This window comes from Megascapheus bottae, chromosome 31 (assembly GCF_031878675.1).
Source record: "Megascapheus bottae isolate mThoBot1 chromosome 31, mThoBot2.hap1, whole genome shotgun sequence".
NCBI lineage: Eukaryota > Metazoa > Chordata > Mammalia > Rodentia > Geomyidae > Megascapheus > Megascapheus bottae.
This window is the reverse complement of record NC_143539.1, coordinates 5,595,655-5,704,621: the sequence shown is the minus strand read 5'-3', so window position 1 is coordinate 5,704,621 and position 108,967 is coordinate 5,595,655. Positions and strand designations below refer to the sequence as shown.

General features: G+C 51.4%; 3 protein-coding genes across 9 annotated transcripts; 1 reads left to right on the top strand and 2 right to left on the bottom strand.

Annotated features, from left to right (window-relative positions):
- Positions 1 to 3,369: 3,369 nt before the first annotated feature.
- On the bottom strand, positions 3,370 to 50,675 carry Grik5 (glutamate ionotropic receptor kainate type subunit 5). The gene is made up of 20 exons (XM_090322829.1): positions 49,769 to 50,675; positions 45,939 to 46,067; positions 45,438 to 45,602; positions 40,388 to 40,485; positions 40,099 to 40,264; positions 37,731 to 37,909; positions 36,129 to 36,182; positions 35,873 to 36,034; positions 34,031 to 34,183; positions 33,563 to 33,667; positions 33,368 to 33,475; positions 22,628 to 22,831; positions 13,148 to 13,261; positions 12,864 to 12,973; positions 12,253 to 12,426; positions 9,208 to 9,373; positions 8,326 to 8,551; positions 7,051 to 7,179; positions 6,759 to 6,880; positions 3,370 to 4,250 (listed from the first exon to the last, which is right to left on the bottom strand). Exons 2-20 carry the CDS (start codon positions 46,015 to 46,017, stop codon positions 3,825 to 3,827), a joined length of 2,940 nt encoding a protein of 979 aa, XP_090178955.1. The 5' UTR covers positions 46,018 to 46,067; positions 49,769 to 50,675; the 3' UTR covers positions 3,370 to 3,824.
- Positions 46,541 to 61,016, top strand: Znf574 (zinc finger protein 574). 3 transcript variants are annotated; one of them, XM_090322835.1, is made up of 2 exons: positions 46,541 to 46,860; positions 58,078 to 61,016. In XM_090322835.1, exon 2 carries the CDS (start codon positions 58,098 to 58,100, stop codon positions 60,786 to 60,788), a length of 2,691 nt encoding a protein of 896 aa, XP_090178961.1. In that variant the 5' UTR covers positions 46,541 to 46,860; positions 58,078 to 58,097; the 3' UTR covers positions 60,789 to 61,016. The 3 variants fall into 3 exon arrangements, with proteins under 3 accessions (XP_090178961.1, XP_090178960.1, XP_090178959.1); XM_090322834.1 differs by lacking the exon at positions 46,541 to 46,860 and adding an exon at positions 55,573 to 55,684; XM_090322833.1 differs by lacking the exon at positions 46,541 to 46,860 and adding an exon at positions 55,886 to 56,477.
- Positions 61,017 to 67,265: 6,249 nt separating this feature from the next.
- On the bottom strand, positions 67,266 to 97,046 carry Pou2f2 (POU class 2 homeobox 2). 5 transcript variants are annotated; one of them, XM_090322844.1, is made up of 16 exons: positions 96,980 to 97,014; positions 89,720 to 89,785; positions 89,600 to 89,634; positions 89,400 to 89,456; positions 84,269 to 84,385; positions 83,781 to 84,068; positions 74,620 to 74,725; positions 74,430 to 74,521; positions 73,832 to 73,945; positions 73,603 to 73,744; positions 73,352 to 73,500; positions 73,078 to 73,254; positions 71,634 to 71,700; positions 69,795 to 69,999; positions 69,612 to 69,685; positions 67,266 to 69,345 (listed from the first exon to the last, which is right to left on the bottom strand). In XM_090322844.1, exons 1-16 carry the CDS (start codon positions 97,005 to 97,007, stop codon positions 68,990 to 68,992), a joined length of 2,073 nt encoding a protein of 690 aa, XP_090178970.1. In that variant the 5' UTR covers positions 97,008 to 97,014; the 3' UTR covers positions 67,266 to 68,989. The 5 variants fall into 5 exon arrangements, with proteins under 5 accessions (XP_090178970.1, XP_090178967.1, XP_090178968.1 ...); XM_090322841.1 differs by lacking the exon at positions 83,781 to 84,068 and having other exon boundaries at positions 96,980 to 97,046; XM_090322842.1 differs by lacking the exon at positions 83,781 to 84,068 and having other exon boundaries at positions 69,795 to 69,876.
- Between the last annotated feature and the right edge of the window lie 11,921 nt (positions 97,047 to 108,967).

Here is a 108,967-nt window from a genome sequence, read left to right as displayed (position 1 = left end):
AAGGGCCGCGCTGTGCGAGTGGGGGGGGGTTGGGCCAGTGAACTGTCGCAGTAAGGAGGGGGGGGGTCTCCGGAGCACCCCTTTTCTGCAAAATGGAAGGGTAGAGAGCCCCAGAATCTCTATAGAGGCCTGCACAGGGAGGGGGTGTGGCAGGCAGGGAAGCCGGAGGGGGGGCACGAGTGAGCAAAGAGGATCCTTCAAATTGAGGGGGGTGCTGAGGAGGGGAGCATAGTCTTGGGCTCCCCCCCTCCCCGTGTGCGCCTCTGCAGAATGGCGGAGCTATCCAATGAGATACCATGTGCAAGAGTCACAGAACTCACAGCCGGGACACAGCGGGAGGCCCACGAAATGCCCAGTCTCCCCCATCGGGCACTACCACCGCCCACGCGCGCGTGACAGGGCCACAGTCACATTCCGGCACATCCCAGCCCTTCCCCTCACACAGGCTCACACACTCAGGGCATTCCATCAGGGCACGCCTGACCTTCACCATCTCACATAGACACCGCACAAGCTGAGAATCCACACCCGTCCCTCAGTCCTGTTGCACAGGGACAGGACCCACTGGGCCTCCAGACACGCTGCAGGAGCTCCTGTGGACACAACTGTGTGACCGCATGTGTTAGACACATCTCACATGTGGCTCACTAATGTGTCTGGGCACATGCAAAAGGCCACCAGGCAAAATTAGCAAACCTGCTGTGAGGGACAGCCAGGTAGTGTGCTTACCGCATGGTAATCCACAGGATCAAGCCACACAACGCTGTCCTGCTCCCCTCACTCTGCACATCACCGTGCCATCACGTACGCCTGTGTGGCACCCCCAAACACATCCGCAGTGCCTTCACCCACACAGCACACCAGTAACATGGTATGTGTATGTGCACACATGCACACATGCACGCACACACACACACACACAGCTGGCACCCACGTCCCGGGCCTGTCATGAATATACACCTCCATCAGTCACCACACCCAGGACTGAGGCTCCCCATCCAACCCTGTCACCATGTTCTTCCCTGAGGACTACTCTAGCTTTTCCCTGGGGATGGCAGAAAGGGTGTGTGTGTGTGTGTGTGTGTGTGTGTGTGCGAGAGAGAGAGAGAGAGAGAGAGAGAGAGAGAGAGAGAGAGAGAGAGAGAGAGAGAATGAACACCTGCCTTGTGATTTTTCAGAATGGGTCCCCTCCCCACCTATGTGAATGGAGGGGTGAGGGACATAGGCAAGTAGGCTTTCATATGGGGCCCGTGGACGAATGAAAACTTGGCCAGGGAAAGGTCTGACAGGCCCATAGCTAGAGTCAATGCTACACAAGAAACAGGCACAGAGATGGAAAGACAAGGTGACAGATGACCTTGGACAGAGCCAGAGACAGGGTCAGGGTAGCAAACAAGGAAGTGCCCTTAACGCCACAGCCTTATCCTAATCCTTTTCTGTGACCTATCCCCATCCCTCGATTCCTTGTTGCCATGGTAACAGGAAGGCTAACTGCAGCAGCAAAGGAGGCTGGGCCTGCAGACCAGGCTGTTGCCATGGAGATTAGGAAGGGATGAGAGAAGGAGCCATATCTTTTAACCCAGGTGCATCAGCTCCCAGACATCCCCTCCCCAGCTTTGTCCCCTTCCCCTCGAGGAAGAGCTTGGCCACATTCACCCCTTCCCTTTCTCGACATCTTGGCTTACGAGGTTGGGCCTGGACCATGGAGGATGAGATTGGAGAGATAAAGAAGGCTGGAGAGGTGGGGGCGGAGTGGGGAGTCTAGATTCCAGGAGATTTAGACTCTCCTCCTACTCTACAGCTGGCTTAGGGGAGGAGGTCTGGGGGCCCCGTATTCCGTCCTCGACAGATTGAGATCCCCCTTTTCCTGCATTCCTCAGATGTGAGCCTGGCTAGACTGATGACTGCGCATCCTGCTCCCAGCACAAGGCTCTGCGCAAGTAGGGGGAGGGAAAGCCTGGGAAGGTCACAGGGATGGAGAGAGACAGGAGAGCTCGGTAAGAAGAGAAAACCAGACAGACCTGGTCCAGAAAGAGACAACTATAGACAGAAAGAAGAGAGGTGGAGAGCGCTGTAAAGGTAGGGATGAGGAAACGGAGGCTGCAACACAAATACACAGTGAAGGTGACAGGGCGACATCGCTACTTAGAAAGCCATGAAGAGATCAGGGTGGCCAACCTGGGGGAAGGAGTGGCTGAGACATGAGGAGATACCCCGAAGAAGATCAGCCTCGTGGCACGGGACAGTGGAAAGGGCGAGTCCACGTTCTAGGCACCTCAACAGTAAGAGACAAGACACGTTGGTGTTGTTTGTGAAGGATGTACATATACACGCACACACACACACACACACAGCAAGTGTCTTGGACACGGAAGTGGCTTGATGTGGGGGTGCTGTGTGCACATGGGGGTATCTTGGGGTGTCAGCAGCCACCTGGAAACTTCACAAAGGTAGGGAGACTCTGGAGAGGAAAAGCAGGCCAGCATCTGGTGCTGAACGGACAGCTCCCCGCTGCCGCAGGCCAGCCTGGGCTCCCCCAGCTCTCCGGAGCTTGTCTGTCTGGCTTTCCCCAGGGTTCCATTCCCCCCCCCCCAGTCCTCCCCACTTCCTCTTCTCCAGTCTTCCTTGTCCCTTCCCCCCCTTCACTCCTCCCTTCCACTCTGTCTCCCTTCTTCATCTCTCCCCCATCCCTCCATCTCTTCCTTTCCTGCAGGGCCAGCCTCGTTTTGGCTCTGGCTGTGTGACCTTCACTCGTCCTTTCTCAGCTGCAGTTTCCACAGAAACTGGAGGTGGAGGAAGGGCGGGGAAAGAAGGCAGACCCACCCTGGGGCTCCCAGCCTCCTCCTCCCTCATCCAGACCTGCAGCCTCCACGCACCCCTGCCCCAAGGGATTCTTCTCTTCCTCTCTGGGGTGGGAGGGTGGGGAGGGACGGGTCCACCAGTTGAAGATGGCCTCGTGGACAAATACACAGGCAGCCACCACGAAGGGAATCACCGGGCACACCCACCCACCCACCCACCCACTCAGACCCCCAGCATGGGGGGGGGGTCCCCATTTCAGCACGGTGAGCGGACAGCTCCCTGCCTGCCCTTCCCCCAGCCCCATCTGGCTCCCCTCTTGGTGTCTCCGCCCCCCCCTCAGGTCCCCGCATCTCCCCATCTGTCTCAGGGTCTCTGTCGCAGTGAGAGAAGGTCAGTGGGGGGGGCAGCTGCGGGGACCTGAGCAGACTGGGGGGGGGGTTGCAAATGGACCATGGATTCTCCGAGGACGGGGTGGGGGTGAAACCTCCCTGTCCTCCACCCCAGCCCCAGGAAATGAGACCCAACTACCCCCAGGTTTGGGGAGGTTTTGTTCTTTTTTTTTTTTTTTATTCCAACAGGGACTGAGATGTGTCAGGGGGAAGGGATGGGGGCCCAACTGACCCCCGCCCTGAGGGGGAGGGTCTCATAGAAATTCCAAGGTCTCCCCTCGCCCCCCCAAAAGAAAACCAGAGAAAGAGAAGAGTGGAGGGGCACCGGGGAACACCCGTCTGTCCTGAGGCCCTTCCCGTCTCCACCCGTGTGGAGGGCCGCGTCCACGTCGGGGGGCGTCCGAGCAGTCCCAAGGTGGGGGTCCGCCCTCCGGGACGACCCTCTTCCATCGCTCCCCCACCCCCGTTCGTCCCCAGCCCGGGAGTCCTCGGCTCCTGCGCTGCGCTCGGCCGCCGCCGCGGGGCGCACGCCGGCTCCCGCCGGGGGCGTCGGGGGCGCGGGGGCCCCCAAGTCCGGTCCTCCCCCCCCCGCGGTGGGGGAGGGGGCTGGGGCTGCGGCGGCCCCGCCCATGGTCACTCGTGTTCGGCCAGCTCTCGGGGCACGGCGGGGCCGGGCCGGGGCCGAGGGGGGCTGGCGGCCTCGGCGGGGGCGCCCAGGGCGCGCGCGGGGACCCCGGAGCCCGAGGCCCGCAGCGCCTGGATGCGGCGACACTCCTGGCAGACGCGCACGTGCGTGCAGGGCGCGGGGGGCCGGGGCCCGCCGGGCGGCCCGGGGTCGTCCAGGAGGCGCTGGGGGCCCCCGTGCGCGCCGCCCGCCTCCCCGCCCGCGCCCGCCGAGTACAGCTTCCCGTTGCTGAGCCGCATCTCCCGCACGGCCCGCAGCGACAGCAGCGCCCGGCTCGGGCCGCCGCCCGGGCGCCGGCGCCGGCGGGAACGCGAGGTCTTGCGGCAGGACACGGCGTGGCGCAGCTCCTGCAGCATCTCCTGGCACAACGACACCTGGGGCGGCGCGGGGCGGTCACCGTGGCCTCCCCGGGCCGCCCCGCGCCCACCCCCCGCTGCGGCCCCTCCGCTCCCGCCCCAGCTCTGCCGCCACCCTTCCCCTGCTCGTCCTTGAACTGCCCTCCTTCTCCTCGCCAGGCTTCCACCGTTTTCCTCTTATGGTGGCTACGCTCGTTTTCTTTTATTTATTGGTTGTGTGTGTGTGTGTGTGTGTGTGTGTGTGTGTGTGTGTGTGTGTGTCGGCTCTGAGGCTTGAACTCAACACCCTGGACATTCACTGTCCCTGAGCTCCACCTCTGGCCTTTCCTGAGCAGTTTATTGGAGAATAAGTGGCTCAGGGCTTTTCCTTCCTCTGCTGCCTTGGAACCACAATCCTCCTGAGGAGCTAGGATTTCAGGTGTGAGCCACCAGCATTCTCCTGACTACCTACTCTTGTTTTCTGACTTACCACTAGCCCTCCTCCCTTTCTCCTTAGTTCCCCAGTTTCTGCCCTGTATTTGTTGGATCATCACTGCAAGACATAAGAGCCCACGGAGTGGCAAGTGCTGCTTTGGGAACGATTGGAGATGCTTTTGTTGCTCACTGAGGTAGCACTTCATTTGGCCTAATGGGTACAAGGCCCTAGATTCCCCCTCCCCTCCTCCTCACAGCTCCAGCCTTCCTGGAGGTTATAGTCACATGGGCAGAGATAGACAGGAACACATACACAAGAGGGCGGAGGGTGAGGGAGAAAATTAAACATGGAATAGAGGCAGCGACTGAGGATGGAAGTGATGCTGGATTCCGAGACAGGGCCGTAGTGGAGAGGCCCCATACATAAAGGGTGAGTCTTGTGGAGACCTTGGGGAAAGTTTCTGGGTAGACACAGATCAGGGCAAAGGGGCAGAGGTGGAAGGAGCTTGGCAGATCTGAAGACACCCAAGCAGGTCAGGGAAGCAGAGATAGGAGTGTGAGGGGAGAGAAAAGGGTGAGGCTGGAGAAGCAGGGGTCCAGGTAGGGTAAAGCCCTGCAGTCAAGCAACAGTTTTGCAAGGGTTGGGCAAAGAGAGGAACATCTGGCCTGAACATCTGGAAGGTCAGGGTTCCCTTGAGGCCATGGGACACATACCATAATGCTATATTAGACACCCAGGCTGGGATGTCAGCTATGGGGCTGTCGTTTCAAGCCTTGGGCTCAAGGGGGGAGACATGGTTGGAGGTGACCCCTAAGACCCCCCTCTCCCCCTCCCTGCTAGCCATGTCTGGTAGTTATGGAATCCCCTCTGACAGTGTTATCAGGTGGTCTGAGGGCCCACAGCACATGGCCAGGCTGGCTGCCATCTTGGTTTCTGCCTTGCTAGCTCTTAGATCACTTGCTCTGGGAAATGTCAGCTACCATGGCAAGTGGAGAACAGTCAGGCAGCCCACAGAGAGGTCTTCCTTCGAGGAATACAGGCTGCCTGCCAACTGCCCCGGAGTAAATCCATTATGTGTTTTATTTCCTGTGTCTTAGGATGTTTGGCCTCTTAAAGTCTTGCAGGCTGGTGAGAGTGCCTCTCTCTCCCAGAGCAGGCCAAATCCTAGGAGCCTTAAGAGCTCATTTACCTTCATGGAAGTTGATGTAGTGGCATGTCTACAATCCCAGCTATTTGGGAGGAAGACTATGGTCCAAGAACAACCAAGGCAAAAAATTAAAAAAAAAAATCCTTATCTGCTGGGCACCCGTGAGTCACACTATATCCTAGCTACTCAGGAGACTGAGATCTGAAGATTTTGTTTTGAAGCCAACCTGGGTAAGAAAGTCCTTGAGACTCATCTCCAATGAATCACCAGAAAACGAAGTGTTGCTGTGGCTCAAAGTGGTAGAGTGCTAATCTCGAGCAAAATGACTCAGGGACAGCACCTAGGCCCAGAGTTCAAACCCCAAAAGACAAAAACAAAACAGAAACAAAAAACAGGGCTGGGAATGTGGCCTAGAGGTGGAGTGCTTGCCTAGCATGCATGAAGCCCTGGGTTCAAATCCTCAGTACCACACACACAGAAAGAGCCAGAAGTGGCGATGTGGTTTAAGTGCTAGAGTACTAACTAGCCTTGAGCAAAAGAAACTCAGGGACAGTGCCAAGGCCCCAAGTTCAAGTCCCAGGACTGGCCCAAAATAAAAAACAAAAACAAAAAACTTTATCAGAAAAACAACTAAAGCAAAAAAGGGTAGGTGTGGCTCTACTGGTACACTGGGCTGGCCTAGCAAGCCCGAGGTTCTGGGTTCAAAGCCTAGTACCTCCAAGAAAAAAGCCCTGGGAAGAATCCACCAAGAGGGACCTCGCTCCCTCCTTTCAGCCCCCAGTTCTCTCTTCACCCGTTCTGTCACCGGTGCCCTGAGACTGTCCCTCTCTGGAGCTCTGAGCACCTTAGGCCCAGGCCTTCCTCCTGCACTTCTCCTCTTCCTCTGGGTCTCCCCCACCCAGGTACCAATCAGGATCCTCGGGGTTCATATTCCCACCCTCACCCCCTCCACGAAACTCCTCACCTCCTCAGACTCTGCTGACCTCCTCGTGGACCAGATGAATTCCATGACGGCCACGAAGACGGCGATGATGAGGCCACAGATGAGCACAACAAAAATGCCGCCAATGTTTTCCATGCCCAAGCCTGGGGGCGGAGAGAGCCAGGAGGGCGGGCTGTGTGTGGGCCTGGGACCCGGGGCGCTGGGCGGGGCCTGGGCCAGGGGCGGGGCGCTGGGCGGGGCCGGGGCGGGCGCTGGGCGGGGCCTGTGACGGGGGCGGGCGCTGGGCGGGGCCGGGGGCGGGGCCGGGGCTGACCTTTAGCTCGGTGGTCCTCCTCCTTGGGGCACCGGCCTCCCTCCCACCACTTGCGCTTCAGGATCTCCAGCCGGTTGTTCTCCTGGAGCTGCAGGATGGCCAGCGTGATCTCATCCCGGAACGGGGAGCCTGGCCGGGCACACCAAGCAGATTGGCCATCAGGGCTCCTTCCCTGACTTTCTTGGCCCCGCCCCAGGCTCAGGATCATCCCCGTGGTCCCGCCCTGCCTCCCTTGCTCTTGTTTGTTGGTCGTGGGCCTAGAACTCAGGGCCTGGGCCCTGTTTCCTAGCTCTTTGTGCTCCAGGCTAGCCTTCTACCATTAGAGCCACCGCGCCACTGCCGGGTTTTGGATGCCCAGGAACTTTTCTGCCCCGTGTGGCTTCAAGCCTTGGATCTCAGGCTCCTGAGTGGATTACAGGAGTGAGTCACAGGTGCCTGCTCCTCTTGTTCTCTTTCTTAGAGTGGTACTGAGGTTTGAACTCAGGGCCTGGAGCCTGCTTGGCTTGGCTGACTAACCTGGCACTCTACCACTTGAACCACCCCCCCAGGCTCTTTCCAAGACAGCAGCTGGAGGAGAGTCTTGAGACTGCTTTGACTGACTACTCCTGTGGCATGCAGACACGGGTGGAATGAGGCTCACTTGGCCTTCAAGGGCCTGCATTCACGGGCAGCTTTGCACAGGCACCCTGCCATACCCACACTGGCCTCCTAGCGGGCCCCCAAATCCGCCAAGCAAAGTTCCACTGAAGGACCTTTTGCATCCACCTCCCAAGCTCCTGGTCTTGGCTCACACTCTGGCTCCACAGGTGTCTGGCTGCCTGCACCTCTTATCCCCAGTCAACCACCAGAAAACAGGAAGTGGCACTGTGGCTCAAAAAAAAAGGGGGGGGCTAGAGCATTAACCTTGAGCAAAAGAGTTCAGGCCCTAAGTTCAAGCCCCACGACTGACAAAATAAATAAATAAATAAAATGTGAAGCATGTAAAACCAGTCCCTCCCTTTTAAGGGTCCTTGGGTGCATGGAGGAGGTGGGCAAGCCTCTCTGTCCATATGTATTGAGCTACACGAGCCAAGTTTCTGGGGATTTTCTCAACAGCTCTGTGTGGCTGAGTTGATTATTTCTAGCCCCATTTTTTTGTTTTTGTTTGATTTCTTTGGCAGGTCCAGGGTACAGAGGTGATGACACCTGCCCAGGAAGGGCCTGCCCCAGTCCAGACCTGCTCCCACACCTCTGTGCAGATGCACGGGCCCTCAAGAGGTTCCCCCCACGCCATACCCAGCGGCATGCCGATGCCGTAGCCCTTGGTGTCGAGGAGGCCCCCGATCTGGGTGAGGTTGCAGTTGAGGCGTCGATGGTACTCGTTCATGGTAGACTCCAGCAGGAAGGCATAGCGGGAGTTGAGGACGCGGGCGATGCCCTCTTCCGTGCTCTTGACGAACACACTGGGCTGCTTCGACTGCATGTAGTTCCACATGCGCTGGTACGTCTGGTACCGCGAGTTCTGGGCAAAGAGATCACAGGGGAAAGCAGGTCAAGGGCCCTTGCACCTCCCCTCCCCGCTGCCCCCCCCAACCTGAGAGAGAAGGCATAGACAACTAAGACCAGCTCCAAGTCACCCCCACATCCCTCTTTCTAAAAGACCCTCAACTATTCACTGGCTCAGCTCCTCTCAGTCCCCTGGGGTCTCACCTCCTGCCTCTTCTCCCCCAGTCCCTCCACCCAGATGCCTAGCCAAGCTCAGTTACGGCTTCCCCAAAGCTAATCTACTCCAACTTGGCCCAGTGGGGCCTTCTGGTGGTCAGTGGTCATCTCTGGTTCCCATGTGCAGGCTCCGGGTCACGGAGCCACATTGGCCTTTGAGGTCTCAGAGCCTGGCTGGCCTTGCCACAGGGTTCCTCCCTCTCTTTCCCCATCTCTGCAGATACCCAGGGACAGGCTCCTGTCCCCATGTGGGTTTTTCCTCTCCTCTGCTGCCCACATTCCCAGGCATGGCTTTCCAGCAGCCCCTCACTGGACACCAGTGGTTCTGTGCTGCCAGCACGGACGGATTATACTACTTCCCACATCAGCACTCTACCTCTGCCCTGCCCCAGCCATCCCTCCAGCCCCACCTGGAGTGATCCTGTGCACCACGTGGGGGCGGGGGCGGGGGGTCACCTGGAAGAAGGTCATGGTGGAGCCGGCATGGATGGTGCCGTACTCGATGTTGGTCTGGTCGGCCAGGTCGTCGGCCGACTCCACAGGCACCTCCATCCGCTGCACCGTGAGGAAGGCGGCCAGGTTGGCCGTGTAGGATGAGATGATGATCAGGGTGAAGGCCCACCTGGGGGCAGGAGGGGTGCGCTGTGAGCAGAGCCTGCGACTGGGGGTTCCTGCCCCCCCACCCCCATTTCCTCCAACAGGCAAGGGGCTCAGTTGCTGCTGACCAGTGAGTCCTGATCAGACTCGTGGGGGTTAAGAATTGTTTCTGGAGACTTCTACTACCAGGTGGAAGGATAAAGTTGGGGAAATAGCTGGAAAGTGGACAATCAGAAACTATACATATTTTTTTGTCGGTTATGGGGCTTGAACTCAGGGACTAAGTGCTGTCCCTGAGCCTGTCCTACTCTCAAGGCTAGTGCCCTACCACTTGGGCCACAGCACCACTGCTGGTTTTTCAGTGGCTAAATGAAGAGTCTCACAGAAACTTTTCTGCCTAGGCTGGCTTCGAACTGTGATCCTCAGATCTCAGCCTCCTGAAGAACTAGATTGACAAGTGTGAGCCACTGGCCTGGCTTCAGAATTTATTTATTGCCAGTCCTGGGGCTTGAACTCAGGGCCTGGGCACTCCTCAAAGCTAGTGCTCTACCACTTGAGCCACAGCACCACTTGAGGCTTTTTCTACGTGTGTATGTGGTACCGAGGAATTGAACCCAGGGCTTCATGCATGTTAGGCAAGCACTCTACCACTAGGCCACGCTCCAGGCCTCAGAAACTATTTAAAGGAGGAGAAAAGTCATCAAAGGACTGTAATTCCCCCTCAAGGAAAGAAAAACAAAGAAAACTTTGTCCTTGTCCAGGATATCAGGCTGTAAGTTCATTTATAGGAAGAAAACCCAGAGAGACCAGCAATCCTGCAGAGTCAGGGATCAGACACAGGGCAGGGGAGGGGAGAAGGAAGATGGCTGGAATCCATGGGACAGAACACTCCAGGGGAGAAAGCTGCATAGAGAGAGGGTTCCAGGGACCCGGGGTTTCCTTTAGTCTGTGTGTGTGTGTGTGTGTGTGTGTGTGTGTGTGTGTGTGTGTGCATGCGTGCACACGTGGAGTGAAATGCCATGATACCACACAAGGAAAATCTCTCAAGTAAGGAACAACCCTGGGCATCATGGAGGGATCTCTCTAGCCAGAGTAGAGACCTCAGTAAACAGAGGAGATGTTCTGTAGAAAGTCAGAAGTGCAATGATAGAGACTTCAAGACTCTCTAAAGAAATATTCCAACCAGATAAATAATGTGAAACTTATCATGTCTGCCACAGAATTTAAAAAAATAGCCATATAAGTGGGGTGATGGCGAATCACACCGGTCATTCTAGCTACTCAGGAGCCTGAGATCTGAGGATCATGGTGTGAAGCCAGTCCAGGCATCCCAATTAATAATTAAGCACAAGAAGAAGAAGAAGGAGGAGAGGAGGAGGAGGAGGAGAAGGAGAAGGAGAAAAGGAAGGAAGGAAGGAAGAAAGAAAGAAGGAGGAGGAGGAGGAAGAGGAGGAGGAGGAAGAAGAGGAAGAAGAGGAAGAGGAGGAGGAAGAGGAAGAAGAGGAGGAGGAGGAAGAAGAAGAAGAGGAAGAAGAAGAAGAAGAAGAAGAAGAAGAGGAGGAGGAGGAGGAGGAGGAGGAGGAGGAGGAAGAGGAGGTCAAAAGACTTGCTGATGCCACTCTGCTGGCTTGGAAGATGGAGGAAGGGGCCATGAGCCAATGAATGCAGGAAGCTTCTGTAAGCTGGAAAAGGCAAAGGATGGGACTACTCCCCCAAGTCTTCCTCCAGAAGGAAGAAAACCTCACCAGCAACGTGATTTTAGCCCAATGAGGTCTATCTTGAATTTCTGACCTCCAGAACTAGAAGAGAATCTACAGTTATTTTGTGTTGCTTTAAATGTGCAGGAATTTGTGTAGCAGCTATAGGAAATAAATACTACGGCGCTGTGGCAATGGTGCAGACGCAAGGCCACTCATTAAGGATAAATAATCAGAAGGACTGGAAAGTTTGTGAGGCAGTAGATCAAAGGAGCTGCAAATGACTGCCACATGAGAGTTCCACTTAGTTAAGGGAGAATAAAACCCCGCCACCCATGAAGGTTAGTCTTGAACAACTTTCAAGTGAGAACATCTTTGGGCATATGCTCTAAATAAAATCTGCTATCCAACATTTGTTCTCCCTTTTATTCATTCATCCTCCTCTGCTTCCAGAGGGCAGAGATGGGAGCTGATGCACCCTCTGAATGCCTGGGCACATGGAAGGCTCCAGAAGCCTCTGTGGAATGGCCATGGTCATGCTATATTCTGATGAGGCTGGGAATGTGGCTTCGTGGTAGAGTGCTTGTCTTGCATGCATGAAGCCCTGGGTTCGATTCCTCAAGCACCACATAAACAGAAATAAGCCAGAAGTGACGCTGTGGGTCAAGTAGCACAGTGCTAGCCTTGAGCAAAAGAATCTCAGGGACAGTGTTCAGGCCCTGAGTTCAAGCCCCAGGTCTGGCAACAAAACAAAACAAATAAAAACTTTGATGGGAGGATGAGAGGAAGAAGCTCTCTAGAAAACTAAATACTTAGGCTTGCCCAGGAGAGATGAGGAGAGTCTCAGCAACCAGCTAGGCCCAGGCAGTGGCCCATGCTAACCCCGGGCCTAGCCTCTAGCTAATTGCATACTCTTTCCTTGTCCCTTCTCAGTCTTTCAACCCATAAAATGGGGAGAACATTCCAGTCTTAAGCTTTCCCCTTGGCTTTCTGTGTTCATTACTGAGAAGGCAGGGAGGGGCTGCAGGTACTGCTAGTATGCCAAGAAGCCTAAAGCAGCCCACATTGAGGTTAGGCCAGAAATGGGGAGCAGGGGACTCGAGGCAATGGTAGCACCCCTCTCACCCCCCCACCCCGCCCTGCGTCATTCAGAACTCAAACAAGCCCTCCCCAGTCCTGGGGAAGGGGGCAGACGGGAACATCTCACCACACTCCACTGACACAGCGCGTGGAGAGCGCTCGGGGCATGATTTCCGAGCCTTGCTGCATGAAGCCCCCCACGGGGAACCACAAGCTGTTGCCCAGCGTGTACTGGTTCTCCAGGAGGTGGGGACGGGCTCGCAGGCACGGGTGTGGGTTGTACCACTCGTAGGGGCTCAGCCTGTGGAGAGATGAGGGGTGGGGGCGGATGGGGCCAAGGTGTGGAGGAAAAAGAGAGAAGCAGAGGGAGGAGACAGAGTCGCCGTGATTAAAAGGGGAAGATGGGGAAAGAAGAGGAAAGGTGCATAAATGGAGGGGGTGCGGGGCAGAGACACACAGACAGAGAGAGACCCAGAGGCAGAGTCTCGTATGGGCAAGTAGAGAAGACAGGAGAGACAAAAAAGGAGAGGGTCAGAGAAAAGAAGGCCAGCAGTCCAGAGAAGAAACCAGAGCACCCAAGTCAGAGCCACAGGGGAGCTAGAGCAAGGAGGGAGGCAAGAGGATGGAGGGAACTCAAGGCCCCGTGACAGATGGTCCCAGGAGAAGAGGGACTGCATAGGTGGCTCGCGGGGCCAGCCTCAGGGCCCTTTCCTCCCCTGCAGCAGACAATGCACTCACCTGGCAGCCAGGAACAGGACACAGCTGACGGCCAGGTAGGCAAGAAGCATGAAGAGCCACACAGCAGGAGAGAAGGGATCCAGGAAAGAAAAGTAGCCAGGCTTGCGGCCCTAGTGGCAGGAGGGATGGGAATAAGACAACTGGCCACCGGGGCTCAGAGTTCTGTGCTCCACCCCTGCTCCATTCGGGACTTAGGAGCCTGACAGGCCCTTGGACCAAACCATAGCATGCACCACCAGTCTCTTCTCCCCCACCCCCCCAGCCCTGTCCCCAGGGACGCATACCATGTGCACACGATAGAGAATGCTAATTCCCAGCGTCATGAAGGGCTTGGAAAAGTCAATGACCTTCTCGCGCTCGGCTGTGATGGTGAAGGCTGCCACAGCCAGGTCTGCCTTCTGCTGGGGGAAAGCAGGTCAGGGCAGAGAGGACGAGGAGAGAGCGAAAGACAGGCAGTTAGAGAGGAAATGCAGGCCCCGCTGAACTGAGAGGATGGTAAAGCGAGAGGGAGCGAGGAGAAGGGCCAGGAGCATGGCATAGGCTACGAGTCCATCACAGCTACCGAGGTGCCATACGTTTTATTTTAATTATTATTATTTTCTCTGAGTCCCTTTTCCACCCACATATTGGCTGTCCCACTCTTCCTGATCAAGTTTGTAATTAGAGTCTTGCTTTCTAGAGCTCTTGACTTCTCTTAACCTGGGTCTAAAGATTGGCATCACGATTTCTGAATGTGCCATATGCTGGTGCCTCATGCCTATAAGCCTGGCAGCTCAGGGGGCTGAGATCTGAGGACTGTTATACATATTATGTAATATATCATAACATGTGGTATAATAATATACCATTTATATGCTCTATAGTAATACATTCTATATTAATATAGCCTAGACTGGCCTCAAATTCTCAAGCCCTCTTGCCTCAGTCTCCTAAGGGCTGCACTTCCAGCTCAGTAATTTGATTTATTTATTTATTTATTTATTTATTTATTTATTTATATTTATTTTTTTGCCAGTCCTGGGCTTGAGCTCAGGGCTTGAGCACTGTCCTTGGACTTTCTCAAGGCTAGAGCTCTACCACTTGAGCCTCAGCACCACTTCTGGCTTTTTTCTATGTATGTGGTACCAAGGAATCGAACCCAGGTCTTCATGCATGCTAGGCAAGCACTTTAACCACTAGGCCAAACTCCCGGCCCTTGATTTATTTATTTAACCAGTCCTACAGCTTGAACTCGGGGTCTCTGAACTTTTTCACTCAAGGCTAGTTTTCTCCCACTTGAGCCAGGGCTCCACTTCTGGCTTTTTTTTGGTAGCTAATTGGAGAAAAGTCCTGTGGACTTTCCTGCCTGGCTTGCTTTGAACAGTGATCTCAGTCTCCTGAGAAGCTAGGGTGACAGGCTTGACCTTCCAGTGCCCAGTTTTGATTTATAGCCTTTTAAGTGTTGAGTTTTCTTAGTATTCCTTCTACCAGCCTGTGTATGTAGTAGGTCCTCAAAACCCACTGCTTCAGTCTTGGCCGCCTTCAGATTTCTTGTGTGGCACCCCTAGCTGCCACAGTCCCTCTGCACTGAATCACTGAAACCACAGGCCACCTCGTGCCAGCCTTCCACCAGCCATGGCCCCTTTGCCTGAGGCACCATCATCTCTCCACCCCTCCTTCCATCTATCTAAGAGCCCTTAGAACAAGTCTTTTTCATTCTCCACTGCAGCTCCAGACAGCAGCCAATTGCCCAGTAACTCGCTGCATTGCCCCGGGTCTGCTGGGTTATGAGGCTCAGGGGACAGAAGAGCCTGTCCGCAGCCTGGAGTTCCTGCAAAGCCAGCAGACATTTTGGATTTCACTCAAACTGTAAAGCCCTGTGGGTCATTTGGAAGAGAAGAGGATCAAAGTTGTACAATCCCAAGTGGTGTTTGTGGCCACCAAAATCCTAAACCCAGGCAAATGTCACCAGTACTAAGTGACTGAGTTCCCTTCCTTAGAGGTCTGAGTCTCAGCTCTGTGGGACCCTCCCCACCCTGCCCGCCATCTTGGGGCTTGTTTCCTGTAACTGTCCTCTGTGGGACCCCTTTTCTTTTCTTTTCTTTTCCTTTCCTTTCCCTCCCTTCCTTCCTTCCTTCCTTCCTCCCTCCCTCTCTCCCCTCTCTCTTTCTTTCTTATTTTGCCAGTCCTGGTACTTGAACTCAGGGCCTGGGCACTGTCCTTGAGCTTCTTTTGCTCAAGGATAGCATTCTATCACTTGAGCCACAGAACCACTTCTGGCTTTTTCCATGTTTGTGGTGCTGAGGAATCGAACCCAGGGCTTTATGCATGCTAGGCAAGCACTCTACCACTAAGCCGCATTCTCAGACCCTTTTTCTTGTTTGTCTTTTACCTTGTTTCTTGTTAACTTTATAAGCAGTTGACAAATCTTTTCTTTTTTGCTTTTTAATTGTGTGTGTGTGTGTGTTTGTGTGTTGGTTGTGGGGCTTGAACCTAAGGTCTAGGCAATGTCCCTGGGCTTCTTTGTGCTCAAGGCTAGCATTCTACCGACTGCCAAGGGCTGTGTTGGTCTGCTCTAGGAAAGACTTCATTTGTGATAGGGAACACAATTGGAGCTATCCCCTAATTATGAGGACAATAATCCACAGGCACTCTCCTGTGTCTACCCTCTGCACAGGCCTAATGGGCTGGGGAGTGAGGCAGCTCACAACCCTAGCTCCTTTCAAGCTGCTCGATCCCTCAGAAGATGTAGAATTGCTTTTAAATGACTTGTCCAGGGAAAGCTGGGGAATTCTAAACTTCCACTTGGATCTTTCTATCCTAATGGCCTGGCTCCGGGTCAGTGCACCAATGTGCGGTTTTGCTAGCTTCTATGTATGTTTATTTCAATTACACAGCCAGAAACCAGGGACACACAGGGTGAGTGCATAGCCTCATCTGGCCTGTTCTCATTCGTGTCTGGACTCAGATTCCATCAATTACTATTCACCAGTCCACCGGTCAACGCAGGATTTACCATCTACCAAAATGATGGGGGGGGGGTGTCTATCACTAAGTGCCAATTGAAATACTGAGTGCTCAGAAGGAGCCCGTACAGAAATTAATACAATGCTTTTGAAACATTAATTCAGCAATGAATAATGACTTTCATAAAGACTCACGACCACATAAACAGAAAAAGCTAGAAGTGGTATTGTGGCGGAAGTGATAGAGTGCCAGCCTTGAGCAAAAGCAGCTCAGGCCCTGAGTTCAAGCCCTAGGACTGGCAAAAAAAGTAAACCATAGGACAATCACGTGGAGATAAATATTCTACCACATAGCATTCTATTTAAGCTAAAGCAATTGGGTATTCTTTCTGGCCTTTCACATTGGCAAGGACTGTTTTGGAAAGATCGATACTATATCCACTGCTGGCAAGAGTGAAGGAAACGATATTCTTATGCACTTTTGGCAGTACGTCCTTAAAAGTAAAAACAAAACACCTCATATCCTTTGACCCGGCATTTCCATTTCTTAGAATGTATCCCTGAGGAACATGCTCATAAAGCCACATGCCAAGTAGAGGGCAACAGCTAGGTATTTCAGCACTGGAGAGCACCCAGCCAGCCATCGGTAGGGGATGAGGTCAATAATTCAGGCTTCAGTCACACAATGAAATTCCTACATATTACCTTGAATAATTTCTTTCCTTGTCCCTCCCCCCACTCCAGTCCTGAGGCTTGAACTCAGGGTCTGAGCACTGTTCTTGGGCTTTCTCAAGGCTAGAGCTCTACCACTTGATTCATAGCCCCACTTCCAGCTTTTTCTGTGTATGTGGTACCAAGGAATCCCACCCAGGTCTTCATGCATGCTAGGCAAGCACTCGTATCACTAAGCCGTACTGCCAGCTTCCCTCTCTCTTTTTTTTTTTTTTGCCAGTCCTGGGCTTGAGCTCAGGGCCTGAGCACTGTCCTTGCATTTTCTCAAGGCTAGAGCTCTACCACTTGAGCCTCAGCACCACTTCCGGCTTTTTTCTATGTATGTGGTACCGAGGAATCGAACCCGGGTCTTCATGCTAGGCAAGCACTTTAACCACTAGGCCAAACTCCCGGCCTCCCTCTCTTTTTGAGCTTACTTTCCCCTTGAGTTTCAAATGAGCATCTCAAAAGATCTAATACTCAGACATAACTCTTGCTTCTCAGTCCCCTGCCCTAGAGTGAAAATACTTCACCATTTTCCCAGCTACCCCAGCCAAACCCTGCATTCATCCAATTCCTTGCGTGTTTATATCCAATCTGACGGCATACTTCCAGAAGTAGAGGTACTGAAGTCCAAAGGTCAGCCTGGGTCAAAGCCCCAGAGGCCATCTAAATAAATAAACTAACTGGGGGCAGAGCTGAAGGGTAGAACTTTTGCTAAGGAGATTCTGAGTTCAATTCCCAGGACTGCCAAAAAAATAAAAATAAGATTCTGACCTAGGCCAGGAGCATAGCCTAGTGGTAGAGTGCTCACCTAATATGCACAAAGCCCTGGGTTCGATTCCTCGGTACTACATACACAGAAAAAGCTGGAAGTGGCGTTGTGGCTCAAGTGGCAGAGCGCCAGCCTTGAGCAAAAAGTGTCCAAGGACATTCAGGCCTTGAGTTCAAGCCCCACGACAGGAAAAAAAAAAGGGGGGGCCGGGAGTTTGGGCTAGTGGTAGAGTGCTTGCCTAGCATGCACGAAGACTCGGGTTCAATTCCTCGGTACCACATACATAGAAAAAAGCAGGAAGTGGTGCTGAGGCTCAAGTGGTAGAGCTCTAGCCTTGAGAAAGTCCAAGGACAGTGCTCAGGCCCTGAGCTCAAGCCCAGGACTGGCCCCCCCCCCCAAAAAAAAGATCCTGACCTCTGCTTTCCAGATGCTTCCTGCTTCCTGCACTAGACTGCAGCATCCTCTCAACGGCTCCTTGGGAACAGGCAAGCTCGGGCCCACCTCGGGCCCCTCTCTCTGGAAAATCCTCTTCCGCTCTCATGCAGCGAGTATTACTGGGTGTCTGCTGAGTGGCAGACTGTCCTGGGTGCTGGGGAGAGGTGAGTCCCCTTTCCCAATGGGGCTTCTCAGGACTACCTTGCCTCATTTCACTCCTGCCCTTTTCTAATTGTTACACAACCACCATGACTCAAACAGCCATGCATCAGCTACTCTGTATCCCTTCCCCTGTTTCATTCCTACTCCCCAGTGCACCCACCATGTCATAGGATACTAATAGACTTGCTGTCTCCCCAGTAGAGTGTGAATTTCAAGGAGGGGGGGCGGGGGTGGAGGCCAGGAAACATGTCTGCTCTGCACACTGCTGCCCCCCAGTGGCCATAACAGAGATGGGCACAGGGAAAAAGCAGACCAGATCTATGTGTAATAACTCAGAGAGATGCCAAGATATAAATACAAAAAGAGTACAAGTGAGCACACACCGGTGCCCCGCTGTCATCCCAGCTACTCAGGGGGGGCTGAGACCTGAGGATCGTGGTTTGAAGGCGGCCCAGGCAGGAAAGTTCATGAGATTCTTTTCTTTTTGTTTTAAAGAGGCCTTGGGGCTTGAAGTTGAGGCCCATGTGCCTGGCTTGTGGGCTTGGGTGGGGAGAGCTGGTGTCTCTTTGCTGTTCAATCGTAGATCTCATGTTGGCCAGAAGGGGGCTATCTTCTAGTCAGGAAATCGTGTAAAGTCAATCAGTGGCAACAGTCCCAGCTTAGCAGACCTGGCTATCCCCACAGCACACTCGGAGAGCCCTCTGCCCCCTCCGCACGCCCTCCTCCACGCTGCCTACTGGATTCTCCTCCACTCTCCTCTTGATAAATGTCATTGACAGCTACCCCCGGCCACCCCCTTCCTTTTGCATTCCCCACCCAGGAGTTACCAGGTCCTGGGATCTCCAGTACTTCTCGCAGTCTGTCACCATCTGCCTGCCCCCCCCCCCGCCCTGCCAACCTCTTCCCTGGTCCTGCTGCCACGATGAGCCAGCTCAAAGCCTCCTGGAAGCTTCCTGTAGACCCTCTGAAGCTCCAGAAAGGTAAAGGTCAGGTCTGGTTAGTTCACTACCATATCCCCCAGGGTAAAGCTCAGGGACTCACACATAGTAAGTGCTCAATAAATGTCAGTTGGGTGGCAAATGGATGAGCACTTGAATGTATGTACAAGCCAGCCAGGGTGACAGGAATAAGAACAGCAGCACCATAAGGCCTGGGCACACAGCATTCCCTCCCTGCCAGGCCTAGTTTGAGGTTCATCTCATGCTCACGATACTTCATGCCAGGGGAGACTTACCCCATTTTAGAGCGAAAGAAACGAAGTTACAGGGAAGTTACAGGTGAAGGCCATATCCACCCCTGCCCAGCAAGAGCCAACACTCAGACAGGATTTCCAGTTATGACCGCAGCAACCAACTCCCCAAAGATACATCCTGGTACCAGACCCTCTTGTCCAGGGGCCACAGAAGTCAAGACCTGTGGCTGGGAATGTGGCTTGCCTAGCATGCACGAAACCCTGGGTTCTATTCCTCAGTTTCACATTTACAGAAAAATTCCAAAGTGGCATTGTGGCTCAAGTGGTAGAGGACTAGCCTTGAGTAAAAGAAGCTCACAGAGCTGGGCACAGTGGCTTATGCCTGTAATCCTAGCTACTTAGGAGGCTGAGATCTGAGGATCAAGGTTCAAAGCCAGCCTGGGCACAAAAGAACCTGAGATTCTTATCTCCAATAAACCTCTAGAAAATGGGAAGTGGGGCTTGACTCAAGTGTAGGGTGGTAGCCTTGAGGTGAAGAGCTCAGGGACAGCACCCAGGGTGAGTACAAGCCCCATGACCCACCAAAAAAAAAAAAAAAAGCTCAGAGACAGTGCAAAGGCCCTGAGTTCAAGCCCCAGGCCTACCCCCCCCCCCCCCCAAAAAAAGACCTGCTTAAACTCAGGCAGCTGTACAGAAGTCTTGATAAATCAACAAACATCCATATTACAGTAACTTCCCTTGAGGGGCTTATTCTCCTAGAGCCTTTTTTTTTATTTTTTGCCAGTCCTGGGCTTGAGCTCAGGGCCTGAGCACTGTCCTTGGACTTTCTCAAGGCTAGAGCTCTACCACTTGAGCCTCAGCACCACTCCGGCTTTTTTTTGTATGTATGTGGTACCGAGGAATCGAACCTGAGCCTTTGTGCATGCTAGGCAAGCACTCTATCACTAGGCCAAACTCCCAGCCCCGCCTTTTTTTTTTTTAAACCAATCTTGGGGCTTGAACTCAGAGCCTGAGCACTGTCCTTGGACACTTAGCTCAAGGCTGGCACTCTGACTCTTGAGCCACAGCATCACTTCTGGCTTTTTCTGTGGATGTGGTACCAAGGAATCGAACCCAGGGCTTTGTGCATTCTAGGCAAGCACACCACTACTAGGCTAGGGGATTGGCCCTGAGCCTGCTTCTTTCTGGGGGGCCCAATGAAAGAAAATTTCTGGGCCTGCGTGACCGAGAACCACACTATGGAAACTGGCCTAGAGAAACCACTGAGGCACAGGGCCCAGGGAGATCCAATTGGGCCTTCTTCCCTCTGTCTCATCTGGCCTTAAAACCTACCCTAGGGCAGAAGCTTTCAAATCAGCTTGCAGCAGAGAAAGTGAGGGCAGGCAGGCCCTGAGGCCTGCTTGCAGCATGTGGGGTGGAGGAGACCAAAGAGTCAGGTCTTTGGGTGGGGGTAGGGGGGATCTTTTTACTTCTCCCCAGAGCTGCTCTGCTTTTTTTTTTAAAGTCTAGGTTCTGAAGAAGCTTTCAATAGGAGGACAAGTTCTAGCATTCACAACTTTTGAAAATCAGAACCTTTGGGAATAAATGTCCTTGTCAAGTGCCCTGCTTGTGTCTTATCCCGGTGACATTCAAGGGTTCGAATGCAGTCAATTCTAGGACAGGAGAGATGAAGGTGAGCCCTTGCCACGTCCACTACCAAGGCTGCCTGCACCGCTCCTGGCCGTGGTTCCCTGGTCTGCACACTAGCTCTGGGCTTGTTCTGGCTGGGTCAGGAGTGGGGAATGGCGGAGTCTGTTTGATACAGCCTCATTTCTGGGCATCTGCCCACCTAGTTCTTGTGCTTGCTATGTGACAAAATAGGAAATCTGTCCCTATTGCCTAAGCCCCTTACCATGTACTTGGTACATCTGGGGTGGGGGAGAAACTGGGGTTCAAGAAGAGAAATGGAGCTAGGCATCATGGTTCAGGCCTGTAATCTTAGCGACTCAGGCGGCTGAGATCTGAGGATCAAGGTTCAAAGCCAGCCTGGGCACTAAAGACCATGAGACTCTTATCTCCAATTAACCTCTAGAAAAAGAGAAGTGGGGCTTGGCTCATGGGTAGGGTGGTAGCCTTGAGCTGAAGAGCTCAGGGACAGTGCCCTGGCTGAGTTCAAGTCCCATGACCCACCCCCCCCCCAAAAAAGAAGAGGTACAGGTGGTGCACACCTGTCATCCTAGCGACTCAGAAGGCTGAGATCTGAGGACTGGAGTTCCAAGCCAGCCCAGGCAGCAAAGAGACTCATCGCCAGTGACCACCACAAACTGGAAGTGGCGCTGTGGTTCTAAGTAAGTGGTACAGTGCTATCCTTGAGCAAATTTGCTTAGGGACAGTACCTGAGTTCAAGCCACACAACTGAGAGAGAGAGAGAGAGAGAGAGAGAGAGAGAGAGAGAGAGAGAGAGAGAGAGAGAGAGAGAGAGAGAGAGAGAGAGAGAAATAGATGTTGAAAATGAGCTATCAACTTATGGGTGGGATGGGAGGGAAAAAAAAAAACTGGGAGAAAAGGACATGTTCCAAAAAGAAATGTTCTTTTTACCTGACTTAGGTGACTGGAACCACTTTGTATATTACCTTTATAATAACAATGAAACCTGAACTATTTTTTAAAAGAAGAGAAAGAAGCTAGGTGCTGGTGGCTCACGCCTGTAATCCTAGTTACTCAGGAGGCTGAGATCTGAGGATCATGGTTTGAAGCCAGCCCGGGTAGGAAAGCAATGAAGCACTCAGAAAAAGCCAGAAGTGGTGCTGTGGCTCAAATGTTAGAGTGCTAGCTTTGAGCACAGATGGGCTCAGGACAGAGCTCAGGCCCTGAGTTCAAGCCTTAGGACTGGCAGAGAGAAAAAGTAAAGGAGAGGGGAGAGGGAGTCATCTAAAGACTCTAATCAAGCCAGTGGCTCACACCTGTAATCCTAGCTACTCAGGAGGCTGAGACCTGAGGATCGTGGTTCAAGGCCCGCCCAGGGAGAAAACATTTGAGATTCTTATCAATGAACCACCAAAGACCTACAAGTGGAGCTATGGCTCAAATGGTAAAGCACTAGTCTTGAGCACAAAAGCTCAAGCACAGCGCCCAGGCCCTGAGTTCAAGCTCCACGACCAGCATAAAGAAAAAGAGAAAAAGAGGTAGAATCCTTATTCTCAGTCTTGCTCCCCCTCCCCACCCCGCAGGAAGAGTCCCCCAAACCACTCCTAACCTTCGCTTGGCTCCCATTTTATGTCACTTCTGCTCATTCAACGAACATTTGAGCATCAACCAAACTCAAGCCTCGTGAGCAGGGCATCTGGCAAGGCAGGACCAAGATGGTGATTTCACCACCATTCTTCCCGCCTGCTCCCCTGCTGATGCCACCAAGTCCAGTTCCCAACGTGCCATCAGCTAGGTTGGTAGAGGGCCCTTAGGAACTCCCTTCTCTTTTTTTCCCTTTTTTTCAACATGTCAGGCCAATCCCAAGCCCCCTCCCTTCCTCCCCCACCCGGTGGTAACCTTCCCCTGCCAGCCGTACCCGGTTGATGAGCTCGCCAACCATGCCTGTCCAGGAGCCATTGGGCTCTGGAGCCCCGTAGAGCCCGTCCTCCACCAGCCGCAGGCGGTAGCGAAAGCGGAGCAGCTCGGCCAGCTCCCGGAGCATGTCCACACAGAAGCCCTCAAAGCGTTCGTTCCCCGACAGGGCCTGGAAGTTGGGCCGGCGCATGACATAGGGGTTCTCCTGGGTGGGCAAAAGACAGCAGGGGTCAGAGATCAGGCACATGCGGGGTGAGGGTAGAGGCCGAGTTGGGGGTCCTGAGACCCAGGTAGAACCAGGGGATGTGCACCAGGCAGCTAGAGCAGGTTTCTGCTCATAGATTCCCCACACACGCTCTGCCTGGACAATGCTCTATGGGGCCAGACATCCGTGCCTCACATCCATCATCTCAGGAAGTTGAGATCTGAGGATCATGGTTTGAAACCAACCTGGGCAGGAAAATCTGCGAGACACTTACCTCCAACGAACCATAAGAAAACTGGATGTGCTCAAAGTGGTAGAGCACTAGTGTTGAGCAGAAAACAAAACAAAACCCAGGGACAGCGCCCAGGCTCTGAGTTCAAGTCCTACCACTGGGGGAAAAAAAAAAGCTCTTTGGGAAGAAGAGGTTAAACAAAGCATGTGGATTGTGTGATCCTCTAGCACACTGCAGGAACCCTTTTATTAGTTATTTATTCCTTATTTTAATTTTATTATTATTATTATTATAACTATTACCAGTCCTGGGGCTTGAACTCTGGGCCTGGGCCACTGTCCCTAAGCTTCTTTTGCTCAAGACTAGCACTCTACCACTTGAGCCACAGCACCATTTCCAGCTTTGTGTATGTGGAACTGAGGAATAGAACCCAGGGCTTCAAAAAAAAAAAAAAAAAGAACCCAGGGCTTCATGCATGCTAGGCAAGCACTTTACCAACCACATCCCTAGCACCTATTTTTAATATTTTAAAGGCAGGGTCTTGCTATGTATCCCAGGGTAGCTTAAACTACCCTGGGGATAGTTGTGGGGCTTGAACTCTGGGCCTGGGTGCTGTCCTTGAGCTCTTCAGCTCAAGACAAGAGCTCTATCACTTTTGAGCCATCTGGTGGTTAATTGGAGATAAGAGTCTCATGTACAGACTCATGTGTCTGAGCTGGCTTTGAACCTCAGAGGTCAGCCTCCTGAGTAGCTAGGATTATAGGCATGAGCCACTGGTACCTGGCTTTCCTGTCTGCAGCTGGCTTCACACGGTGATCCTCAGATCTCAGCTTCCACAGTAGCTAGGATAAGAGCCACCAGTGCCCAGCTTCAGATTTTTTATTATGACTTCTTTTATCATGATAGTTTACAGTTCAGCTTAACACACATACACACACGCTGCAGTGTATGCACGCGCACACACACCTATAACTAGACTTAATTTCAAAGACTAATACTTCCTTCCAATGACCTTGAGCATTACACTCTAACGTGTCCTATTTGGTTGCAGTCTATCGTCTTGCATGGCCAGGAGTGACTCACTGTATCTACTTCTCAAGCTGCTAAGGGGCCTCAGAGGGCGTCCTCCCCACAATTTCACTCCAGCCCAAAGCTGTCTGGAGGAAGCAGGCCTGCCACGCCAGATGGTACAATTTTGAGAGCATTTAGAAGCCTAGACTGTTCTGCAAAAAATCTCCTGATTATAAATGCTAGCAACTGGTAATTCTAATACCCCCCCCCTTTTTTTTAGGCCAAACGAACACACCTGTCACTATGGAATCTCTAGTCTTTTGCTACAATGATTATTTCTGAAGATCATAAGTAAATGTTGCTGACCCCACCATGCCAAAACAAAATTAAAAACAACAACAACAACACAAAAGCAGAGAGAATATTCAAAGTGTTAGCAAGATGAGTTATCTAGGGTAGATCCAAAAGAAAAGGAAAAGTTATCTTGACGTAGTTATTATCTAAAGCATTGAAAATATGATATCACTTTAAACAAATGAATAAAGGATGCAGGCTGGACACCACTGGCTCACATCTCTAATTCTAGCTACATGGGTGGAAGACAGAGATTGGGGATAGTGCTTCAAAGCCAGCTCAGGCACAAACGCAGGACCCAATTTAGATGTGTGTGCCTGTTATCTTAGCTACGTGGGAAACGTAAATGGTGGATTGGGGTAAGGTCGCTCTGGACAAACACACAAGACCCTATTTAAAAAATAATGAAGGGGCCAGGTACGTGGCCTAGTGGTATAGCGCTTGCCTAGCATGCATGAAGCCTGGGTTTGGTTCCTTGTCGCTCAAAGGGGTACAGCTCTATCCTTGAGAAAGCCTAAGGACAGGGCCCAGGCCCTGAGTTCAAGCCCCAGGACTGGCAAAAAAATAATAATAAGCTGGGCATTGGTGACTCATGCCTGTCATCCTTGCTACTCAGGAAGCTGAAATCTGAGGATTGTGGTTCAAAGACAGCCCTGGCACAAAAGTCCCTGGAAGCCAGGTGAGGTGGCTCACACCTGTAGTCCTAACTACTCAGGAGGCTGAGATCTGAGGATCTTGGCTCAAAGCCAGCCCGGGCACTACAAAGCCAGAGACTCTTATCTCCAATTAACCACTAGAAAACAGGTAGTGGTGCTATGGCTCAAGAATAGGGCGGTAACCTGAGCTAAAGAGCTCTGGAATAAGGAAGTAGCCTTGAGCTGAAGAATTCAGGGACAATGCCCAGGCCCAGAGTTCAAGCCCCATCACACACACACACACACACACACACACACACACACACACACGTCCCTGTGAGACCCTTATCTCCAGTGAACCACTCAAAAACTAACTGGAAATGGCACTGTGGCTCAAGGGCTAGCCTTGAGCACACTCTTGTGCTCAGGGACAGCAACCAGGCCCTGAGTTCAAGCCCCACAACCAACAACCACCACCACAAAAATAATGAAGATAAATAAGGGCTGGGAGAATAGCTCAAGAAATTGATGGGTCAGAAAAGGCAGGGCTCTGAGTGCGACCAAAAAGAAAAGGATTTAGGACTGAAGATTGAGATTCACAGTGACCATGTTGTAAGTGCCTGGTGTGTGTTGTCCTCTTGGGGCCTTCACTAACGTGAAGATTATTATTTTTTTTGCCAGTCCTGGGCTTGAGCTCAGGGCCTGAGCACTGTCCTTGGGTTTTCCCCAGGCTAGAGCTCTATCACTTGAGCCTCAGCACCACTTCCGGTTTTTTTCTATGTATGTGGTACAGAGGAATCGAACCCGGGTCTTCATGCATGCTAGGCAAGCATTTTAACCACTAGGCCAAACTCCCGGCCCTAACGTGAAGATTATTAACCTCGATTTTACACCTACTCGCAGGGCCTCCTGGTCACTTTTCATAGTAACTGAACTCTGCAATGGATGCGGCTGAGATATGCTGCCGCCTCATCCGTCAGCAGGCGAGTCCACTTCTCTAGTCCTGGGTCAGATTGGCCTTGGCCAACAGAACCTGGTGGAGATGAAGCTGTGTGAATTTCAGAGCTCTCTGGCTTTCAGATCAGCTGTTAGGACCAGAGGCCTAAGCCATGTCAGGAAGTCCAGACCAGGCCCAAAGGATGACACGTAGATCAGGCGGTGCAAGCCAGCCAACAGACCTTCCAGACCTTTGGGTGGAACCTGCATTCAGGTAGGACCTGGCAGGACTTCCCAGAGGATCCAGAGAACCGTGAGAAGTAACCAAGATTAGCCTGGCACTGGTGGCTCACCCCGGAAGTCCCACGTCATTCGGGGGCTGAGATCTGAGGATCTGTCTGAAGCCAGCTGGGCACAAGGAAGCCCGTTAAGACTCTGAAGTCCCATGAATCACCAAACAAACCAACCAAAAAGGCCAGGGGCCAGGAGTTTGGCCTAGTGGTAGAGTGCTTGTCTAGCATGCACAAAGACCCGGGTTCAATTCCTCGGTACCACAAACATAGAAAAAAGCTAGAAGTAGTGCTGTGGCTCAAGTGGTAGAACTCTAGCCTTGAGGAAAAGTCCAAGGACAGTGCTCAGTCCCTGGATTCAAGCCCAGGACTGGCCAAAAAAAAAAAAAATCCAGAAGTGAAGCTATGGCTCAAGTGATAGAACACTAGTTTTGAGAAAAACAAAACAAAGCAAAACAAAAAGTCAGGGGCAGCATCCAGGCCCTGAGTTCAAGCTCCAGAACTGATTTTTTTTTTTTTTGGCTGGTCATGGGGCTTGAACCAATCTGGGCCTGGGCACTGTCCCCTGATCTCAGCTTAAACCTAGTGCTCTACCACTTGAGCCACAGCACCACTTCCTAATTTTTTTTTTTTAAAGTGACAACAAAAGAGTTCCAAGTCTCGGTATTTGAGGGTGACTTGTTACATAGCAATAGACAGAAAGTGTCCTGTCCTCCCAATTCAGCCAGGTCCTGTCCTGTCAAAGGTGGCCCTGTGCTCTGATCAGCCTGCAGCTAAAAGGCAGCAGGAGCAGAATAGAGGGTGGAGAGAAATTAGCACCTTTCTCTCTCTCTTTCTCTCTCTCTGTCCCAAGCTGCTTCTCTATATCAAAAATTATGAAACTGGGAGCAGGAATGTGAGATAAGACTAAGAATAGCAGCACCAGCTAGCATTTCTCGTGGGCTTGCTGTGTGACAGGTCTTCTGTCAGCGTGGGAGGCCAGTATTATTACCTGTTTTAGAGATGAGGACAGCGAGGTCCAGAGCAGTAAAGTCCCAGCTGACTGAGGACAAGCCATCTGACTCCAAAGCTCTGCTTTTAAGCCCTCTGCCAGACTGAGCTCAATGGACAGAACTAGAGAGTGGACACGGGAGAAGCCAGACAGAGATGGGGGATCTGGATTGTTGGGTACTGAGGCTGGAGAATTAAAAAACAAGGATCCCAGAGACAGGTTTCCCAGGCTGGAGAAATATACAGCCCTTCCTGGAACACAAAGGAGGAAATGCAAGGCTTAAGCCCAAGGTCAAAGCTAAACCAGGGCAGAAGGAAAGGGGAGATGAGGCAGAACTCTACCCTCTGAAGCTGTCCCTTCCAGTAGAACAAGCTCATCTCCAAATTCAGAATGGAGAAACTTGGGACTTATAGAGACAAAAACAGAGAACAGGGCCAGGGACAGATAGCATTTAGTATCAGAAAACAATGATCCAGTTGGGTACAGCTGGCTAATGCCTGTAATCCTTGCTACTCAGGAGGCTGAGATGTGGGGATCATGGTTCAAAGCCAGCCCGGGCAGAAATGTTCCTGTGAGCCTCTTATCTTCAATTACACAAAAACCAGAAATGGTGGGCTGGGAGTGTAGCCTAGTGGTAGAGTGCTTGCCTTGTATGTATGAAGCCCTGGGTTTGATTTCTTGGGACCTCATACACAGAAAAAACTGGAAGTGGTGCTGTGGCTCAAGAGGCAAAGTGCTAGCCTTGAGCAAAAAGTGTCCAAGGGTAGTGCCCTGGCCCTGAGTTCAAGCCTCAGGACTGGGGAAAAAAAGAAAAAAAAAAAAAGAAAAAAAACCCCAGAAGTGATACTGTGGCTCAATGGTAGAGTGCTAGCCTTGAGTACAAAGAGGCTCAGGGACAGTGCCCAGGCAGAGTTCCAGCCCACAACCAAAAAACAAAAGAAAACAACAATAAACAACCACCATAAAACAAAACAAAACAAACAAAAAAACAAAAACCCGAGCTGGAATCCAACTTCAGAGCCTGGGACCCTCATCAAGTTGTGTATAAGGAGTTTTTCAGATTCTTTTTTTTTTCCTCCCCAGTTCTGGGGATTGAGCCCAGGTCTGAGGTAGTAGAGTTACCCCAGGACTACACACACACACACACACACACACACACACACACACACACACACACACACGCACACACACACACACACACATCAATTAAGACTAAGATTCTTTTTTTTTTGCCAGTCCTGGGGCTTGAACTCAGAGCCTGGGCATTGTCTCTCTGCTTCTTTTGCTCAATGCTAGCACTCTACCACTTGAGCCACAGTGGCACTTCTGGTTTTTTCTGTTTATGTGGTGCTGCAGAATCAAACCCAGGGCTTCATGCATTTTAGGCAAGCACTCTACCACTAGGCCACCTTCCCAGCCTAAGAATAAGATTTATTTTATTTTATTTTTTTGTCAGTCATGGGCTTAAACTCTGGGCCTGGGTGATATCCCTGAGTTCTTCGGCTTAAGGCTAATGCTCTACCACTTGAGGCACAGTGCCACTTCCGGTTTGTGTTGGTTAATTGGAGATAAGAGTCTCATTGACTTTCATGCTGGGGCTGGCTTTGAACAGCAATCCTCAGATCTCAGCCTCCTGAATAGCTAGGATCACAGATATTAGTCACTGGCACCTGGCTAAGACTAAGATTCTTATATAACAATATGAAAAAGAATCTCATACAGAAGCCCAGCCTTGGGAGACAGGCATCATGATACTGGCAAGATCAATTCTAGACTCTGTCTTACAAATGGCTGTGCATCTGGACACAAAAATACAGGTCCAAGAAAGTCACTGCAGCAAAGCTTGTGGTAGGAACAAAGGCTGAATCAACCTAATTTGGGACAAGTTAAAAAAGATCATCAATGTCATAAAAGAATCCCAAGAAGTTACTAAAATAGCAAGGTCTATAAGATATATTAAGAGTGGAAAAAAAGAAGCCAAGCTACAGAACAATGTGTACAATATGCTGTTCTTTGAGAAAGGAACAGTGATATACCTGTACATGCACAGACATTTCTAGAAGCTTTTTGGCCTCTTACAAAGGAAAATGAGAAACGAGGGAAGAAGAGAGGCTAATTTTTCACTCCTTAACCTCTCTATCCTTTTTATTCTATTTTATCTAGATTTTTATCCTTTTCTGTCCCTCACCCCAAGTGTCATGGAATTTTGTTTTGTTTTCTCTTTTGTTTTTGAGACAAGGTCTGATTACATAATCTCAGACTGCAATTCCAAGTGGGTTGCAGATATAAATGGAATATTTTAGTATTTTATTAAGCTTTTAGACCACATAATATTTTTCCTTCCTTTGTAGTAAAGAGCGTCCTTTATTTTTGTTGCTCGTACGTCTTGAACTCAGGGCCTAGAAGCTGTCCTTGAGCCTCTTTGTGCTCAAGCCTAGCTTTCTACCCCTTACAGCCACAGCTCCACTTTTGGTTTTGAGGTGGTTCTTTGGAGATAAGAGTCTCATGGACTTTCTTATCTGGGCTGGCTTTGAACCACGATCCTCAGATCTCAGCCTCCCAAGTAGTGAGGAGTTCGTACGTGGCATGAGTCACTAGCACCCAGCCCAGTTTTTGAAAACTCAGTGGGAAGTACCACTGGCAAGTTTCTGGTAGTGTTTTATTTTGTTGCAGTGCTAGACATGGAACCCAGAGCTTGCCAGGCAAGCGCTCTATCACTAAGCTGTGTTCTGCACCTCATAATTTACACAGGCTTCAATGTGCATGTTATACTTAAATAAAATCTGTTGACCTTGGGAATGTAACTCAGTGGTAGAGCACAGAGATACACACAAACATGCATGTGCGTGCACACACACATCTTAAAAGTAAAGCCTACAGGGCACTGGTGGCTCACGCCTGCATCTTAACTACTCAGGAGGCTGAGATCTGAGGATCAGGGTTTGACACCAGCCTGGACAGGAAAATCTGTGAGACTCTTATCTCCAATTAATCACCAGAACACAGGCAGTAGAGCCATGGCACAAAGTGGTAGAGTGCTAGTCTTGAGCAAAAAGAGTTTAACGACAGTGTCCAGGCCCTCAGTTCAAATCTCACCACCAGCCCCCACCCCCCAAAAAGTGAAAATTCAATAGGGTAGATTCTAGAATATTTCTCACAAAAGCTGACTGCCTTTCATGAACCTGGGACTCAAATCCACATGGCGACTTCTTAGCGCGCTTTTTCTCTGACCCTGATCTGGCCCGTGCACCTGACTTGAAAGGAACTAAGGACAGAGAGATGAGGCCTGCACAGGTTTCAGAGAGTGTGGCAATGCCAGGCTCACCAGAACAGCCAAGAAGGTAAAGGAAAACAGTAGATAACCAAGGTAAAATGGTGCAAAGAACAGTGCATAGGCTCTGCCAACTCAAATCAGCTCCGACACCTTGTAGATTTCACTTGAGCCTTTTGTGCCTCAGATCTGCTATGTTTGCTACCAAGTTGTCTGGCAGGCAAGGCAGGGCACAGAGAAGGCTGGCCAAGCACTGGGCAGTGAAGGGTCCTCCAGGGCAAGGGGGGGTCTCAGGGCCTATTTTCCAGATGATGGTGTGGAGACAGGGCAGTTAGAGGAATTGAGACAGGAATGGACAGACATCCACCTGCCCCAGAGCCATGACTCTCACTGCCACACCAGTGCCCTTGCACTAGGCGAGGCCTGTCACAGCTAGAGGTGTCATCCGAACCAACTGTGTGATCAAAGCTGGGTGGTGAAGGGCAGACTGTGGCATGGCCTCCATGCCCCAGGACTTCTGTATTGTCTCTGGCCCTGTAGGGTCTCTCACTTCTGAAGCAGACAACCTAGTTGGACTTACATCTCAATATCAAGTGCATGGCCAGAAATCCATGTCAGAAAATGCAGGCACAAGTACAAGGAGCATTTATCTAGCCTGTCTGAGGCTCTGGGCTTCATCCTCAGTACCACAGAAACAAACGAATGAATGAATGCACGAATGAATGAAAATGCTGGCAAGCAAATGGTTATGCATGCTAAGGCTGCTGCCTCCCCATCCAAGCGTCTGCCAGACCGGATGTTCTCTGTGCTACACAGCTCTTGCTAATGCTTGCCTACTCCATGAGGTCTTTCAGAGGTCTCTCAGGCTCCACTGGTAGCTCTAGTTTTCTGGGAATGCTCCCCCTCATTATTTGGGGTTGGTATGACTGCAGCCTGGTGGATTCCCCTTCCATCAAGCTGTGACTCATGGTCTGAGCCTCCAGAATTTGTTCAAGGCCAGGCACATGGAAGCTTCGGCAATAGTTTCAGAATGAATGAGCAAAGCAGTTCATCAAGAGAAGACTGAATGCCAGGAAGAGAACAATATTGGCTCCTGGTCCCCAAGGCAAGGCAAGTATGAGAAAGGTACTTTCCTGATGTCCTCTCCCTGACCACTGTCCTTGCTGCCCCCCCCAAAAAGGGTCTATCTCTTCTGCTTCCCCCAGGGACAGGCTACACACATCCTCTGCAGAGGTGCTCGTGGCTCCCAGCCAGCCCCCAGGACCCCTGGGTGAGACTGTTAGGAAGTGTCTGGCTTCCTGTGTGCAGGCCATCTGTCTCTTCTGTGGCAGGCTCACTGGCCCTCCTCCAGAGGGACTCAAAGTCCACTTTATATCATAGGTTCCCTGATGATCAAGGGAATAACTCTTATCACTGGCTGCTTATAGGAATTTCTGACACCCTGTGGAACCCACTGGAAATGGTCTCTGAATCTCAGTGTCACAGCCCTCAGCTGACCCAGATCCATGGCTCCCATAGACAAGAGAAACTAAGGGCTGTGGACTTAGATGCTGTGATGACTGAAGCCGCCTGGCATGACAGCCTCTAGGCCAGCTGCTCAGGGAAGTCATTGGTCTCCAGGCCCTGGGAATCTGTTTGTCACCTCTTGCCTGCCATCATGCCTGGCAGGGGGCAGCAGCAGGTAGCAAGGGAATGGCCAGGCTTTGAGCCTGACACTCAGCTCTACCCCCCCAGAGACATGCTGTGAGTTTTCTTACCATCCAAAGGGGAAAAATAAGGAGCTGGTGGCTTACATCTGTAATCCTAACTACTCAGGAGGCTGAGATCTGAGCACCACAGTTCAAAGTCAGCCTGGGCAGGAAAGTCTGTCAGACTTATCTCCCTCCAATCAAACTCCAGAAAATCAGAAACAGAGTTGTAGCTCAAAGTGCTAGAGCTCCAGCTTTGAGTGAAAGAGCTCAGGGAGAGCGTCCACGTGCTAAGTTCAAACCCCATGACTGATCAAACGAAAAAAGAGAGGCTCCTGGAAAGGATCTAGCATGCTAGCAGGTGTGGAAGGGGTGCTTGATGAAGTGGTTGACAAATCAAGGTCCCTCCATCTCTAATTTGCCACCATGCAGGAGTGGCAGCCCCTGTGCAAAGGAAAATGTCCGTGGTTGCTGCTCAGATAGGGAAAGGACTGGCTTTATGCTTGTTTTTTTTTTTTTTTTTCCAGTCCTGGGGCTTGAACTCAGGACCTGGGCACTGGGTTTTTCTCAAGGATAGTGCTTTATCATTTGAGCCACAGCACCACTTCTGGCTTTTTTTGTGTTTGTGGTACCGAGGAATCAAACCCGGGTCTTCATGCATGCTAGGCAAGCAGTCTACCACGAGGCCACTCTCCCAGACCTGGCTGATGTTTTCTGTGTGACCCTGAGCAAGTGGCTTCGTCTCTCCTGTTTCCATGTCTTCAAAACGGATATCAAACCAGTTGGTGTTTGCCAATACACCAGGTTGGTTGGCAATTGGGACAACGACCATTTGAGCCTACCATGAGTCAACTATTGCACAAGGAACCCAGAGGGAGGAGCGAGCCAGTCTCCCAGGATAGCCTGTGCCTTCCCCTGGTGTAGCAGTTGTTGGTGTGCAGTTGGGGGTGGTTGGGTACCTGGGTCACGCTCCCTGCTTATCTGTATTGTGACTTGTGCCAGTCAAGGCAATTCTCCACCTCAGGGGAGCCAGGTGGGCCAGGGTGCTGCTCAGAGAAGTCCCAGCATTGGGGTCTCTTCATCTATCTGGGCATTCCCCCCCCCCGTCCCCCCCCCAGTGCCACTCACCAGGATGGTCGTAACTACCAATGTCTTATTGGCCAGCGTCTGTGACAGGTTGATGTCCAGGGTGGTGGCATTCATGGCCAGGGTCCGGTTAGAATACCATACCCCTATCTGGGGAGGAACAGAGAGGGTGCCATCAGTACAGGCCCCACCCCTCTGTTTCCCATCAGGCCTTTGGTGTTGCCCTGGCCTGCTCACCTCTCGGTGGCCCTGCCGAGACTTTTCCAGAATCCGCAGGGTATAGTTGGTCCTCTGCCCTTTGCTGTTGAATTCGACCCGTCCAGTCAGCCCATCATACTCTACCTAGCAGGGCAGGAGGTGGGGCAGAGGGCAGGGAGGCAGGGCCCAGGGATGGGCCCAAAGGCCCAGCGGACACAAGATACGGACACAGAGAGAAACAGAGACAGGAGAGGAAGGGGCGGGAGAGAAAGGACCGGCAAGGATCACAGAGAACAGAAGACAACACACGCAGGGGAATCAGGGATAGGCCAGCAGGAGTGGACAAATGAGGGGAGAAGGGGAGAACGGGGAGAGGCCCAGAGATGGGAATGGAGGTAGGGGAGAAGGCAGAGGGCCACAGGGTGGACACAGTGAGTGCCCTTGCCAAGGCGGCTGCTGTCCCACCTTGCCCTCCCTCCTCCTCCTCCTCCCCCTCCTCTGTCTGACCATGCGCAGGTAGTTCATGAGACTGGTCCCATGAGGCCAAATGTTGGCCGAAGTACAGGCCAGCGGCTTGACACCGATCTCCTGGCTGCGGTTCAGCTCGCGGACAGCGCTCACCACCACGTGCACAGCGTCAAACATCAGGGCAGCCGAGAGCTAGGGGCAGGGAGCGAAGGAAGGTGGGATGGGAGAGAGGCAGCTCAGCTCGGGGAGCCCTGCAGGCTTACCTATGGCGCAACCTACAAGCCCTCAATTTTCCTCTAGGGAGTAGGAAAACAGTGGGTCGTGAGGGAAGAAGGGATGCCGGTGATTTTCTCCAGACAGAAGATGTCAGTAGGCCCAGGTACCAGTCACTCATGCCTGTCATCCTGGTTACTCAAGAGGCTGAGATCTGAGAATCATGGTTCAAAGCCAGCCTGGGCAAGCAAGTCCATGAGACTCTTATGTCCAATTAAGAATAACAACAACAAAAAAGGTAACACTAGCCCTTGAGCAACAAAGCTGAGGGACAGTGCCCAGGCCTTGAGTTCAAGCCCCACAACTGGCAAGGAAAATAAGTAAATATACTAAAATAAAATAGGGGGAACCAGGGCCGGGAGTTTGGCCTAGTGGTAGAGCGCTTGCCTAGCATACACGAAGTCTGGGGTTCAATTCCTCGGTACCACATACACAGAAAAAGCCAGAAGTGGTGCTGAGGCTCAAGTGGTAGAACTCTAGCCTTGAGAAAAGTCCAAGGACAATGCTCAGGCCCTGAGTTCAAGCCCAGGACTGGCAAAAAAAAAAATAGGGGAGGGACCGGGAGTTTGGCCTAGTGGTTAAAGTGCTTGCCTAGCATGCATGAAGACCCGGGTTCGATTCCTCAGTACCACATACATAGAAAAAAGCCAGAAGTGGTGCTGAGGCTCAAGTGGTAGAGCTCTAGCCTTGAGAAAGTCCAAGGACAGTGCTCAGGCCCTCAGCTCAAGCCCAGGACTGGAAAAAAAAAAAATAGGGGAACCAGGGAAAGTCTGCTGACACCCAAGTTGACCTCTGAGTAAAGACCTGGGCTAGCTGGGTGCAGTGGCTCATGCCTGTAATCCTAGCTACTCAGGAGGCTGAGATCTGAGGGTTGCAGTTCAAAGCCAGCTTGGGCACTAAAGAACGTGAGACTTTTATCTCCAATTAATCACTAGAAAACCGGAAGTGGGGCTGTTGCTCCAGGGTTAGGGCTGTAGCCTTGAGCTGAATTGCTCAGGGACAGTGCCCAGGCCCAGGGGTAGGGTGGTATCCTTGAGCTGAAAATCTCAGGGACCATGCCCAGGCCCAGAGTTCAAGCCAAAGACCTGAACTTAGAGGCAGTGGCTGGTTTTGTAGAATAGAGCATGGGAATAGAGAGCAGGTGCACAGGCTGGGAGGCCTGTGCTTGGGGCCTTGAGGAACCTTCTGGAAGCTGGTGTAGCTAGAGCAGTGTGGGAGGCAAAGAGGAGCTATGGGTGAGCCTAATCACGGGGCCATACCATGATACCTCTGGAGTGCTGGAAGGTTCTGAGCACAATGAATGAGGTCTGAAAGGGAACTTGGTGGGCCTTGAACTCAGGGCCTGGGCGCTGTCCCTGTGCCTCTGTGCTCAAGGTTAGTGCTCTACCACCTGAGCCACAGTGCCATTTCTGGTTTTTGAGTAGTTCATTGGAGATAAGAATCTCTTGGAGATGTTTTTGCCTGGGCTGGCTTCAAACCATGATCCTCACATCTCAGCCTCCTGAGTAGCTAGGATGTCAGGCGTGAGCCATTGGGGCCCGCTCTGAAAGGGGACTTTGTGTCTGGGCGCAGTGTGTCTTTGGGTGTGCCTGAGCTGGGTGTGCTCACCGCGGGGCCCGGGTAGGTGCTGGCTTCACAGTTTTCTCTCCAGGACATGTTGAGGCTGCGCACGAACTCGGGATAGAAGGGGTGGGAGGTGTTGAACATGGAGAAGCCCAGGATGTTAGAAGAGTCCTCCACAAGACCATCCAGACGCAGGATGGGGAAGTCCTGGGAGGAGAAGAGGAGACGGTGGGGTGTAGGGCCAGGTGCCGGGTGGTACAGGCAAGGTGGATGGGAGCTGGGGGGTATGGGGGGTACTCACCATGGTGGTGAGGATATACTTGTAAAATGCTGAGGTCATGCCCAGCTCTGAGGCCTGGAGAAAAACAGAAGCAGCCGAGAGGCAGGGTGAGAGAAACAGAGACCCACAGGCAGAGATAGGGGGGACCCCAAGAAAGGCAGAGGGATTTAGAGGCAGGCATGGTGAGAAACACAGGAAGCAATGTGGAGTGATATGGAGATGAGAGAGGGCGGGGGGCAGGGGAGATTTTGCTCCCTTGGGTCCTAGCACACTGACTGGTGCCCAATGGGAAGCAGAGATTAGGGTGGAGGGGAGCATGGGGCCTCTCAAGTGTCTGCTCCTCTGGATAAGGACTTCCTTCTGGAGACAGGACAGGTAGAGACAGGAACAAGAAAACCTAAATTCCTCCTCAGAGCCACGGGGCTGGTAAGTAGAGCCAGAGATAAGCGCTCTGCCATGAAAGACAGAAAAATCGTAAAGTTCATGCTTCGAGACCCCTTTCCTAACGGCCCTCAAGGAAAACTAAGCTAGAAGATCCCTCTGTGCCTGGAGGACTCCCCACCCCCCACAACCCTGGCCTTCACAGTGCCTCTGCATGAGCTTCTAGGGGACAGGATCTGAGCTCTGGGAAGGACAGACTGGACGAGGAAATACCGCATCATGCACAGAGGGACAGTGATTCCCCCCAGGGCCAGTGTGCCCCATGATCTGAGAGGCTCTTCCCTAAGCCAACCTACATTCTCCAAGCCTGTTCACCCCTCTTCCTGTGGGCTTTGACCACTTCTGTAATGTGATTTTTAAGTAAAAAAAAAATGAGGCCAGGAGTGTGACCTAGTGGCAGAGTGCTCGCCTAGCATGCAGGGAGCCCTGGATTCCATTCCTCAGTACCACATACCCAGAAAAAGCCAGGAGTGGTGTTGTGGCTTAAGTGGTAGAGTGCTAGCTTTGAGAAAGCTCAAGAACAGTGCCCAGGCCCTGAGTTCAAGTTCCAGGACTGGTGGAAAAAAAAAAAAAAGCTAACCACGCGCCGTGGCTCACACCTGTAATCCTAACGACTCAGGAGGCCACGATCTGAGGATCTCAGTTCAAAGCAGCCCAGACATTAAAGACCGTGAGACTTTTATCTCTAGTTAACCATTAGAAAACCGGAAGGGGGACTGTGGCTCCAGGGGTCAGGGGGATAGCCTTGAGCTGAAGAGCTCAGGGACAGCACCCAGGCCCAGAGTTCAAGCCCCATGAAAAAAAAAAAAAAAACAGTTGGGAGCTGGTGGCTTATGTCTGTGACCCTACCTACTCAAGTGGCTGAGATTTATGGAAGGAAGGTCCATGAGACTCTTAATCTCCAATTAACTACAAAAAGCTGGAAATTGAGCTATAGCTCAAGTGGTAGAGCACTAGCCTTGAGCACAAAATCTCAGCGACAGTGCCCAAGACCTGAGTTCGAGTCCCAGGACTGGCATATTAAAAACAAAACCAAATAAAACAGACATTACTATTTCCTAGGTGTAAGGAGGAAAGAGTCTCACTGCCCTCTCTGAGGTTCTGGACCTTGGGCAACCTGCTCACGGTGGCCTAGGGTTCTGCATCTTGGCCCTTTGGAGATGGAGGGGAGAGAGGCCCCACCTTGCGGAGGACGAGGTGGGAGATGGATGCATTGGCGTCAATGATGATGGTGGACACTTTGTCATCTCGGATCTCCTTGAGCAGGGGCGTGGGGTCTCGACTGTCGTCCAACATTCTCACTGACAACGTCTCCTTGGAGATAAGGAAGCCACGTACCAGTTCCTCCAATCGCAGTAGGCCTACAGGAAGGTCAAGCCTCAGGTTAGAGCCCTTCTTTCTGAAGACAGGGGCATAGGGTGACACGCCATCTTCCTTGCTGGACAGGGACCAGAAGGTTCACTGAGATGATGACGTGGCAGTCCCAGATGCTGTTCTGAGCTATGCGGCTTAAAAACCTAATCCTGGAACGTCCCCACCCATCCTTGCCTGATCAGCGGCATGTCTGATGTATTTAACATTTGTACCTTTTTGTGTTCGTTCGTTCTGGTATTGGGGCTTGAACTCAGAATCTTGTGTCTTGTGCTAGGTTCTTTTCTACTCATGGCTGATGCTCTACCTCTTTTTTTTTTGTGGGTCATGGGGCTTATTGGCCTGTCCCTGAGCTCTTCAGCTCAAAGCTAGCCACCTATCCTTGAGCCAAGCTCCACTTACCATTTTTTAGAGGTTAATTGGAGAGAAGAGTCTCAGATCCTTTTGTGCCCGGGCTGGCTTTGAACCTTGATCTTCAGATCTCAGCCTCCTGAGTAGCTAGGATGACAGGTGTGAGCCACCGGCACCCAGTTTACATCCTTGCCTTCCTGGTTAACCCACTACACCTCCGATGCCACTAGGTAGGGAGGTAGCAACCAGTCTGCCAGTTGCTCAGCCAGAACTTTCTTTGATGACAGCCCTGGCTGCTTCTCTCTCCTCAACCCACCCAGCTTCTATCTTCAAAATACATCAGCACCTACCCATACCATGCCACTGTCAGTGCCCTGGCCCAAGCCATTAATATCTCTTGCCTCTTGAAACTGCAAGAGGCTGTTCTCCACACCGCAGCCAGAGTGACAGGCACCAGGTCCTCTGACGTCACTTCCGCTCTCCCTCAGACAGTGTGCGTCTAGCAGTGACACTTCTGTCTTGTGGCTTTGGCCTGGATTTTTCTTTTACCTAGAACCCTCTTGCACTAGGGCTCTCTCTCTCTCTCTCATCTCCGCTTCACCTTCACTCCCATGTCCTGTTCTCCATGAGACTCCTGTCCACTGGTCCACTTAAAATGGTCCTGTTTCACAAGCCTCATTAGTCTACTTGCCTTTGTCTGCATAGAGCTACCCTGTCTACCCAGATAAAGGTTCACGAACCTGTCACTTCAACAGAGGCTTCACTAGGACAGCCACTGTGTCTGCCTCACTCTCTGCACCTTCCTCCCTATCACCACAGAGCAAGCATTCAGCAGGCACTTAGAAAACCTCCTTCAAGGCTGGGGTGTGGCCTAGCATGCATGCATGAAGCCCTGGGTTTGATTCTCTGGAACCACATACACAGAAAAGGCTGGAAGTGGTGCTGTGGCTCAAGTGACAGAGTGCTAGCCTTGAACAAAAGGTGTCCAAGGACAGTGCCCAGGCCCTGAGTTCAAGCCCCAGGACTGGCAAAAAACAACCCCTCCAAAACCAAAAAATCCTCCTTCTACAGGTTCTGGAGCTCGGCTGTCCTCTCAGGCTCCTGCCAGCAGCCATCCAGACTCCTGCCCATATCACCAGAACATCTGCAAGATGTGTCACTTCCTGTACGCATCCCTTTCGAAGAATCTGTTTCCTACTGTCCACACAAGTCCCGTGCCACCCATGCCCCACCCCACCACACCCCTACCCACATCCATTCTCCTCTTCAACCAATTCTGGCTCTCCCCTCCTACTGCCAAACACCTGTGCCCAATCCAGGTCATCTCCCTCTGTCACCTGTTGGTCTGGCAACCCTTCTGGTGACCCTCTCTGATCTGATCAATTCTCTTTCTATAGCCCAAATCTGGCCATGTGCCCCCTACCCTGCTCTGCTTGGAAAGTCCTCTTCTACTCTGCTGCTCCTTCTCTGCTTCACAATGTCCACACTAAAGCCACAGGTGCATCCATGAGCCCTTCCCCTACCCTACCAGGTCACCCAGCCAGCTTAAATGTCTCAAAGGCCCTGCATCCCGAAAGGACCAGCATCCTTTCCTCCACTCAGCCCAGGACGAAACCACGCCCAGCCCTGCTCCATGCCAACTGAAGGGCCTATAGGAAGGCTGGGCAACGCAGCTGCTCAGTCACCATCTGTGAACCCCCTGGGTTCTATCTGGAATGCATTGGTCTGAAGAACCAGTGGTCTCGCTTTCTGATAGGAAAGGGATGGTGGAAGTGGGCAGGGGATATTTAGGGGGGAAGTGGGGAACAGAACACTCAGTTCTCCTCACATTCGGCCTTGGCACAGATCAGGCTGGCGGAGGGATAGTTGAAGGACTTGAGGATTCGGGAAACTGCCAGGCTGACGTCCTCGTTACTGGGGTACAGGCTGACAGATGCAAAGCGAAGGTACTGAAGGCGGGGTGTCTCCTCAGGACCTACCTTGATGTGGGGGATCTGGACAGAGAGAGGGGGGAGGGAGAGGTTGTTTCCACCTGGCTGCTGCTGGCTGTCCCCCCCCCCACCCGGAGGGACCACTTCTTCTCTGTACTACACGGGGTCCCCATGGGTCTACCTTACCTCCTTCTCCCCACAGATATGGCTCACGGTGGAGGCAGATGCTGGGCTGGAGGAGGGCCCCAGAACAGACACAACCCCCTTTGGCAGGATTTGACACACTGTAAGGGGCAGGAAAGATCAGAGTCAAGGACCCTCTGCCTGGACTGTCACACCCACCACGGACCCATTCTATCAGAAAAGAACTGGTACACATAGAGCAGCCTCTGGCCCACCTCTTCCAGCCTGGACCCACCAGTCCAGTCCCTGGCCCTGCTCAATGTCATGCACAAAATGAGGAGGCACAGGGACTGGGAGTGTGGCTTCGTGGTAGAGTGCTTGGCTAGCATGCATGAAGCCCTGGGTTTGATTCTTTTTTTTTTTTTTGCCAGTCCTGGGCTTGAGCTCAGGGTCTGAGCACTGTCCTTGGGTTTTTTCAAGGCTAGAGCTCTACCACTTGAGCCTCAGCACCACTTCCGGCTTTTTTCTATGTATGTGGTCCCGAGGAATCGAACCTGGGTCTTCATGCATGCTAGGCAAGCACTTTAACCACTAGGCCAAACTCCCGGCCCCCTGGGTTTGATTCTTCAGTACCACATAAAAGAGAAAAAGCTGGACGTGGCACTGTGGCTCAAGGGGTAGAGTGCTAGCCTTGAGCAAAAGAAGCTCAGAGACAGTGCTCTGAGTTCAAGCCCCAGGAAATGGCCAATTAATAATGATAACGATGATGATGATGATGATGATGATGATGATGATGATGATGATAATAATAATAATAAAGGAGGATAAATGAGGGAAACAGAGAACAGCACCTCAGACAAACAGGTTGGCCCAAAAGAAAACAGGGAGAAGCTGGGCGCCGTGGCTCATGCCTGTAATCCTAGCTATTCAGAAGGCTGAGAACTGAGAATCAAGGTTCAAAGCCAGCCGGGGCACAAAAGGACCTGAGACTCTTAAGTCCAAATATCCTCTAGAAAACGGGAAGTGACAGAGCACTATCCTTGAGCACAAAGAGGCTAAAGGACAGTGCCTAGGCCCTGAGTTCAAGCCCCACAAATGACCAAAAACAAACAAACAAACAAATAAATAGAAGAAAAAGAAGAACAACAACAGCACACAAAGGATTACAAATCCAATGCCTTGTTCTGCTTTCCAACCTTTTCAGCCATGCTAACACCTGACCCCACTAACTTCTCCTCCCCTAGATCAGCAGCCAGCACCCCCTGGACATCTCTCTTCTTTTTTTTTTTTTTTTTTTTGCCAGTCCTGGGCTTGAGCTCAGGGCCTGAGCACTGTCCTTGGACTTTCTCAAGGCTAGAGCTCTACCACTTGAGCCTCAGCACCACTTCCGGCTTTTTTCTATGTATGTGGTACCGAGGAATCGAACCCGGGTCTTCATGCATGCTAGGCAAGCACTTTAACCACTAGGCCAAACTCCCGGCCCGACATCTCTCTTCTTCAATCACTCTTCTATTGCAGCTCCTTCTCCTGCTTCCTTCCCCTTCAACAAGTGTGTCTCAAGACTTTGAGGTGGGGTTGGAGGCATGGCTCAAGTACACCATCAAAAGTGAGTGAAAGCAAGCATCAAACAATGACTTGGAGTCCTGGTCTCAGATAAAAAAAAATACAACTAAACAAAATAATTCAGAGGTGGACTGTTACTGTTTTGTTTGTTTGTTTGTTTCTGGTCATGGGGCTTGAACTCTGGGCCCGAGCACTGTCCCTGAGTTCTTCAGCTCAAGGCTACAGCCCTACCCTTGAGCCAAGCCCCACTTCCAATTTTCTAGTGGTTAACTGAAGAGTCTCACACTGAGCTAGCTTTAAACTTTGCTCCTCAGATCTCAGCCTCCTGAGTAGTTAGGATTACAGGCGTGAGCCACTGCACCCAGCCCGTTATTTGTTTTTAACCTGTCTTGGTCTCACGACAGAACTCTAATAACTTTTCCTGGGAGAATGTCTCTGCCTCTCAATATACATGCTTTCCAGGACTGAATGGTACCTGACTCAGGCCTGACCAATGCCAGAACCACATCCTCCTGGCTTCACTGATAGTTCAGAGATGGAGATGGCTTCAAAGGAGATCAGAGAAAGCTTTGCTCCAGTTTTTTTCCCCTCTACAATTATTACTAAATTAGTGACAAGTGCACTTTGAGGTACTGGGGATCAACGTGCTATCATCGGGAGAGGACATTCCTATAATGACACTGAGCAGGACTCAGAGCTGAAGGTGGAGAGGTTTCTGGAAAATCATTTGAACACTTAGATCTAGCCTCTTCGGTTAACAACCATGGGATATTATGAGCCCCTAGATCCAGCGCTGCCTGAAATGAAACCCTGGGTCTTTCTGTTTGTTGGTTAATCTGACATTCAGATGTAAAAAGCCACACCAGCCAGGTGGGACGCCATGGCTCCCTCCAGCAATCCTAGCTACTCAGGAGGCTGAGATCTGATGATCACAGTCGAAAGCCAGCAGGGGCATTAAAGACCATGAGACAGACTCTTACCTCCAATAAACCACTAGAAAACCGGAAGTGGGACTTGGCTCAAGGGTCGGGTGGTAGCTGAAGAGCTCAGGGACAATGCCCAGGCCCAGAGTTCAAACCCTAGGATCCCCCCCCACACACACACATAAATAAAAAGCCATACCACACCATTTTCCCTTTGCTCCAATTAATGACCCATAGGCATCCAAGTCAGTATTTTAGGGACACGATTTGGTGTCTGTCTCTCCAGTCTCCCCAACCCTGCCTACCTTCCCCCCACCCCCTCCACTTTCTTCATGCTAGTCTGGGGGCTTGAATTCAGGGCCTTGGCACTGCACCTGAGCTTTTTGTTGCTCAATGACACTCTTTACCACTTGAGCCACAACTGGCCTTTTTTTCCTTGTTGTTGTGGACTGTAGAGCTTAAACTCGGGGCCTGTGTGCTGTCCCTGAGCTCTTTTGCTGATGGCTAGTGCTCTAGTGCTCTACCACTTTGAGCCACAGAACCACTTCCAAGTTTTCTGGTGGCTAACTGGAGACAAGAGTCTCATAGACTTTGCTACATGGGATGGCTTCAAACCCGATTCTCAGCCTCCTGAGTAGCCAGCAGTGCCTGGCCTTGCTTTCTCTCTCTTAAACCTGAATCTGGCCTCATCTAACTAAAATATCAAAACTGTATATCTCATCTTGCTCCAAATTGTTCCTTCTGTGCCTTCCATTCTGCCTCTACTTGGCACAGATCAGATGCTCAGAAATGGACCTTGCCTTCTGGTTCTCACCTGATAGACATTAGTTCGTCTCTTATTTCTTCTTTGTCCTCAGAGTTTTCATATCTGTCTTCTCCTCTCCAACTCCTCTTACCCCTTCTTTACTTTAGGACCCCCAACTCAGCGCATCTCCTTCACTCACCACCCAAACCCACCCTCCAGATTTACCTTCTAGCTCAGCTTCCTAGTCTGAACTCACAAATGTCTCCCCATTGCTTTAATGGAAGGTAGCATCTTTTATCCTGGCACTGCTGGCCTTCTGACCTCTGGGAGCTGACCTACAAATTTTCCCAGTCTGCCCCTTCCACAGCGCTGTCAGCTCAGGAGTGGCTGGTGGTCCTGTCAAACATACCTTGAATCCAGAAGGCCAAGATGGCCTCAACTCCTTATCCTGTCCTTATCCTTCTTAGCTGGTGCTGGCTTTGAACTGCCATATTCAGATTTCAGTCTCCTAAGTAGCTAGGATTATAAGCGTGACCCCCCAGTGCCCCCTCTCTATCTTAATGTCTCTCAGATTGTATTTTATGCTGTATCAGCCAAAAAGAAGAGGGAGTTTGGCCTTGTGGTAGAGTGCTTGCCTAGCGTGCATGAAGACCTGGGATCAATTCCTCAGTACCACATACATAGAAAAAAAAAGCCAAAAGTGGCGTTGTGGCTCAAGTGGTAGAGCTCTAGCCTTAAGGAAAGCCCAAGCACAGTGCTCAGGCCCTGAGTTCAGTCCCCAAGACTGGCAGAAAAGAAGAAGAGGAAGAAGAAGAAGCTAGGAAATATTTTAATCCATTCTCCTTCTTAGTGATATAAAATGCACAGGTACTAACAAAGCTTCTGACAAAGACTGTGGGGATGAAACCCCAGAGCTCTGCACATCCAAAGCAGACTCTCTACTACAGATGTATATCCTCCCTGCATACACACACACACACACACACACACACACGCTTTTTTTTTTTGCCAGTCCTGGGGCTTGAACTCAGGGTCTGGGCTCTGTCCTTGAGCTTTCTCAAAGTTAGTGCTCTACCCCTTGAATCATAGTACTACTTTCAGCTTTTTCTGTGTATGTGGTACCAAGGAATTGAACTCAGGGCTTCGTGCATGCTAGCCACACTTGCATCCCCCTAAAACATATTTTAAGTCAGCAGCTCACAAAGACCTACAAAACCAGCACATCGGTTCAAATGGCATGTATGAGCATTTATTGGGTCCGACAGTATTCAACAGACATTCCTAGTTAATTATTTTATTTTTTGCTAGTCTTGGGCCTGAACACTGTCCTTGGGTTTTCTCAAGCCTAGAGCTCTACCATGTGAGCCACAGCAGCACTTCCAGCTTTTTTTCTATGTATGTGGTACCGAGGAATTGAACCCAGGTCTTCGTACACACTAAGCAAGCACTCTACCACTAGGCCAAACTCCTGGCCCCTAGTGAATTTTTTTTTTAATTGCTTTTTATGTGTACCAAGGAATTGAACCCAGGGTCTCATGCATGCTAGGCAAGCACTCTTCCACCAAGCCACATTCCTAGCCCTCAACGGACATTTCTGTACCCCTATCATGAGGCAGACCTGGATCCACAAGGCATGCTGGGAACAATGGTACTCTTTTACTTGTCAAAGTTTGGGTGCAAAACACCATTGCTGACCCACCCCCTGAGCCCTCAGCCTCACTGTGTGGGTCTCTACGCCCAGAGTAGACACCTCTGAGAAGGAGAAGGTAGAGACAGTCATGAAGGAAAGGCAGATGGAGCCACAAGAAGACAAAGCTGGGGCAGAGGGATGGACTGAGGGCCCCGGGCCTGCCTCGCCCCACGCCCCCGCGGCCCTGCTCACTGGTGTCCGTGGTCTCGTACTGGCTGTCCCGCTGCAGCTCGAAGATGTCTACTTCCACTCGGGCCTTGGCTGGGACCTCGATGATCCCGTTGATCTGCTCCCGGGCCAGGGCCAGGGCCAGACGCTCGCCACGGCCGCACACTGTCTGGTCGTCCAGGATTGCAGCTGAAGGAAAACGGGAGTTGTGGAGACCAGATTCCTGGGTCCTGAGGAAGGAGGGCATGGGGGCGAGGTCCTGGACTCCTGGGCTCTGGAGTGGAGGTAGGTGGAGGAATTAAGGGTCTAGTCTCCTTGATCTGAGGCTGAACACCTGGGTTCAGGGGAAGAAGATGATAGAGGCTGGGACTCCTTGTTACAGAAGAAAGTTGGGACCCACCCCCCCCTCCTCCAAAGTGCCCAAGAATCCTGGGTTCTAGGGAACTGGCATGCCTAGATTCCCAAAGGGGAAGCCTCAGGCCCTGCAGAAAGGGCTCTGGGGGGAGGGGTGCCATAGGGCCTCACCCATGCGCAGTGATGAGAGCACCTGGCGGCTGGGGCTAGCGAAGGCAACAATCAGCAGCAGCAGCAGCTCAGCCGGCATCTTCCTCCCCTCCTCATGGGGACGCAGCTGCCGCGGCCCCCACTTGCCACCTGCAGGGAGACCCCCCCAGAAGAAAATCCCTAATGCTAATGTGGAAGGACAGAGTCCCTTAGGAGGGCTGGTGGACAGCCCCCAAGACATCATTGGTAAGGAGAAGAGGGCCTTGTTAGGCCGGAAGCTTGGGTCAGAGTGTGCCACAGAGGGGGGAGCTCCCAGGCCTCATGACTGACAGGATGGGAACCGCTAGAGGAAGAAGTATACAGTTATGGAAGCCAGGCTGGCAGAGGAAGACATGCTAGAGATCTCAGGTAGGATGGATTCCAGGGAAATCTATTCCCGCCCCAACAGGAAACCAGGAATTGCCACCACCACCACCACCCCCCCACACCCAGTTCCGCCCCTGTCTCTGGGCAGGCAGCTGTTACTAGGCAACAGAAACCGGCTGGAGAGGATGCAATGGTTGCTAGGCAACCCCATCCCAAGCTTCACTTGTTACCTTCCTGACGTCCCTGGTTCCCATAATCCCATGGGGAGAGAGGCCTGGACATCCAGGGTCTGGGGATGGGGTGAGGGAAGAGAAGATCTGGGAGTTAGAAAACTTTATAGAGGGAAAAAGAGAAAGACTCAAAGTAGCAAAGGAACTTTAAAAGGGAATTAAAAAAAAAAAGAACGGAAATAAGGAGAAAGTGCAAGAGAGGCTTCGAGCTGGCGGAGGTGAGGGGATTAGAGACTCAAAAAAGTAGAGAGAAGAGAAAATCAGCCAGATAGTCAAATGAACAGAAAGATGATGGAAGAAATGAAGAGAAAGTGGAGAGTCACAGGGAAGAGGGAAGAGACCGGAAGGTAAGGAGCTGTGCGGATAGAGGAAAAAGCAAGAGGCACAGAGCAGAGGGACACAAAGGTACAGGTGAGGCACAGAAAGAATGGAGGATGGAGACACTCAAACTGACTCAGGAGGTGACCACGGAGAGCAAGACAGGGAAAAAAACGAATGAGGCTGGGACTGTGCTGCCTTGCCAAAAGTGTGTGCACCCCACCCTGTTTTGAGGAGACAGTGCATCTCTGTTCTTTACAACTCTTCACCTCACAGGGAAGTTGGGGGCCTGGGCACCCCAGGTTTCTGCAGGTCAACAATGAGGTGGAAGAAACTTGGCAAGGTGTGGGCAGCTACCCAAGCAAGGGCCATACCCCCAAGAAAACCTTCTGTGCAAAAGGAGGTCTCAGTGCTGGATGGGCAACCTGTCATCTCCCTACACCCTACCCAATCCTGTGGAAGTCTGGTTGAGCTGGTGAGATGCCAGAATGAGAACTGCCAGGGAAAGACGGGCACAAGTCAACAGCCCCCAGTCAGCTCACACAGCCAAGAGGCCCCCTCCATCTCTGCTCTGCCTCAGCCTTACATGACCTTGAGCAAGTCACCCCTTTCTCTCTGGGTCTCTGGAAGTACAAGACTAGGGGAAGAAGAGCATGCTGGATGGGCAGGTGACTATAAACTGAGATTGAGATCTAAGGTAGAAGCTTGTTGAGCTAGAGTGAAAGAGCAAAGATGGCTGGGTTCTAGTGGCTCACGCCTGTCATCCTAGGAACTCAGGAGGCTGAGATCTGAGGCTCCAAGTTCAAAGGCAGCCAGGCGGGAAGGTCCATGAGGCTCTTATCTCCAGTGAACCACCCCCTAAACTGGAAGTGGAGCTGTGGCTCAAACAGCAGAGTGCTAGACTTGAGCAAAGTCTCAAGGACAGTGCCCAGACCCTAAATTCAAGTCCCAGGATGCCCCCCTCCAAAAAGAGCAAGTATAGCTGGGAAAGCCAGAAGGGGAAGAGTGGGAAGGTGGGACTTTGAGAGGGTGAGAAGGAGGTGGATCATCCTGACACTCCAGGGACTTCCAGGGAAATGCAGCAACTAGGGAACAGAAAGATGGCCAAGGAGGTAGAAGGTCAGAGACCCACAGGTGGCAGACCCTTGTGGAAGCAGAAGGGCACAGACACAGCGCAGGGCCAGTTTGGGGAGCAGCAAATGGACCTAGGAAAGACCAGGAAGGCATGCACAGACAGATAGATGGCTTCAAAATGGTAAGTGGGGGTGGGGAGAACAGACTAGAATATATAGCCTAGAGGTGCCAACACCCGAGGAGTTGGAGCGCAGTGGGAGGGTGTGAGAGAAGAGGGATAGGGCCCGGGACTCCCAAATCAAGCCAAGTAAAGGCAGAAACTCAGCCAGGCCTACCAGAGGGAGCTAGAATCAAATCAGCTGGGGGGGAGGAGAAGGAGGGAGGAGGGACAGGAGGTAATGGATGAGTAGGTAACAGAAAGTACAGAACTTTGGGGAAAGCCAGGCACTGGTGGCTCATGCCTATCCTCCTAGCTACTCAGGAAGCTGAGATCTAAGAATCTGGTTCAAAGCCAGCTCAGGCAGGAAGGTCCATGAGACTTTATCTCCAAGTAACCACCAAAAGGCCGGAAATGAAGCCGTGGCTCAAAATGGTAGAACGCTAGCCTTGAACACAAAAGCTCAGGGACAGAGCCCAGCCCCCCCCGACTTCCTACTCCACCCCCCCAAAAAAGTTTTCAGAAGAGAAATAAAACTCTGCGAAGAGAGAAGACTATTTCAAGATGAGAGGTGAGGGGGTGTGTGTGGAGTGAGTATTGGGGCTGTAGAAGTAGCCTAAAGAAGACAAGCAAGAAAGGCTGAACAAGAATAAAAAACAAGTATGAGGAAGAAGCAGAGAATGAGACATGGGAATGGAGGGAAACTGAGGCAGCTGCATGCCCTACAGAAATGGAGGCAGCACACACAGATGTATCCATCTGGAGACACTTGGGGATGCTTGAAGGGGTGCAGAAGATATGGGGTTCACCAGTTATAGGCATGAGGAGGGATAGGAGCAGAAAGGCCAGGTGGGGTTAGAGAAACGATGGTGTGGGTTTGTGTGTGTGTGTGTGTGTGTGTGTGTGTGTGTGTGTGTGTGAGAGAGAGAGAGAGAGAGAGAGAGAGAAATAGAGACAGAGACAGAGACAGAGACACAGAGAGATCAAGCTAGCAAGACTAGAAACCAGGAGATGGAGGGGAGGGGAAGGAAGGGGACAGGTGGCTAAAGCTGAAAAGGCTGGGAACCCAGAGCCGGTCTAGAGGAGGAAAGCTGACATGTGAGAAACAGAAGACAGCTCCTGAGCCCAGGGATGGAGGGAAAAGCAGACATGGGAAGACAGCTAGATAGGCACTGGTGCCTCTGAGAGAGCAAGAGTTTCACAGAGACAGAGTTGGGCTGAGAGAGGGCCAAGAAACAAATCAAATGGAGAATCAAAAATGTCAAGAAAGAAAGAGGTGGGTGGGATGGGGATAGGGCCTATGGTAGACATAGTGAGGAAGAGAGGAGAGAGAGAAAGAAAGAGAGAGAGAGAGAGAGAGAGAGAGAGAGAGAGAGAGAGAGAGAGAGAGAGAGAGAGAGAGAGAGAGACTGGGACCCAAAGCTTTAAAGCAGAGACATGCTCTGTGCGGGCAGAAGTGAGACACACAAGTAAAAACTGGTCGGCCCCACAGGACCCCAAGAAGCCAGGGACTGCCGGGTGTGGGTTGCACACCCATCAGGAAGGGTGAGAAAACATCTCTGGGAATGGAGGGTGTGGAGATGGAGGACACGAAGCAGTTCCCCCCAGCAGTGGGGGAGGGTCCTTGCCCATTGGGGAGTTGGGATTGTGGGGGCCCTGCCAGGCCTTCCCAGACCCAGCCCAATCCCCACCCTGCAGACACTCACGGATCCTGGTGGGACGGAGGGCTGGGCTCCCTCGAGGCCCGGAACGACAGCCAGCGGAGAGATGCTCTGTTGCTGGTGGTGGGGTGGCTGGGGCAGGGGGGAGAGGGCAATCCGCTGGGCCCCCTCCCCCGCCGCCAGTGGTGGCCCCCAACTAATCCAACACGATGGCTCTCCAGGAGCGGGAGAGGAAGGACAGGTGGAAAAAAAAAATCAGAGGGCGGGCCAAGAGGGGAGGAAGGGGAAAGGAGAAAATGGAGGAGAGAAGGGGAGAGAGAAGGGGAAGGAGCAAATGGAGGGGAATGAGGGAGGGAAGGAGAGAAGGTGAAAATGGAAGGGGGGGCACAGGCAAAGCCGGGGGAGGGGGAAGCCGGCCCAGGAAAGGGCCCCCCACCCCCTCCCCTAGCCTGGCCGGCCTGGGGGGGCCACAGGGGGTGAGGACTGGGTGGAGAAAAGGAAGCTGGCCATCGGGAGAAATGGGGGAAGGGAGGGCTTTGTGGGGGGGAGGGGGCTACCCCCTTCCCCCCCTCCCCCCCAGAGCCTTGGCCCTGCCCTGGCTGAGGCTAGGGCCCGGAGTCCTTATGCCCTCAGCTTCCACAGAAAAATCATACTGGGGGCTCCGGTGAGTCCGAGCAATGGAGGGGATGGGATGCTGGCAGCCGGGGAGAGGGAGAGGCTGGGAGAAGGGGGCAGATGAGGTGGAGAGATGGGGAGGAGGGAGAAGAGGCTGGAGAGGAGCAGGTGGAAGAGGAAGGCGGAGGAGGAAGAGGGTGGGCTGGGGGGGGGCGGCCACGCAGGACCTCAGAGGGAGGGCCTGGCCACAGACTCCTGGTCCCCTGCGAGGAACAGCACAGCGGCAGCCCAGCCACCGGCGGCTCCCGGTCCCCAGCTGGGCCTGCCTCCCTGCTGCTGGCCGCCGCCACCGCTGCCGCCGCCTCTCTCTCTCTCTCTCTCTCTCTCTCTCTCTCTCTCTCTCTCTCTCTCTCTCTCTCTCTCTCTCTCTCTCTCTCTCTCTCTCTCCCTCTCCCTCCTAGGCGGCCGCTGCCTGCCTGCCTGCCTGCCCGCCCGCCCGCCCGCGCTGGGTCCTGGAGCGCAGGGGGCGGGGGAGAGATGGAAAGGAGAGAGGCAGGGAGGAGGGCGGGCAGGAGGAGGGAGGAAGGGAGGCAGGCAGAAAGCTAGGAGGGAGGGGAGTCAATGTGGAGGGGGGGGGGAGACCAAATTGGTCGGGGCTGAGGGGGGGCCTGCGAGGAGAATGCTGATGAGGAGCTAGCCACCTCCTGTGCCACACCATGCCACAGCCCTGCCCAGGCAGCCAGCCGAGGACACTGGAGACCATAGAGAGGAGAGACGGCAGCAGGGAGACCTGGGGAAGGCAGGCCATGGGGTGGGGAAGAGATGGCTATAGAGATGAAGAAATATGCAGAGACAGCCATCTCCACAAGGACAGGGAGAAAAGGGACAGGTGAACATTTCTAGCTCAGATCCTAGGACCAGGCTAATGGACACAGAGCCCCACCCCACCTCTCAATATGAGAGGCCAAGCAACACAATCATGGGAAGCCAGCCGCAGAAAAGAGGTAGAGGAGGTCACAGCAACAGGGGTTCCTATCACGGACATGGAGGGACGGCACTCACAGAGAGAAGGATGTGACCCATCCACAGACACAGGAACCTGCACTTTCCATGGAGATCAGGGAAACAGAAGTAGCCGCCATAAAGGGGGAAGCAGATAGAAAGCAAGCACGGGAAATCTCCATCATAGCTAGAGAAAACCCTTAAGGACCCAAAGACAGACATGAGTAGGTGTCGGGGGAGAGGGGCTCCCTTCTGTAGTCACCAAAGAAGGAGGTGGCTTTGGGAAAGGGGACAGCACAAGGGCAAGGAGCTGGAGGACAGAGGGGTGGCTGGGAGTTTGCCTTCCTCCGGGGAAGCATCTGCTGCTCCTTAGAGGGATGCTGTAGGATAAAGTGGGGTGGGGGGATGGAACCGAGAATCAGTCGACATAGATCCTTGGACTGGGGGTGGATGGTGCACGGCTGGATGATGGGGGGGGTGAAATTTGGGGGGAAGGAACATGACAGTTGGTGCTGAAGGCTGAGCCTGTGATTCACCACCACCCCCATGCTCGTGATGGGGAGGAGACACTGAGACACTCACGTGCAGTCCCCAGCACACGTGACTACATGCCTCTCACATACAAGCACCAGGAGACACGCAACACTCACACAGGCCTGGCAAAGGGGAGTCCTCCTGCTAGCAAGTGGTGAATTGCTGATATCCACATGACTTACATGTCTGACCGTAAAAGACCACCAATTTTGACTATGTCACCTCGTCTTATTTGGGCACTACCCATACTTTCCCTAATGCCCATCCTCAGCTTCAGGCCAAATTCACTCTGGCCTGTAGGCCTTAGACCATTTAATCGCTCTAAAGCCAATCCAGTGCTACTACCTCCAAATTGCCTCATTGGGCCTCAGTTTACCTTCTGTACATAGACCTAATTAACCCAATTTAAGTTGGGAAGTTTAAGTAGATTCTAGCAGAAAGCAGCCCAAATCTAAGCTGGATCCTCAAATTTAGTTTGAGTCCTGGAGTTTGAACTTAGAGCCTGGGTGCTTTCCTGAGCTTTTGTGCTCAAGTATTCTACCACAGAAATAGAGCCACACTTCTGGCTTTTTGGTGGCTAATTGGAGTCTCGACTTTCCTTCCCAGACTTCCTTGATTCTCAGACCTCAGCTGCCTTGGTAGCTAGGATTAGAGGTGTAAGCTGCTATTTCCCAGATTGGACCCTCAGGTTTTTTGTTTTTGTTTTTTGCCAGTCCTGGGCCTTGAACTCAGGAGCATTGTCCTCGGACTTTCTCAAGGCTAGAGCTCTACCACTTGAGCTTCCGGCTTTTTTCTATGTATGTAGTACCAAGGAATAAATCTGGGTCTTTGTGTATGCTAGGCAAGCATTCAATCACTAGGTCAAATTCCTGACCTATGACCTTCAGGTTTTTTGTTTTTGCCAGTCAGGGGGCATGAACTCAGGGCCCGAGCACTGTCCTTGGACTTTCTCAAGGCTAGAGCTCTACTACTTGAGCGACAGCATCACTTCTGGCTTTTTCTCTGTATGTGGTACCAAGGAATCAAACCTGGGTCTTTGTGCATGCTAGGCAAGCAAAGCACTCTACCTCTAGGCCAAACTCCTGGCCTGGCCTTCAGTTTTTTTTTTTTTTTTTTTTAAACCTTTTATTGTTGTACAGAGAGACTTTTTTTTTTTTTTTTTTTTGGTCAGTCATGGGCTGAGTTCAGGACCTGGGCACGTACTGTCCCTGAGATCTTTTTGCTCAAGGCCAGTGCTCTGTCACTTTAAGCCACATCTTCACTTCAGTTTTCTGGAGGTAAACTGGAGATAAGTCTCACAGACCTTCCCACCTGGACTAGCGTGAACCATAATCTTCAGAACTCAGCCTTTTGAGTAGCTAGAATTACAGGCATTGAGCCACCCATGCCTGACCTGAGCCTCAGATTTTTTAAGTAAAAATTTTTTCCAAGCCTAGCACCAGCAGCTTACGTCTGTAATCCTGGCTAACTACTCATAAGGCTCAGGTGGAGGTTTTTTTGTTTGTGCATGAATATAAACACACTGTAGGGATAGGAGATCAAGTCCTGGGCTGGAATCTTGTTTATTTCTCCTAATCATGGAAGTTGGAGAAGTTACTTAATGTCTCTGAACCGGTTTCTCTCGAGCGCTTTCCCTGAGGGCTGATGGAAGGATTCAGCTAAATTATGCATGTGAAACACTGAGCTTAATACCTAGCAGGCCATAACACACTCAGGATATGTCTACTATCATTAGGTTCCTTGAGATATGAATATAGCCTTTATTTCCCTGCCAGTCCTGGGGCTTGAACTCAGAGCCTGGGTACTGTCCTTGAGCTTTCTCAAGGCTAGCACTCTCACTTGAGCCACAGCACCACTTCCAGCTTTTTTTTTTTTTTTTTTTTTTTTTGCCAGTCCTGGGCTTGAGCTCAGGGCCTGAGCACTGTCCTTGGACTTTCTCAAGGCTAGAGCTCTACCACTTGAGCCTCAGCACCACTTCCAACTTTTTTCTATGTATGTGGTACCGAGGAATCGAACCCGGGTCTTCATGCATGCTAGGCAAGCACTTTAACCACTAGGCCAAACTCCCGGCCCCAACTTCCAGCTTTTTGTATGTATATGTGGTACCAAGGAATCAAATCCAGGGAGTCATGCTTGCTAGGTGAGCACTTACCACTAGGCCACCATGTTCCTGGCCCTCATATAGCTTTATCTGCTGCCTTGAAACCACTCTTTTTGAGGCTCAGGCTGCTAGTACCTCCAGTTCACAGATAAGGAAACAGCAACTTGGATTGGGACTCGGATGCCTTGCCCAGTCACATTTAGGAAAGTGGCACTATGGTTCAAGCGTAGAGCAATAGCTCAGTGCGCAGACCCTGAGTTCAAGTCTCAGGACTGGCAAAAAGAAAAGAAAAAAAAAAACAAAACAACACTACAACTGTTCAAAGTCACATTTAGGAAATTCCAAGCCAGGACTTGTGTGCAGTCAGCCAGAGTTTCATCACATGGATCTCACTTTAGATAATGTAATGGCAAGTTAGGAAAGATGGCAACTGGAGTCAAACCTAGACTAGTGTGTCTCATCTGGTAGGTTTTTTGTTTGTTTTTTGTCAGCCCTGGGGCTTGAAGTCAGGGCCTAGACACCGTCTTTGGGCTTTCTCAAGGCTAGCGTTCCACCACTGGAGCCACAGCACTACTTTCAGCTTTTTCTGAGTACACGGTACTGAGGAATCACCCTACCACGACGCCAGGCTCTTGGCCCTGCTTTAGTAGATTTTTGTTCAGGTCCTGGGGCTTGAACTCGGGGCCTGGGTGCCGTCCCCGAGTTCTGGTGTTGTTTTTTTTTTCCTCACCGCTGGCAGGCACTCTTTCACTTGAACCACATCTCCACTTCCAGCTTCTTCTTTTTGCTAATAAAGAGATGAAGACTTGCGTTCTTTCCTGGCCATGCTGGTGGCAATCCTCAGATCAAAGAGTGCAAGCGTGGGCCACCTGGCACGTTCCCTCCCTGGATAAACATCTGAGCCAGGCCGGCTCACCGCCGTCATCCTGAGACCTGAGGATGGCGGCTCAAAGCCAGCCCCGGCAGGAAAAGTCCCTGAGGTTCTCGTCTCCAATAAACCACCAGGAAACCGCAAGTGGAGCGGTGACTCAAAGCGCAGAGGACCTCAGGGACAGCGCCCACGCCCCGAGTTCGAGCCCCACGGCCGACCGAAACGGTGAAGAACCCAGGCTCTGCCTCCACTTCCTCGATGTGGCTACTGGGGCTGTCTGAGTGGGGCTCCATTCTTCCCCTTCGGCCTTCGGGGTTCCCTGGGCCTCCATAACCTCGCTCCAAACTCGCCCCCGCCCGCCCCCGCCTCCCCCGCCCCAGGGCTGAGCGTCCCCGCGGCCGACTATCCCCAGCGATTCCCATTCGGCGCCTCCAAGATGGCGGCCCGTCGCTCCGTCCCCTGACGTCATCGCGCCGTCCTCCGCTCCGCGCAGCGCTCGCCGGACGTCCAAAAGGAGGGTGGGAGGAGGCGTGAATCCTCCAAGGAAGCGTGTGAGGAGGCGGGCGAATCCTGACCCTGTACACTATTGGTCCCGACTTCCGAATCTCGAGTGTTGATTGGTCAAGCGGCAGAGGGGCCAGGCGGGCGATGATTGGCTGCGCTCTGCTGTCTAGGAGGGAAGGTGGGAGGGGCGTTGCTGAAAGGCCAGAGCGAGGCTGTGGAGCAGGCGAGAGGAGGCGGCGGGAGCTAGAGAGGACGAGGGGCTAGAGTGGCCTTGCCAGAGGAGCGGCGGCGGCCCGGGCCTGGGCCCCCAGGGCGTGCAAGTTGGCAGAGGCGGGTGAGTGCTAAGAGGGTATCCGGAGGGTGGGCCGGGCCCCCACCCCAGCTCACGCCCGCCGTCGGCGCGCGTCACAGGGCCTGCTGACTGAAGGGCCCGAGGGGGCGCGCGCCGGGCGGTGCGGTCCCAACGGCTACCGAGCGCGCAGGCGGCTGGGCGGGGCCGGGGCGGGGCCTGGGCGGTGGGCGGGGCTCGGGCTGCAGCACTGGGATTTGATCGGGGTGGGAAAAGGGTGGTTGTAGATCTGGCTCTCCTCCCCACCGAGGGCTTCCAGGCTCTGAGGACTGCCTAGACTGAGGGCGCTGGGGTGGTTGGACGATCCAGGACGGAAGGTGGACGGTTAGCTTAGAGAAAAGAAGTACTTAAGTTAAAGAGAGGTGGGGGAAAAAATGTCTCACCTGTACCTGCAAGGATTAGGGCAGTGAGAGAGGTCTTGGTGTGAAAAGGTAGATTTAGAGCTAAGGGAGAGATCCAGGCGTGAAAAGAAAAGGAGGAGGCGTAATACCCATTTTTTGGGGGGTGGGGTGGGTGGGGAGAATACCTTTGGAAAGTGTTGGGAGCAGGTGTCTGTACCGCGAGTTAAGATTCATGTGTAAAGAGTGCATTCTAGATATCCCTAGAATGAGCTGGAAGGGAAGTGTATTTGTTTTATTTTTCTAAAGTATTTTTCTAAAGGCCAGCATGAAGATTTGGGTATCCCTGGGGTGTTGTAGGATGTTGAGAAAGATGATGTGTGCTCCGTAGAGGGGAGGGGGTCTGGGGATTCTTGGGATGAAGATGCGATGCCTCATTGGTAAGAAATTGGGCTCCTGGTGAGAAGGGTCTGGTGTGAAATAGAGGGGCTCTCGCTCTTGGAATGGGTCTTTTGGGGAAACAAGGAAAAGTTAAATTGTAATCCTACCAGAGACCTTGGGATCAGGAATTCAGCTGGAGGCTAGCTGGGGCAGAAAAGTGAGCATGATCCTTTCTGAAGCAGTAGCCAGGCTAGGTCATATACAGCCTGTCATGTCGGCTATAATGGAAATCCTAACATGAACAGATCAGATAGCCTATCTCAAAAATATAGAAATAATATGGCTCAGAAAAGGGTTGGAGGCATGGCTCAGCGGTAGATTGCCTGCCTAGCAAACATGAAGTACTGAATTCCAATAGTAGTACTGCCCAAAGCAGGGGGAAAAAAATGTCTAGGTGTGGAGGTGCACACTTTGTAATCCCAGCATTTGGGAGAATGAGGCAGAAGGACAATTTGTGAAGAGAAGCCCGAGTATTCCTGGAATAGGTTAAGGATGGGGTGGACCTTTATGCAAAGGAGGAGGGGCTTCGGTTGGGAGGAAGAGGGACTGTGGATATCCTTGGCTGAGTTAAGGTGGCTGTACACAATGAGGAGCTCAAGTCAATGTGAAGAGGGGACCTGTGTATCCAGAAGGAATTAGAATTGTGACCATCTTGGTACAGAGAAGCAATGCATTCTGGTACCCTGAGGGCCTGTGGTAGGGTGGGTAAGGTCTAGGTTCTGGAAAGGATTAGGCTTTTGTGAAGATAGGTCTGGGTGTTGTGAATAATGATACCATTTAGGAGAAGGACTTGATTTGTTGAGGGTCTAGATATTGGGAAGTGGTTAAATCTGGTTGAGATGGCTTAGGCTGATACAAGAAAATATAAGTCAGGGACTCCAGTGATAGAATACCTACCTAAAAAATGCGAGTCCTTGGAACTCCTGTTCCCTAATAAAAATGCAAGCCTATCACCAGAACTTTTGAGGCGGAGGCAGGAACACTTTGGGTTCTAGACCAGCCTGGGTTATGTAGCAAGATCCCTGTCCAAAATAAAAGAAAAAAATAGTTTTGATTAGGGAATGCTTAGTTTGATTTGAGGAATGTAGGTACCAGCAGGAGAGTTAGTAGTTAGCAAGGGCTGAGTGCAGAGGAGAGGGGTCACACCATGTGTGTGGCGGAGTACTGGGGCAGTTAAGAGTGGTCTGGGTAAGGAGTGTGGCCGGGAAGGCCTGTGTGAGGCATCTTCTGGGTATCTTGGCAAGGGGGTGCAGTAGTGTGTGTAGGAAGAGGTGTGAGTGAAAAGGAAGAGGTCCAATGTTTCAGGTAGAACCCTGGTGGCCTGCTGTAAGGTAGGGCAGCTAAGGGGATTGGCCCCGGATCTGGGGTGGAGCCTGATGCCAGTTGAGAGGTTTGGCTTTGGGGGTTTTGTAAAAGCCCCTTAGCAAGAAATTTCTGGGAAGATGATTGGGTTCAGTGTTCTTGTTTGTGGTGGGAAGAACAGATTGTTAGAAAAGGGGCTAGAATGGAGAAATGTAAGGGAGAAGTTGAAAGGGGAAATAGATCAGAGCGTTTGGAAGCTGGTAAGGACTTACTTATCCCTGCCGTCCCTTCTCACAGCCCAGTACCTTGCTGTTGCCATGACTGAGGAGTCTGAGGAGACAGTCCTGTACATTGAACATCGCTATGTCTGCTCTGAGTGCAACCAGCTGTATGGATCCCTGGAGGAGGTGCTCGTGCACCAGAACTCCCACGTGCCCCAGCAGCACTTTGAGCTGGTGGGCGTGGCTGACCCTGGTGTCACAGTGGCTACAGAGACAGCTTCAGGCACGGGCCTCTATCAGACCCTGGTACAAGAGAGCCAGTACCAGTGCCTTGAGTGTGGGCAACTGTTGATGTCACCTAGCCAGCTCCTGGAGCACCAGGAGCTACATCTGAAGATGATGGCACCGCAGGAGGCAGTGCCAGCCGAGCCGCCCCCCAAGGCGCCCCCTCTCAGCTCCAGCACCATCCACTACGAGTGTGTGGATTGTAAGGCTCTCTTTGCCAGCCAGGAGCTCTGGCTGAACCACCGGCAGACACACCTGCGGGCTACCCCCACCAAGGCTCCTGCCCCCGTTGTCTTGGGGTCCCCAGTTGTCCTAGGGCCCCCCGTGGGCCAGGCCCGTGTGGCTGTAGAACACTCATACCGAAAGGCAGAAGAAGGTGGGGAAGGTGTCACTGTTCCCTCTGCGGCCGCCACTACCACTGAGGTAGTAACAGAGGTGGAGCTGCTGCTCTATAAGTGCTCGGAGTGCTCCCAGCTCTTCCAGCTGCCTGCCGACTTCCTGGAGCATCAGGCTACCCATTTCCCTGCTCCTGCTCCAGAGGCTGAAGAGCCTGCCTTACAGCCCGAGACCCTGACCCCTTCACCCACAGAAGTACCGGTGTCTCAGCCTGACACGCTGCCAGCCTCTGATCACAGTTACGAGCTGCGCAACGGGGAAGCCATCGGGCGGGATCGGCGGGCACGGAAGCCACGGAGGAGCAGCAGTGCAGAGCTGGGGGGCACAGCCACCCAGGAACTCTTCTGCTCAGCCTGTGACCAGATCTTTCTGTCCCCCCATCAGTTGCAGCAGCACCTGCGAAGTCACCGGGAGGGCGTTTTTAAGTGCCCCCTCTGTAGCCGGGTTTTCCCCAGCCCCTCCAGTCTAGATCAGCACCTAGGTGACCACAGCAGCGAGTCTCACTTCCTGTGTGTTGACTGTGGCCTGGCCTTTGGCACCGAGGCCCTCCTCCTGGCCCACCGTCGAGCCCACACGCCAAACCCTCTGCATTCCTGCCCCTGCGGGAAGACCTTCGTCAACCTCACCAAGTTCCTTTATCACCGGCGTACCCATGGGGCAGGGGGTGTCCCTCTGCCCACGACGCCAGTCCCACCCGAGGAGCCTGTCATCAGTTTTCCCGAACCAGCTCCCACAGAGACCCGAGAACCGGAGGCCCCAGAGCCCCCCGTGTCTGAGGAGAACACAGCGGAGCCTGCTGCCCCCAGCACCTACCGCTGCCTTCTGTGCAGCCGCGAGTTCGGCAAAGCATTGCAGCTGACCCGGCACCAGCGCTTTGTGCACCGCCTGGAGCGGCGCCATAAGTGCAGCATTTGTGGCAAGATGTTTAAGAAGAAGTCTCACGTGCGGAACCACCTGCGCACCCACACGGGGGAGCGGCCCTTCCCCTGCCCCGACTGCGCCAAGCCCTTCAACTCCCCAGCCAATCTGGCCCGCCACCGACTCACGCACACCGGGGAGCGGCCCTACCGCTGCGGGGACTGTGGCAAGGCTTTCACGCAGAGCTCCACGCTGAGGCAGCACCGCCTGGTACATGCCCAGCACTTCCCCTACCGCTGCCAGGAGTGTGGGGTGCGTTTTCACCGCCCTTACCGCCTGCTCATGCACCGCTACCACCACACCGGCGAGTACCCCTACAAGTGTCGGGAGTGTCCCCGCTCCTTCTTGCTGCGCCGGCTGCTGGAGGTGCATCAGCTCGTGGCCCATGCAGGGCGCCAGCCCCACCGGTGCCCATCCTGTGGGGCTGCCTTCCCATCCTCACTGCGGCTACGAGAGCACCGCTGTGCAGCTGCCGCTGCCCAGGCCCCACGGCGCTACGAGTGTGGAACCTGTGGCAAGAAGGTGGGCTCGGCTGCTCGACTGCAGGCCCACGAGGCAGCCCACGCCGCTGCTGGGCCCGGAGAGGTCCTGGCTAAGGAGCCCCCAGCTCCCAGGGCCCCAAGGGCCACGCGCGCACCAGTTCCTTCTTCAGCAACCCTGGCAGGCGCGGCCTCTACAGCCCCTGCAGCCCCTGCCCGACGCCGGGGCCTGGAGTGCAGCGAGTGCAAGAAGCTCTTCAGCACCGAGACGTCTCTGCAGGTGCATCGGCGCATCCACACAGGCGAGCGGCCCTACCCATGTCCAGACTGCGGCAAGGCCTTCCGGCAGAGCACGCATCTGAAAGACCATCGGCGTCTCCATACCGGTGAGCGGCCCTTTGCCTGTGAAGTATGTGGCAAGGCTTTTGCCATCTCCATGCGTCTGGCAGAACATCGTCGCATTCACACGGGTGAACGGCCCTATTCCTGTCCCGACTGTGGCAAGAGCTACCGCTCCTTCTCTAACCTCTGGAAGCATCGTAAGACTCATCAGCAGCAGCATCAGGCAGCTGTGCGTCAGCAGCTGGCAGAGGCAGAGGCTGCTGTTGGCTTGGCTGTGATGGAGACTGCAGTAGAAGCTCTGCCCCTGGTAGAGGCCATTGAGATCTACCCTCTGGCCGAGGCCGACGGGGTCCAGATCAGTGGCTGACTGCCCTACTCCCACGTCACCACGTGGCATTGCTGAAGGCCTCTTCCAGCATCCCCTTATTTGTATATACTGTGCCCTCTCCCCTCCACCACCATGTAAGTGCTGTAATTGGATCTATTCTCTTTGAGGTGGGTGCTCTGGGGTCCTTGCTTTGCATAAAGGGGTCCCCCATACACCTATTGGTTGGCCGCAAAGTGAAGCAGTCAATAAAGACTGAGTTGGACATTTTTATGTGTTTTGGTCAGGTTCAGCTATAAGGTGGATTTGGGATTCACGGGGGCCTAGACTAGTTAAGACCTCTAGCTGCATCCCTAGCACTTGGAAGCAAAGGCAGCCAGAAGCCAGGGCTGTGGGTCAGAATGGAAGAAGCTCTTGGTGCTAGGTACGCGCAGCCTGGCTCTCTGGCCACTAGAGATCTCCACAGCTTAAAGATGGTGATGTCAGCCAGCGTCCTGGGTTGCTTTTGTTGGTTGTTAGGCACAAAGTCAGGGCTTAGGTGCTGTTCCTGAGTTTTTCTGCTCAAGTCTAGCACTCTACTACTTCTTTGAGCCACAGCTTTAATTCTTTTTTTTTTTTTTTTTTTTTTTTGGTGGTTAACTAGAGATTTATTAAGAGTCTCATGGACTTTCCTATCAGGCTAACCTTGAACTGAGGTCCTTAGATTTCCGCCTCCTGAGGAGCTAGGATTGTAGGTATGACCCACCAGCACCTGACATACTGAAAACCTTCCTAGCCTTGTTCCTGGATGAAGACCATAGCAGTACTGTCCAGATTTTCACTGGATCCCAGAATGTAGACTCAGGTTGAGCGTGGTGCCTAGGCCTGAAGAGGAGTGAGGCTTCTGGGTTAGCCCCAGCCGTGGAGCTGGAGGAAGTTCTGAACAGTGTGGGAAGCATCATAGGGGGAGCTGCCTGAAGCCTCCCTAGAGTTGAACTTTGGTAGCTAATAGGTTTTTCTTGTCAGGGAGGAGTCCTGGGTAGCTGGCCAGTATTTTATTGTGTCATATGCTTTGCATTATTTGAATAACATTTGTAGTGATCCTGTGAAGAGAATGTTTTGCAGGGAAGACCCCTGAAGTCAAGCATGAAAGGGATTTGCCCAGTGGTCAGTTCAGCTTAGCTTGAATTTGTCTGGTTTGTTTTTGTTTTTCTTTTTTGTCCGTTGGGCGCTTGAACTCTGGGCCTGGGTGCTGACCCTGAGATCTTCAGCTCAAGGTTACTACTGCCTTACCCCTTGAGCGACAGCACCACTTCTGGTTTTCTAGTGGTTAATTGGAGATAGAGTCTTTAGTGTCTGGGCTGGCTTTGAACCACAATTCTCTAGATCTTAGCCTTCTGAGTAGCTAGGATTACAGGCGTGAGCCACCACACCTGGCTTGATTTTGATTTTTCTTTTGCCAGGCCTGGGCACTGTTCCTGAACTTCTTTTGCTCAAGGCTAGGACTCTTCACTTGAACCACAGCACCACTCCCAGCTTTTTTCTGTTTATGTGGTAGTGAGGAATGGAACCCATGGCTTCATGCATGCTGTGCAAGCACTCTACCACTAAGCCAAACTCCCAGCCCTGGTTTCATTTATTTTAATCACCTTTTTCTCACTACTCTGCTTCCTTTTACATACTCTGTGATGGGCTATAGAGACAAGAGTCAGGGCATTGTGGGTAAGAATGCACTTATTGTGCTAGCCTCTAAGAGACACCCCTGCCTCTCATTATGTCCGATCTTTCTACTGGGAATATTCCTTGGTTGTTTTTGTAGTACTTGGCATTAACATTGGGGCTTCATGCTTGCTAGGCAAGTGTTGTATACTCTCCTTTCAGTCCTTAGAAAGAACCCTTATTATGAGGTAAAAGGGAAGATGCCTGTATTAAAAACCTTGTGAAGGGCCTGGAGTGTGGTGTAGTGGTAAAGTGCCTGTCTAGCATACATGAAGCCCTGGGTTCGATTCCTCGGGTACCACATACACAGAAAAGCCAGATATGGTGCTGTGATTCAAGTGGTAGAGCACTAGCCTTGAGAAAGCCCAAGGACAATGCTCAGGCCCTGAGTTCAAGACCCGGGAATGGCCAAAAAAGAAAATAAAGAAAACCTTGTAGAAAAGGCAGCCCAAGACCTACCCACACTGAGCCCATTAAGGCCCTGAGACCCTGTTTGAATCACTAATATTTTGCTTGAATGAGAAGAGGACTGAGAGAGGGAAAACCAAGACTATCTAGGCAGTATGACTGGGCCTAGAAATCAGGACTAAGCATTTTATAGAGAAAAAAGTCACCCATTTGATGCCCTCACAGTTCCTAATGAAGAGCAGTTTTCCTAAGTAGTTTTTTTTTTTTTTTTTTTTTTTTTTTTTGCCAGTCCTGGGCTTGAGCTCAGGGCCTGAGCACTGTCCTTGGACTTTCTCAAGGCTAGAGCTCTACCACTTGAGCCTCAGCACCACTTCTGGCTTTTATCTATGTATGTGGTACCGAGGAATTGAACCCGGGTCTTCATGCATGCTAGGCAAGCACTTTAACCACTAGGCCAAATTCCCGGCCCTCCTAAGTAGTTTTTGTCGAGCATGTTGATCATGAGACTGGCTTTAATAAGTGGATGCCCAGCAGGAAGGACTTGAGCCACTGTCCTAGACTGTCAGACCCCCCCCTAAAATCTAGGAGAAAATTCATTCCTGAATAAATTCATTCCTCTTGAAGAGCTGGAATGTCCTGTCAAGTACTTAGAATAATTAGAAGATTCATCCATACGAAAACCAAATTAAAAAGTCAGGCTGAATTGAGAAAAAGAACCCGAATGGAGCTCAAAACAAGACAAACCCTGAGGGTACTCTGATGAGCCATGATAAAGGTGCTTATAGCAAAAAAAAAAAAAAAAAATAGCTGTGGCAGTGGAGTGATCTTTCCTGAGCCCTCTAGTAGACTTCTGAGAATAGTCCCTGTGAGCTTGAACTCGGGACCTGTACTGTCTGTCCCTCAAGACTGTCATTCTACCACTCGAGCCACAGCTCTATTAGCTAGAGCTGGAGGGTTAGTTGGAGATAAGGAGTTTCAGAGCTTTCTGCCCAGGCTGACTTAGAATCGTGATCCTCGGATCTCAGCCTCCTGAGGAGCGAGCATTAGAAGTGTAGGCCACCAGGGCCTGCTAAATTTAGTTGGTGAAAAAAAGTTCAGTCTTCTGTAACATTCAGTGTTTGAACAAAAAATGTCTCTGTTTTTTCTAGTTTACATGTTTGTTTCTGCCTTATACCTGCTGTCTTTACTCTTCCCAGGACAATTAGTAGACTGAGGGAAAACTGACATCATTTCTCTGTACAGTTTTTTAAATTTTTATTTTTTGATGTTTTGTTCAGATGAATGACACACTCAGGTTACAAAAATGGGGCCTTAAAAGAAGCACATTGTACAATGAACAAGCAGATTGGAGTTAAGAACACTGAAACACTAACCCGCTACCACGAGAGAAGAGACAGGGAAGGGAGGAGAAGGGAAAGGAAGGGCTACCAACACAGGGGTCAGACAACTGAAAGTGGGGGTTACTTGACAGGAATGGAGGAAAGGCAGGTTACTCCAGGGCCTACTCTTTGGATGCCACTTGGTCTCTCTTGCCCACTACTTGCCACCTTCACCAACCCCGACTTCCAACCTAATCGTTCAAGTAAATAGGTAAGAGGACCCCCCCCCAAAAAAAAAAATAAAAAGAGCTGAACCAATCAGACTTATACAAGGTGGGGTGGTCACCTTGCCTTCATGCAGCCCTGGATTTAAGTAGTACGGTGGCAGGAGTGGGCTAAGAGGTTCCAAGGAGCTGGAGTTGCTAAAGAAAGATGGCCTGTCTCTCCTCCAGTCACCCTGCAGTTATATAAATAAATAAATACCGAGCCCCCTGGGGCTTGTGGGACAGGTTGGGGGAAGGGTCGTTGGGCTAGGGGAGAGGAAAGGGGAAAGGAAGGGGAAGGAGGCAGAGGGAGGGTCACAGACATAGTAAATAAGTTGTCTCCATCTCAGCAATACTTCTCGATTTTTTTTTTTTTGCTCCTCTTTTTTGGTTTGTTTAGCAAGGAGCTAACATCTCAAGGACAAATACTTAAAAATATACATTTTTTTTCCTTTTTTTCCACCTTTGTCATCGTCGTCTTGCTTTGGAGACTGCTGAGGTCAAAGTTTACACCGCACAAAGGAACTGCGGCTTGGAGTTTTTGTGTAATTTTTTTTAAAATATTTTTATTTTTTTTCACTTTTTTTCCCAACGTATAAAAAGGTAGCGGAGTTGTCTGTGGGTTTTTAATGGTTAAATCTTTGGTTTGGTTTTTTTTTATTTTCTCTTGGAGGCCTTTATCTCCCCCACTTGCCTTTCCCACTCAAGACAGGTGGGGCCCGCGTGTCTCAATCTTGCTGTCTCTCTCACTCAGTTCCCCCTACCCTGGCCTAGAGGAAGAGAGAGGCACCCTAGGAGTGGACTGGATGGGTCAGGTCAAGAGGTCACCCCAACCTGGCTAGTTCCTTGAGGATCTTTCCAGGATGCTTTGGCTTGGAGACACTGGTGACCTTCCCCAGGGAGATGTATGGGAAATTCATACCTTCCCCTTCCTCTGGATCTTAGCCCTGACTACTACAGGGTCTTGGGATCCCCACCCCTACCCAGCTCCCTCCTCCTTTTCCTCCTAGTCCCTCTACCCTGTATCCCAGAAGGGAACAGAGAGAAGTGGTTTAGTTACTGGCATTTTTTTTTTTTTGGCACAATTAAAAGGCCCACCGTGAGGGTAGGCGCACCACTCGGGTAGGAGGTCAGGGAGAAGGGGAAAGGAGTTTTTGTCCCAGTCCACTCACCTCTTCTCTCTAAGCCCAGGCCCCTGACTCTCCACCTGACATCTATGCTAGCCCAAGCCTGGCCTGGGGTCTCCCTCCCCATCCCCACACAAAGCTCCCCAGCCTCCCCAACTCTCTCACTCACATACAGACACACGGACATAGGCTCTGTACAGACCACAAAATAAAAACGATGAGATAGTTTTGTTTCCCGGAGTCAAGACGGGGAGGGCTGGAGTGGAAGGGGCAGGCGGGGGTGGGGGGAGAGGATGTCCCACCACCTTCCCAGCCCTGGCTCCCTTCAGCCCCCCAGCCCCTTGCCCTGGCTGGCCCCCAGCCAACGATATTTGGTTTCCTTTTTTTTTTTTTTTTAACATTAAAGTTCAATGAGGTATTTGGTGCCTTATCTCGAGTCCTCAGGGGAGAGGGGCCCAGGGGGAGACCTGGGGCTCACCTGCCCCTCCCTCCCTCCCACCCCCTTCCCGATATTTGGTTTCACAGCTGTAGTTAAAGCTTGGGATTTGGTTATTTCTTTTCCCCCTCCCAGGAATTTTCTTTTTTTCCTTTTTCAGTTGTGGGGGTTGGATGGGGGGATCCCCATCACCCCCAGCTGCACCCACCCCATCCCTGCCCTTGCTTCCTCCTCTCTGCCCCACTTTCCCACACAGGTGGGGCAAGGATCCAGGTGACAGGACTGGATAGAAGAAGAGGATGGAGTGGGTGGTGGTGGTGAGTCCTGGATTTTTCTTTTTTTTTTTTTTTTTTTTTCTTTGTTTTGTTTCTTTTTTTGTTTTTTTTTTTTTGTTGTTGTTTTTTGGTCTAGATCATAGTTTTTGTTTGAGTCATCTCCATCGTGCCTTCCATGCTGCCTGTCTTCTGGAGGGGGTTTTTGGTTGCAATTGCTCTCATTTTGCTCTGCTCAAATGTCTTTTCCTATCTGGTCAGGAGGCCTTGGGCCCCATCTCCACCCTTGAGTTGGGGCCAGGGCCCTCTTGCCAGCCTCTCTTCAGGAAACTGAAATGGACAAAACTCAGAAGTTGGGTGAGGGCACGGAGTTGGTGAGAGATGCTTCCATTCCAGAGAGGCAGGCCCTAGGTGGGAGAGGGCCATCCTTCCACTGCGCAGACAAGGCACCCCAGCCCCTGCAGCAGCCCAAGAGTCTCTGCTGCCTCTGTAGCCCAGCCCAACAGTTTGGCTTCCCTGGGTGGGAGAAGGGAGACCAGAAGAAAAGCTGAGGCCTCTCCCTAGTGTCCAGTGTGGAAGCTACCAGCATCAGCCATCACCGGCTCTCCCCTCCCTCTGGCTCCTGCCCAGCCAGGGGCAGGGACACTGATTTCAATGGCTCGTGTCCTTCACAGCAACACTTTGGTTTGAGGAGAGACACAGAAAGATTGAGATTGGGAGAAGTAAGAGAAGAAGGAAGGAAAAGCGAGGGGAGGAAAGGTGAAGAGAGGAAATGGAAGTAGGGGGGAGGACCGAGGGCGGAAGAGAACAGAAGAAATCAAAGGGAGAATCAAACCACCCTAAAGTTGTTAGTTTTCTTTTTGTCCATTCTTTTTTGCTTCCTAACTTTTTTCCTGTCTTTTTCTATTAAAGCTTTTTCAATTGATTGGGGGGGCGGGAAGTTTGGGGTTCTTCACCCTTGTCCCTGACACCCTCTCTCAACCCCACCCACCCGCTTCCATCCACCCTGGCTGAGGAACAGGCCCGGCCCCAGCCGCCTCCCTCCGGCTTTCCCGAAGACGACGTCCATGAGGTATTTGTGAAGAGAAAGAAGCATCCATCCTTCCATTAGCCGTGGGGACCAAGAGACTGGACCACTGTGCAGGGCTTGGCTCCACCTTGTGGCTCCTTCTTATTCTTCAAGGGTTCTTGTCTTCTTTCCCTTTTAATATATATAGCTCTATATATATCTATAAATTCTTTTTTTCTAGTTTTAACTTATTGTTTGGTTTTCTGTGGGTTTTTTTGTATTTTTTGGTTTGGTTTGAAAACTTTGTTGGTCTCCACAATCACGGGAGGCAAGGTGGCTCCCAGCAGCACATCTCTCCTTTGTCCATCACTGAGATGTGTCCAGGACTGGGCAAACACAGGGTCCAGCCAAGCCTTGTGGAGGTCTCATAGGAGTGGTGGCCACCACAGCGCCCTCTTAGATGGGGACCACAAGTCATGGCACTGTCCCCCGCCTCATGGACCCTGATAGGGATGCCATCTGAATGAACTCACCACTAGGGTGCGTGCGTGCGTGCGTGTGTGCATGGGAGGGGGAGGCATCTGCCAGTGTCGGAGGGGCACAGGATGGGCTGAGGCGAGTTATATTTTTGGTTTCTGGTTAATGTCAGAGAACGTGAAGGATCCCACGGATAGGCACTGGAATATGAATTTTTTTTTTCAGGGAAACTGACAGAGACAGGATGGAAAGAAAGACAACTTGAATGCCCACCTCATCCCACTTTTGCCTGAAAGCTGTACCTTCCCCTTGGCTGGGGAGGAGGGAGATCCAGAGCAGAAGAGACTGACAGGGCTGAGGGGGACTTGTGAGAGCTGGAACTTGGCAAAATGGCCTAGCTCACCCGTCAAAGGGAAAAAAAGAGGGAGGTACAGGGGGCAGAAAGTCATCCCCAGGGTTTCCCCCTGAACTCTCCCTTGGCTGGGGGGAGGAAAGGGGTTAAAGCAAGACCCCCTGCCCAGGTACGGAGAGCTAGGGGCCAGAAGGGAAGGAGGGAGATATGACAGGGACACATTCTGTTGAGCACAACGCTAAAAATTCTGTACATCCTTTGGATGAAGCTACTGAATATTTGGTGTAAGGTTGTTCAGGCCCTTTTTCTTTCACCTTTTGAAAAAGAACACTTGGCAGATGGTTCTGGGCCCTGGGCCTTCTGCCCCAAGCTGTGCCCTGTCTCCGCTGGCTCAGGGTTGGGGCAGCCAGTATGCTGGCACATTCTTTTTTCCTTCTCTGTCCCCCAACTTGGGGGAGGCAGAGGAGGAGTTGGCCCACAGCCAGGGTCTGCCGCGGCGTGAGGTCCGGCCTGCCGGAGGCTGCTCCGCTCCTGGCTGGGGTTCTTATTTGGTGTCGTAGCCGAGAGAGTGAGCGCTCTGAAGTCTGGCTCACAACTGATTTTTGGTTTGTTTGATTTTTTTGTGTGTGAGGGTTTTTTTTGGTTTGGTTTGGTTTTTCATCTCTGGTTCCTTTGGGGCAGCTGGTATCTGTTGTGATTCTTTTTGGTTTTCTTTTCTTGTTGGTTTCTTTCCTCTTTTTTTTTTTTGGTTGGATTTTTGGTCTTTCCTCCCTTGTCACTCTTGCTCCGAGGATCCGCTGCACCGCTGACCACCTCACCCTCTTCCGGGTGCAGAACAGAAGCAGGGGGTCAGAGGTGTGGGAGGGGAGGCATGGTGGGCCCTCACTCGGACTTGGACCCTGCCTCGGGCCCCCCTGGACCTCCAGGGGTCTGTGCTGCTGCCTCACTGCACGTGGAGGAGGAGGAAGAGGAGGAGGAGGAGGAGGAGGAGGAGGAGGATGAAGAAGAGGAGGAGAGGCCAGGAGACTTGCTGGAGATGGAGGCTGCCACAGCTGCAGCTGCCGCGGAGACCAGGCCCACGCCTGGCGGGGCGCTGAGCAGGGGCAGCCCCGCATGGTTCAAGAAGAGTGGCGAGGTCACCAGACCGGGGCTCCCTGGGGCTGCGCTGGCCGCCCCCAGCACCAGGTTCCCGCTGCCATCAAGGCTGGTAAGGGGCAGGGTTCCACCAGAGGCCAGGGCTGGTGGGGAGAGAAAGAGGCCGTGCTGGGGACACGCCAAGCCAGGGGAGAGTTTGCCTCCCAGCGTCCTGGTCAGGTGCCTCCCATGTGTCCCAGTGACCCCATCAGCACCCCTCACACCTTCCCCAAAGGCAAAATGGGGATGAAGAGGCGAGCGATGCAGTGAGCAGGGGCAAGATGGCATGGCTGGTGCAGCAATGGGGGGGCTCGAGGCCCTGGGAAGGGCAGGACTGGTGGCGGTGAGAGTGACATGAAGCAGCACGCACCTTGGATAGTGGCCAAAGGGTTGTTGCTCATGAGGGCTGGAGCCAGCCCGGAGCTCAACCCCACCATTGTGCTTCTGCAAGAGCAAAGCAGAGGCATTAGCAGGGGATTGAGGGGCTGGTGCTGAACTGGGTGTACCCCACCCTAAAGCAGCAGCAACCTCCCACTTGCAACTGTCCACTTACCCCGTGCTGGGGCTCAGGCCTGACAAGCCAATAGCTGAGTGGCCGCTTTGAGGGCTGGGGTTTGTGCTGTTGGTGGTGGTGGCTGGGGGTGGGGGAGTAACAGAGGGGATGGAATTGAGGGGGGGCGCGGCCCCACCCCCGCCCCCACCCCCTCCAGCTGTCCGGCTGGGGTGGAGTGTCCCCACGGCTGAGGATAAGGTAGTAACTGCCAGAGATAGACAGACACAGAGACAGAAACAGAGACAGAGATGAGGTCATCAGCATGCACTCCCGCTGGGGTCAATTCCTGCTCATCCTCTAACTCATGCTGCAGCTCCTCAATCAGAATAGATCAGAGACTTCCCCCCCTCTCCCCGTCCCACAGCCAGCACTATGGTCGGCACACGATCCCTTAGGCACCAGAGAAGGGGCATGGAGAGACAAAGGCTAGGATCCCTTAGGCACCAGAGAAGGGACATGGGTGTATGGCTATGTGGGAGGGGCTGAGGTCCTGCCCTGGCTAGCACAGAGATCCATGGGTACTTCTTAAGCTCTCTGGTCTTCAGTCCCCTCATCCAGGAACTGGCAACGATAATAGGACCTAACTCATAGAAAAATGGGTATAAGAATTAAGTCAGTACTGCCAGGCTCTCTCTACTACTTTACAAACCTTATTATTTCTTAACTTGAGAGCAGGGCAATATAATATTTATTTGACCTTGCACTTTCTAGATAGTTGTTCTACCACTTGAGCCATGCCCACATTCCTCTTTTGCTTTATTTTTATAAGGTTTCTGAATTTTGTTTGGTCAGCCTCAAACCACAATCCTTCTATCTTTGCCTCCTAAGCAGCAGAGATTACAGATGTGAGCCACTGTGCTTGTTCCTTTTTTCTTTTTTAACAGTGCCAGGAATAGAACCCAGAGTCTCATTCATGCGAGGCAAGCACTGTGCCATCAAGCTCTACTCCTAGCTACTATACTCTTTTTTTGTTGTTGTTTTGTTTTGTTTTTTGTTAGTAGTGGGGCTTGGACTCTGGGCCTGGGTGTTGACCCTGAGCAATTCAGGTCAAGGCTACCACCCTATCCCTTGATCCACAGCACCACTTGCAGTTTTCTAGTTTTCTAGTTAATTGGAGATAAGAGTCTCTTGGTCTTTTGTGCCTGGGCTGGCTTTGAACCGTGATCCTCAGATCTCAGCCTCCTGAGTAGCTAGGATGACAGGGGTAAGCCACGACACCTGGCCCCAGCCACTATACTCTTGAATGCATATTCTTGCACATGTATCTTCTGTATCTATTACACGTTCACAATAATTTTAGAAAAACTGATGGACAGGCAAAGAAACTTCTCAAGTTCACCAAGGGTCTCTCGAAGAGACCAAGGACAAAAACCCAACTGTGTCACTTTTCAACAACCCTTTCCCTCCCTCCTTCCTTCCCTTATGCTGGCCAGTCCTGGGCCTGAACTCTGTGCCTGAGCACTGTCCTTTTTTGCTCAAGACTAGCACTCTACCACTTGAGACATAGCTCCACTTCCAGCTTTTGGTGGTTGACTGGAGATAAGAGTCTCACAGATTTTCCTGCCCAGGCTGGCTTGGGACCGAGATCCTCAGATTTTAGCCTCCTGATAGCTAGGATTATAGGTGTGAGCCTCTGGTGCCTGGCTCAGCAACCCCTTTCTTTTTTTCAAAAATTATAGAACATATCAGAGTCTGGCTTCTCTGACAGAACAGTGGGACCTACCCTCTGTTCTTCACATGCCCCACCCTACCCCTGCCAGAGGCCCAGGAGGGGAACCTCAGGCTGCTGCTGTGCATGTGTTCTCCCAGTCCCCCTCGCTGACTGCTGCCCACTCTGACCTGTTGTGCTCAGACTGCTGGAAGCTTGGGACAATGGTAAGGTCCCTGCACCCCCTTGAGGCGTGACCTAGGGAGAGAGAAAAGGAGGTTAGACACTGTCACCCAGTAATTCCCATGACACTTCCTGTCATCCTGTCCTGGGGATGGGACTGGGGGGCCCTTCTGGATACACTGCTACTTACCTGTCCTGCCCTTCAGTCTAGATCTTCCCTTTCCTCACATTCACCCTAGGTCCTGCCCTATAAGCAGGACTCATCCCTGCCTCTCCTTTGACCTTATCCAGGCTGGCTAAAGTCCTGCGTGCCCTGAATCTTTCAGAGACAAGCCCTGAGCAGCCACTATTCTGCAAGCACCTAGAACAAGTATGTCTGCCTTTTTAAGAGAGGCTGCTGATACAGAAGACGCTGTGTGTGTGTGCATGCAAGTGTACATGCGATGGAAGGATGAGGATAAATTCTGGCTCCCTTCCTCCATCCTCACTTTTCCATCCTGCCCTCCTCAGCTCAAGACATGCCTTAGCTCCTCACTGCCTACAGTTTAACTTAAGACTTCACATAAAACTCGGAGAATCAGCTCCTGTCCCTCCCCAACCTCCACCCCATTTGTATGTATTGTAGTTCCAGCCATATTAAATTGAACTGGAGTTTGTCATAGCAGGCCTGGTACACACCTAAGTCCTTCGCCTAGGGGACCCTTGTTCACAGAGCTGCTTAAGATTCCTCCTGTTCTTTATGACTCAGGCCGTCCCTCCTTCCTCTGCTCCCCAGGGAGTAGAAGATTCCTTTTGGATGCCATAGCCCTTTCCACCAAAGGATATAAATATGGTAGAATTAAAACTGTTCAATGGTGTCTGATACTAAGTGGGCCTGCATGTGGCTATAGTCCTGAGAATACCTCATGGGTCTTTTGGTGTCCCTGTACATAGTATAGGCACATGTCTCCCCTGTCTTTGTATGGACATGAACCTGTGCATCCCTATGCAGGCCATGTCTGGACTATGAATTCATCTCTGTGGGGCTGTGACCGACCCTTCTGTCAGCTTAGGTTACTCTGTATCTATGGGTGCTTATATCCCTTATGTAAGCCCATAGTTTAAATTGAGTATGGTGGTATATAGCTATAGTCCCAGTATTTGGGGGCTGAGGTAGAAGGATAAGAGTTCAAGGCCAGATTGGGTCATATAGTAAATTCAAGGCTAACTTTATCTACGTAGGGAAATTCTGTCTCAGACCAGTACAAAACAACATTCCCTGCCTCTCCCCCCTCCCACCCGAGCAATTCCCTCTGGAAACTGTGTGTCCTTAAGTGGTTGGGCTCCATTCCCAAGTCCACCCCAAACACCTCCTCTGCTGGCTTGTGTTCTAGATTCTGGACAACCAAGCAGGTTTGTCTGCCCACTGGGCCTGTGCTCCCTGCTCCGCACCCCTCCCCTGGGGCCCAGTACCAGATGGGGGCTGTAGCTGGTGGGCTTCCCCGGGCTGGGCAGCATGGGGGCCGCACTGCAGGGGTTGATGCGTTTCTCCTTCTGACGCCGGTTGCAGAACCAGACGCGAATCACTTCCTTCTCCATGTGCAGCTGCTCTGCAATCAGCAGGATCTCCTCTGAGGTAGGCTTCTGGTTCTGCGGGGGGGGGGGGGGGGGGCACAGGGCTTGTTAGCAGGGTCCCTTCCTCCCGACTTTCCCCGGGGATACCTGGGGTGGGAGGATGGGGTCTCACCGCTAGGAAACTCTTCTCTAAGGCGAAGCGGACATTAGTCTCAATGCTGGTTCTCTTCTTGCGTCTCCGGCCGGGCAGCCCGTCGAAACCCATGCTAGGGCTGCTCAGCTGATTGGGGCTGGGCAGGCTGGAGTCCACAGACATCGTCTCTGTGCCCAGGAAGAGGTGTGGATGTGAGAGGACTCCTCCCCAAGCTGCCTCCCAGCTCTCCGCCCCTCCCCCGCCCCTCCCCTGCCCCAGTCCAGGCCCACCTGCATCATTGAGCCACTTCTCTAGGAGGGGCTTGAGTTTGCACATGTTCTTGAAGCTCAGGTTGAGGGCTTCAAAGCGGGAAATGGTTGTCTGGCTGAAGTCGTTGCCATAGAGCTTGCCCATAGCCAGGCCCACATCACCCTGGTAGGGGATGGGGAAGAAAAGTCAGGGAGGGGTCTTCTGCCAGCAGACCACGCCCCTCATGCTGACCACCGCCCAGCCGCACACCTGTGTGAAGCCCAGCTTGATGCGGCGTTGCTTGAAGGTGCGGGCAAACTGCTCCAGTTCCTCCAGATCACTGGGCTCCTCCGGGTGGGGTGGTGGCTCCAAGCATTTAGGGGGCTGCAGGTTGGGCAGCATGTGGGGGTCGGTATAGTGGGGCAGGCAGGTAGATAGGGTGCCAGACAGAAGACAGCCAGGAAGTTCACCTGTTTCTGATCCCTCTTTGGTTTCAGCCTCTTTCTGCAGACTCCCTGTTTCCTTCACACTCACAGTCCTGGGCAAGGTTTCACTGTGCTACCCCATGTCAGCCCCTCCATTGCCTAGAACTCTCTACACTCTACCTTTTCAGCCACAAACAGTTTCATCCTCCTCTCCTCCAGAAAACCTCTGCCACAGAGTTTCTGGGAAGCTCAGGGAGCAAGCATGGTGACCTGAGCTCCCACAGCAAATCGCTGACACAGATGGGCCAATTGCCCTTATCTTCTATGTCAGTGGGTGGGCTAATGGAGAGATCGTCCCTCCCCCACACATACCACCCCTTTAACTTGGTCCTCAAGCAGACCCTGCTGCTAGCTGGCCTGGCATACTCCATGGGTAGTCTCACCTGTGTGGGAAGCCCAGCCCGGGGCTGGGAGGTCAGAAGAGCTCCCTGGGTTTGCTGAGGTAGCTGGAATAGATTTGGCGTCGGTAGCAGGCCTGGAGAACCAAAAAAAAAAAAAAAAAAAGAATATACAGGCTGAGCAGGAAAGGGGAAGGGAATAGAGGCACAGGAAGGCCCATCACGATGGTCTTACCTGGCTGACTCTGCTGGGCCTGTGGCAGCAGGAACTGAGCAGGTGGCTGGAGGTGGTGGCCTGGCACAAGTACCAGCTGCTGAAGCTGGAGGAGCTGCTGTATGTCCTGAAAGGAGTAGATGGACAGACAGTCTTGAGTCCTAGACGGGTTACCTCCCCTGTATCACTTGAGCTCATAGGGCTGAACTCAGAGACCAGGCGACTAGGCACTGGGCAGTAAGCCAGGCTCTATAGGGTTCTGAACATTGCCCTGGGCTGAGGGCACCCAGAGAAGTCCCACCCAGATGACCCCAAGAGGATTTGTTCTGTTTGCCTTTTCCTTCCTGATGAAATATTTGTCTTGTCTTACGTTCACACAGAACAAATAGACTTGTTTTAAAATGTAAACCAGACCCAGTGTTTCCTTCTCTTTTCTTTAAAATGCTCCCAAGGCAAATGATATGACAGCTAAAATTAGCTTTAAACGACTCCAGCAAATAGTGGGTGTGTAAATTGGTACGACCACTTCAGGAAATTCTCTGGTAGTGTTGTGATTTGAAAAAAGAAGGTATGTTGGAATTCTAGCCTCAGGACCTCAGAGTGAATTCATTTGGAAAGTAGGTCTTTGTAGTTGATCAAGTTAAAATGAGGTCAGGTGGGCTCTAATCCTTGATGGTTGATGGCCTGGTTAAAAGGACAAATCTGGACAAAGAGTTAACTACAGATGGGGGTGGGTAGGTGAGTGGGGGGAGAGAGGTGGGGAGAATGATGGGAACAGACACAGGAATGGTGGCCATCCATAAAGGAAAGATGGCTCAGATGTTATACAGTGCATGAATGAGACCCTGGGTTCAATCACCAATATGAACACACACACACACACACACACACACACACACACACACACATACCCCTGTTAACTCAGATTTCTCCCTAGCATGACTCTCAGTGAAAACAACTCATTCTCCCCAGAAGCCTGAAAGACAAGTGTCTGTGAAAGACAAGTGTCTGTGGTTTTCATTCTGAATCAACAGGAAAAGAAACAACAGAGGATGGGGAAAGTGCATCCCAGGTTGCAGAGAGTCTCATAGTAAGAGGTTCCAATGGAGAACATCTAACCAGAGCTCAAGCGACTTGGACTGAAGCAGTGGTCAGCCTCGATCCCTTCCTTCCCCACCAACCAGTCTATCTCTACCTCCCTCTTCCTGCCAGCTCCCTCCTCTCTCTTTGCCATCACTGGTCTGGCCCAAGCAATGGGCCTACCTGCCCTGGACAACTCCTTGAGCATGCGTACAGAGGGATCAGTTCTGAGCTTGCACTCTAATTTTTTTTGATATCTGACATAGCCTAACACCCTCTCCCCTTCTCAGAATTACACACACACACACACACACACACACACACACACACACACACCCCAGCAAGCTGAGCATAGTGGCACAAATCTGTAGTCCCGGCACTCAGAAGACTGAGGCAGGAGAGTCACTTGAACCTATTAAGTTTGAGACCAATCTGTGTAATACAGCAAGACCCATTCTCAAATAATTTAAAAAATAAAAATAAAATACATAGAATTTCAAATGCAATGAATTATATTGAGATACAAGTATATTTCCAATTGTGACAGTTATCCATCAGCTTCTTTCTAACAAGAGCCAGCAATAGCTATGATGATGACTGTAATTTCAAAGCAGTGAGGAATGAAAACAATATTTTGCAAACACAATGACTAGAGTGGAATATGAAAACCTCTGTGTATTCTGTTAGTGGCAAAGATCTTGTTATCAACTGTGGCCAGTCTATATTGACAATGGAGGGAAATACTATATTTTCGGTCAGAGGATAAGAAAAACTGAGGTCTCCTTTTTCCTATGCAAGGTACGAATTCTATCCTCAAAGCTTTCTTGGGTGGTCTATAGAATCCTGAGCAAAATAGCTAAGTGCATGCGTTTGGGAGTTCAAACTCTAGTATGCACACACACGCATACACAAATAAGTCTTGTAATCTCAGTTTTTCAAGAGATAAGAGGGAGGCAATGAAATCCCCACTCTACATCACTAATGCAAGGTAATAAAAAAATAAATCAAGAGAGGAGGAACAGGATCCAAGGCCAGCTCTGGCAAAAGCAAGAGACTCTATTTGAAAAATAAACTAAAAGTATTAGGATGAGTGGCTCAAGTGGGAGAGTGCTTTCAAGACTCTGAGTTCATTCACCAGTACCACAGATAGATGGATGGACAGATGGATAGATAGATAATTTAATCACATTTGTTGTATAGTCTAGCTCATTGCTACAGCCTTGCTTTCTTTCAGGCCTATGCTTTCTTCTTCCACTTCATGCCTGTCTCAACTCTAATTCTAATCCAGCCACAGCGATCCTGTCAGTGAACCCAGGAAAGATTCCTAGCCCTGTTCTTCCTCCTTCATGTACATATGGCTGGTCCCTCTTCCTCATCCAAGGCAAATATCTGGCCTCCAAGAGTACTCCTCTGGCCAACTACTATGACAAGGGTCTTCCTTTTCCTCTGTCACTTTCTATGACATCCATCCTTTCCTTTCCCACATGGCAATTATCTATCTTCCCAAGAGCTGAGTGTCAGCTGCAGATGTGAATAAACAAGATCCCACCCAGAAAAGAACCTCAGCATGGCAATATATACCAAGTATTTGCTGACAAAAGGAATGGGACACACAGATTTTCTGGGTAAAAGGTGGGATCAGAATTGGGAATAGCCAGTAGGGGGCCCCATTTCTTCAGAATTTAGAGGCTGCAAGACTCTCTGAAGCCACTTGGGGGTGTGTTATGTTACAGTTTGTGGAGAAATTATAGTAAAAAGGGACAAATGTCCAGGAGGGGCTCCTGGTCAGCCTATTGTGTGGATTTAACATCCTTGTCCTTACTCTGTAAGGAAAACTAGTACAGAGAACTAGCACATACCACTGAAGCTGAGAGGGAAAGGGACCAGTCCTGTATTCTGCCAATATATTTGGTCACTGCCAATACAAACTCCCTAACAAGGGATCACTAAGGTTTCCATGAATGAACGGGACGTACCAGCAGAGCAGACCAGCTATGCTTTACTGAAGCCAGAACTTTGATCACCAATGGGACAGAAAGACAGGTGACATGGGTGAACAGGGCAGGGGTGGCAATCCATCACTGGGCTATCTGGACTTGATTCTACCTTCGGTAGGGGGAGGGACCAGAGAAAGCTACGACAATGAACTTGAGGAGGCCCCAGCCTGGGAGCCACCAGCTGCAAAGCAGCCCAGGTGCAGCGCCTCACTCCAGTGCCCAAGACCGAGGGGCCCAGCCACACAGAGCCTCACCCCTGCCTTGGGGATGGCTGTGCCGGCAGGTGAGCCCACACTTGTTTGCCATCTCTGATAAATGATGACTAGTTTTAGACACTCCACACTAAGACATTTTCTCCCTCCCTTAGGCCTCAATCTTCCTAACCATCCAAGACAGTGATAAAGCTGTTTTGGAAGACTTGGGCTTTGGAGTTGTCACTACCCAGTCCTTCCTTTCCTTTCCCTTTCTTTCTTTCTTTCTTTCTTTCTTGTCAGTAGTAGGGCTTGAACCCAGGGCCTGGGCACTGTCCCTGACCTCTTAAGAGGTCAAGGCTCTACCACTTTGAGCCACAACTCCACTTCCAGTTTTTTGATGGTTAACTGGAGATAAGAGTCTCAAGGGCTTTCCTACCTCAACTGGCTTTGACCTGGAATCCTCAGATCTTAGCCTCATGAGTAATTAGGATTACAGGCATGTACCACCAGCGCCTGGTCCCCTCCCTCCCTCCCTCCCTCCCTTCCTTCCTTCCTTCCTTGTTCCTTCCTTTGCCAGTCCCAGGGCTCGAACTCAGGGCCTGAGCACTGTCCTTGGGCTTTCTCAAGGCTAGAGCTCTACCACTTGAGCCACAGTACTACTTCTGGCTTTTTCTATGTATGTGCTACCAAGGAATCAAATCAGGTCTTCATGCATGTTAGGTGAGCTCTCTACCACTAGGCCAGACTCCCAGTCCCCCCCACCTGCAGTCTTTTATTTCTGACTGCAGTTTTCTGGTCTATGAAATGGGGATGAAAATGTTGAATTATTCATTTTTGCTGAGGCCTGAATACAATCATTCGAAGAACACTTTGTAGTTCTGAGGACTAAACCCAGGGCCTTGATTGTGTGCTTTACCACTTAAACCATACCCCCAGCCCTTTTGTTTGTATCTTTGGGTTTTGTCTTGTTTTTGTCAGTCATGGGGCTTGAACTCTGGGCCTGGGCACTATCCTTGAGCTCTTTAGTTCAAGGCTAGCGCGCTCCACCACTTGAGCCATAACGCCACTTCTGGTTTTCTGGTGATTAATTGGAGATAAAAGTCTCATGGACTTTCTTACCTGGACTGGCTTTGAACTGTGATCCTCAGATCTCAGCCTCCTGAGTAGCTAGGATGACAGGCGTGAGCAACTAGCACCCGGCTGTATCTTTGTTTTTGAGACAAAAGTCTCATTAACATTGTCCAGGTTAGCCCCAAACTTGCTCTCCTCCTCTCTCTGTCTCCAGGGCAGCTAGGATTATAGGTGTCCACCACCCTGCCTAGCTTCAGACAGCAAAATAAAACCTCAGAGCCCTGATGACACTGTCCCCTGGTGTCGTCCGCTTCATCTCGAGCTCCTGAGGGTGTCCCTCTCAGGCTCTGCTCAGCTTCATCCTGGGACATTAACCTGCCCACCTGATTCCTTCACTTGGATAATAAAGAGACTCTTCGAACCCCACCATGGCCAAAAGGAAGTTTTAGTTCCCTATCCCAGCTTTCCAGAATGCCAGTCTCCCCAGGCCCCTGCACTCTGACTACATGGCCATCTTTTCCAACTCAGGAAACTCCCTTATCGCCACTTTGGAGAAGACAAAATTCTACGAGTCATCATTGACCTGGTCAGTTTACATAATGCAGTGGCCAAAGCTTGCAAGAGCTTCCGATTGGCCTCTTCATTCTTCCCAGCCCCTGTGGCCCAGCCTCCCCGCAGTCACCAGAGGCGCTTCCTAAAGGGCCAATCAGGTTGTGCCATTCCCCAGTTTAACCCCCCCCCCCACAGGGCTGGAGTGGGCTCAGTTGCAGAGCCCTTACTGAGTGGACTCAAAGCCCTGGGTTCCAACCCCAGTACTGTAAAAATCACAGTCAAATCCCAACACCTCCCATCAACCTTGGTACACTTTTCCAACTCCTCAAGGCCTCTCCCTCACCACATGCCTCCCTAAGCTGCTCCAGCTGTACATGTCCCTCTGTACCTTGAACAAGCCAAGCTGGTTTTCACCTCAGTACCTTTGCACTTGCTGTTCCCTCTTCCTGAAATGCTCTTCCCCCGGCTGCTTTCATGACTGACTCATTCGACCCTCTGCTCTCAAAGGCCAGGCTTCTTAGTGAAACCTTTCCTAACCACCCATTACATGGGGCTCCTCCCTTTCCGACACTGCCTGTTTCGTTTTCTACATCACACTTACTCTGAAACTGTCTTTTTTGCTGGCTTGTGTATTTGTTTACTGTCTGTCCCTCCCTTCTGCCAAGGACACAGGGTCCTCAGGGGTGGCCACCACTACCTTGTTCACAGTTGGCCCTGAATGACACCAAGCATACAGAAAGGGCTTACTAAGTGCAGGTCAAATGAATAATTGCACTATGTGGTTAGTCACTGTACTAGAGGACTCTAAAGGGGAGAGTGTGTCACTGTGGGCCCCGTTTCCAAGGTTGGCCTGCTCTATGGAGCACAGGAAGTCCTGGCCATCTGGGAACCATTCCATGGGGAGAAAACCTGAATTTTGGATTATGCCTTTCACGACTTGCTCCCGTATGCTAAAACTGCCTGACAGACATGCAACTGCAGACCCCAGCCCAGGACCCAGTGGGCAGGGCCACCAGCCCCAAGGCTCCAAGGCTCCGCGCATGCACTGGCTATAGCCAGGTCTGGCACGACTGGGCCTTCTTCAAGCCCCAGGCCCAGCCTCTCCCTTAGGGGTGCTGACCTTCCCCAGGCACAGGTCACGAGGGCTGAGGGGCTCAGGCTGCCTTTGTGGGAAGCTCCTGGGCACTGACTTAACACTCACAAGTAGACATAGTCAACTCCTCTGGGCAGTCACATAGCAATATTACTTGTTCCAGGGGGTGTCTCTGAAACCTTTATTCACTAGGCCCTAGCAGCCTAAGAATTTTTTGCTTAGCTTCATTTTCTGTCCTATTAGAAAACTAGGAATTATTTCTTTCCAGTTTCTAAACACAAAAGGATGTTTTAACATGTAATACCAAGTTTTCCATTGGTACCAACCCCTACACCCTAGACATTCTGAAATATTTCCCTGGAGAGATATTTTCCCTTTCTGTGATTGAAAACCAGCAGCCCATCATCACTTGATTAGGCAGCAAACATCCATATGAGTCCCAACCCCAAAGTAAAAGGCAGCATGCTGATGGTAGACAAATTATCCAACTGAATTGTAACTGTCCCTCTATTGGTACAAGCACAGAAAGTGCAAGAAGAAATCTTGCTAAACTGTCTTTAACTAGAAATTATGGATGAACTTTTCCCCTTCATACTTGGTATGAAATGATAAAGGTTTCTGAGTGGTTTAGGGTCTTGTATAGCTAGGATCACAGGCATGAGTCACCAGTGCCAGGCTCGCCTGGGCTCTTAGCTGTTTATTTTAGAATTAGGGTCTCCTACTGCTGTTCTGCATTATGAGCCACAAGCACATGGCCTTTATTCTTTTTTTCTTTTAGTGGTACCAGGATTTGAACTCTGGGCTTCATACTTGCTAGACAAGCACTCTACCACTTGAGCCATGGCCCTACCCCATTTTGCTTTAGTTTTGTGTTAGATAGTCTCACCCTTTTGCCCCAGGAGTTGGCATCTGATCTCAGTTTTCCTACCTATACATGCCATGTAGTTGGGATGCCTGGCATGAAACACCATTCCCAGCCTATTGAGGCCTTGTTGGTGCATTTCAAGTGAAGCATTTCTGAGTGGTCACTGCTGTATCTGGTTTACTCTAAGCTGGGAAGCCCGGCCTGGGAGGGCAATCACAGCTGTGACTCACACGCAGGTTCCAAGCTTCCTGCCAAGAGGCCAGGGAATGTTTGCGAGATGGAGCAGGAAGGGAGCTGAGCAGGCGAGGGAACTAGAAGAGGAGGAGAGGAAGGCTGAGGAGAGAGGTTCAAGCCAAGAGGTCTACAGTGGTAGGCAACAGGGCCCAGCCCTGTGTGGCACCAAGCACATGGGAGACACAGAACAAATTGCTGTAGGGGAAACAGAGCCACAGGGCAGCTCAGCCACTGAGAAAGAAATCCCTGAAGCAAACTTGCTGAGGATCACAGGGAGAGATAAGAGCCGAAGGCCTAGGGATGGGAAGAGAGGAGAGGACTGGCAGAGAGTTTCAGGGACAGTCTGGCAATCAGGTCCTGGCTAGACAGCAGGTGGCAGAGGGCTCTTCTGTTGAGGGGGACAGGTAGGCCCAGAGGATCCTGGGGTTCATAAACATAAGAAGTTGCTCAGGGGGTGATATGGCCTGGCCAGGCCTTCAGGCTGCTGGCCTCTCCTCCTCCCTCCCAGATTTGTTCTCCCTGTCCCTTTCAGGCACAGTAGGAGGAAAGGAATACCACACAGGAATTCCTCCTGGACTTCCTAGAATCTTCCTGGAAGGGACTCTAGAATTGAGCCTTGTGATGAAGACAAGCTGTCAGCTGACGAAGGGAACTATTGTAGGTAGAATAGGAGAAGAGCCTACAACTCCTAGTATTGCCCAGGAAAAAGCTGTGTGCGTCTGTCCGTCCGTGTGTGTGTGTGTGTGTGTGTGTGTGTGTGTGTGTGTGTGTGTGTGTGTGTACTCCCACAGCAAACTAAACATCTGCTCCTGCTGGCGCCTCTGGTGGCCCAGATGGGAGGGGCTAGGAGCCATGCTGCGTGACAGCTACAGCAGCCACCACAGCTATGTGGTTAGAGCTCTGGGCTCACAGGCCAGTCATGATACTATGGCTCACTATGACCGAAGCATGTCACCTTGCCACTGGGAGCCTGGCTGAGGTGAAGATTTGTGGGTTCAGAGGTCACACTGGCACAGGGCCAGAGGCTATCTAACAAGGCTGTGTTTGGAAGTGTCATTGTGGAGAAGAGTGGTGGGATTTCAGAGTGTCTCTGGAGAGCCAGGCAGCGCAGTGGCAGGCCATTCTAAGCAGGCATGGCTCATCTCCGTTCTCAGGAAAGTCCCAGGTGGGAACATGGGTAATGGTATGGCAGGCTGTCTGGAAGGGTGAGCTCAGGAGGGAACAACCTCGGGGGCCTGCGACTTGGTTCTGTAGCATGATAATACTTGGCGAAGGGAAGTTGGTACGTTCCTTCACTGTGGGATTTCTTGGGACTTTCACCATCTTAAAATACAATCACAGACTTAAATGATTTCGGAGACCAGAAAATGAGTTAGCGATGGAGAGTGTCTGTCAGGTCAGGAGTCCATCCGGGCTCCTATACTGAAACCACTGATTATCTACATTGGAGATTATTGGCCTTGTTGAGTTGAACTGGTCCCCCTCAAAAGACGGTTTGAAGACTTCACACCAGGGACCCATAAATATGACCTTACTTGAAAGTAGGGTCTTTGCAGGTGTAATAAGGTTGAAATGAAGTGACAAAGTAGGTACTGACACAATGACTGGTATCCTTACAAGAAAGAGAAATCTGAGGAAAGGAAAAGGAGCTAAGGAAGCTGGGTGCCACGGGCTCATGCCTCTAATCCTAGCTACTTAGGGGCTGTAATTGGGAAGATCACAGTCTAGGCCAGCCTGGACAAAAAAAGTGTGTGAGAGACCTCTTCCTAACGGTGGAATGGTGATACACCTCTCATTCCAGCCATAGTAGGAAACAAAAAAATAGAACTGTAGTCCAGGCATGCACCTGGGCAGGAAGTGAGACCCCCATCTTCAAATTAATCAGAAAGACGGCTGGAGGCAAGGCTGAATGGTAAAGCAACTGACTATCAAGCATAGGATCTGAATTTAAAGCCTAATAAGAAAGGAGAGCAAAGGAGAAGGAGGGGGAGGGGAAATCCCTGACTTTGAACTTCCGGCTTGTGGCTGGAGGTCAGTTCGTCCAGCACTCCCACTCTGTGTCCGTGCAGAGTGTGGCTCCCAGGGGCCACTCTTACCTGTGCTGTGAGCTGGATGGGTTGGGACAAGGTGAGCTGCGGGGTCCCCGGGGGCTGGCTGGCAGGCTGTGGTGGTGGTAGGTCACCTCCCCCAGAGGAGGTGGGGGGCTGTGAGGTGGCCGAGGAAGCAGAGGCAGAGGAGGAGGAAGAGGAGGTGGAGGATGCAGCAGCGGCGGCGGCAGCATTGGCGGCGGCGGCGGCGCTGGACTGCTGCACAGCGGCGGCCAGCAGCTGGGCCTGAGCCTGTTGCAGGAGTAGCTGCTGCTGAGCTGGCATCAGCGCCGTGAGCTGTGGGCAGGCGAGCGGGAAAACGGCCAGAGAGGGCAGGCGCAGAGAAGGCAGAGAGAAGTTAGAGCCAAAGCCAAGCGGACAAGAGGACAAGTCTTTGGGGGACGAGAGGAGTACATGGGGGCAGGGAGGCAGGTCCAGTCTTGGAGGGACTGGTGGGTGGTGTGTGCCCCGCCCCCATCCTTCCCCAGACTACTTACCCCAGCTAACTGACTGCCCGTCAGCATGAGCTGGGCCTGGGGCAGATGTGGCTGAGCCGGCTGAGGGGGTGGGGGTGCTGCTTGGGCTGAGTCACCACTGGGGTCTTCAGCCTTGATCTGGGGGGGAGAGAGGCAGGGTCCGGGACCCCAGAATGTTAAGTGGAGGCCAGAGAGAATGCCCACCTGTGAATCAAAGAGAGGGCATGTGTGTGGCAGTGGCAACCTTGGGCTGGTGCAGGGGGAGCCAGCTGGAGGATGGAAGTGAGGCCATGACTCAAGCCTCCAACCAGTCCTCTAGCCTCAGTTTCCCCACCAGTCATCCACACTTAGAGTCCCTCCAAGGAGAGATCAATTTTGGGGAAGCATTTTTGTTTTCCTCAGAGTCACTTGCTCCATCCATAGACTGGGAAATGGGGCCACTGGGAGTCTGGATGGGCAAAAGAAGGGGTTCTGGCGCTCACACCCCTCAGCCAGAGGTACATGGCTTTTTCTAATGGAATGTCATTTTGTTAAAAGGTAGTGTTTTCAACTATTAAAAAATAATAACTAGTTGGAACTTGGGCCACAAAATCAAATAGTTATGGAGACAAGCACTGGTGCAAATGGGTGGCATGGGTGCAAGTGGATAGGGTGGGTTGTGACAGCCTTCCATGAGAAGGGAAGGCCTGCTCAGCTTTTATTCTGCCCCCATGGCCACTCATTTCAGAAGTTGAAACAGAAACACTGGTAAGGGAGAGCAAAGCAGTGTGCAGATCCTGGGCTAGAGACAAGCTAGTGGTGGTCCATGGGCTGTAGAGTTCCAGCCCCCAGTCCTGGAGGTCCATGAGCCCCTGACTGTCTCTCTGATATCTGTATCTTACATCATGCACAGAAACCAGACCAGCATCAAGTCATCCTTGCCTTCCTCCTTTCCTTCAAGCCAGATGCAGTGGCCATGGCTGAAAGGATGCTAGGAAATAGACACGGGAGGAAGGGGAGGGGCCCGGAGCACATGATGGATCACACATCTGAAGGACCAGAACAGGGATCAACCTTCAACCCAGTGTACCAATGCCATTCTGGAAAAATCCTTTGCCCAAAGAGGGAAAACCACTTGTCTAAGGTGACACGAAACATTAGTGCGGCAGTGAGGATAAGGGGATTTGGAAAAAAAAAGATGGAGACAGATGGAGGCTCAAGAATGGCGAAATTATAAACAGTAAGTTCCAAGTTATGGACACAAGTATCAGAGGCCTTAAGGAATGAGGAGCCTAGCATGAAATGACACTATCAGAAGTCAGGGGAGGACTGGGAATGAGGTTTAGTGGTAGAGTGCTCGCCTAGTATGCATGAAGCCCTGGGTCCCATTCCTCAGTACCACATACACAGAAAAAGCTGGAAGTGGTGCTGTGGCTCAAGTGGTAGAGTGTTAACCTTGAGCAAAAGAAGCTCAGGGACAGTGCCCAGGCTCTGAGTTCAAGCTCCAGGACTGGCAAAAAAAAAAGTCTGAATGATTTTCCTACCCAGGAAGCTGAGATCTGAGGATCAAGGTTCAAAGCCAGCCTGGGCAATACAAAGCCAAGAGCCTCGCCTCTCCAATTAATCATTGGAAAATGGAAAGTGGGGCTGTGGCTCAAGGGTAGGGTGGTAGCCTTGAACTGAAGAGATCAGGGACAGTGCCTAGGCCAGAGTTCAAGCCCCATGAGGGTCCCCCCCCAAAGAATGATTTTTCTCTAGCAGGGGAATTAAGGGCCCCCAGAAGGCCAGTCATATTCAGCTGCTTTTTTTTCCCCTCGATCCTCGGGCTTGAACTCAGGATCTGGGCACTATCCTTGAGCTTTCTCAAGGCCAGCACTCTACCATTTGAGCCACAGTGCCACTTCCAGCTTTTTCTGTATATTTGGCACTGAGGTATCGAACCCAGGGCTTCATGCATGCTAGGCAAGCACTCTACCACTAGGCCAAACTCCTGGCCCACATTCTGCTTCTTTTTCTTTTTCCCTACTGGTCCTGGGGCTTGAACTCTGGGCCTGGGGGCCGTCTCTGAGCTGCTTTTGCTTAAGGCTAGGCATTCTACCACTTGAGCCCATAGCACCACTTCCGGCTTTTTCTGAGTAGTTTATTGGAGATACAGAGTCTCACAGACTTTCCTACCCAGGCTGTCTTTGAACCACAATTCTTACTAAGAAGCTATGATTATGGGCATGAGTCACTGGCACCTGGCACATTCTGTTTCTTGACCTGATAACTTTCCCCAAGAGATATATTCAGTTTGTGTCATATTTTAATGTGAAGAGTTAAAAAAAAGTCCAAGCCGGGCCCAGTGGTTCATGCCTGTAATCCTAGCTACTCAGGAGGTTGAGATCGGAGGAACACAGTTCAAAGCCAGCCTGGGCACTAAAATCCATGCGACTTCTTATCTCCAATTAACCAGAACACTGGAAGCAGAGCTATGGCTCACAGGGAAGGGTGGTAGCCTTGAGCTGAAGAGCTCAGGGACAGCGCCTAGGCCCAGAGTTCAAGTCCCCATAATGTTGATAGCCTCGTGGCTCATGTCTATAATCCCCAACTACTTGGGTGATAGATTTAGAGAGGCCATACGAAGCAAAAAGTTATTTAAATCCTCATTCTAACAAATAAGCTGGGCATGGTGATATATGCCTGTAAACCCAGCTACTCAGAAGTCATAAAAGAGAATCATGGTCCAAGGCCATTCCCAGGCATAAATGTGAGATTGTATCCAAAAAGCAACTAAAGCCAAAAAAAAAGGGTTGTGAGTATATAGCTCAAATAGTAAAGTATCTGCCTAGGAAATGCAAGACCCTAAGTTTAAATTCCAGTTTAAAAAATGTGTATATATACTAAGACATGAGAAAGGGTATCAATGTTTGTGAAGTAATGCACCTTCTATTTGGTGAATATAATATAACCCTTCTATTAATTACAATAAAAATATATGAAAAACGCGCACCATAGAGAGAATACTATTCTCATTTCATTAGTTTTTAAAATTCTTTTTGGTGATTTAAGAAAGTCTCTGTGTGGCCGGCTGGGATGTGGTGATATCCCAACTCTATGGTGGGTAGAAAGTCAAGGCTCAAGATCCAAGGCCAGCTGGGCTCTAGTGGCTCACATCTGTAATCCTAGCTACTGAGGGGGCTGAGATCTGAGGATCACAGTTCAAAGCCAGCCCAGGCACACAAGTCTGTGAGACTCTTATCTCTAATTAACCACCAGAGAACCAGAAGTGGTGCTGTGGCTCAAAGTGGTAGAGCAGTAGCCTTGAGCTGAAGAGTTTAGGGACAGTGCCCAGACCCAAAGTTCAAGCCCCACAACTGACCCCCCCCCTCCCAACCCCGCCAAAAACAAAAAGATTCAAGACCATGGGTTGGGAGTGTGGCTTAGTGGTAGATTGCTTGCCTAGCATACATGAAGCCCTGTGTTTGATTCCTCAGTATCTCATACACAGGAAAAGCCAGAAAGTGGTGCTGTGGCTCAAGTGGTAGAGCACTAGCCTTGAACAAAAAAAGCTCAAGTACAGTGCCCAGGCCCTAGCTTTAAGCCCCAGGACTGGAAAAAAAAAAAAAAAAGATTCAACAAGGCCAGAACCACACAAAAGTACAAGATCCTATCTGAAAAATAACTGAAGTGAGAAGGGCTGGAATTCAGCATAAGTGGTAAAGCACCCACCTAGTAAGTGCAAGGCCCTGAACCGAAACCCTAATAACTGTCAAATAGAAAAAAAAAGTCTGCATGTTATGAAGATGTCTTAAATATCTCTCCAGTATTGGCAAAATTTCCTCCCAGCCAATGGAGAACAAGCCTTAGACCCTTCAGCACACAGAAGACTCTGGGGTAAATTGTAATAAACATTGTATTTATTTCCATGGCCTATGATTTTGTTTTTCCATTCATCAAATTTCCACTTAAAAACCATTTATTCAAGCTGTTCAAAAAAAGAGGCAGTTTATGAGTTGATAATTGTTGAAGCTGACAGATGAGTTCCTGGAAGGTTTATTTTCATTATATCCTGTCTATTTTTGTATCAGCTTCACATTTTTTCATAATAAAGTCTTTTTTAATTGAGCCACTTAGCAAAATTATTATATAAATAATCGTACATGGCTGTACGTCCAAGATGATGCTAGGGGCACATGAATCATGGCAGTGGGAGAGAAACCGGTCCAGGACAGATGGAGAGAGATTGACAGGCAAAGGCTGGGACCAGAGAAACAGGCTGAGCTTTGAAGTAAGCCAGGTCTGGGAAGGAGAGGGAAAACCCTTTTGTTCCCTCTGTCCCACTAGCAAAGATCTGATTCAGCTCAGGAGGGAAGGTGGGAGTAATTCAGGGTCCCAGGTCTCAGGCATGAGATCAGCAGGTCAGAAGCCAAACACTTTTTCCTTTTGGGTACTGATCAAAGTGCTCAGTACAGAAGCTGCTCACAAAGCACTCTGCCCTCCCCCAGAAGCAGAGGGGCACGGAAGATGGGAAGGAACCTCACAGACCCCCCAGTCTGACTGCCCTCCAGCCCTCACCAGTATTAGAGAAGTGGAAACTAAGAAGGCCAGAGAGGGGAAGTGACTTTCCCATGGTCACAGAGCAAAGCTGTGGCTGGGAGGGGAGCAGTTCTCAGCCTCCCTCCCTATTCCTCAGCCACCTCTGGTCAGGGTCAAGGATTTTGCTCAAATCTCCTCTGGTGGTCTCCTCAGGGCTCTGGAGCCCCACCCCCTGCACCAGGATGAAGGGTGCAGACCCCAGCACAAGGCCTCGCCTGATTTGGACTTCGAGCTACCCAGCTAGTCCAAGCAGCTCTCCATCACCCTCTCCTGCACCCTCACAGCTGTCCTCACTGGGCCTCTCTCCCCCACCTGTGCTGCTGGCCCCCTGAGGGTATGTGTTGGAGGGCAGGGGTGGTCAGGGAAGTCTGGATGGGGGTGGGGCCCTGGCTTCCTGTTGTTCAGCACCCTGGGGCTCTGGGGGGGATTTCCCTGACCGCCCCCACCCCCCCAGGGAAGGGGAAGGAGCTGGGGTGATTCATAGGCCTGGGGCGGGGATCCTTGGGTGTCACTGGATGCCTTTACAGGCGCTAGGTTAGGCCTAGCTCCCTCCCCCCATACATTCCTCCCCCAGTATTTCCACAGGTGCACTTACCTTGGCGCTGGGACCAATTGGAGATACAGAGAATGGGGAGGCCTTATTCTGGGGGTTCTGCAAAGAGAAAGTTGGGGCAGGGAGATGGGAGTAACATGATGAAATAGCTTTAGATACCACCCCTCCACTCCCGCACCATGCTGCATAGAGGCTCTGAGTCCTCCTCCTCTCCATGTTCCCTGCTCATCCGTCTTGCTGACCTGATGGTTAGTGTCTGGTCCATTTCTTTCGGTGTCTACAAAGAGAAGGAGTCACAGGTCATGCTGGCATCCCTCCCCACCACCTTCTCACGTGCCCACTCCCCTACCCTTCCCACTCACCTGTGTGCTCTGACGGGGAGTCCAGACCTTGCTTCTCGGCCTCCAGGGGCTTAGACATTCTTATTTCTGGGAAGAGAGAAGGATGAGAATGGGGCTGGGAGTTTGGCCTAGTGGTAGAGTGCTTGCCTAGCATGCTCAAAGACCCAGGTTCGATTCCTCAGTACCACATACATAGAAAAAGCCGGAAGTGGTGCTGAGGCTCAAGTGGTAGAGTTCTAGCCTTGAGAAAGCCCAAGGACAGTGCTCAGGCCCTGAGTTCAAGCCAGGACTGGCAGAGAGGGGGGGGGGGGGAAGAAGAGAGAGGGGGAGAGAGGGAGAGAGAGAGAAATGGAGAGGAGAAAAGGAAGCCAAAAGAGTTCTTGAGTTCTTCAGCCAATACCCCTAAGCCTTGTCCAACTGCCCCCCCACTGCCCACCCCCCACCCGCTACTCACATGCACACATCCTAGCCATCTCTGAAGTGAAATACATTTGGTTCCTCTGCCCTAGCACGGCAAGAACTCATTTAATGTCTCAGCACTCCAAAAAGTAGCTCGTGGGTGGGACACAGCATAAGGCTGTGAGGCAGGGTGGGAGGGGGTTCTGAGGGGGCTGAGGAACAAATGTGACCTCTGGCCTCTTCCCCTACCCCGGTGGGGCCTGGGCTCCCATCCTACCCTGGGGCAGGTTTCGGGTGAGACATGTTTTCCACTCTGAGTGGGACCTGGGAGATGTAATGGGGCTGCAGTGTCCCCAAAGGAAAGAGCTGTCAGATGTTGGTGTGATTCAACCGCCCTGGGCCCCAGCACTTTCCCATGCCCGTCTTATTCCACCAGCCTTCCTCCTGTGTGCAGGGCGCAGACCTCACAGCCACACCCTCTGCTTCCAACCAAGACTATAGTCTCCAGGCTAATCCTGGGCCTTGTGCTCTCCTGGTACCCTCAAATCCATCCTTCAAGTACAGCCCATTCCCTAACTCCCCAAAACCGGACAGCAGTGACAGCCACCTAACAATCAATAGAATAAACATTCTGTCGGCACCGGCCTAGTTCACACAGGAGAATAAACACACTCCAAGAAGGGGCTGTCACCACCCCCCAAAAACATGGCAAGACAGCAAAGATGCCACTACTGCACCCAGGTCTTTGAGACCCCTGCTTATAATCTGTACCAGTCTGGTCCAAGGGCCTCCATCCTGATTTCCACACCTCATCTCCAACAGTCCTTAACCCATGTTAATACTTAACCCATGTTGATACTGATATCCACGCTTTCTGGTCCTGGACCCCAGCGCAAATCTCAGTCCCAATGTGTGTCCTAATGGCTCAAGTCTTTCATTTGACCTTGAGGCCCAATTTAACCCCAAACTGTGACCCTACCTCTACCAAAGGAGCTGTCCAATTTCATTGTGCTGGGCACTTAAGTTATTTAAAGGCGATGAGGTACGGCTGGGATGGCTCAAGTGGTAGAGTACCAGTCAGTAAGCAAGCAAAGCAAGTGTGTGGCCCTGGGTTCAAACCCTAATACAAAAAAATAAAAATAGGCCTGGGAGTTTGGCCTAGTGGTTAAAGTGCTTGCCTAGCATGCATGAAGACCCGGGTTCGATTCCTCGGTACCACATACATAGAAAAAAGCTGGAAGTGGTGCTGAGGCTCAAGTGGTAGAGCTCTAGCCTTGAGAAAGTCCAAGGACAGTGCTCAGGCCCTGAGCTCAAGCCCAAGACTGGCAAAAAAATAAATAAATAAATAAATAAATAAATAAATAAAAATAAGGCTGGGAGTTTGGCCTAGTGGTTAAAGTGTTTGCCTAGCATGCACGAAGACCCGGGTTCGATTCCTCGGTACCACATACATAGAAAAAAAGCCGGAAATGGTGCTGAGGCTCAAGTGGTAGAGCTCTAACCTTGAGAAAGTCCAAGAACAGTGCTCAGGCCCTGAGCTCAAGCCCAGGACTGGCAAAAATATAATAAAAATAAAAAATAAATAAAAATAAAAATAAATAAGCCAAGCACCAGTATTACATTCCTATAATCCTAGCTACTTAGGAGGCTGAAATCTGGAGGATGGAGATATGAATTTAGCCAGGACAGAAAATTTCATGAGACTTTCATTTCCAAAATAGCCAGCAAAAAGTCTTGCTGGAGGTTTGGTTCAAATGATAATGAACAAGCAAGCCAAGTAAGCCTGAGGCCCTGAGTTCAAACCTGGGTATTGACAAAAATAAATATGAACAAACCAACCCAGATAAAATGAAGGATGGGGAAAAACTAGACAATGAAAAAATAAAATTTAGTGGCACAAACATTACTTGATAGGGTTAGAGGCATACCTCAAGTAGTAAAGTATGCCTAGCAAGCACAAAGCTCTGAGTTCAAACCCCATTACTGATTTAAGAAACAAACTTGAACTACCCTATTCATGCTAATTTAAAAGCCAGATCACATATTGCTGGTACAAGTGTAAATCGAGATAAGCACTGCTCAGGAAAGTGGATAAGACACTCCCTCTCTGTGACCAAACAACACACTTATCCCCAGGCAACCACTTAACACATGCGCCCTGCCACCCAGGTGTTGTTTCATGTTGTTTCAATCTTTCTTTCTTTCTTTCTTTCTTTCTTTCTTTCTTTCTTTCTTTCTTTCTTTCTTTCTGAACTCTGAGCCTAGGTATTGTCCCTGAACTCTTCAGCTCAAGGCCAGCACTCTGAGCCACAGCACCACTTCTGGTTTTCTGCTGGTTAATTGGAAATTAGAGTGTCATTGACTTTTGTGCCCAGGCTGGCTTTGAACCGAGATCCTCAGGTCTTAGCCTTCTGAGTAGCTAGGATTACAGACATGAGCTACTGGCTCTGGCTTGTCTCAACCTTTCTATAATGGCCCCACCCGAAGACTCACCAACAGGTGAGTGGGTAAACAAATGTATGTCCATTCAACAGAACCCACTATAATAATGAAAAAATAACAAACACACTACAATAATGAAAAAAGAAGAGTCCTAGCCGGATGCTGGTGGCTCATACCTGTCATGCTAGCCAGCTCAGAAGGCTGAGATTTGAGGATCTCAGATTGAAGCCAGCCTGGGCAGAAAACCCTATGAGACTCTTACGTCAAATAAATTACTTTAAAAAAACCAAAAGTGGCTCTGTGGTTCAAGTGGTAGAGCAAAAGAAGCTAAAGGGTAGCACCCAGGCTCTGAGTTCAAGCCCCATGACCGACAACAACAACAAAAAGAACAAAGTCCTGCTCTGTACACACTGCTGATCTGGAAGGCTGAAAGTCACTATAAACAACGTCAGACATACCATTTCCATTCCAACATACAGAGCTCAAAACCAAACAAGTCTTTCCTGGACCACTAGGTGACCAGTGGCTTTGCTTCTCTGGGCTCCCCAGCTTTTGAATGCCCACCCTGCCCTGACCCACCCAGGGCAGTGGGCCTCTTCCCACCACTCACCCCTAAGGGCTCCTTGCAGCCCCAGTAGAGCCATCACTGAACATGGCTCCACTGTGTGTCTCATTCATTTATATGTATACATATCTACATGCGTATGCACATATGTAATACTTATTTATGACCTTTTATTTTTATTTATGTATATTTACATTTATATTTCTTTATGATAGCCATTATCGGGTTTTGAACTCAAGGCCTTCCTTTACTTACTAGGCAAGTGCTCTACTGCCTGAGCCACACATTCAGCTATCTCTGTTTTTCTGTTTGTTTGTTTTTTGTCAGCTGTGGGGCTTGAACTCAGGGCCTGGGCACTGTCCCTGAGCTCTTGTGCTCAAGGCTAGCATTCTACCACTTTGAGCCACAGCTCCACTTCTGATTTGGGGGTGGTTCATTGGAGATAGGTGTCTCATGGACTCTCCCGTCCAGGTTGGCTAGGAACCATGATCCTTAGGTCTCAGCCTCCTGAGTAGCTAGGATGACAGGTATGAAATACCAGCGCTTGGCTTCTAATTTGCTTTTTAAAGTTGTTTTTCAGAAAGAATCTCCCACGTGTGCCCAGATTGCCCTGAGGCCACAAGTGTACACGGTACCCCAGAACTGGAATTACACGTGCACACCACACCACCACAGCCACCTTGGAATGAGAGATCCTCCCCCATTGACCAGGGCCGACGCCTCACCCAAAACAAGTCCTTATCTCTGTGGCTGTGTGACACCTCACCCTCCACCAAACAACGCTGCTTTAAACTGTCATGGTAAGGGTTCCTTTGCTATGATGGCAAGAGTAGACAAAAAGTGGTTTGAGCGGGGTGCTGAGGGCTCATTCTTGTAACCCTAGACACTTGAGGCTAAGATCTGAGGATGCCTTAAAGCCAACCTGAGCAACATATCTAACTTTTTAAGGGAACTGGAAATACAAACAGACCAAGCCCCTTCAGGCTGCCTCACCCCTGTGTCTCACCGTCCTCCGGCCAGACCTACCCTGGGCTGCCCAGGCCTGAGCTCACCACCTTTGCCCCAAATGCCCCAGGTCTGAGATTCTGACTCTCCCCCTCCCCGCAACACCCCTGTGGCCCTCCCTCCCTGGACTTTCACTTCTCCTCTGCGTTTCCCCCAGCCAGTTTTAGCAGACTCAGGCCAGCTTCTCGTTAGCACTTACCGAAAATGGGGCTAAATATAGAGGGACCAAGGACTGCCCCTCACCCCTTCTGGCCCCACTTGGCCTGTCCCCTGGGTCCTCTGCCTCCACAGCCTGCCTCCATCAAGACCTGGGAGCCCCTTTGGGCTGGGCTGGCGCTGCCGGGAAGCTCTGTGGGCCCAGCTGGCTCAGCCCCTAACCTCCCCCAAAACAGCACCTCACCCCCCCTCAACCTCCCCAGCTACTCCCGCAGCCTCACGGGAGTGAGCATTTCTTAGTGATCAGGAGCGAAGGAAGGAAATGTGAGCAGCAGACATGATGCGAGAGGTGGCCCTGGCTGTACTGATGACAGGTGCCTCACCATAGCCAGCACACACAACACGGGCACGTGCATGGCCCAGGAAGAAATGTGTACCCGTCTGCAGCTGAAGAAGTTACACGCTCAAAGGGATGCCACGGGCAGGGATGCAAACATACCCCAGATGTGTGCACACACACCTGTGCTTACACACTCACACAGACTCACACACGCATGCACACGCATGACCAGGGAAGACTCCTAAGACGGTTAATTCCAGTGGAGCCTGAGACCCGGCGTGGAAAGTGATCTGCCCAAGGTCACACTTAGTTGGTCAATTGGTGTTCTCATAACATATCGATTCACATCTCTAGCACCTATTGATGCATGTCCTGGCAAGGAAAACCCATACCACACCTCCTAGGTAGGGGTGTTGAGTAAGAAACCCCAAGTCAAGGATTTGCCCTCCTCCTCAGTTTCCATGAGGTCCCACTTGACCTCAGGCAAACCAGCAAAGGAGCGGATACCAAATGTATACAGACACCCTGATCTCCTGTCTGTGCTGTTTCAGAGATGCACACATGTGTTCATAGCTGCTTCGAGGAGCGATCACATGCCACCCTGCAGAGCCTTCATCCCTGCCTTCACATTCCAGCTTCCTCCAGGAAGCCCTTCCTGGCATCACTAGATGAACTGGGTGTCTTCTGGGAGCCCTCAATCCCCTGTGGCTCTCTCACCTCAGCTCTGAGCACTCTGTAGGTCACTGGAGGCAGGTCTGCCCTTCTCCATAGAATTTGGGGTGTCAGAAGGACAAACCTGAAGTTGCATTTCTCAGTCAAATATATTTCCATACTTCGCACAGAATTGTACGGAAACTACATGTTGATGAAGGACTGCAGGGGAGCTGCCACCGCGGATGTGTGTACGAAGAACGCAGCCCGAGCCAGGACTCACACTCACAGAACACCGCCCCACAGTCACGCCTGTATTGCCACAAGCAAAGCAGAAATGCCCGAGTACTGAGTGCCTGCATGTTCTGAGACTTGGCTAAGCATGAACCCCGGTATTCATTGAGATTGCTAATGCTGTCACCTTGTGATGACACCTTGCTGGGTTCCTAAGTGTTCACTGTCAATGGACATGCACTGGCAGAGGATACATGGAATAAGCTGACAAACACACACAAGGAAATTTCAGCCAGGCATCAATGGCTCACACCTGTAGTCCTAGCTACTTAAGAGGCTAAGATCTGAGCATTATGGTTCAAAACCAGCCTGGGCAGGAAAATCCATAAAGCTCTTTTCTCCAATAAACTACTGCCCCCAAAACTGAAAGTAGAGTGGTGGCTCAAGTGGTAGAGTACCAGCCTTGAGCAAAAAGAAGCTTAGGGACAGCACCCTGTCCCTGAGTTTAAGCCTCAGAACCAGGAAAAAAAGGAAGGAAGGAAGGAAGGAAGGAAGGAAGGGAGGGAGGGAGAGAAATCCAAGAAAGCAATAAGTGGCAAGAAAAAATAGATAGGGCCAGGAGTTTGGCCTAGCGGTAGAGTGCTTGCTGAGCATGCATGGAAGACCTGGGTTCAATTCCTTGGTATCACATACATAGCAAACAGCTGGAAGTGGTGCTGTGGCTCAAATGGTAGAGCTCGAGCCTTGAGAAAGCCCAAAGACAGTGCTCCTCAGGTCCTGAGTACAAGCCACAGGACTGAGGAAAAAATAGAGCAGGGTGAAGGGACCAAGAGGGATAGGATAAGTGCCAGTTTACAGAGAAAGTCAGGGAAGACCTACCTGAGCAGATGACAGCTGAGGTAAACGAAGGCAGCCAAGAGGCCGCTGCCATCCCTGCAGCGCCATACACAGTACAGTCCCTCACCGGCTTCTATCCAAGCACACAATAGACACTCCAAGGGTGCAGAATGACTGTACACACACACACACACACACACACACACACACACACACACACACTACAGATACACAAGCGCACATCACACACAGAAATGCACATACTCAAAAGAAGACTGATGCCACTCAGGCTCAGCATCTTGATCGTCCAAGCCTTTGGCCCCTCCCATGTTGTCTGGCCCACAGTTCTCCACCTAACATCCTGCCAACACCTGGCTCCCACCCTCCCTCCTTGCCCATAACCCCTTGGAACAGGGAAACAACATGGGGAGATAGGCTAGAAACTCCTAGTGCCTGCTGTGAAAGGCAGCAAAGACAAGGAGGCGAGACTGGGCAGTGTGGGAAAGGGTGTTTCTGAAGCACAGTGCTGAAGGATGAGGGAGGCAGCTGAGCACAAGGGGCAGGGAGCGCTGGCAGGAGTGGCCAGCAGAGCAAACCCACCTGTGTTGCCTGTCCACACCCCACCACAGGTGCCCAGGCACCAGCCCCTTACCTGGAGCCCCCATGCTGGAGTGAACCATGCTGTCAGCCCAGTCAGGGCTGGGGAACAACTGTGTCATCTCCCCGCCCTCTCTGAGGGGGGCCAGGCCTCCCTGCCGGAAGTCACTCAGGGAGGAAACCACAGAGCTTGATCCTCCCCCTTCAAAAGGAAAAATACTCCAGCCCACAGACCAGCCCCAGCAGCAGAGCAGACCCCAGATCAGGCAGGGGTGTTAGAGTAGGGGGTTAGCGGAATGGAAGACAAGCAGGCTTGGAGAGGTGACTCCTGCAACCACTGCACACCTCCACCAGGAGGTGCCTGCAACAGTGATTGTGACTGTCTCTCCTGCCACCCTGTGGGCACACACATCTGGAACAGAGCACTGGATCTGGAAGAGAAGGCGGGCTCTTACAGTAGCAATAGCAATTAAACAGTGGCTCATATGTATTGGGGGATAGCTTTCCCACCACTAGCCAGGCAACTCACACTTCACAGGTGTCTTGTTGAGAGGCAAGCATTGTTACTGGCTTTGCTTTACACATGAAAAGACAAGAGGATGCGAGATGGAAAAAATAAAGTAATTTTTTCTCAAAGACCCAGAGCCAAGAAGGACCGAAGCCAAAAGAAGCAGGAGCAGATGGAGAGGACCAAGCCTTGCACCTGTCTGCAAGGTAGGTAAGGTGTCCCCAGCCAACACTGGAAGGGCATAGCACCTGTGGACAGTGGCAGCACGGGGAAAGGTCGGATCCTTGGCCTAGGACAACGAGAAACCTCCATAGGGTGAACTGAGTGCCCGAGTTGGGGGCATGGAGTCCTCTGGCTGCTAGTGGGCCCGGCGCCCCGCAGCCCTCCTGCCCCGCACTTCCCGCAACGCCCGCCAGAGGGCGGCAAAGCTCGGCTGATGGGCCGGAGGGCGGGGCCCTCCCCTCGGCGCCCCTCCCCTCCCGCCCTTCCTCCCCCGCCCCCGGCGCACACCTGCGAGGGTCACACAAAGGCGCAGGACTCCGGGCCTGCGCACGGTGCCCGCAAACAAAGGCACGCCCAAGCCTGCTGCCCCCTTCCCCTCAGCGCCCCGCACAAGGCTGCCAGAGAGGCCTGGCGCCTCTCCACACCTCTCATTGTGGACCCCAGGGCTGCTGAAAGCTGTGGCCCTCGTGCTGAGAGGCCCTCAAAGCCCACCGTGCACATGGATGTGTGGGTTCACACACACACACACTCACTCTTCACACGCACCCCAGCACTTCACACAGTGACACACCTAACACCTAACCCACAGACACCCTCTCTGCTCCATCAGGTGGACCCATGGGCACAAGCACAATTTACACATGCTGCCTGCCTGAGCATGGCCATGGGTACCAACAGACACATGTGGCTACCTGCAAAGAGTTTCTGAGGTGAAGGGGCGGGGAATGTGGCCTAGTGGTAGAGTGTTTGCCTAGCATGCACGAAGACCTGGGTTCGATTCCTCAGTACCACATACATAGAAACAAAATCCAGAAGTGGTGCTGTGGCTCAAGTGGTAGAGCTCTAGCCTTGAGAAAATCCAAGGACAGTGCTCAGGCCCAGGACTGGCAAAAAAAAGAATATTTGAGGTCCTCCCTTCTCCCCCATGTGCTACAGACATGCCTGGGCAGCCAGGTGGCCAAACACAAATGAACCCCACGTTGTGTGGAGCCCTAGATATGGCACCACTCCACACCATGTCTTTTTCGCAATGGCCAGTTCCTACAGGACATCTGCAGACCATAAGAGGAGTGGTCACAGAATTTCCACACGCCAGGCTTTCATTCCCAGTGGCACTCCAGTGGCAGTGGCTTCTTGTCCTGAAGCTGTGTGTGCCCAGGTAAGTTCTTGTTTTCATCTAGGATTTATGTTTTGAGGGCTTGGAAAGAGGGATCATAGGACACTATGGGGAGGCAAAACCCAGCTACTGCCCCATCTCTACTCCAACCCATTTGTATCACCCATACCAAGAACATAGTTGGCTGTGACCCCAGGCCAGCAAGGAGAGGTCTGCCTGCTCAATGGCGCGATGCTCTCCCTATGCTCTCCCACACTGACCTGCCTCCAACCAGGTGAGGGATCTGGAAGGAGGGTGGGCCTATATAAGAAAGTACCGAGGGGTTCAAGGTGGGCCGGGCCTGACCGCTGGGAATGGATGGGCCAGGCAGGGGGCGATGGAGGCCTCTCTGCCAAATAGGCCTGGAGCCAGGCTGAGGCAGCCAGGTAGGGCACAGGTTCTGGGGAGCCGTGGGGGCCACTCGAGGTATAGGGGGCCTGCAGGGAGGCCAGGCTGGGCTCAGGGCTGAGCGGTAATTACAGGAGACGTAGGGGGCTCCCCAGGGCCAGCGGGGCCGGTAACTGACACGCGGGCCCCATTTCTCCGCTCATATTTCTCGCCAGATCGATACGTTTGACTCCCGACAAGACAATAATCGCTTGTACGCGGCCGGCGAGTCGATCAAATACATTATTAGAGCGAGGTCCCCTGGGGGCCCGCCGGGGAGTAGTGTGGGGGGGAGCAGCCAGCCCACCAGGGACAGTAGAGCAAGATTCTTTACCCCTCAAGCCCCCACCCACCCTGGCCTCTTCCCCAGGGCCACCCCCAAGGACCTTCTCCATGGCTCACTTCCCCAGGCTTTCCCAGGACTCCTGGTGAAACCCGCTGCAGACTCATCACTGCCCTGCGTGGGGACCCAGGGCCTTCCTAGGTGCTGCCCTGTCTTTAGGGCTGAGGAACGTGGGAGCTCAGAGAGGGCCCTTATACCCCTAGCCTGGGGGAGATGGGGAGACAGTCCACCCCGAGTCTATGTCTAGGCCAGGAGGTGAACTTGGACCCAATCTCCACCTTCCTTGGCCCCACCTCCTAGACTTTACCGTCAGCAGAGCCCAGGCCAGGGGCAGAAAAGCTGAAAAGCAGGATGGTGGTAGGGATGGTGGGCAAACCCACCAAGAGATGTGTGGTCAGCCCTGCTACCAACTACGCAGTCCCCCAAGTCCTTAAAGGTACTTTTTATTTATTTGTTTTTTTTAATGTGGGTCTTAGGGTTGGAACTCAAGGCATGGGTGCTATCTTTGAGCTTTTTATTCAAGGCTAGCACTCTATCACTCAAGCCGCAGCATTACTCCTGGCTTATGTATTTATTTTGGTAGTTAATTGGAGATAAGAGTCTTGTGGACTATCCTACCCAGGCTGCTTTGAACCACAATCCTCAGATCACAGCCTCCTGAGAAGCCAGAATTACAAGCATGAGCCACCAGCACCCAGCTTCAAATACCTTTTTAGCCATGCCCAGTCTCAGCCCTAGCCCACCTAAGCCACTGCTGGCCTGTTTCTTAACCATTTCCCAAACTCAGGCCTATCCCTGTTCTCATGCTGCCGCCTCCCCGCTCCCTACAACTTCAGCAGCCCTGAGTCAAAGTCAAATTCTGTTTAGGGACATCCAATGGCCAGGGACTTCAAATATTTCTTCCTCTTCCTCCTCCTCCTCCTCTTCCTCCTCCTCCTTCTCCTTCTCCTCCTCTTCCTTCTGTAGTATTGGCAGCAACATCTCATCTGTTCTGTGGCAGGGTTTGTTATTCCATTTTACTGATGAACTGGAGCTCAGAGAGGTAAAGTCACCTGCCCCATGTCGCACAGCATTGAGTGGTAGAGTCAGCATTTAAATCCAGTTCTGTCCTCCCCACAGCTTACTGTGTCTACACGGCCATGGGCTTCTTTCTCAGGGTTCTCCATTGCCCAGTGGATATGGGGTAGATGCTCTTTCTTCTTGGGAACACTGAATTGCTCTGCAGCCCACAGCCTTTATAGCTGACTGTCAGCTCCTGACTGAGGATGAGCCAACTCTGCCCCAGTTACTTCCATCTGAACACTTCCCCAGTGCCAAATGCTGTGCTAGAAGCTGAGGGGCCCAGAGATGAACGAGGCTTAAAACTTCTCTCAGACAGTGTGAGGTCTACCAGGCCCACTGGCTCATGCCTGCAATCCCAGCTATTTTGCAGGCAGAGGCAGAACGATCACAGGTTTGACGAGAGCCTGGGCAAAGTAGCCAGAGGAGGAGGGAAGGAGTTTGAGAGGTAGAGTGAGAAAACTGGAGTAAATTGAATCCACAGCTGGGGTTTGGCCGGGTGATAACCCGTAGTTCCATCAACAAGAATGCAAAATTGCTCTTATGTGTCTCTAGTAGACTGAGAAAACAAGAGGTGAAAGCAAAACAAAGATGAGGCTTTTGCCTCCACAGAGCTTTTCTTTTGGAAGAGAGTTTCTAAAAAAAAAAAAAAAAACAACAACAACAACAAAAAACACCTATTAAATATGTAGATCCAAACAGGAAAATATTTCCCTCCTTCTTCTTTTTTTTTTTGGGTAGTACTGGGGTTTGAACTCAGAGCCTTGCAGTTGGTAGGTGGGAGCTCTACCGTGTAAGCCACACCCCTGACCCTGTTTCAGATAGGGCCTGGTTCTTTGCTCCTGGACTCCAATCATCCTAACTGCTGTCTCCTGAGTAACTGGGATCACAGAGGTTCACCACCACACCCAGCCCAGGAGAAACACTTTCAAGGAAGACTTTCAGGAAAAACACCTGTGTAAAATGGAAGGTGGCATGTTATGGAACCTGTCCGAAGGAGATGGCATTTATACGGCAACTCAGCACAGCATTCGGGAAGCAACAGACCTCGGGAAGGACACTGCAGGTATGGGAACAGAGAAGGTGTCATTCCAGAAGGGGGACAGGAAGTCCACACATGTGGAACAGTGTGGGGGGAGAAAGATAAGGAAAGGAGGTGGGGAGGTGGCAGGGCCAAAGAACATGGGCCTTGCAGACTCCACATTAAGAGTTTTAGGACTTGCCGGGTGCGATGGCTCATGCCTGTAATCCTAGCAACTTAGGGGGCTGAGATCTGAGGAACAAGGTTCAAAGCCAGCCTGGGCACAAAAGGACCAGAGACTCTTATCTCCAATTAACCTCTAGAAAATGGGAAGTGGGGCTTGGCGCAAGGGTAGGGCAATAGCCTTGAGCTGAAGAGCCCAGGCCGAGTTCAAGCCCCATCGCGCGCGCACACGCACACACACACACACACACACACACACACACAGAGTTTTACCTACGACATATGAAGACTCAGCTTAATTTTAATTATGTTCTAAAATCTATGTGCCAGTGAGTGATTGTATATAGAGATTCCCTTCTTGAATACTTGCTTGTTAAACATGACATTTGAAATATGATGTAAAAATCAATGTTAAGAAAATCTTTGGAAAAAAAAGTTTTAGGACAGGAACATGGCACAAGATAGAGCCCCTGCCTAGAAAGTCCTGAGTTCAAACTCCAATACTGTCATGAAAGAGAAGGATGAGAAGGGGGAGTATGGTGTAGAGATTAGGGCAGAAAGAAATCTAGGCCTTGGGATCAGATACGATGCTGTAGTGGAAGGCTTCTGATAGGAGATGCTGAATGAGGAAGGTCCTTTGGGGCTGGTGTAGGAACAGAATGGAAGGGTGACGCTGGCAGGGTGGCTGGTGGGGAGGCTGGGGCAGTGGTCTGGGCACCAAAGAGAATGGAGCCATGATAATGAAGATGAGGACAAAAATCCATAGAACCAGGGCCTGAGGCAGACGGATGTCAAGGCCAACTGCAATAGACAGTGGTGGAGGAGCAGGGGTAGGGGACTGGAAGGTATGTCCTGGAAGTAGCTTGGCCTATACACCAGGCAACTGATAGTTGCTTTATAAATTCCCAATGACACAGACACTCCACATCACACCTGCCCACTACTACCAGTTGCCCAAATCCACCAGAACTTTTAGTTCACCTCAAGCAAGAAAAGAAACTCTAGCCAGGCGCGGTGGCTCACACCTGTAATCCTAGCTACTCAGGTGGCTGAGATCTGAGGATCATGGTTCAAAGCCAGCCCGGGCAGTAAAGTCCATGAGATTCTTATCTCCAATAATTAACCACTAGAAAACCGGAAGTGGTGCTGTGGCTCAAGGGTAGGGAGGTGGCTTTGAAGTGAAGAGCTCAAGGACAATGCCCAGGCTCAGGGGTAGGGCAATAGCCTTGAACTGAAGAGCTCAGGAACAGCGCCCAAGCCCAGAGTCCAAGCCCCACAACTGACAGCCCCACGAATGACAAGAGAGAGAGAGAGAGAGAGAGACAGAGACAGAGACAGAGACAGAGACAGAGGCAGAGAGACAGAGATTGAGAGAAACTCTGTGATGTGGCTTAAAGAAGAGAAAAGTTAGAAAAGCAATCAAGTTCCAGTTCTGAAACAAACTGGCAACCTGGTGGTGTAGGGTGGAGCTCTCTATAATCTCTGGGACTCAGTTTCTCCATCTGGGAGTGGAATGTGATGTGGGCTGGAGGAGAGCTGTAGGGCTTCTTTAGCTCTAAAGTTCTATGGATTGAGAGAGACACAAGAACAAGTAGGATTGATGGATTGACCGTCCAGCTGGGGGACAGGGAGTGTATGCACAGGAGAGAGCAAGCATGGGTTGTACTTTCTCTGCAAGAGGCCTGGGCGAGACCCCGCCTCCTGCTACCATCTTAGAGTCAGGGTGCAGGCAGGCCCAGCTCATGCTGGCTTGCGTGTGTCTCCCCCAGACAGGATCCTTGGTATCCATCACCACACTCCTCAGTCTCCAAAGGATCAGGCATCAGTTGCCAGATCTTCTGCTCTCAATTCAAGCACCCCATCATCTCCCACTGTGCCCAGACTTTCCAGAGTGCCAGGAGCCTTCTACTCTTCACTAGCTCTGACTTCCGGCCTCCCCGCCCCAGTTCGGTGCAGGGAGCTGTCCAAAGGCTGAAATGTATCTTCCTCTAGTTATCCCTCTCTGTGGCCTGCAAGGTCCCACAAGACATCCCCTCGCCTACACGAGCAGCACACGGGAGCACACCAAGTAGCTTTGCTGGCCCAGTCCTCCTTCGTGAGGCCCTCCCTCCTCACCCTCCCCTCTGCACACTCCCTCCTCACCCTCCCCTCTGCACACTCCTCTCTGCACACTCTCCTCTTCACAGTCCTTTTCATAACCTATTTCTATTGTTGTTGCTTTTTTTTCTTTTTATCAGTTGTGGGGCTTGAACTCTGGGCCTGGGTGCTATTCCTGAGCTCTTCAGCTCAAAGCTAGCCACTTCTGGTTACTGGTGGTTAATTGGAGACAAGGATCTCATAAAATCAGGCGGTGGCGAATACGTGTAATCCTAGCTATTCAGGAGGCTGAGATCTGAGGATTGTGGTTCAAAGCCAGCCTGGACATTAAAAACCAAGAGACTCTTATCTCCACTTATCTTAACCACTAGAAAAGTGGCGCCGTGGCTCCAGGGAGAGGGAGGAAGCATTGAGCTAAAGAGCTCAAGGACAGTGCCAGGCCCAGAGTTCAAGCCCCATGACCTAACAACAACAAAAAAAAGGATCTCATGGACTTTTGTGCCCAGACTGGAACTGAACCGAGATCCTCAGAGCTCCTGAATAATTGGGATTACAGGTGTAAGCCCCTGGTGCCAGCCTACTTCTATTGTTTTAAAGCATCCTATACTGTGGAGAAAATGGACTAGAAATAGGGCTAAAATGTGATGTTCAGACTATAATTTTACTGCTGGTTTCCGATCTAAAATATAAGCTCTCTGAAATGGTGTCCTTTCCCATCTCGTTCACCATAGTAGTTCTGAAACATCAACAGTGCCAGAAACACAGGAGACACTTGAGTCCTACTGATAAATGAGTGGGTTTGCCAGGCTCCCTTGGCCTGAAGTCCAAGGCTGAGGATGGCACCCACCAACCTACCAACCATTTGTCCTGAGTTTACCTTCTGTTTAATACGAAGAATCTCTCTGTACGCTAGTCCCTTCTGCTTGTGCATCCTGCCACACAAAATCTACCCACTACTAAGTCTCCCCTCTCTGGACACCTTCTCTAATTCCACGGGAAACCCAGTTAACAGGACCTCAGTCTCCGCTCTCACAGTTCCAGGGAGCAACTGGGGCTTCAGAACTAGTTGTAGCATCTTGAGTGATTTCAGAGTGAGGCTGAAGACCAAGCTCCTTGCGAAGAGGGGTGTATCTGAGTCATTCTTAACAGTTGGCACCCAGCACTGGGCGTGCACTTACTGCACCCAGGGCTCTGGGAATGTGTGTTGAATGATGATGCCTGCTACATGGACTGTAATATGTACAGATGATCTGATGACAAGTTTGGGGTCCAATAAGGGTGTAGAGATAGGTTCCTTCCTTCATTGCTGTATACCTGTGAGCCGCTCACTTTCCTTTTGGGGTCTTAGGCCCCTCATCCATGAAGTGGGGACAATCACATGAGCACTCACATTAAGTATAATGCTTTCTACCACACTCTACATGGAAGTGTGTTCATAACACTGAAGGTAAAGAATGAGAAAAAATAGAACTAATATTGCTGTCTCCAACAGGATAGAAGCTAAGTAACTTACAGTATATCCATGTTCAAGAATCCTACATTGCCATGAATAAGTCTTACAGAGAAAAAAAGAAAAGAAAATCACTGAACAATTTGCAAACATTTGTATCATTTATGCAAAACATCCAAACCATGGCACATTTTCTTTCTTTTTTAAAAAATCTTCTGGCATTAGGGCCCAATCTCAGGCTCTTGCTTAGCTCTTTTGCTCATGGCACTTTACTATTTGGGCCACAACTCTAGTCTAACTTCTGGAGATGTTTTTGTTTTGTGCTGGTACCAAGATTAGAGCTCCAGACCTGTGTTTTGCTTCTCAGATGGCAATTAGAGACCAGCTTAAGCAATATAACAAGATGTTGTCTTAAAAAAGAAAATGTAGGAGCTGGGAGTTTGGCCTAATGGTAGAGTGCTTGCCTAGCATGCACAAAGACCTGGGTTTGATATCTTGGTACCACATGCATAGAAAAAGCCTGAAGTGGTGCTGTGGCTCCAGTGGTAGAGCTCTAGCCTTGAGAAAGCCCAAGGACAGTGTTCAGGTCCTGAATTCAAGCCCCCAGACTGACAAAAAGAAAAAAAAGAAGAAAAGAAAATGTAGCTGGGTGCGGTAGCTCACACCTGTAATCCTAGCTACTCAGGGGGCTGAGATCTGAGGATCGAAGTTCAAAGCCAGCCATGCACTAAAGACAGTGAGACTCTTATCTCCAATTAATCCCTAGAAAAGAGAAGTGGCTGTGGCTCAAGGGGTAGGGCAGTAGCCTTGAGCTGAAGAGCTCAGGGTAGTGCCCTGTCCCAAAGTCCCATGACCCACAAAAAAAAGAACAAAAAGAAAATGTAGAGGCTGGGAGTTTGGCCTAGTAGTAAGAGTGCTTGCCTAGCATGCATGAAGACCCAGGTTTGATTCCCTGGTTCCAAATATGTAGAAAAAGCCAGAAGTGGTACTGTGGCTCAAGTGGTAGAGCTCTAGCCTTGAGAAAGCCCAAGGACAGTGCTCAGGCCCTGAGTTCAAGCTCCAGAACTGGCAGAAAGAAAGAAAGAAAGAAAGAAAGAAAGAAAGAAAGAAAGAAAGAAAGAAGGAAGGAAGGAAGGAAGGAAGGAAGGAAGGAAGGAAAGGAAGGAAGGAAGGAAGGAAGGAAGGAAGGAAGGAAGGAAGGAAGAAAGAAAGAAAGAAAGAAAGAAAGAGGGAAAAGAACACATGGACAAGAGCTAGTGGCTCACTCCTGTAATTCTAGCTACTTGGGAGGCTGAAATCTGAGGATCTCAGTTCAAAGCCAGCCGAGACTCTTATCTCAGATTAACCACCTGAAAATCAGAAATGGGGCTGTGGCTCAAACTGGGAGAGCACTGGCTTTGAGCAGAAAAGCTCAGGGACAGTGCCTAGGCTCTGAGTTCAAGCTTCATGACGAACCAAAAAATAAAATAAGTAAAAAACTGAAGAAAACAAAAAAAGGAAGCAGAGACTGAATGATTTCCAAGCAGAAAACACCAAGTTCACAAGGCTCCGTCTCTACCAAGGCCTGTGAGCAGTGGGCACGCACCTGTCATCCTAGCACTGCAGGGAAGCTCAAACAGGAGGATGAAGCCCAAGCCAGCCTGGCCAGCAACAAGTATGAGACCCTGAGTTCAATCCCCAGTAATAACAAGTGAACAGATGACGTGATGGGAAAGTCAAGAAACAATCATCCCCAAAGTAAGGACTGTGGTAACCTCCAGCAAGGAGAAAAGTGGGTAGGGCTGGCAGGGTGGCTTGGTAGTAGAGTGCCTGCCCAGCATGCATGCAGCCCTGGTTTAGATTCTTCAGTTCCACATAAACAGAGGTGCCGTGCCTCAAGTGGTATAGAGTGCCAGTCTTGAGCAAAGGAAGTTCACAGATAGTGCCCAGGCCCTGAGTTCAAGCCCCAGGACTGGCAACAGAAAGAAAGAGAGAGGGGGAGAGGGGAGGGGAAGGGAGGGGAGGAGAGTGGAGGGAAGGGGAGGGGAAGGGAGGGGAGGGGAGGGGAGGGAACGGAAGAGACGGGAAGGGAAGGGAAGGGGAGGGGAGGGGAGGGGAGGAAAGGAAAGGAAAGGAAGAAGAAAGACAGACAGACATGCTGGGGAAGGTATGTGCCAGGGCTCATGGGTGCTGAGTGCTATCAGCATCTCCACCCAAATCACACTGATATTCACTTAGTCAGCATTCACTGAAGTGACATTTGCATCCTCTCTAGCTGTGCTCTTGTGCAGACAGAGGCTGCTTTATACTCATGGAGGATAGACTACCATCTCTCCTACTTCCCGTTCCTCAGAAAGACACTAGGTGCACTTCATGTCTGCTTAGCGCTCAGAAGGGTCAAAGCTGCTGTCCAGGGTACTGGTAAACCTGAGAGGCCATGAAGAAGGCTAGCTAAGCAAGCCAGCTTCAAGAGTCCTATTCAAAAGGCTTCCCCAGACCTGCCTTGTGACAAGGCTGGACTGGCCTCTTCTCCTTGGCTCTCTATGGCTTTCCCCAGCCCCTGCTCATTCCCTCCGTGCGTGCTGGCTTCTTGTTCGTGCAGTGTGAAGCCAAGCTCCTCTTCACCACAGGACCTTTCTTTCCTCTTTTTTTTTTTGGGGGGGGGAGGAGTAGGAGGAAATGCTGTTCCTGAAGCTTGAACTCAGGGTACAGACATAGTCCCTGAGCTTTTATGCTCAAGGTTAGTACTCTACTGTCTGAACCATAGTTCTACTTCTGGTTTTTTGATGGCTAGAGACAAGTTTCATGAATGTTTTTGCTTAGGCTCACTTCAAACCATGATCGGTCAGATCTCAGCCTCCTGAGTAGCTAAGATTACAGGCATGAGCCACCAGTCTTCTCTTTTTATTTGTGGAGATGAGTGTTTTACTATGTAGCCCAGGCTTGCCTAGAACACAGTCTCCCAGCCTCAGCCTCCTGCCTGGTTGGGACCTTTGCTCTAGCTTTTCCTCTGTCTGGTGTCCTCTTCTCAAGATGTTTCATGCTTGTTCCTTCATTTATTTTAGGGTCACTCTTAAACACCACCTTCACAAAGAGGTTGTTTTTACCTGACCTGACATAGTTCTTCTCCTGCTCACTCCATCTTCTGCTAGCCTGCATTTTCTTCTAGCACTTGCCTCCATCTAACATTCTAGGTGCTATGTTATATGATGCTCCGAGAAAAGGACTGCCATGGTTTTAGTTCTGTTTTAGTGGTCTTGGGGTTTGAACTCAGGGCTTCAAGCTTACTAGGCAAGTGCTACATCACTTGAGCCATGTCTGAACTTTTGCTTTTAGTTTGTTTTTTTCCAGGATGATCTTTTACTTTTGCCTGGGGTGGTCTTAGATCCCAATCCTCCTATCTCCACTTCTCAAATAGCTGAGATTATAGGTGTGAATCACCAGACCTGGATTTTTGTGGCACACACACACACACACACACACACACACACACACACACACTGGGCTTGAACTCAGGGCCTGGATGCTGTCCCTGAGTACTCTACCACTTGAGCCACAATGACACTTCTGGCTTTCTGGGTAGTTTTTGGACATAAGACTCTCATGGACTTTTCTTCCCAGGCTGGCTTTGAACCACA

What these genes read in the sequence shown, in the direction of transcription:
- Pou2f2 (XM_090322844.1), bottom strand. Translation starts at nt 97,007, where the DNA reads ATGGTTCACTCCAGCATGGGGGCTCCAG. An exon ending in CAATTGGTCCCAGCGCCAAG is followed by an intron (nt 84,386 to 89,399) that starts GTAAGTGCACCT and finishes TCTCCCCCCCAG; the next exon opens with ATCAAGGCTGAAGACCCCAG. An exon ending in GAAGTGGCTCAATGATGCAG is followed by an intron (nt 73,501 to 73,602) that starts GTGGGCCTGGAC and finishes TCCTGGGCACAG; the next exon opens with AGACGATGTCTGTGGACTCC.
- Znf574 (XM_090322833.1), top strand. Translation starts at nt 56,456, where the DNA reads ATGAAGATGCGATGCCTCATTG. An exon ending in GAAGATGCGATGCCTCATTG is followed by an intron (nt 56,478 to 58,077) that starts GTAAGAAATTGG and finishes CCCTTCTCACAG; the next exon opens with CCCAGTACCTTGCTGTTGCC.
- Grik5 (XM_090322829.1), bottom strand. Translation starts at nt 46,017, where the DNA reads ATGCCGGCTGAGCTGCTGCTGCTGCTGATTGTTGCCTTCGCTAGCCCC. An exon ending in GATCTGTGCCAAGGCCGAAT is followed by an intron (nt 37,910 to 40,098) that starts GTGAGGAGAACT and finishes ACCTTCCTGTAG; the next exon opens with GCCTACTGCGATTGGAGGAA. An exon ending in CTCGGCAGGGCCACCGAGAG is followed by an intron (nt 33,476 to 33,562) that starts GTGAGCAGGCCA and finishes GTTCCTCCCCAG; the next exon opens with ATAGGGGTATGGTATTCTAA.